This window comes from Buteo buteo, chromosome 4, assembly GCF_964188355.1.
Source record: "Buteo buteo chromosome 4, bButBut1.hap1.1, whole genome shotgun sequence".
Classification (NCBI taxonomy): domain Eukaryota; kingdom Metazoa; phylum Chordata; class Aves; order Accipitriformes; family Accipitridae; genus Buteo; species Buteo buteo.
In genome coordinates this window covers 54,904,648-55,039,639 of record NC_134174.1, presented here as the reverse complement: position 1 = coordinate 55,039,639, position 134,992 = coordinate 54,904,648, and the positions used below count along the sequence as shown (strand labels likewise).

Below are 134,992 nucleotides of genomic sequence, written 5' to 3'. Positions count from 1 at the left end.
GTTTCAGTTAAGGCATCTAACATCAAATCGGTATCTTTCCAATCTGGATCTTGATTTTTAACGATTAAGTCAAATCTTTTAGCAAATCCCTCAGGATCATCCTGATATCCTTTTACCATTTCCCTCCATGAATCTAAATCATTCATCGTAAATGGTACTCTAATCCTCGCAGGACCGGTAGCTCCTATTGCCTGTCTTAAGGGAGCCTGGATTATTGGACCAACCTTACTCTGGGTGCTAGCTGTAATAGGAGTAAAACCTAAATCTCTTGTGCTCGTACTTTCATCAGGTTCTTTTGCACCCGTATCGTCAGTAAAATTACCTTCTACGGGTGTTAGAGGTAGTAAGAGTGGTGGAAAAACAAAATCTTCTATTCTTTCCTCAGTTTCCTTTAATTTTACGCATCTTTGTCCTATACTACATGCCGAACAACATCTCTTCACCTTCCCTGTAGTCCTTTTCTGCTCCTTTTCCATTGCTAACACAAGAGGATCTTGTGGGGCCAAATTAATGCCACGTTCTTTCTGCCATTCTGAATGATTTCTTAAAGTGAAAAACATAGCTATGTACATCACCTCATCCCATTTTCCTTCTTGTCTCAAAACCAACATCAATTGTAACAAAGTGTTACAATTCAATGTCCCATTAAAGGGCCATTTCTCATCATCGTCTAACTTATATAAAGGCCACCACTGATTGTAATATTTTATTAAAATTTTCCTGTCCACACTTCCACCTGGCAGTCCCCCTATGTCCTTCCAGTGATCCAAAATACAGCCTAAGGGGCTCTTTTTCAATATTCCACCCCTTTGTTTACCTCCCATATTACTCGTTTTGATTTTTACCTTTCCAACCACAAACAACCGTAACTGTATATGTAGCCCGTTCCCTCTCATCGTAGGGAGTCCAAACCCAACACTGAGGGCATTCAATATCCTCCCCACAATCTGTTTACAACCCCTGTTTGCACCATACGCATTCCAAGATATTCAAGGGCATACACTTGTTTCCTGGATGTAAAAGACACCATTCAAATACCCACATTTATATAATGCACCACACAGGGACTTTCTTATACCAACAACACAAAATGATTAAAACAATCAAACTTAAACTTGCAATTGTAACGCTAACATATAAATTCAAGTTCCAGATCATCAGTGAGTCACACTTTGTTCGGCTCCGGCTGTACCCCTTGTGGAGTTCTGAAACTGCGGATCAGAACTCCATACTCGCTTTGCAGCTGAGCTGCATCTCATTTACTCAAACACTCAACCCACAATTTTAGTTATCGTTTCAATTTGCAATCCAAAGACCAAAATCCACAAACGATATCCGTAATTCAGTTCCAACAGCGTTTACCGCGTTCGGTAACCGAAAACATCAAAACCAAATCCAAAACGTAAACAAAAGCACGTGAGTGGGTACCAAACTTGAAGCACATGGAGTATACAAAAGCATACAGACTGTACTGAAATAAAACCACCCAAACGTATACCACACCAAATGTATACCAAGGGTGCTAGCTACCTGGTATATGCCATCCTGCATAAGTTTGCCTTATGACTTATAGACAGCTTTTCAAATGATCAGTCCCAAAATAAAATAAATGTAAAAGCATGAAGAATAGCTTTACTCCTTTAGACGGTCCTTGTCTGCTCCCGCAGTGATCCGATTGAGGCGAGGAGTCACTCTGTGAAATCCCGGGGTACCCTAGGGAGTCCTGTTCTCAGCGAGAAAAGATTGTTTCAAAGAATCTAACTCAATAGCTTGATTAAGAATTAAGTAGGTATTCTTTATTGGCAGCGCTGGGTGCACGGGGGATCGCTCCACCTATTGTGCACACCGTCAGGTCTAATTGTGCAGGTTAAGTACAGGTTCTACATACATATTCACTAGATTTCTGAGAAATGTTATACATATTCATCAATTTTCTGGGAAACTACTAGCATATGCAAATGTCCTTTACGCAGGCGCATTGAAGGTCTCTGGTGGTCTTCAGGAGTCCTCTGGTGGTCTTCCATAGTCTTCCTCACTTGTCTGCTACTTGACCCTCTTCAGGTGATTCTGTGCAGCTTGGTCCTTTACATGTTTTGATACAACTTATCCTAAAGAATACACATTAGTCCCTAAAAAAAAGTTTGTTAGTGCTCTTATTATCTAAGTTTTCATTAGTGATGTAAAACCATATGGCTAGTTGAAGCTAAATTACTTACAAGGACGAGAACAAAGGCAGGAATTCTTATCTTTTCCGGCCCTATCTATTCAAGCAAGGTCTCTGCTTGTGCCTTCTCAACAAGACTGTAAATTCATCAAACATTTAATTAAGTTTTGTGATTGCTCATGGCTCCCTCTTGCTCATCACTCCCAAGTACCAGTCTTTGACAGACTTAATCCTTGACAAACACCAGTCCTTGGTATGTAAAGTTACAGAGAGCTAGATCATTAAACAATAAGCAGTTTGTTCTCTGTATCACTACTACTGTGGAGATGTTTTGATACCGCTAATTTTTATAGAGACTAATTACGTGAATTTGCATGTAACACTACAGATGGCAGTACTAGGTCTCTCTAAGCTTGCAAATCTAGTTCTTCAGGTTGTCTAGTCCACGTTTTTGACCCCGGGCCAAAGTGTTTGAAACACAGTAGTGCAGCACATAGGCCAATCACACAAAGCATGTGTTTTAAGCAGGGGGTTGTGGTGTTGTGAAGTAAGGTACAGAGTGAAGCTTGCACAGCAGGCTGGGATGGGGCAGGCACAGCCCTGCATGCTGTTTTGGTGGAGACGTGGGTGATTTCAGGAAAGTTACTCCCTTCCCAGCTTTTTAGCCTCCTAACAGCTGCAACTTTGTCAAGTGGCTCTGGAGATGGATGCACAGTCCGGATTTTCCCGCAGGTGTAGCGCAAGCCCCGTGGCCTGCAGCTCACTGGCTGTCCCCGGCCACTTTCCTCACAGGACGCTTCTGCTTCTAAAAGAATCCCCCCACGCGTGCCCCAGGCCGAGGTTCGCCCTCCCTGAGGGGACGGCGGGGGGGGGGGCACGGAGCCCGGCAGCGCGGCGCCCCGCGCTCGCGCCGGGGGCGGGACCCGCCCCGCACGCACCAATCAAAGAACGGGAATGGGGGGGGGAGGGGGGGTGTCAGTGGCACGAGACCATGGCGCCAAACAGCCCTTCCTCTTTCGGCCGCGGAAGGACGCTCCCGCTCTCTTCGCAGCCAATCTCAACCGCGCTCCGTCTCCCCGTCCCGCCCCTGGCGGCAAAGAACCAACGGGAGACGCTACTTCTTCACCCGCTCAGCCAATCAGCGACCGAGCCTAAAAAAAAAAAACCAACCCAAAAAACAAAAAAAAACCCCCACCACCCGCATCGCCTCCCGCCCGCAGCCCCCGGAGGTGAGGGTCGTTCCCGCCGGCGACCTGTGCTATGGTGCCGGGAGCGGCCGGTCTCCCCGTTCCCCTTCGCCGCGCGGGGTCAGCGGGGCAACCCACGCCATGACCCGGCCGCTCGGCGTGGGCGTGCCGCCGCCGGGTCCGCCCGTCACCAGGTCCCGACGCCATTTTACGCCGACGGCCGCGGCCGGAAAGACGGCCCAAGACGTCAGGTACCGGCGGGGAGCGGCTGAGGGGCGGACGGGAGCGCGGGAGGTGGCCGCCGACAGGTACGGTGCCCGCCCAGCGGGGCGCCTGACGGTGGCGGCGGGGCGCTCCCGGCGTGCACCGCGCGTCCGGCAGGGGGCGCCCCAGCGGGAGGCTCCCGGCGTGCACCGCGCCGGGCGCGGGCTGAGGCCACGGTGCCGTGGGCGAGGCCGTGGGCGAGGTCGAGGCCGCTCCGTGAGGGGTCGGCGGCCGCGGGAGACTCACGGTGCTGCTCCAGTGCCAGCCTTTCAGTCCCGGCCGAGCTTGGCAGGTGGAGGTGTGAGACTGTCAGGGAGCATGGCGGTGTGCTGGCTGCGAGGGGTGGCCGGTGCCCTCCTCATCTGTACTCGCACCACTGGGAGCTCCAGCCCTGAGGTGCTGGCCCTCGTTTTCCTGTGGTGATGGTGGTTGGTTGGCCGAGGTGGAAGGGGTCTGATAGCCAGGCAACCTGATGGCTTACACAGAAACTGAAGAAAATGTCTGGCTAAGTACTGACTAGCACCTTCAGCACATCATTCAAAATATGTGAGTCTTCCCGCGTGTTACCCATCTGTCCTCCTATCTTGCGTCTTGTTGTCTGTTAGCAAGTCTACCTGTAGAGCTAGGTAGGCTTCAACAGTTCAGCTCTAAAGAGAGGATTTCAGTTGTCATTTATTCAGCTTTTGAGCCCATTCCAGCTGTGAAATTTACTGCTAACAGTGCTGGAGGACAAGGTCTCCCATGAAGGCAGTGGCCGTCAGTTGACAGTTTATAGACATGACAAAGCTTCAGAGGCTGTCAAGTTAAATAAGTTTTGTTTCTTGCAGTATGAGGCAAGTCATAATTTTCTTGTGCCATTTGCAGCACTTAATTTGTTCATTTTGGCTAATCCTCTTTTTTGATAGCGCTGACATTTGGAGGACAGGAAGAAGATGAAAGTTCAGTTTCTCTTCTGTGTTGCTTCTTGCCCAAGAAAATGAAACTGCTCTGTGTTTTGGTTTTGCTGCGGTCATCTGAAAGACCGTTGTTGTGAGGTTTTCTGTGCGACTTTCTTTTCTGGTTTCTTTTTTTGTTGTTACTTCTACAGGGCTTTTCAAGATGCTTCATGTCATTAAAGACATAGTAACATTTTGTAGTTTATTCCTGTGTTGTGTGGCTTTGCTTTCTCTGAGCTATTACTAGTGTTTCCAGCACAGATTTTTAAAAGTATAGTTTTTATCCAATCAGAGATAACCACTGATATGGCTGTAAACACTAATTATTTTCAAAGAATATGCAGGGGGGTATCTTTTTAAACAAGTGAAAGAATTTTCTCCTTCCCTCTTTCACACAGGTTGTGCCCTTAATTTTGAAAGACCTGAAAGGTCTGTTAGGTGCATCTCCTGGCTGTGTAGCTTTTTTCTTTGTCGAGTGAGATCACGTATTTATGGGGTTTGCCTTTTCTTATCAGGGTTTTTTTAGTGGCCTCCCTGGTGTCTCAGTTAAGGTGAGATTTCACAAAAAATAGTGGAATAATTTTTAGTGGGGATAAATATGTTTTGCTGAATTTATATATTTCGCTGAAAAGTGTTAACCAGACCTATGCAGTTGTTGACAAAGATACATGTCCTGGTTTCAGCTGGATAGAGTTGATTTTCTTTCTAGTAGCTGGTATAGTGTTACGTGTTGGATTCAGTATGAGAAGAATGTTGATAACACACTGATGTTTTCAGTTGTTGCTAAGTGATGTTTAGACTAAGTCAAGTATTTTTCAGCTTCTCATGCCCAGCCAGCAAGAAGGCTGGAGGGGCACAAGAAGTGGGGAGGGGACACAGCCAGGACAGCTGACCCAAACTGGCCAAAGGGGTATTCTATACCATGTGACATCATGCCCAGCCCAGGATAGAAACTGGTGGAAGTTGGCCTGGGGGGATCGCTGCTCAGGAACTAACTGGGCCCTGGTTGGCAAGTGGTGAGCAATTGCATTGTGCATCGCTTGTTTTGTATATTCTAATCCTTTTATTATTATCGTCACTATTATTTTCTTCCTTTCTGTTCTAATTAAACTGTTCTTATTTCAACCCATGAGTTTTACCTTTTTCCTTCCAATTCTCTCCCCCATCCCACTGGGTGGGATGGGGAGTGAGTGAGTGGCTACGTGTTCCTTAGCTGCTGGCTGGGGTTAAACCAGGACAAGACATTAAACAACTGTGACTTTCATGTCAGGTAAAAAAGAGTGAAAATCAGTAATTGTCGTTGCTTCATCAGTTCTTCATTCTTTTAGGGCTGCTTATTTGATCTCCTTTTAAAACAATAGTGGAAATTCTCCTGTAAAGAGTTTGCGAACAGTTATGGTCTTGTTCACATAGAAAATCACATGTTCTTTTTGTAGTTTAATATGTATGAAAAGCAGGTTGGAAAGCCCAGTGCTTTCTTGTGTTCTTCCTTGTACTCTATCACATACTTTTTTTTTTTTTTCCCCACCCTTTGGTTTTGTTTGAGGTTTCTAGTACACTTCCTTGTCTGAGATACAATACAGCACTTGAGAAATTACTATTTTTAGTTGGACAGTTCCTATCCCTTGCACTTCTAAAAACCAGAATTACAATTGCGAAGTAGAATATGTCAATGGATAAGCACTTTAAAACAAATAGTCTAAGACAAACCACTCTCCATTCAAGTTAAACTTTTATCCCAGGCACAAAAAAAAAGAGGAGGGCCCTTTTTTTTAGCCACAGTGTGTCTGTTCTCTCAGTTATGTTATACAAGGTTTTGTATAATTATGGAACAAACATGAATTCTGTTACAAAGCTCTTGGATTTAGCATAAAAGAAAGCAAAAAGATACAACGATGAGACAGTGGATGTGGGAGGGAGATAAGCAGTCATTTGAAATCGGTGGCTGTGGAAAGAAGGAAGAAGATAGCAGAAGGCTTTGGTTTTGGTTTTGATTTGTCTTCAAGTGCGGAGAAGAAGCTGAGAGGTGACTGAAGATGAGATTTGGACTGCCAGCAGTGGTCAGTATTCCAGATGGGGCTTTAACCTGGAAGGAAGAAGTACAGTTGCTTACTTAAGAAAATAGAAGGGTTTTGGAAAGATAGGTAGTGCAGAAAGCTGTGGGCACGGGATGACTTTGCAGCTGCGAGAGCAGTCACAAGCAAGCATTGGGAGTGTCCTGAGGAATGCAAGGTGGAGAGAAGGTGAAGTCAGGGTGTCAGAGTGGGAGGTGGTCTAGGGCAGACAGAAAAATCAGTCAGCAACAGAAATAACAGCGAATAAACCTGCAATTTAGCCTTTTGATTCTTCTATTGAACTGAAATTTGGGGACCCTGTTGCTTCAGCATGTGGGAAGAATGAGTGTATTTTGGCCTATATCAAATTAAGCTGGGACAAGTTGGAGGCAAGTAGTCTTTGACAAGTACTTTTTTTCTGCTCTCTTTGGTAGGCCAAAAAGACAGTTTTATGTACTCACATATTCTGTTTACAGGTGGCTTTTCATTGAGTTACAGTATTCTCAAACATCACTGCTTGCCAGTAGCCTGCTTAAAGAAGTATCAATGCATTATAAACAGCTTTTTGTATTTGTGTAGGTGCTAAAAATGCAGAAGCCATGTTAGAAAATGCAAAAGTGAAAGTAACAAGCTTATGGAAAGTTTCAAAATTAAATCCAAGTTTAGTTTAAACAAGTGAGCAGTGGGTTCTTCTGGCTTGAACTTCAAAAATTATTATTGAGTCTGTGAAAGCAGAGTCATGTATGGATTCTTGAATGTTAGCTTAGAATCTGGAGTAAATAAGTCTTGCCTTTGTAATCACTGTTACACAGACAGTAACGATATAGCTTTGTTTTGGGAGGCACAGAAAGATTACAAAAGATGGAAGGTCTTAAACAAATCTGTGCTATTCTTGGTTTCTCACACCAATATCTTGTTGGAACTTGAAGAGACACTTCGAAGACAGGCATAAGTATAGCCTTGAAGTCATTAGTAAACTTCCTTGCTATGTGGGAGAAGATAGCAAGTTCATAGTATTTTATGATGAATGATGAATACATTGATGTATTTTAATGTTCAAATTGTATGTTACTCAGACAATCTGCCCGTTTTTAGAAGTGATATTCTCTCATGGAGAAATGCCTTGGTGTTCTCACGTCCCACTTATTCTTGCTAGAGAAAGTACTTCTGATTTAAGCTATTAATTATCTTGTTTATGTGTAAAAATAAGATGGTTGTAGACTGCTGTTTCTGTTGGAAGCCAGAAGATGCCCGTAATGTGTGCTGGGAGGGAGCACAAAAAGCCACTGATATGTGTATTTTGTTAAGGAGCAGTGCTGGTACTAGTTTCTGCTGAGAAGTCTGGTAACTGTGCAGATAGGAATTTGTGTTGGCACCAGATGTGTGGAAAAAAGCAACAAACTGTGGTGGACAAAGGGTTTTGGACAAGAAGAAGGTTACAGGATTAGTTGAACTTTACAACTTGCAGATAGAACTTTGTGATTAGACTTGATTGCAACTAATGATGCATTGAAGAGGGTTTGGTCACTGATGGTATTGATAAGGCCAGCTGCTTACCACTGTTAACACTTAAAAATATTACAGTAGGAGTTAGCAGCTCAAGGTGTTGACACTGGAGATGGAGAGGTTGTTAACACCATCACATAAGGTACTGGTGAGGTCTCATCTAGAATACTGGACACAGGTGAGGTCAGTCCCATTTAAGACAGCTTAGTTTAAGCTGGAAGGGTGGTTAAGACTTACTAGGATGCTAAAGGAAACACTTTGAGCAAGGAAACTGACAGGTTTGCTTCATTAGCCAAGCAAGTGAAGGCTACAAGACTATGAGGCTGATGATGCTTTCTCTGATCTATCAGAAATAAGAGCTGCTGGCCTGAAAAAATATCTGCAGAAATAAATTACAGCATTTTAATTTTACCAGTATTCACTGTATGGGCATTTAGGTACTGTTCTTTTAAAAAGATAAAGTTATGTTTTCTCTTCAGAAACCAGACCATTACAGAGTTCTTCAAACCAGTTTCAAACAAAGGTAAATACGTGTTTTTTAAATGGGAGATATTTCTATGAGTTTTAATTATATAAATGTGCAGAAGTATTGTCGAATCTCATTCCAAATAGGAGCAGCAATATAATGAGTATAGCTTACCAAATATCTCAAAATGTGCACATTTAAAATTTTTTTCTAATAATGTAACTGAAAACATAAATTTCCTATTAAAATTAATTCCTTTAAATAGTGATGCACTTATGATTTTAAGTTATTGTCTCATGCTTAAGCTCGATTGTTTATAACAACTGAAGCTGTGACATAGATAATGCATTTCTTTGATATGAAAGAAATTGCATGGCACTAGCAAAACTAAATGATTAAGTAAATTAATTTTGGATTGTGTGTGAGATATAAAATATCAACTAATACAGTCCAGTAAGATTGGGGGTTTTTTTTCCAATATTGTGATTGTGAATAATTTGTCTTGTCTTTTCTTTCTTAGACCTTGGCCATAAAGACAGAACTGTGTTGTGTTCACCGGACAAAGGAAATGTGAAAGATGCAGGAATTGGACTGTCAGTTCTATGCACTGAACGTTTTGAAAAGAAAATTTCTCCTCCAAAGAAGGTCAGAAGAAAAAAGATGCCAGACCAAACACCAAACACAAGTCCTGTGGTAGATGCCTTTCGGAGAGGAATTAAGGAGGAAAAGGACAGTGTAAACATTTTAGAGAATGGCAGAGCATGCAAGGCACTGGGTTCATTGTACCCAAAAGTTGTGATTCAAAAACTCCTTGTTACCACAGGGTCTCAGAGCTTTTTCTTGGCCAAAAAGGATAAAACTGTCAAGTCAGAACAGGGAAGAAATGAGAAGTGTCTGGGTATAACAAGAGCACCATTGTCTTCTGGAAGTAGTTGGGAACAGAAAACTGACTGTATGGATCTAGAAGACACTAGTTCAGACTCTGACAAATGGGTTTCATCATCAGAAGCTGATACCCAAAACCCCTGTGCTGGAAATAATGGCACTGCGAACAACATGCCTCTGTGCCAAAACCCAGGTCTTCCCATGAAATTGCCCTGCGCTCCAACTGACTCTGAATTTAGGTTGTCGCTGGAAGCGCTCCGCAGAGAAAGGAAGCGGAAGAAGCATAGAATGAAACAATCTAAGCCACATCCTGTGAAGCCATTCTCAGGAACAAGTGTATCACATCAGGTGTGTTTAAAAGAGTCGTTAAAGGTGGAAATCAGTGACCCATTGTGCATGCGATTTTTTTTTTTTAATTATTTTTTTATTTTGTTTTTTCAATGTAGGATGAGATTCTTGGTGCTGCCTTTTTTAGATGTAACAAAAGTTTATGCTCTTTTTCTATTTCTTTGTAAATTTTAGGTCATGCTTGGGTAAGGTGGTTCTTAACTATTCTACAATAAATGAGAAATCCTGGTTTAAAAGCAGGGGAGATATTCTGGGTTAGATGCAAGCATGGAAATGCAATGGAAGTTGTAACTTAAAGACATTTTTTCTACAAAATACAATTTAATCTTAAATGTCTTATAACCTTGTGTTTTCTTACAATGTAGTGTAGGGAACAGCCTAGCAAATTTCTGCTGGTTAGAAGTTGCAGTTAATGGCAGTTCAGATTTATGCACTTAAGCCACGATATTTAGATAGAGTGGGAGTGGTCCTATTAAGTATGTAGTATTTCATTACAGGCTGAATTATATTCACTTTTTGTACCAACCAAGAAAACCCTTTAAAAGTTTGCTGGTTATTTGCAAGGAAGATCACTATATGTGTGTCCATAATGTGCTATGAATGGAACAAAAAAGACTGTTAACTTGTGTTTCCTTTTCTCCTTAGCACCCCTCCCTCTGTTTTTGCTTGTCTGTGCTTTCTGTCATTTTGTTGTTTAAGTTCCTTATGACTTGTTTGAGGAAAGCCAGCTGGACTGTGTTGCCATATAGCCCAGGGACACAAGTGGCTAATGGCCCTAAAAGTGGAGCGATTTAGAACTGGTGGCCAATCTGAAGAAAAGGTGTAAAATTTGGGTTGTGGAGAGTCCTTTTGTTGAGATCTTTGCAGCTGTGTCTTAAGTTTGTCTTGAAATGAAGTATGTTGCCATATTTCTGGGGGGTGTGTGGAACTAAGCCTGTGCTGGATTCAACACTTGGCTCAAGGTGTCAACATCCTGGTTTTTAAAAGTATGTGATTAACATTTTTTTCTCCGTCTTTATTTTTAGGGAAATGGATGTCCTTTAAGAAAAATACAACATTCTGGTTCAAGGGAGACTGCCTCAGGTAGAAGCAGTGCTGAAAATACAGAATTAATTAAACCTTTAAAAATAAAAATTTAATAAATTAAAAAATCAGGTTCATCACTTAGTGTCCCTTTTTAATGGCTTTTTCCCCTTGAATTTATGTTTTTCTGTTTTCTTTCTCTGAAAAAAAAAAAAATTACTGCTGTGTAGTCAATGTTATTTCTAATGGCAAGCTTGAAGTGGTTTAAAAGTAATTTGGGATTATAGTGAAAAACAGATTGTTTGTAACTTAATTAGAAATCATTATATTTCTTTGTCTTAAGCACTTAATCTCTGATTATTTTTATGGTTTCTCTTGCATTTTGGAAAATTCACATTCACTGTGGTGGTTAACAAATTTTGCCTTTCAGCTTAATCCAAAAAGAACATTCTTGTTGAACTGAACACTAAAGTTTAGCTGGTATTCCTGTTGCTTTTTGTCCCTTTTAACCACATAATTCTGTTCTATGGTAGGTAGAACTGAATATAAAAAGCTCATGTGAATAGAAGCTTGAGCTAGGTCAGTAGGATGATTAAAAAAAAAAAAAAAAAAAAAAAATGGAGGGGGGGAACTCAAAACAAGGAGCATATTCCCACCTTGTGGGTCCATGGCTGTGTAAACCTACCAGACTGTCTGCTACTACGCTTTACTTTCCACCTATGCTAGCACTGGGACTTGGCCGGCGGTGCAAGGAGCTGATCTGGCTGAAAATGGAGTTGGGAAGTTCTGGGCCACATCAGCTCCATGAAGTAGCTTGCCATGATGTGTCCAGGTGCTGGTGCCAGCTTAAGGCAGGAAGCAGAAAAGCATAGTAGGAAAGTGGGCTCTGGTTCCATAGAACTATAGCCTGAAAACAGATTTCTTCATATTCTGAATACTTTTGTTGTGACCACTGTTAAAATTATTGCAGTATTTTCAAAATACTTTTCACACTGTTCATTATTTATAACCATAATATGTAATAACAGAAACTTTCTTCCAGTCTCATACCTGAACGGGGCTATTGTCTGTTTCCAAAGACTGATTGATTCTAGTGTATCAGAAAACTGTTCTACGGTGGCTGCTGAGCTGCTTTAAAATAAAAGGATTTAATTTAATTTCCAAGTTAGTTACAATAATAACATAACAGTACAGTATCAGCTAAATCTTAATTGTGTTCTGCTGTGTTCAAGCAGAATGGAAGTATTGTAGTTTCTGCTAAAAATTTCAGTCATAGTTGACTTAAAAATAGAAGTTAGTTTTTTAAAGGGTGAGCTGTTACGGTTTTTATTTTATTTTATTTTTTTTAAACATGAAAACAGTGGCTTACTTTTTTCTTAAACACTTCATAGATGACCCATCACAACCAAAGCCAAAGCAGGTTTCAAAACATGAGGCATCTTCTCCAAATGCACTGAGAACATCATCTGAGACGGCTGGTGGTATGCGAAAGAGCCAGTCTGTTCCTTCATGCTGCCTTAGATCAAAGATGTCTTCTGGACGATCCAAACAAATAGACTTTCCTGGGAAAAGAAAGCATGCTGCCATGAGTGCGGATGCAGACAGTTCAATTCAATCTGAAGTATCGAGTTTGAATGACCCTGCTTTTAGTAGATCATCTGCAAAATGCAAAAATAGAAAGTCTGACTTTGTAAAAAATATCCTTTTAAAGTCTACTTGTGGTGATGTTCTGCAATTAATGGAGGCTGCTGCTCTACCTGGACATGATTCTACTCTTCCAGAGGAATACCTCAACTCAAGCAATGACAATGAGAAGAATAATTGCTCCTCTGTAGGTTTGTCATCTTCATATTCTGCACACAGTCCTGGTAAAAATAACCACATTTCTGTTGTGGATACCAAAGAGAATCAATTGCAGGTGGCTAACTCATGCTTTTTCTTGGAAAAGTCCCTTCCTTTTTCTCAGGAAAAAAGTACTGTGTTGCCTTCTCTCCACCGCTTAACACAAACAAAAGGTGTGAAATCTCATCTCCAGAATGCTGGCTTATCTCAGGTATTGGATGCTAAGAAAGAGCAAGATGGGAAAAGACCAGAAAGATGTGCACACAATAAAGCTTACAGTATTAAATCCAGCAACAGTTTTTCAAAAACAAAAGACAAGACTCCAGAAAATGTTTCTGATTCTGGTTCAGTGGAAGGTTCTAGGAAACTTGCACTTTCAGAAGAGACTGGTAAAAGTGTTGCCTGTTTGTTGCCCTTTAAAGAAGGGTGCATGGACAGTGGCTGTATGTCTTCACAACTCTCAGGAGAGTTAAAAGTTGAAAGCACCTGTACAGCTGAGTCTATGTTGAATGGAAAATCAAAAAGCAGCTTTGATAGTGAAGATGAGAGTTTGGAATGCAGTCTAGATGATGATGAAGAAGTATTCATACCACTGCAAGAAATGCTCTCTTCAAGACCCAGGGCACAGGCAGGAACCCTGGAAGAATCTAGTCTTGACAGTTTTTCTCAGGACACCATGACTCCATTACTGAAGCTTCATGTAAGTAGCTAAAAAAAGCCAAAAAAAGTGTTGCGTTAGCTTTGTTATATTGTATTTTTAATATGATTTTTTCCTTTATTCATAATGCACAAAAATGCAGAGTTATTTGCCTGCAAGCCTGGTTACTCAGCTTAATGGTCCTCTGCTGTACAGGGCAATGTAGTCAGAGAAAGGGTGTGCTTGTTACTGTGCTTGTCCTTGGAATGGCTGAATGAGGGTTTGTGCAGCCAGATTGTGTTAGCTGTATGCCTTTTGGTGGTTTTTTAGGAGTTCTGGTTTTGCTTTTTCTGCTAAAGAAAAAGGCAGGAGGTTACATTTAGAAGATGTGTGGGGTCTAATATTTTCATTTTCCTAATCGGGTAAGATTTTTATGAGTTGAAGTTAACTAGAGGAAATTGATCTAGATGCTGAGAGATCAGTGTGCTAGACTCCAGTTGTATATCCTTGTCACAGTCTGTGATTGTCAGAAATCTGTGTACGAGTTCTTGATCTGTAAGTGATGTTTTCTTTGAGGTTGAATTTCATGGAAATTGGAAGTATTTTAGAAAGGATTTCAAAAAGCTCTATGACTACTCCTGCTCAGAAGGGATAGATGAAGTGTTTGAATCCCAGTTTACAGGGTATCATGGTGATGAATTGATCTGTGTTTTTAAAAGTTAGCCTATTTTTTTCAATAACAGCTTGTCAAATAAGTAGTGATTTTGAAGTTTTATTGTAAAATAATGTTTTAATTAGGAAGGTTCTGCAGTAGGACTTGGTGTGGCATACCTGACAAAGTTGGTACAGGTTGGAAACGGCTGCATTTAAATAAAAAGATTTTGAACTGAGTCTGGCTGGGTTGGAGTTAATTTTCTTCATAACAGCTGTATGGTGCTGTGTGTTTCGGGCAAAAACAGTGTTAATGAGAGACCAGTCTTCTGGCTATTGCAGAGCAGTACTTGTATAGCATCAAGGCTACTTCCCACTCTGCCCCCACAGCAAGCAGGCCAGAGTAGACAAAAAGTTGCGAAGGGTCGGAGCCTGCACAGCTGACCCCAGGAGACCAAAGGGATATATGCCATGCCACATAGTGTCATGCTCAGCCATCAAAACCAAGCAGGGGGAGTTGATCTGGCATGTAGCCACTACTTGGAATCTGCTTGTGGGAGGTACTGAGTTATTGCCTTTGCATCACTTTCTCTTTTCCCTCTTATCCCCTCTTCCTTCACTTATTAAACTGTCTTTATCTTGGCCCATGAGTTTTCTTGCTTTTGCTCTTCTTATTCATTCCCCTGCACCACTGGGAGGGGAAATGAACAAGCTGTGTGGTGCTTAGCTGCTGGCAGGGGTCAGCCCACAGCTATTTTCTACAGTAGAAAACAAACAGCAGAATACCTGTATAAATACTCTTGTCTTCATCTCCTCCCATTTTTAAATCTCTGAAATGGTTTATTTATTGACTGAGTTACTATCTTTGTAGGCAGATGTTGAAGAGCCGTAATTATTTTATCTGTCCTCATAATTCATTATGCAAGCATGTTATAGATAAGACTCCTGTGGTTACATACCTATTCCGCAATCTTAACCAACATGTCTGCGTAATTAATGGTTAAGACTGATAAACAGATGCAGCCTAGGTCAAATATTTGTGGCATATATGTGGCCACAACATTTGGCCTATCCTGTTTCTGCATAATTAATGGCCAAGTAAGACAAAACAGTTAAGAACTGTCCCAAAATTTCCATGACCATGGTTTTTGCATATACTAACGTTCTTGTCTTGTAAGAAGGGACATATGTGCACATTGGAATAAAGTCTTGATTCCTGTTGTTAAACAGTCATTTTAGACATATTAACCAGATACAAAATAAGGTAAGAGGTCTTTAGCTATCCCACAAGATTTTCCACACAGAGACATGCTGCTTGTTACATTTGCAAGGTCTCTTTGAATACCAAAAATCAATGCTGTATTAACTGGCTTCTTTATTAGCAGGTGGACACTTAACTTCTTAAACTAACTTCTCTTACTTTTGGGTAATAGAAAATCCCTAATGAGAGGGTATGCTCTTACTGAATTGTGTTGTCCTAAAATGAAGGAGCTCATAGGAAGAAGCTTGCAATTTAAGAAGGTGGTCAGAAGGGCACTGCTTGTCCAAAGAACTGAATTATGGTGATAAAAGATTTCAAATCTGTGTTGTCTGCTACTAGCTGAATGAAACACTGGCTACTGAAAAACTAATTTTGCTAGTGGTTAAGACATTGTGTGTTGCTTTGGTTTTTAATTCTATTTATTAGCTTCTTAATCTGGGTTTGTATTAGGATTTTGATTGGAAGCTTTGTTTTGACTGATGATGTTGGAGGTGATTTAGCAAACACTGGTGCTTTGTCCTCTAGGGACTCCTGAAAGTAACATAGAGGTACTGAATTGTTTTTGGAGTTTCTTGTCTCCTGCATGAGAATGGGGATTCCCAGGATCTTGGTGGATGGTAATAATAAAGCTGTGAGGTAAAAGGCTTCTGATGCTAATGCTCTTTGTGAAGGTTAGCTGGAGATCAGCCCCAGGGAGAGAAGCAGAGGCTTGCTTTGCTGTTCTAATCCATCGTGAAGCACAGTTATTTCTAAATTAATCACTGAGAGAGACTTGACCATTATATAAAATTGTCAAGGAATTGAGAAACCTAAACTGTTAATCATCTTATTTTTCAGGGTCTCCTTTGAGTTTTTATTTTCAGATAAAATATCATTAAAATTTGAAGAGATTTCTATTTTGATTATGTTTATTGTCTAATAATGAATTGATAGCTTGTAGTATTTTTTTAATTTCTCACTATTTCATTTACAGCTTTCTAAGCCTTCTGTTGTTAGCCAGGTGTCATATGTGAACAGCTTAGAACATCTTTTAAAGGAGAAAGAAGAATCTAAAAGGTTTGTTTCTTAAAGCTGCTTTGAAAAATTTGTGATGGAGTTGTGGATGCTTAGATTTACCTTGTCTCTCTGAAACTGCTGGAGTTTGGGTAGCAGCAAGCTAAACTTTGCCTGCTGATGCCACCAACATACATCTGATGGGACCTACAAGTGTGGCTTAACTGTAAAAGCTGAATGGCAGGCTCTTTACAAGCAATAAAGAGTGATTTGTGATACATCTGTCTACCCCTCAAGAGCCAGACTAAATTTACCGGTGCCTTCTTACAAGTCACTGAGCCAGCTAGCAGCTGCTGGTCAGTCATGAAATAGTATTTATGTAGACTGACTTTTTTCAAAGGCATTTGTAGCTCAGTTTTGGTTTCCGAAGTTGTGTAAACTATTGGTATCTGAGTAGTTAACACTGTTCAGCAAACAGAAGTAATGAGTGTTCTTGCAAAAGATCTTTTGGGTAGAAAGTGTAATGTGGTATATGTACTAATGGCAAATGGTGGTGATGGGTATATGTGTGATTAACTGTTTTGATTAAAGAATCTGACCCTAGTAACTATGGGCTGACTGATTATGGAGTAGTGAATACTCCTATAACTGATACTATTTAACAAATAAAATACTAGTATGAAGTTTAAAAAAACAAAAATTCAGTCAGAAGGTTGAAACTTTTGTGCAATTACAAAAAACTATCAGAAGTTGGTTGAGTGTATTTGTCTCTGTCAAACTAGTGATTGATTGTGTTGTTGGAAATTCATTAGGTTTTGGGAAACATCCACTTTTTATTTTGGAATAGCAAGACGCTTGTTTATTACACAGATTCAATGTCTTGCCTGCTTTTGCCATATGTAATTGGCTACTGACTTCTGGGTTCACATTCAGAGCTTAAATTTTGTTGTCTTCTGTTGTAAATACTAAATGGTGATGACATGTTCTGCTGCTACTGTTATTTCAGGGTAGATGAACTAGAAAAGCGGTTACAGGAAGACATACAAGGAAGGGAGGCTGATTCTTCAGATGGAGAAGATGAGGAAAATGCCAGTGGAGATGAAGATCTCTCAGAAGAACACAGGTCCTTCCAACTCCAAAACCAATTAAATCTAATTCTTCACTTTTCTAGCCTTTTTTTCTAATCTTTCTCTCTATTTCCATCTGTTGTTAGTATGTTTAACATGAACCATTTTTATCGTCTTTCAGGGTTGGGTGGATTTTCTTCAACACTATTGTGTTTTCACAGTTCAGCTTTCACATAAGGCTGATGTGTACATCATCTGAAAATAACTGTCTCAACCAGCAAATAGCCTTTCCATGTTTAAATTCATAAAATTTTGAATTTTACAGGGCGTTTATAAAGAGATTTTCAGTAGTAGCTCATGCCATACCTGACTACCACCCTGGAGAAGATATATTTGATTTATCAACCTCTGGGAAAATCTTCAATCAGCATAACCTAGACTTGAGGAATTTTCACTTCATCCCTCAAAATCCTATAGGAAAGCTCCTTTTTAGGTAAGAATATCCTCTTCACACAGTTGTGTTTAGTTGGACAATTTTCTTCAGTGTTAGCAGATTTTAAGATAAAATAGTATCTTTGCCTGCGAATGACCTCTGTCTTACTAAGTAGGCAAGACTGACTCCCTTTTCCTGGAATTCTCTTTTCCAGGTTAGATTTACAGAACAGTGAATTGTTACTTGAAGCTTCCCTTCTTTCCTCCTCTGGAATTCTTGAAAAACATCTTAAATGAGACACAAGGAAAAAAAAGAGGTGTTCTGGCCTCTTCCATATTTCTACTGTGCTGGGCTATCATTGATAATCTGACCAGTTTGTGAAAGATAAATCCAGAAGTGGAATGTTATAATGAACAAAAGCTTAACAATCCCAGGACAGAAAGAGGACCTTTGTGGTGAACTAATTTGTGACCTACTGGTGTTGCATTATGTTTGCTGAAAGACTTTTAGATGTTTTTGTCCTGAATGGGCCTGTGACTTAAGGCTCCACTTAATCAGGGTTGCAGAAAGTCACAATTTCTGACATCTGTTAGATTCAGTCACTGAGCTAGCAGTGTGCCTGTGTGGATGTAAACAACTGTTCTGTAACTCATAGGGATTTGTATACTATATTTATGAGGCTGTCGGACGACAAATAGCTGGACAAATTCTTGCCTAATACCGCAAGTGCAAATCTTGAAAAATTCTGGTTATTTCAGTTGGCGTTTTATTCCAAACTTGCATCAGTGAAACTGAGAGAATTCATTTAATCTTAATGTATTTTGTATCCATGTGTATCTGCTGTTGTGGGTGTGAAGAGGAGGAGGCTGGCTTTTCCTCATCTCTTTGAGGAAGTGATGTTTGTGATATACTCCTTTGGCTTCAGGCCTTTATTAATATGTTTTGAAGATCACAAGGATATAAGCTTCAAAAGTATCTTGTAAGTCAGCAAATGAGAATTAAATGAATCTTCCCTTGCAGAAGGCAATTATGATATAATTGCTTATGCATTCTGCCCAGTTGGCACAGCTAGCATGTACTGGCTTTCCAGTTGGCACATGGATGTCTTCCTAGCCACTTGCTCAGTCAGACAGATAAAGGGTATATGGAGAAGTTAGGACACAGATCTCAACAGAGCTACCTGTTTCAGTAGATGCTGAGAATAGAAGAGACTAAAGGGTATGTGGAGAAAATGGTTATCATATTTGGCTGTTTATGACATACCTGACTTTCTAAAGAAGACTAACGCTAAAATAATTCAGTAATAAAAATGACATATTTTCTGTTCTTCCAACAGCTACTTTTTGCACCTCACAAATTTGCACAGTGAGATTAGACTGTTTGATTTTAATTGCTTTAGTTTGCCTTCAGACTATATATTTAAAAGATTATTTTAAAAATTTCAAACAAAGATTTTTCTCTTTTCTTCTAAGAGTGTACGTAAAGGTCATTGGACAGTAAAAAGTCTTATTCACTGGTCTCATTGAGCATAGCAGTCCATCTGTGTAGATAGGCATGATGGTTCATTGTGCAGTAGTGTAGATCAATGTTTGAAGTTTTATTCTCTCATAATAGAAATGTTTCCAAATTATATAGTATGGCATTTTGGAAAAAAAGGTAGTTGTAAATAACAAAGGAGGTTGAATTACTATAGTATTTCACATAGGTGAGAGCATAAGAATAACATCTGTTTTGGATGTTCAGATCTTTGTTTGCTGTTGATGGTGATCTGAGGGGTGGGGAAGTTCTTACGCTTTTGTGAAAGTGCTGGTTCAACCACTAATTGATTTTTCTCCTCTTTCCCCAACCCCATCTTTGTCTTACAGTTCTAGTGTAACACAGCAGCTTTCTTTAGCTATTAATGGTTTTCTGAGTTCTGCTTACGGTTGTGTCTTGTGTCCCGTACCAATTCTAAAGTGGCTTTTCCAGGTAAGTCTACACTATTCATGCAGTTAAACTGCAGTTATACTCTGTATATTCTTCCTGGAAGCCAGTTGTAGCAAGAATAATCAGAACAAGTTTGTGAATCTGTTGGTTAACAACTCTTACATCAAAAAATCTTTCTTTCTAAGTTCCGATTTGTTCTCCAGTCTGAACTACTTTGATTGTCACTAGGGGTAGCTTTTTCTCCACACTTTCTGAGTGACTGCAAAGCTGCACGTCCTTGTCCATCTTCATACGTATTACTGCATTTGAAAAGAGTACAGTACATGCTAGGTGAGAAGAGACTTCAGGATATAATAGTGTGAGCCAAATCACAAGCAAATGTTAATCTTATTTCCTTCCACCCTTAAAGTACATGCTGCATTATGCACAAGTGCAAAGTATCACCTTCTAAATCATCAGAGATACCTGCATTATCAGATAATTCTCTTTGGAAAAGGTTTATGTGCATTATGACTCAGGAAAAAGTCTGGAGCCATTCTCAAGGAAATGCAGTGTCTGTCTGTTTTGTAGATGTCTGTGTCCGTGTCTAAATCCCCAGGAATTTACCTTGTTCTGTTACTCATAAAAACACCCCTTTCTAATCTCCATTCTGTTACTATTTACCACATTCTAACTGTGCCTGAAAAAGCCTGAACTGCCTGTGAAATTGCAGCCTGGGTCTGTTGGCTGGCTTTGTGCTTTTGCCGAAAGTGAAATATTTTGCTCCTGCGTGTCCTTCCCTCCAGCCAGTAAAAAATTGCCTTCCACTCCTTCTGTGAGCCCTGGTGTTCCTCTAATAAGGAGGAAGTGTGAGCCAATTCAGCTCACTTACAGAGCAGGAAACTGTACAGTGCTTGGGGGAGAAAAAGAAGAGTTTTTTTCTGGGCTAGTGAAGTGCTTCAAGAAACCTGAACTGTACTTCATAGTTGTGTTTTTGTAGTTAAAGAGTTCTAAGAAAAACTAAGGATTCATTGTTTCAGTTTAGTATAGCTTATGCTCAACTTGCCCGTAACTGGGCAAGGTTGTAGTTAACTCTGTTGCCCCTGCTCCCCATCAAGGAGTCCAATTTGATAACAGATGCAAATGGGTTCCAAAGGGATACATGATACTTACCGTTCTCTTAACCCTCAGTACCTTTGTATGAACCAACAGATTAAACATGGGTTTACAGCATTCTCATATTGCAAATAATTAATTTTAAAGTATTCATAGCATCTGTGCATTGCTTGAAATAATCGATATTCACAATATTCTTGGTGTATCTTGCTTACAGAGGCTTTGGGGTTGGATTTTTTTTCAGTTACTGTTTCTTATTTTATTTTACCAAGGAGTTGGTTTATTCTTTTTTAATTAAAAGAAAACTGATGCCATCGTGCAACTTAGTGTTTGACATGTAGCTTCTTTTCTCTCCACAGATGATGTCTGTTCATCCTGACTATTTTATTTCCACCCAGATTTTAGACAGATTGATGGAGATAACACTAAAAAATGGTGAGTATTTGAAGGATGGAAAACTGACCACCTGAATGAAGGCATTTCCCTTCTGTTAAGTATAGAAAGGTATTGGGGAGGAATTAAAAGGCACTGGCTCTGTTCTGTGATTTTTGGCATTAATTTAGGCTCTCTGTTACTTACGTAATGCTCAAATGCTAGGAGTTAGTCTTCATTGAGTGTGTGCAAGCTGTACCACAGAATGTGGTCCTGGCATGTATTTGCAAAGCAGTGCATCTGGTACAGCACCTTTTAAACTCACTTCTGTTATTTCACAAATAGAATTGACCTGAAGAGGAGCCCAGTCTGCTAAGAAGTTTATTCTCCTTTCCATTTCTTACTCTGGAAGATGCAGACATTCATTTCATAGCTTAAGGACTACAAGATGTTTTTCACATAGTCATACCCAGTATGTAGCACTGCATAGTTTACTTTCTAGATAAATGGCAAAAGTGAAGAGAGTCATACACCTGCACAAAAACACTTTCAAGGATCTGCTTCAGCCCACACTGCTGCTCATGTCTTGTGTGTTTTGCCTGCCTTCATCTGTACTCTCAAATACTTCTCCAGTACAAGTTCCTTTGTGTGTTCTTCATGTCTTCACTTTATTCAGATCCATCAGAAGTCACTAATTCATTTAAGCCTGCCTGTTAACATTGTTCAAGTAATGTGTTTCTCTTGAAGTACTTGCTCAGGTCTGTCCAAACTGTACCCCATATTTTGAATTTTGCTTGAAATCAGACTGTGAGCTGATATGAGAGGGAGTGTAGCCTCCTTTATTTTGTGCTTTGCTGATACTAAGCTTGATTCTGAATGAATGGTTCAAGCCGATGAATGAGCATTCAAAGAATTAATGCTGTGAGAGATCCCAGCAGATCTCTGACTTCAGAGCAGGATCAAATAGGCTACAGTTGCTCCTGGAAAGTAGTCTACCCACTTTAAAATTGCCAACTGTGGAGTCTTTAAACCATTCTGAGATGTTCTGTTCCAGTGCTTAACTAAGGATGCATCTTTTTTGTTGTTGTTTTGTTTTGGTTTGGTTTTTTTTGTACTGAATTGAACATCAAGATCTGAAGCTGCAGCGTCTTGAGTGTTATGTTCCATTATATTTGGGTTTTTTCCTACAAACTTAGCTTTAAGACACAAATTGACCCAGTTCAGAATTCTAGTGACTTCTGTCATTGTTTGGAAAACACTGTGTCTAGTTTGATGTTTCCTTGCTAGTTCAGTATTCTATAGAGAATCCTCTGTACAGTTTGCAGACTTTCAGATACAAGTCATCATACAAATCAGCCCTCTTTTGCAATGAGCATTGTTTCTTACTTCTATCAAATAAGCGAATTCCATCTGTTTAGCACTTCTTTTCTAGAAACATTGCCTGTTTTCAAATCTTATTTAGCTCTACTGCAGTCCCATTATAACACCTTCTTGCCTGTACCTACACAGAATGGTAATTTATGTATCCTCTTAAAAGTAAATATTGCCTCCCTGTTTGTTCTGCTGTTTGTGATGAAAGAGAGCTGTGAGGTAAAATGAGTGCAGCTTTAAAATAATTCACCTGTTACATAGGCAAGGTGTTTCTCTAGCATAAAATACCATGTTAGACTATTTTTTTCCCCTCATCATTCTGAAAATAAGCATGTTGTTCAATGTAGCCACTCTTCTGAGATGAGAGCTGGTAGAATTGATGCAGACTGCTCAGCTTTTTTCCCTTAAAAGGAACTAATGCTAAGAACTAAATTTAAAACTAATCCATTCCATGTCTTTTACTTGTAGCTTCCATCAGTGATGAACAGTCTAAACCATGGATTCCTTCACTAGCTGATGTGTCAGCTGTTTTTGTCAATATGGGTGTTGCGTTTAGATCTCTCTTTCCATTGCAGCATCTTCAGCCCAACTTTAACGAGTGTGATATTTTGTAAGTGTTTTCCTTTTGATATTTATTGCTTAGATCCTGTGAAAGCAAGGCTTGTGCTTAGAATGTAGAATCAGAAGGTTCTCCTCTATTTCCCCTCCCTTCCATCAAGCCATACTCTTCTATAAATTCTCAGTTCAGGTCTTCATAAGATTAAATAAACCAGAACTTCAGACAATGCCTGACAGGTAAGGATTCAGCAAACCAGAACTTTGTCCTTTGTCCTGCACCTTCCTAATAGAGGTTTACAAGAATTGTTGCCTAAATAGATGGGCAGAATTTGTAATTGGTTACAAGTTGAGATAGGTGTGTGTGCTCTGTAACTGAGGATTGTTTTGATTTGAAGGCATTTTGAAACATGCAGTGGTTTTTGTTTGTTTTTTTTTTTTTCTTCAGTTTGATGCAAATAAGTCTTTATGGGCTTTTAAATTGTTGATTTATTGCTCAGATTAGTGTCTCTTTTATTAGAAGTCAGATGCAAGAAACAGTGAGTAAACAACAGCCAAGAGAAGACCTAACCTCTGCCAATCCAGCCTTCTTCAGTCTACCAGAAAACAATTTAATCAATGTGATTAAGGTGAGAAAACTCTAGTTAGTGTGGGAGAGGGTTTTGTGGGGGTGGGGTGTGTTGTTACTTTGTGTTGTTTTTTAGCAAAAACCCTGGTGTCTTAATTTACTCCTGGGCATGTTTTGTTGAGTAGATGCTATCCTGGGGTTTCTGCTGAATCGGATATTATTGCAGGCTTGTTGCAATCTCTAAAGTTTCCTGATTTCTATTAGCTTCACTCACAACTGCACAGTTCTGCTGCCTCCCTTTTCCAGCTGTGGCACTTTATCAAACATCTCTGCTCCTTTGTGTAGAAAAAAGCTCCATTTCTGTGTTCCAGTGGAAATGGGAAGGGTTGTTGATGTTGGGTGGTATGTTTTATGCTGCTTCAGTGTGTTAGTGCAGCTCTCGGAGGTATGTGATCAGTCCCTGTGCAGCACAAGGTGAATGAGGTGGGAGCTCCTGGAAGGCAGGTAGAGCTGTGACTGACTCTGCTGTGGAAGTGAGCTGTTAGATCCATGCACTGTGTCCTGTGAGACTGTAGGCTGAATGATGCTGGTCACACCTCACAGGCTAGTTCTCTCTGATTAAAGGTTGTATGGTGAGAATACTGACTTTATAACTGATTCAAATACTTCCACAAGGAACTCTGAAATTCCTGACATCATTTCTTTAGAGATTTTTGACTGTAAAATCACTTAGTTCAAGAGAAAGCAGTCAGAGCATCTCCACTAGAGACAGGATACATATATCTTGATAAATGTGTGTTCTCATTTACACACACATCCCATATTGTAAGTAACCCATGTGATAATGCTTGGGTGGGGAAAAATCTCTTGATTTATGTTTTCAGTATTAATTCTGTATTTAGAAAGTCTGTCAGTCTTTTGTTCAGTTAGATGAGGATTGTCTGTGCAGTGGAGAAAGATCTTCCCTGCTCCTGTAATGTCCAGGGAATATTGCCATGTTCAAAAGATGAGCCTCCAGGAGGTCTGTTAAAAAAACCAAAAAAAACCCCAAACCAAAACAAAAAAACCAGAAGAGTGCAGTTACTGGCAGATGGGGAGATGTTAGTATGCAGGTGTTGCAAGAACAATATATCATTTGAGGTGCATATTAATGTGAGGGTGGAAAACTTAAGTTCTCATCACACTTTAAAATAAGCTAACCCAATTTCAGATTTTAATGCTTTTTATTTCTTTTAAAGTTTCTAGGTTTCTGTACAACAGTAATTCAAGGTGGATATACTGATCAAGAAATATTGCTGCTGCTTCTATTGCTATTTAAAATAAGCTTGGAGAAACAGTTAAAGCAAATTCCTTTGGTGGATTTTCAGTGCCTTTTCATAAAGCTTCTGATAAGTATAAAAGACTGGGATACAAAGGTAACTTCATAAATAATTTTCTTGTACTAGATTTATGAAACTGCAACTTAATTTTCAAGAAAAACTTCTGAAGTTTTCTTTTTTTTCCTTGACATATCAGAAAAATACTGCTTGAAAATGTAATATGAACAAATTGGGAGTTTTGGATTTGTGTGAGATTTAGGTGGTGGGTGGGTATACTGAGAGGGTTTTTGTCCCATAACATTATGATTGCCTGTCCTCTTCTGCAAGGGAACTGTGTTGTATTGAACTTACTCTTACGTTTACTAAAATAGCTGTATGTTTAAAATGGCTCTCTGAAGAAATGATTGCACTAAGCTGGTAAAATGTCATTAAAAGCAATCTAATCTCAACTACCCTACTATAAAATAGTATTTAGTAGACTTAACTACAGGTGTAATGCAGAAATACCTTTATGCACATCATCTCTTATTAGATCAATTCCTTTTAACGTTTATGCTCTGTATGTTTCTAGGGAGTAGATGTGTACTCCTTTGCAAATAAAACAAATGCCCACCATATCCATTCTTCAGTATGGGGACTTTTGTTGTTGTTGTTTTAAAGATGCCCGAGCTCTGCCTGGCAGTGAGTGAACTCTCCACTCATCACCATAATCTCCTGTGGCTAGTTCAGCTGGTGCCTAGCTGGATAATACGTGGACGGTAATGACACTGTAACATCAGAAATATGTAGTATCGTTAACAGCTAACTTATTTGTATTATTAACAGCTGATTTATTTGTATAAGCACAAAGTCTGATAAATGCAATGGGTATTAAATTTTCTTTGGGTGATTCATGTCTGCTTTTAAGTGTTAATCTGTTAGGAGTTCTGTATCTTTGAAATTAATAGATTTATAATGTATCTGAGGAGAATGAATTGGATGCTCAGTTTCAGGCTTGGAGGCAAGCATCTAGCAGTGTTTATTTGTGCAGAAGAAAAGCTGCAATGAGATAAGGGTACTTACATTTTACTAGCCTCTTTACTAGTTTAATAGCACCTATATTGAGAAAATCCAATTTAATAGTTGTAGGCAAGTTTATGTCTAGGGAAGCCGTGCATAGCCTCATATACTTTGTAGAAACAGCGTGGATTTAAGAAATTCTCTGGGAAAGAAACTTTTTTGTTTTTCAGGGAAGTAAGAAGACGTCTTAGCCTACTGATAATTTCAAAGCTTCTTAATAAAAAGCATATAGAAATACCTGATGACAGTGACAAGCAGGTACTGCATATATGTGTTGTATTTGTATAATTTGAAAGTTTAGAAAACACGTATATTATTTTTTGTGTTTTATGTTTTAATACTGTAAGCCTATTTTCAGGAACCTTGCAAAATGACCAATTAGTAATTTTTAGTTTAGATTAGTATTAGAAGTATATTTGCACATGTGTGTAACCTGCATGTTCCGCAGCTTGTAAGTGCGTTATTGTTTATGTGCCTAAACATTCATTTTGGATGTTGGAAAGAGGCCTACGCTTCTTTCAGTCTTCCTTTTGTGTTCATGTAGAGTCACTCTTTGTTTTCCTAGGGTTGACTTTTTTTTTTATTGAGGCAACATACAAACACTTCAGTTTGTGAATAGTCAAAAATTACCCAAAGCATGAAAACTTCCATTTTAATTAAAAATCCCCTTTATGTTCTTGTCTTAGTGGACAAATAATATTGTAGTGGCACTAGGTTTCCAATTTTCTATTGCCAGTAAACCACTCCAATTTGTTAATGCTTGTATCTGTAGATGTCTCTTCTGCATCATTTTGTGGTGTACATGAAACCTTCTAATCTACTAAAGAAGATGAGAGAAGGACTGGAGCAGCAGAATGTCACTGGAGACCACCTTCATACAAAACTAGAACAGGAGGTATGTAGCTGATAGTGCTTTTTTGCATTTGTCTTTTTATGCGCCTTCTACAATTTTGAGAATGTTTCTTTTAATTTCTGTTAACTGAGGACAGTTCTGTACATGGAATTGTTTATACATGATTTTGTTGCTGTTCATCTGTTAAAATACTACTTGTATTCAATTTTGGTTATAGTCATGGTGGAAGGAAAGAAGTAGTATGTGACAGAGGAAGCTGTATTAGGCTGTTTTACAAACAGGGAAATCATCAAATTTCCTGAATGGCTAAGTCACATGGATGTCTTGAGTCCTGTCTTCTGTAATCAGAAGACCATCCTCCCTCCCTTCTGATGTAATCAGTGGAAACTGTTTGAGGCTGAGCTAGACCTTCACTTGCAGGCTTCAGAAAGAGATTTATGAATCTTTTCTCATAAACAAGTATTAGAAAGATTTTATATTTCCATCTATCCAAAAATTGAATATTGTTTTGGTTATTTGAGACTGTCATGGAGATTTCTTAGCAAGTATTTTGACCTTGCTTTTGACCTTGATGTAGATGATAGGGAAAATAAAACCAGCTGCTGAATTTAATTTTCAGTAATTAAAACTACAGAAAGTTTTGTAGGTTACTTAGGTAACTTAAACCAGTGTTTTAAAATGTTTCTAATATATGAATGTAGTGTTTCAAATTAGTTATTTAGGCAAATGTGTAGACATACTTGTCCATTGATCTGGCCATTGGAGGAATCATTCCAGAAAGCAAAGATAGTGCTGTATCTAGATGTGAAGAGTTATGATTGACTGCTAAAGCTCTTTTGATTTCTCTCCAGGCATACTACCTAATCTACATCCTCCTTCATCTAGTCAGTGAAGCTAGTTTCTTTGATGTTGTAAATTCTAATCAAAGGGTGAGTAACTTCAGTGGCTAGATCTTTAGATTTTAAAAGACTATTTATCATGCACACTTGGTCTATTTTTGTAAGAGCTATCATGTGATGGAAGATCACCAGTGGATAATAGCACTGGGGGAAACTTTTGTTCTGGGGCAAAGTAAATGCAGAAGAGGTTTCTCTGCATTTCTGCAGATGGAACTACCTCAAAACATAAGGCTGTGGATCAGCAGACATTTATTTTATTAATCTTTCTCAGAAAGTAACGGGAGATTAACTCAACACAGAAATTCTAAGAAGTTCAATGATCCTCTGAACTCTTGAAGTAAGGTTGAAATTTTTCAGTCTAGAAGAAAACCACTTTGAAAACACTCAGTAAAATATGTTCAAACACATCACGGTTTTCTGTGCTGGAGTGCAGCCATGCAGCAAGTGAAAGCTAGGACCGTATCTCCTCTGTTCTCTGTAGTGATAGTTCTTTTGTGCCATGTGATGTGAACATCTGTTAAGTAATACCTTCTGCTTAGCCTTTCAGTAATCCTATTCAGATTTCTGTGATCATTTGCTGCAAGGTGTTTGCGTACACCTTCTGCCCCATGGAATCACTGTTGGCTTTTAAGAAATCTGTCATGAACTGTTTGAGAGAAGTAAAGCAATAATGTTTGGTTACACTTCAGGGCTTAAGTGTCTCAGTTTCCTACTCAATGCAAAAAGATAATCGCAGAGTATAATCTGAAACAAAACTGTATGTGGTAAAGAAAATAATTATATCGTGATGATCTTTTGAGATTTGTTTTTTACAACTGCCTTCATGAAGATTTGTGGAGAACTTGATCTTTTTTTATATATTTTTTTTAATGTCTCTGTATTTCTTCATGAAGAAAGAGTCCATTATTCACTGACCTGTTAGCCATCAAGTGGCAAGAGGGGTGTGGCTGAATATTGTGCAGGCTAGACTCTGTATAAAATCAATATAACTCTTTCATTTCTGGTCCTCTTCCAGTTAGATTGGGTAAATTGTCATGGCCTTGAGACACCAGCAAATGTTTGTGAGTAGAATTTCAGCATCTCTCACCTGTTCTGCAGAGCAGAGCCTCTTTGTAGCTGTTCAGTGAGGGATTCCAAACAGGAATTTTATGAAGAAATTCACAGAATGTGAAAGATCTTGGGAGCCATTATGAAGAGATTATGGAGTTGCGAAACTGCTTTATTAAAGTAATCAGAAATTTAGAGAGAAATAAAAGATCAGTGCATAAACCTTGGATATGTTTTACCTGCTCAGCCAATTCCTACAAAAGCAAATGACCTGAGTCATCCTTGAAACTACTTTTTAAAGCTCTTAGACCTGGTTTACCAGGTGCATACAAGCAACTGATAGAGGATCTTATGTTCTTTCTTTTCCCCCTTCCTTACTGTATGTTTCTGAGAAAAAAATCAAACTGAAGCGTATAATTTTTAAATTGAAATAATATTTAAAGAAAGCTTTTAGTTTTGACATGGAGGATTTAAATAGCTGTACGCTTTTGTCTTTATTTAGCAACACTTACTGAAGCTTTGCAGTGCCTTAGATAAGCACATAAAATGTGATATTAGGGAAGATGCAAGGCTGTTTTATCGAACTAAGGTAAGGCATGTAAGTTTGGGTTTTTTTGTTTGTTTTGGGGTGGTTTTTTGTGTTCTTGTTGTGTGTTGTTTCCTCATCCCAGCCCTGGAAATTCTAAGAGTTCCTCATGGGTTTGCTTTTTTTCCTGGTTTCTCTGTCTGCATCATGTCTTTGCAAGTACGTAAGTATATGCTCATTCTAATGCACTGAAAATACTCTTTTTGCTAACAACAGGACTCTTAACAACTGTAAAATGTGAGCTTGCCTGCCTTTTAGCCAGGCAACCCACAGAGTTGCTCTATTTCTTTTCCTGGCAGTTGTTGATAGTTGACTCAACTTTTAAGAGCAGGGGCTACCTGCAGGGCAGAATACAGAGGACCGAAAAACCAGCCTATCTTGCATGTGTCTCTGTTTTATTTTCAAATGAATGAGCTAGTTAAAAATGATGTGGATTTAAGCCAACTGTGTGTGATGTAGCATCAAGCTTGGATAATTGCCTTTCATTTGCATTGTGGTGCGGGGCTTACTAATGATAGTCCTAATTTTGTGACTTTAATGCTTTGCATGCTGTCGTAGCAAGCCAAATCAGATCAGTGATGATAAAGTGACCAACCCTAGCTTTGAAAAGCCTTGGCTTCTTCAGCTTTAAATCAAACTTTTGCAGTTGTGTGCATCCTTACCTCTCGAGAAGATTTTTCTTTTTTTATTCAGCCAGATTAGTAGAGCGTGGATCCTTTTAACAAGTTAATTACTCTTGCCTTGGATTTTTGTATCTCGGGTCACACTCACTTTTGTTTCTATTGCCCTTGCACTGAGAGGGGAAAATCTTACTCTGTTTTCCCCCCTCACTTTATTTGTGTAATAGTACAGTAACTTCCAGAGGATGCCACTGTGCTGGGTTTTAACACAGCATATGAAGCAAATCTCTGTTCTGAATGGCTTGGATTAAACACCTGCATGTGTTTGGTTATGAAAAAGCACAGTTTTATGAATAAAGAATTCATTTCAGAAGCAGACAGTGCTGCATAGTTGGCTTTTGTGACTGCAGTTGCAGGCAACTTTTCTAGGTACAATCAGACTTGTGTAACAAACCTAACTCACCCAAAGGATGAGGTGGGTGTTTGGGAGGCCAGAGGCTTGTATGGTGATTCCAAACACTTAACATGGGCAGTCAAGTGCCTGTAAAATGTTTGTGTAGAGTACATGACTTTGAATTCAGAGTCCCAAATTACAGGGATCTGGTTGGAGTTGAAGTGGTGATACTTTGTGCCAGCTGTAAAATTGTTACCTCTCAGTAAACCTTGGGTGTTGGGTTATCTGGGGTTTTATGGGTTTGGGGGGTGGGGTGGAGACAGGGGGTATGATTTTGGTTTTTTTTTTTTTAACATAAATGGCTAAACTAATCAATCTGAATTTGCAGGTAAAAGACTTAGTTGCTAGGATATATGGCAAATGGCAAGATTCAATACAAACCACTCGGCCTGCTCAGGTACTGTAATGAAGCCTTCTTCTCTCTTTTTCATATTGCAGGGTGCATTTAACTCATTTTTTTAGCATTTGAAAACAGCATATTCTTTTAAAGAGATTTTTTTTTTTCTTCATAAATGGCATGGCTGTGGAATACACTTAGATGTATTAGAATAGATTTTAATTAAAATTCTTACTTTGCTGGCTTCAGTAAAACCAAGATTTCATCTTTATCTTTTAGAAGTGCTGCTTTTGTAAATGGCTTGCATAATACACTAAAATGCTAGTACTGAGTCAAGTCACAGGGGCTGACTCTGATTATAGTTATTACCAGATGCTTTGAAAAGGACCATGGGGCAGGAATGCAGTGATGCACTTCCTGCCATGGTCTGACAGTGTGTGACTTTGAGACTGCTTGAGTCCAAGGTTCTATCCACATATGTTTAACGGCTCTTGATAACTCTTCCCCCTTTGAACGTGTAGAATTTCATGCAATGATTAGGAAAAGCCTTTCATGCTCGTAGTAAATAATGTCATGATTAGTCTCTCGGTAATATTTGCCTTCATAATACCTAGCTGGCCTTGGTGGAACAGGTGGATAATTTCTACTGATACCGAGAGTTCAGAGCTGTTTCTTCCAGTCTAGGGTTGTAAGGTTTCTTTTGTAATGAGATCAGACCAACTGTTTGAGTCCTGTCTTGGAATATAAAGCTACCTGTTGTGGAAAAGCTTATCTTTCCAGTAATGTAGTGTATCACTTACATAAAATTTAAATTATACATACATGCTTAGTATCGATTTGAGTTAAAAATTGTGTAATCAACCATTTGTCTGTAAAGACTACTAATCGCTCCCAGCAGTGTGCAAAAAAGACATCATTTGTAGTACGTGTGACATTTCTTGTTATAGAGGGGGAAGGGAATTAGTAACACATGGCTGCAGAAGCTACTTAGCAATTGGAAGTTGGTAGTGATGCTGCTCTTTCAGAGTTGTTTTTTCAGATATATTTGATGTTGATTCACATATGGAGAAACTGGCAAGTGTTTCAGAATAAAATTCTAGGGACTTGCAACTCATTGTTGTGATCTCAAGCTAAGCACTTGCTTACTCTACTCTTCTATCATTGGTTTTCTGACTTGTTTACTACTTTGCTTTTACTCTTCAGGGAAAACTGCATGACTTCTGGGAGCCAGATTCATGAAATCTTGCCTAGTTCAGGGAAAATAACAGAAAAACTCTGAAACCAAGGAAGATGTAGAATTAATGGAGCTTCACCTTGGTTGGAACAGAAGACATCAGTCACCCGAGTTAAAACTTGAGCTTCATTCAAGCAAATACTAGAAACACAAGGATCTAATTTGATTAATGTTGCTTTTACTACAAATACACTACTTCTGAAAAATTGAAGTGGGTAAACTGAAAAAAACGCGGCTATTTCTATCGCCCTGTCTGAATTGGCTAGAAATATTTTATCATATTGAAAGCTGAGGGAAGTTTTCTTGTTTCCATTGTTAATCACAAGACATATTTGAAAACTGTATGTGTTCGTTTCCTTACCAGCACACACCTGCAAGCATTGCTTTAGGGTGGCTGGGAAAGAACTGCCCTGTGACATGGAATGTGAGTTCAGAGACAGTGTTAGACCTCCTCTATTGTGAACAGGTGAGGACGTGGCTCAGAACGGGGCTGAATAACAGAATTGCCTGCACATGGGTTAATCTGCAAAGCAGAATTGGTATGACCATCCAATGTCTCTAAAAATTATAAAATACAGCAGTTGCATGTGAACAAGTGACTGCTCTCATGTCCACTTCAGGGTGGAAACAGAGCTTAAGAGTGGTTGTGCCCAAAGAAGTTAAGTGGATGCTTCTTTGCTCTGTGATTGTGTTTTATCAAATAACAAAAAGGAATTTGTTATTACAGTGATGCATTCATTTTAGCTTAACTTCCTCATCTTCAGGCATTAATTTATTTATGCAGTGAATGTGACTGCACAGGAAGTGTTTCTATAAGACCAAGTTATAAATGAGATCTTATTACCCCAGTAGTATTGTTGTACTGATCTTTAAGAAACAATGTATCTATATTTGTTGTCTGGCTTCAGAACTTTCTCTAAATGGAGAAAATACTAATCCTAAAATATCAGCTCAGTGGAGATTTGAGGAGATGAGCATTTGGCCCACCTATGTAAAAACTGAGAAAGCCTGAATTCCTTTATGTGAAGTCTTGCCACACACAATATGTGCGCAAAGCTCCAAGGGCTGTTTGTTAAATAATCAAAGGAAAAATGTGATGTCCTTTTGTGTTCTCTGTGCAGTCATTTAAATCTTACACTGTGGTTTGTCTGTAGGATATGAAGAGAAAGTTAGGGTATTGGGTAGAAGCACCAACTGGGATTCCCTTAACAAGTGAGATTTTTAATAACATGTCCATTTTATAATACCGTTTCCTTTTAATTTTTGTAGATTATCCTGTCTTGTATGATAAATTCCATACAACTTTCCAAGATGAGAATGTAAAATAAGACTCAAACCCCCGCCCCAATCCAAAAACCAGAAAACACCCTTCAAATTTAAGTATGTATATTACATATAAAGGAACTGCTAGAGAATGGACACATGTCTTACAGGGAAGGTATTTTATTTGCAAATTCCTGTTAAATGTTTTGTCTTTCATTTCAAGTGTTAGACAGTTAGCCTAAGACTGCAGCATCTCTGTGCCCTTCACAGGATAATCGGCTTATCTTTGTTCAAACAAAAGTTATGCTCGTGGCATTGTTCAGGGGGAAAAAAAAAAGAAAATCCCTTTTTTTAATCTCAACATGTTATTGAAGAATTGGAAGAATCTACCTCAAAGGGTATCTTTGGCAATAGAACTGCTTTAGGCTAAAAAAAAAAAAAAAAATTATGTGGTGTTACATAGGTATGGCAATGCCATCCTTTGCGCTGCCTGTCTTTGATAGTGTTTGATACAACCTTCCCTCTGGTAGCAGTTGCTTACTGTGTTGAATATATTGTATGTTAATTTTATTAATGTTTATATTTTTTCTCACTGATGTTGTATAAAGTTTAAAAAAATTGCAGAATATGTTTATTGTATGTGATGTGTATATATTTTCTTACTATGTAAAGTTGAAGTTGCTGTCCTGTATATTTTGGAGAAGGAAAGGGGAGGGGTTTAGACAGCTTTTGTACTGCAGTTCAAAACATATTGAAACTGCTGAGGTTTTTTTCCGGATTAAATAACCACTTTGATACTTCTATTTAATAGAACAATGAAAAAATAAAACTAGACATGCTTTTCTAATTAAATGTCCCTGGACAAAATGGGCATGCCTCAGCTCTTTCACAAAAAAAGGGCTGTGGGTCTTATTTTGGTCTTACAGCACATGTTGTAATTCTTAGGTTCACAGCTGATTAGCTTACTATAAATGGAGAAAGTCTTGAAATCATTCTTAGCTCAGCCAGTCCTGTGTATTCGTGCTTAATGCCTGTGTATACATTCTGACGTTTTCCCTCTCTCTCCCCCTCCTGCTTTGTCTGGACTTTTCTTCCATCTGTTTTGTAGCTGAGTAGTAATTCCCCAGTTGCTTAAGTCTAGACGTGGGTTGAATTGGAGCTCATCAGTATCCTTACAGAGATGAACCCAAAGCATCGCTGCAGTCTTTACAAGGGACTGCTGAGCTGAGCAGTGCTTCAGGACTCCTGGAAATGAAATAGCAAACCTGCTGCTGTTGTGTTTTGCCAACTCATTTTCTGGCCCCCAGCCAGAATTTATGTGCATTGGAAAAGGCTGTTTGCACGGTAAATGTCTTAACTGCTTTGGGTGTCTTCAGATAAGCATTTTGCACTGAGGTTTATCTTTTGATATTGTGTTGGCTGTATTAAGAGCTATGTTATCTCATTTCATGTGAAATTAGGTGCACTTTATTGCAGTAATCACAGACAAAAAATTAAAGGCTGACTATAAAATATACATTTGTGGCTCTTTGTTTTTTAAATTTTCTGACAAGCCTCTGTATGGCTTCAACTTAAAGCTAGAAGCTTTTTTTAAGAAACCTGCCGGCGAAACTATTTGCTCATCTCATATTTTCACCGTTCTGTTGTGGAACTTGGTAATGGATGGGGATTTCAGAAGTGATTAATGACTTGCAGGTAGGTCTGGCTGAAGGTCAGTCGGACATGTGTGCTTCATTGATGCAGTGGCTGCAGGAACTCTCTGAAGTCCCCAAAGCTGATACTTGAGTTGATAATATCTTTGGGAAAAGCAGATGACTGGAACAAACATGTGAAGTGCGCCATTATTGCTGGCAGAGCAGCTGGTGAGATTGCTGCCTCTGAAGTCCTATCACATGGCATTTCAGTGAGGAAGAAGACCTTTTTTTAATAATGAGGGATGGATACTGCAGTGCTAATTTTCTGAGCAGAGACAAGCCAGGTCTGTATCCATCAAAGGTGCCTGTGCTTAGCATCCTCTAGCAGCCAGCTCTGGGTCTCAGCGATGGCCTAGCCCAGGGGTGGACACTAGGCAATGTGGGCTGCGAGAGAGACTATGCTGTCTCTTGGGAGATTCAAGCAAGTACTTCTGGCTAGTTGGATTACAAAGAGGATTCTTCTGCTGACCCTGTTGCTAGCAGGAATACTTCAAGCCACAGTATTAATACTGGTCTTGCATGTTTACTTTTTCTTCTTTCCCAGGAGAACTGTATGTATAGGATAGTATTCCTGGGTTTGTGGTTTGTTTTGTTGGTTGGTTGATTGGTTTGGTTTTCCTTCCACTGGCTTCTAGAATTTGTGTGACTTTCTATTCCACTGGAAGGGGCAAGTCAGAAAGGGTGCTGCTGGAGATAAGCCTCCTAATTCTTCTGGGAGCTCATTCCTTGGGCTTATGAGCTCTTGAGAAACTTCTTGCCCAAGGTTCCCCCAGTGTGAAACAACCTACTGTGCCACAGGGGCAGCTTTTGGCCCTGACATCTTGGTGCTTGTTTCTATATCCTGAAAAAGAGAAAAGGCTCTCGGGACTGGCTGGTGTGGGTGGGAGAAGAGGCTTGATGAGCTTGTAGGAGCCTAGGCAGCTGCTGTGGGATCCTCCCTTGGAGCTCCAAAGGAGCTGCCCAGAGAGGTCAGACAATCATTAGTGGATTTAGCTCATTCCTTGTGGTTTAAGTTATCAGAACACTCTTAATGACGTTCAAATTGCCATTTTCCCATCTTCCCCCAGGCTGTGAAATACCAAGATGTTTTGCCTTGTGGATGTTTTGCCAGCTTTACTGGTGGGGCCCCTTCTTATCTAGTGTTGAAAAGGGCTTTCAGTGCTGGGGAACGGTGTGGGCTGCTCATGGGGAGGATCCTAGAGAAAGTAAATTCCTCAAAGGGCTTCTCCTTGCAGAGGTGCTTTTAGTGTTGCCTGACTACTGCTTTTTTCAGCCAGCAGTTCCTCGCCTTTGCAGTAAGGAATTTGAAAGGGAATATTTTATCTGGTATCAAAAGTAGGGCTGGGTGGTGAGAGAAGAAGAACATTCACATCTTCCCATCTTGATATTTTGGTCTGGATGCTGAAAGCTGGTCACCATGCTTGCAGGCTGCTGGTTAAGATGTGTTTTCAGGTGACTTTTAAGTGGCATTCGGATATGTTGTACCTTTTTGAATGCCTTCCCTGTCTCTGTGTGGTGAGCTGCTGCTAATGTTTCATCTCCAGCTTCCCTGCCGCCTCCCAGTTCCCTATAGGGAGGTCATAGGGGAGGGGATGGAAACTCCACTGGAATTGTTCCCTTCATTGTCATCAAAGCGTCTTTGCCATCAGCCTGGGGGGACACCTAAAGCTTTTCAAGGCAGGTTTGGCCTGTATGGTGTGTAGGGGAGGGCTCCTGGCCACAGGATAGGGGCCGTTCTCACACACCCTTCTCCCAGTGCTTCCCTTTGGGTTTGCATTCACCACTGCAGCTCCCTGAAGCCCGGCGAGCGATGCTCCTTCCCTTTTGCAGAGGAAAGCAGGAAGGGTAAATATATTTTTGCTGCTTTTGTGCTACTGGGCGAGCATCCTTCACCCGAGCAGTGAGTGCTGTGAGCTGGGGCTCAGTTTGCAGGCTCCGTGGCTTTGGTTCTGGGTCTCAGGCTCTCTTCTCTCAAAGCCTGCTTGGAGATGAAAGTTCTGGCTCTCGGAGCACAGGCAGGAGCAGGGGGGTCCCTTTCCTTTCCAGGCTCACCACCAGGCTGCGGCTGGAGTAAAAATAATAGCTTAAAGCTGCCAGGCTTGGTGGTGGGGAGAGGATGGCTAGGTATTAAGTTTCATGCTTTATTCATGCTGCGGGCTTTTATAAAGGCAGTGTAAATCATGCAGGGTGGCCGTGGGCTCTTCAGACAGCATCATTCAGGCTCTCAGACACATTGATCTGCGTGCTGGAAACTGAACCTGTCCCCTTTGCCCTAACCCAAGCCACGGGGAGAGGCCTGGCAGATGAGGATGCCGAGATGCTGCTCTGCATATCAGCTCTCCAAGTTTGTGGAGCGCTGCCTGCCTCCCCTGTGTACTAACCTATTTTTTTTTCATTATTTTGGGCTCCAGCATTGTTATGGTAAGGCTTGCACAGCACAACGTGTTTTTCCCTCCGTTGATTTTTCTCTTATTAGCCCATTTTTCCTCTTGCCCTCATTCTGTTTTTCCCTGCAGTACACGAACGCCGATTGCTGAGAAACTGTGTCAGCCTTCCTCATAATTAAGAGTCTGGCAGGAGCCAGCGCGACAGTCATTTTGGAGATGACGCTTCCAGTTTGGAGCTGACAGTAAGCTGGGGTGCTGTGGCAGGGGCTCGGTACTGGGGATGCGGGGATGTTCTCTGGCTGACCGGGGCAGGGGGACCCATGAGGAGCCCGGCGCAGGAGCAGTGAGTACCCTGGGTGCATCTCAGCTGGGGTATTTAAACTGTGTCCTCCTGAAAAGCAGCTCCAGGAATGGTTAAATTCTAGGTTATATCACAGGTTTAGCCCTTTGGGAGGGAATCTGCATGTGTGTGTATAGGACAGGAAAAAATTGCTGTGGCCTTAAGTCGGCTGCATCTCTCCAGCTTGGAAATAGTTGTAATGTCGGAAAGCAAGATGGAGAGCTTGACAATCAAATGGCCTAAAAAAGGGTAAATAGAGAGAAGTTATTCAATGGTGCTCTGTAATTTGGTTTCAGACTCTGTAGTTCTTTTATTAGCAGGAAGGCTTAAAGCCAACAAAAGGAGACAGGAGCTGGGGATCTGCTTGCCTCAGGATGTTGTGGATGCTAAAAGCTTAGAGGTTCAAAGAGCATTTTGCAGCAGAAAAATCCATCAGGGTCTATGAAATCAAAGCAGCCATCCCTGGCTGAGAAAGCTTCAGGCTGCTGATCCCTGGAGGGTGGAGTGTGTGCTGGGGAGAGACCCCAGGCATCCGTCCTGCTCCTCTACCTCCTGCAAGATGCTAGGATTTTGGACCAGCGTGGTGGGCTGCCTGTGTGCTTTACGTGAATGGCTGTGGGATTTCATGTCATGTCATCTCACAGTTTCCAAACTGTCTGTCATGTCCACGATAGCACGTCTCCTTTCAGTCCTGAGACAGAGGTTGCTGTTGAAGGTGCTGCCAGCCATTGCTCTGAAGGAGCCTAGCAAGGTGTATATGGGATCAAATGTCTCATGTGGCTGAAGAAAACCCAGTGACTTTTTTTGATCTTTCTAATGACACTGCAAGCAAGACTAGGAAAACAAGTCGTGTGGTTCAGGAGCTCCAGTAGAACGCAATAACACCCAACCAACCACACGCCAAAGGTGACCTCCTTCCTCTCCCCTCCCACCCCATCCATAGATGTTTTCAGCTGGGGAGAAGTAAAAATAAGAGCAGCTGAGGAGATTTTTAAAAAAATCCTTCCTCTGTGGTACTTTCATAACAGAATTCAGCATTTTCCCTCTAGTTGCTGTGTCAGATTTGCCTCTTGGGGGCAACCTCACCCCGCTCCAGCTGGGAGCGTGGCTTCTGTCATTGCAAAGACGAGAGGGAGTTCATCGTGCTTGGGAGATGATGACTCACTGCACATCTCTCACTGCCTTTGCATTATCAGATCATTTCTGGCAATCGAGGTCATTATTTGCTGAAAGGATTTAAGGAAAGCCTTCGAGGTTGACTGTTCGCGGCTTTTCAGAAATGATGCGATCGGTTCTTGAAGGTCCCTTTCCAGGCTTGGAGTCCTTCAAAGTTTTTCCTGCCCTGCTGTCCTTCACAGAGAGGAGGGTGGCATGGAAGGACATGTGTTTTGCAGCTCTGGTTTAATGGATAGAACATAAATCTGTGCGAGGCAGATTTACAGCGATGTCCCTGCTCTTCTTTTGCCTGGGATCCCTTGGACTATTACTAAGCCTATCAGCACCGCGGTTGCTCTGACTTGTATATAGGGGAGAGAGCAAACTTACTGCTCCAGCTCCATTTTAGCCCCATGTTCCTGAGCAGGCACCTCATACAAACCCCATCCATAAATAACCATTTGCATTTATTGAAAGGACGTTGAGGTATACGGTGGAATAAAGGGAGTATTATTCATGCTTCGTGCTGTGGTTCCTAATGGTACTTTACATGCTGATACGACCTACAAAGCTTGTTGTTTTGTGCCTGCAGTGCTCTGATGTTGTTCTTACCCCGAGGGTCAGAAATGACAAGAATAAACGATCATGACGGGTGTCTTGCAAATCTCCACTCCCTCGCCTTGGAAGTGTCCTTGCAAGGGAGCAGCTCGGTGACATTGCTGGCGCAGGCAGAGGGGGAGGCAGCATGCTTGTCCGGCCGCGGGAGGCGAACGGGGCGGCCTTCGTGTGAGATGCGAGAGCAGATCGATTTATCCTTACTCCTGTTTCACCTTCTCCCCAAAGCGCAGGGATGCAGCTGGGGCTGGGTGGGGAGGTTGGCCCAAGGCCAAGACACGCAGGAACCCCCCTGGGAAAAGACCGGCGGAGGAGGCTGGAGTGAGCAGGGTTAGCCACAGACCCTAAAGAGTAGGAACTACTCAAAACAGGGGTGCAGGATGCTGCAGCCTGTTCCTGCCTGACGAAGGACTGAGTCAGCCCTGCTGGGACAGCAGCTCCTGGCTCCAGCCAGCCTGGGCACTCGGACGGCAGCGACCGCGCAGCTCATCAACTCAGCCCTCCGGCCCTCGCTCTGCTGGCCTTGACACCGTCTTTCTTAATAGCTCCCTCGTCGTCTTTTTTTTTTTTTTTTTTTTAATAAAGGTGAATTAGCTCTATGGATATGCAGGAACATGAATCAAAGGAATTCAGCTGACTCTCAAACGTACCGTTTGTACGGAGATGTGCTAAAGCACCGGGATGTGATGGATGCAGCCTGCTCAGAAAACACCTGAGGACAAAAAGTGCTTGTAAGGCATCTCACCACAGCTTCCCAAAATCTGATTATGTAGGGGGAAGGGGAAAAAAAAAAAATAAAATCAAGTTTTGGAATACATTAATTCAGTTGAACAGTACAGGGAGAAGAAGGTGCTAGCAAGAAGCAAATCAATTCCCAAAGGCTTCAGAGAAATTTCACTGACTTGGAGCTTCAGAGCAAGGTTGGCTACACTTAGAAGAGTTATGTTTCACCTGAAATATTTAACACTGGGCATTTGAAATGCTCTGTGTATCTAAAGAGCCCACCAAAAATCTGCTTACAAGGAGATTTTAGAGGAACCTTGGGCTCATGCCATGCTTTCAATGGGTTAACCCAGAAGTTTGGGTTCTTAAAAAAAAAAAAAAAAAAGAGAGAGAGAAACATGGGAAGGGTAAGACTCTGGCTCTGTCACAGGGAAGCAAAAATTACCATGTAATGAATGCCGGGCTGCTTTTGGGACATGTGCTGATAGATCTGTTGTTAGGAGGGAGATGTTTCCATGGCAAAACCATCATCCTAAATAGCACTGTAACTCAGCAGAGATGTGGCAGTGGCCCCAGGGACCATCATCCCGGTCCATTCAAGCATCCTTCCAGGAAAGGTGGGAGTGCGGTGGCAGGGGGGATCAGGGCAGCTCACAGTGATGCTCACACTGTGCCACTACCGCAGCGCCAGGGCTCTGCCGGCAAGGCTGTCGGCTCAGCGTTTTTCAGTCCTTTCCGACTTTAAAAGAAAACTACAACAAAAGGCAAGCTTGAAATAGCTCGTTTTATCTCAGCAGACAAATAACTTGCTTTGAGCATCGTTGTCACTCAGGCTAAATTACTTTTAGATGTTTTTAATGACCGGGTAACATTTTTCAGCTGTTCATTCTGCGGCACCCTGCTAGGGGACAGTCCATCTGTAAAGACCAAGGACTCGGATATCGTGGTTGTTCTTCCTGACGTTCATGTGGCTTTATTATTTGATATGTGATTCCCTGAGGTAGAGATGTTTTCAGCTAAATTTACAGCTACAAGCTCTTTTCTTTGCATAGGGGGATCTGTTTCCAAATGGGGCTGGGAGGCTTGCTATGTGTGGAGCAGCAGGAGGTCAGGGATGCAGAGGAGAAACTTTGGCAGATTGAAGGTGACAGTCCATAATCCTATCTGTGCTAAGGTTGACGTTATCATAGGGCTGGAGCGATTTTAACCCATCATTTGTTACCCCTACCTTTCATTTCACTTGTAATGCACGGCACGAAGAGCTGTGACTTGCAAAATGATCCCAATGGGGACGCGGTTTGCGACATCAGCAACGCAGGTCTCCCAAATCCCTCTTTCCAAGGCAGGCACAGCTTTCGCATGCATTCCCAAAGGCAGCTTTTAAGCCACTTGCCTTCGCCATCTCTGGGTTTTGCAGCGCTTCTAGGAGATGTATTTTTAAATCCAAGCTCATAAATTTTGGAAGCTACTCTCCTTCCCCCACCCCCTCGCCCCTATCAAAGTGTCAGAGCTGAAGAAAAACTGTGAGAGTGATGGATGCGCCTGGCTCTGCTTGCCAGTGCTCTGCCTGTGTGCGGGGGGTTATTTACTGCCCTGCTCGGGTTGTTTCTTCTTCGGTGGCAGTGACGGCAGGGTTGGGGTTCGGTGCATGGGAAGGAGAGGCAGGCTGCCCACGGGTCAGCTGAGCCTTGGGCTGGAGCAGGCAGGGCTGGGGAGAAGTTGCTTGGGCACGGGGGCCAGATGGCCAAAAGGTGAAGCCATGGGGACACGGATCCTGGCTGGCAGGGTGGATGCCAGGGACCATTACACCCTCCTGGCTTTACCTCTAGGGGTGCATGGTTAGCTCACCCAAAAGGGCAGCTCCTAAAAGCCACTGGTGTTGTTCCAGCCCCTGTGCAACCCCAGGGTCGTGTGTTGCTGCTCTTAGCAGTGTGTGGCAGGGACCCAACCTGCCACACAGTGGGCTGTGCCCCAGCCACAGAAACAGAGATCCCTGTGGTCCCTGGCCAGGCTGGAGCCCACCTGCTTTTACTGGGAGCAGTTGGGATGATGGGCAGAGGGGTTACTGGTGTCCTGGGGCTGGAGCTGTGGGCTCTGCCCCTTCCCTGCCTGCAGCCACCTTGGACCTGCTCCTGCCCTGGAGCCGGAATGAGGCCCCATGTCGAGCCCTGAAATGCCACTCTTGCCTCTGCCATGGGTTTCCCATCAGCTGCTGGTGTTTGCCCCCCGTGCTGCAGGAGCATCCCGAAGCAGCCCTGCGCAGTTGAAAGGCAGGTCGGGAGCCTGCCCTCCCGCAGTCTCGCCAGCCCTTCCCCGCAGGTGCGCTGCCGACAGATCCCAAGCCAGGGAGATGATTTCCACCAGCTCGGAGAGGTTTGCAGACGAGCAAACCAAACCCCGCTGGCTCCCCGTGCAAGCGCCTGTCCTCTGTGAACTCCCGCGCGTCTCTCGCAGCCGGGCTTGTGGGAACAGATTGGAGGCTGCTGTGACTCAGCTGCTTCTCCCCTGAGAAAATCCGCCCTGGCACCACGCTCAGCTCTGCGGCTGGGGCTGCCGGCACCTGGCAGCCTTCATCAACAAACGGCCTTGGGCAAAACATCCCAATTTCCACTGACAATCACTTATAGGGGAGAAATCCAGCATCTGATCTTGCGGGAAGTTGGGGCAGCAACTCTGCTGCTCTACTGAGCTGGGGGGAAAAGTCCCATCTCTACCCAAAACCGAGCACTGGGCTGGAGCGGCTGCAGCACGGGCTGGCTGTTCGGCTGCCTTCTGGCCTGTCCCTGCCTTTTTCTAGCTCGTTATAACTTTCTCAGACAAATTCTTCTGTGATTGTAATTTTCCTTGCTGGCGCTCAGCCTGAAGAAACAGTGGTTTGGAAAGTTTGCTCAATGACTCGAAGGGAAGAGGCTCCCGTGCCTTTCATGCCCTGTGCCTGCTGGAATATTTTTTTTTTTCCCTGGGGCTAATCTGCGGAGCATCACGCTTGGCTTGACGAGTTCATGACGCTCTCAAGAAACAAAGCCAAGCCTGGTGAGTGTGCACTCAGCTGCTGGGAAGACCCAAGTGCCGCTGCCGGGCTCCAGGCATTGCCGGCAGGTCTTTTCTGCTTCTCTGCTTCATGCAGTGCTGCCGGCCGGGATCCTGGTCAAGCTGGTCCTGCGGTGGGCAGAGGGGAGAGCCAAGATGGTAGATTCTGGAGCAGTGAGACCGACCCCGTGGTGTGGGGCTGGGGTGCTTCCCGCTGGGCTTTTCTTCTACAGAGGCAGGCAAAGCAGTGATGCAGGACTCGCCATGTAGTTGAGGGATGGGGGGGCCCAGAGAAAGGCTGGTTTGCTTGTTGGTGCTTTCTCATGTCAAAAGGGAAAGGTACTCGTTTTTCCACGCGTGGTTTTGATGTTATGACGCCTCTCGGCACGGTGCGGGCTGGCATGGCTTTAGCATGAGTTTCACAACTCTTTTGCGGGTTTCATAAATCCCCAGCTGCTGGAGTGCTGTGATTTTGTAACTCCCAGCTGGCTTTCAAACCTGTCTGGAGCACAGCTTGAAACGGTCAGCTGCCTGCTGCCCCTTGGATGACAGAGGCTGGCAAACCAAATCCCAGACACTGGGCTTTTATCTTGCTTTTCTTGCTCGGGGCAAGGGAAAGGCAGGCTGCAGGTGCTGCTGAGGAGGAACCAGAGCTGCCCTGGGAAGCAGTTTCCTACCAAAGGCTGTAGATCCTGGTCAGCCCCATGGGTTTGATAGATACCAACATCCTGTCAGCACTGCTACCCCAAAACTGGGGCCTTTGCGACACGCTGCTGCCTTGGTGTGCACCCCTGCCAGCGTATTTCCAATCTAATGCTGGCTTGGCTGTTATTCGATCCTGCCAAGTTGTTTGTATTTACGCTGCTATGATCCATAATGAAACCCTCTTCCAGGCCAAACCTAGTTCCCAGTGGTGGGAGTGGGGACGCGCAGTGGCGGGGAGGGTGGGGGTCTCCTGCCAGTCACCCGGGATGCCCCTGTGCATGGGGCATCCCCTATGGTCCTGGCCGTTCAGGATGAACTTGAGAGGGGGAGAGGGGGCTGGAGGGGCTGGAGCCTGGGGGCTGGCATGTTTTGAGACTGCAGGCAGGGTGGGGGTCCCTTGGGGCCCAGAGTGACAGTGGGCGTTGAGCTACAACCAAGCCAGATAATGCTTCATCCCCAGCAGAGCCTGAGGCACAGCGGTGTCATGCATTAAGCAACTTAATGCATGTCTTCTTGTGCTGGGACAGGGTCCCCCATGTCCCTCCAGGAAGGCTGCAGGCTGGCGCTGGCTGGAGAAGTATCTCCGGCTGGGGGTCCGGCAGGGAGCACCTGGCAGCGCTGCCGCCCCGGGCGCTGAGCTGCAACCTGAGTGCACGCAGGTCGCTGGCTCCCAGGCTCGGGGCAAGCGCAGCATGTGTGCTGGGAGAGCTGATCCGCGCTAATCCCATCAATATTTCACAGCGCTGTGGCCCTGTTACAATTCCTCGCATCATCTGGGATGCTGGCTGGGACGGGGTGCATTGCCAAGTGAAACACGAGAGCTGCCGTGGCTTTGCCCTGGCTCGTTGGGCATCGGAGGGGTGAAAGGGGCTGGCTGTGGGCATTTCTACCCACTGCGGCGGGTAGGGTTATCTGACAGAGATGGGTGAACACAAACACGCTGGCCGAGCATGGGCATCGTGGGCATCCACCTGGCTTTGCCGTGTGCCAGAGCGGTGGGATTGTGCTGTGATGGGCAGCTGCCGGCACAGGCAAAGGGCAGCTGACCCTGGCACGGAGGGGGCTGTGATGTGGGACAAGCCTGCTCTGCCCAGTCCTCTCTCCGTGGGCCACGGTGTTTAAGTGACAAGAAGAAGGAATTTAACAGTAAGCAGACTGTGGGCTGTTGATCAGGGCACTAAAGCATCTCCTTTTCCTAAAGGCCATTTGGATTAACGGGGAGAGAGCATTAGAGATAAAATCTCCTTGCGTGGCCATGGGGAGGGCAGTTTCCCAAGGCCCCATGGCATGACCCAGAGGGCCCCCTGCTCTGGGCTGTCCCCTAGGCTAGGACAGGGGCTGCAGGGCCGCTCCAATGGGAAATTCCCCTTCCAGCACCTTGCTGGCTCTGGGCTGAGGTTGGAGCACAAGCAAGACCTCCCTGCTCGGCAGCACTGCTCTGTGGGCAGAGGGATGCGGGCGCAGGAGAGGGTTGGCTCTGGTTTGGCTCTTGCCTGCTGCTGCCTGCATCCATCCCGCTCTGGCTCTTGGGAAAGCCGTGCAAATAAGAGCAAGGCCCTGGCCTTCAACCTCGTGGGGCCCTAAATTCCTTCAGTTAATCTCACGGGGGCAGCAGAGCAGGCGAAGGCTCTGAAAATAGATCTGTTTCCAGCTGCCGATGACTCGTGTTAATTAATTAAAGCCTCGCAAGCTCGGGCCTGTAAATACGCAGTGCCGAACGCGCCAGGCTCTGCTCGCTCTTTGCTCATGCGCTAATTACCCCACTGCGAGGCCAGGAGCTAACGCAGCTCCAATTTGTGCTGGGTTCGGCTTGCAGCCACGCGGGAGGGCTCCTGCCTGTGCTGCCCGAGCAGGCAGTGCAGTGCCCTGGAGAGGGAGGGAGCCTTGGGCAGCCCCATCTCAGCCCTGGCACCCCCTTCCCCAGTGCTCACGGACCAGTTCTCCCCATAACCAGCCCCATAGCCTCCAGCTGTGCCTCTGCTAAGGTAGGGGATGGGGTTCGGAGCAGATGTGGGGCACCGGCCGCCTCACAGCACCCAAATCCCCCATCCCTGGGTAAGACAGGCTGGTCAAAAGCATCCCTGCCTTGTGGGCAGCGGCTGCTGCTTCAGCCTGCCCTCCTGCTGCCCGTGCAGGGCCCCGGGTCCGGCCGGGCAGGGCTGCGGGTGAGCCCCGCTCCCGGTGCGTGGGCACCCCACTTCCACAGGGTGGGCGGAGAGGCGAGGGGCCGGGAGGCGTGGAGGAGACGCTGGGGTTTTGCCCAAGGACAGGAGGAAACGGTAATTAGTGCTGGAGTGTACAGGAGGTGAGGGTGGGAGGACGGGGAGCACTGGAGGAGGTGGGTAGCACTGGGGGGACAGGGAACGGGTCCCAGCATCTCGTGCCGGGCAAGGGGGTAGTGGCTGCTCAGTGAGTGTGTGCGAGGGTGATGGGAGCACCCAGATGGGTCCCTCCTCAGCTGAGACCCATCAGTGCGTGGGGACAGGGGGGATTCAAGCCTTTGCTGCTTTCCCTCCCACCCATGGCACTTTTAGTAGGCAGTCAGAGGCCTTGGGAGTGGCATGTTAGCTGGGCTCCACACAGGAGCACCCTGCCCCTGCCACCCTTACCAACCCTAAAAGGTCCAGGTGGTGGTGAGAGCTCAACTGGGGCTGACCCCTCATCCCCAGACGATGCTCAGCAACTTCAGCACAAACTTGCTCAACACTAAGCCCTGCCGTGGGTCTGGCTCCAGGTCTGAAGGGTGTGGGGTCAGGGTGGCCCTTTGTCCCCTTCTTGGAGACCTCACCCCTCATGGGGGATGGGTGTGGAGTGAAGGGGATGAACCCACATCCGAGGGTGCCGGTGCTGGGACTAGGCACCGCATGGCTTTGTAACCACAGGCTGGCAGCACCCAGCCACCCCGCCAGCTTCAGGAGCTGTAATCTGGCGTGCGCAGGTACAGCATCTCCCCACCTCCTGCTCCAGCTGATTTCCAGTTGCCCTAGATCCAACCTGCTGATTACATAGAGCGCTTGGGGTTTTGCTTTTGGGAGGCCTGCCACCGTGACGGGTGAGGAGGGAGGGTTGGCCAGGCACTGAAAGCTTGCGAAAGGAAAGCAAACACAGGCCTGAACCTGGCAGCTCCTCTCTGTGGGGAGGAGCCGCAGAAGCCACCCAGGACAAAAAGGCTCCACACAGGGCCCCAGAGAAACCATTTACCCGCCTGTGTTTCCAAACAAGCTTCCACCATGGGTAAACGAAGACTCAATGGGGAGGCATGTGCTAATAGGAGGGAGAAGATGGGGCATGGTGCCTCGGTCAGGTGTGCGACGCGGGATGCGAGGAACCGGCGTGGGTTTGGGGAGCGAGGAGCCTCGGCGGGCACCGTGGCACCGGCTGGGTGGCTGTGGTGTGACGACACCGCGTGTGCTGCGTTGGCAGAGCGTGGCGATGCTTATCTGCATCTTATTTTATCTTATTTTACAGTTACAAGCCCAAGTTACCAGCCCTTTGCCTCCCCGGCCTTGCAAAGGGCTTGAACGCAGGCTCCTCTCCCAGAGACCTTTTTGGGGCTGTATAACCCGAACCGCCCGCGGTGAGCGAACCCCCCCCAGCCCACCCAACCCCTCCCCACGTGTCGGGTGCTGACCGTCCCCGGGCCGGGGGGTGGGGGGGGGGGAATTTTGCCCTGCGGCGTCTCTGCCTGCCGTGGCTCTGCCGAGGGAAACGGTGCCCCCCGCCTCCCACCGCTTGCTGGGGAGACCCAGCGCGGGCAGGGGTAGCCCAGCCCCGGCTCCCCGCCGCTCCTGCCCTCCGTCCTCCGCGGGCCCCATGCGGGTGGCTCCGGGCCGGGGCCGGGCACCGCGGCCTCCGCGTACCGGAACCTCCGCGGCCGGCAGGGGGCGGTGCGGGGCGGGGCGGGCGGCGCACGGCTCGGCTCGGCTCGGCTCGGCACGGCACGGCGGGGCCGGGCTGCGCCGCGCCGGGGCTGCGCTGCGCTGTGCCGGGCCGGGCTGGGCTGGGCCGGGCCGCCCGCACCTGCTGCGTCGCCGAGGAGCGCCGCACCGCACCGCATATCAGGCAAGTGGCGGGGGGACGCGAGTGGGGATCAGCCGTCGGCTGGGTGCTGGGTCCGGGTGGTCCGTAGTCAGGGCCGGGAGGGGCTGGGGCTGGGCGCCGCGTCCGCAGGCAGGATCCGGAAAGCTGGATCTGGGTGCTGGGTCCGGGTGCTGCGTGCGCGGGCAGAGAGGCTGGGTGCTGAGTCCGCAGCGCAGGGTTGGGGGTGCTGGGTCTGAGCGCTGAACCTGCAGGCAGGGTCGGGGGTGGTGGGTTTGGGGTGCCGGGTCTCGGTCCGGGTCCACAGGCAGGATCGGGGGTGCTGGGTCTGGGTGCTGAGTCCGCAGGGCAGGATCTGGGGTGCTGGATCTGGGTGTTGAGTCGCATGGTAGGGCCTGGGGTGCTGGGTCTGGGTCCCGGTCTGGGTCTGCAGACAGGGTTTGGGGTGCTGGAGCTGGGTGCTGAGCCCACAGGCAGGATCTGGGGTGCTGGGTGCGGGTGCTGGGCGCACAGGCAGGGTCCAGAGGAGGAGGAGCAGGGGTCTGACCTGCTGGGGTCGAAGTCCAGGCAGTGATGCCTTGGGGGAAACAGGGAGGCAGAGCCTTGGGGGCAGGAGGGAGAGGGGTTCCGGGGAGGTCTGATGCAGGTGAGGATTTGGGGGTGACAAGCTGGAGGGCAGGTGGCGATTTGCAGGATATGGTGGCAGCGCAGGTCGCTTTTTTGGGGGACAGGTTTGGGGCGTGGGGTGAGGTGGGGCTGGAGGACCTGGGCAGGAGTGACGGGGGTACACGCCGAGGGTGTAAGGAACGACGACGGTGGGGATTGTAGCCAGACAGGACACCAGCTCCTGGGGAGAGGGCTCGATACAGCCCCTCTCTTCCCCAGCAGATCAGGGGTCTGTGGGCATGGGGACTGCTGGCGGTATTTGGGGAGGGTGAGCGTTACCTGGGGGCAGCTGGTGTTCCAGCCGGCTGGGACGAGATACTAAACCGATGCAGGTGGTGCAGTGCAATCCCTGCCTCCCCCCCCTTCCTCTCAGGACGTGGCTCGTCTGAGCCCTGGCTCCTTGGGATTCATTTCCTTGGGATGTAACGCTGTGGGGGCTGCAGATGCCCCCAGGTGGAGGGGACCGGCTTGTGCTGGGGGCTTGTCTGCGTTGGGGTCGAGCTGCATCTCCCTGCCGATCCAAGGGTAGAAAGGGACCTGCCGGGCAGCACTGGGATTTGGGGCTCTCTTTGCCCTCCCCATCGGTACCCAGGTGGGCCAGTGGCTTGTGCCTGGCCTTTAAAACCGAGAGCGTGAAGTGGGAGGGGGAACCGTGAAAGGGCTCTTCAGGTGCCAAGAAAAACCGTCTCCAAAGACAAAGAGAGTGCCCAAAATGGATGAGGAGTGCAGATTCCCCCAGAGGCAGGGAAATTATCAATAACAACAATGGCATTCGTTGTGCTAGTTGGCCTACCACTGCGGGCTCCGGCTGCTTTGCCTCCCTCTGTGGTGGGCACAAGCTGAGACCCCACACACGAACCCCAAACCCAGGCGGAACGGCCGCGGCGATGCTGCGCGCGTGTCCCGCAGGACATGTCTCTGCTTCATCTCGGTTTGGCCAGGCTTGCTCTGCCCGGAGGGATGAGGGGCAGGGAGCTGCCCCCCCAGCATGCCAAGATCCCTATCTTGACCTTGTTTTTGTGTTGCAACCGGAGGGGAAAAAAAACCCAAAACCCCAACAACCCTTTCGGTTCCTGCAGATGAGGGCTTTGTGTCGTAGGCTTGTTCTCTCCCCCCCCGCCTTTTCCAACATCCATTTGAACCTTTCACCACTTTCTCCGCCAGGAATGCAGTGGGTTTGCTGGAGCCGGGAGGTTTATTCAGCAAATCTGGCAGGTCGTGTGCCGGGAAAAAGCATCCAGGTGTGCCGGGCCAGCAAGGGGGGGCTCTGCCGGCACCCCGTGCAGGAGGGCAGCGGTGGGTGCGGTGGAGACATGGTGCCAGCCTCGCCTGGCCGCGTGTGGGGAATTTCCCTCCCTGCGCTTGCCCGCCGGCTCCGCTTGGCATCTTGATGGGACTTGTTGGGAAGCAGCTCATGTGATGGGTGGTTTGCAGGGGGGAGTCGGTTGCGGGGGACCCGTTGCCTCTCAGGGAGGGGGGGGGACAATGTCCCCAGAGCTTTTTATGTTCCCCTGCTGTGAAAGCCCCCCTGGCAGCAGCCAGCTGCTGCTGCTGCTGCTGCGGGTGCTGGGTGGGCGCCTGTTCCCATCCAAAGGTGAGAGCTCCCTGCCCCACACCGCTGTCACCGTCCCTCCCCGCCTGGCTGTGCCACCGCTCCTGGTGATTTACAAGCACGAGGGCTTTGCCATAGCAGGGTCGTCACCAAAGTCACCTCCTCCATCTTCCTGGGGCCTGAGCTCCACCGTTCGGAGATGAAGGAAGCTGAGGCTTTCAGGCACCGTGTTACCGACTAGTGCAGGGGCCAGGATGCAGCTTGGTGATTCAGGGTGTGCTCTGGCTTGTGCTTTTCTTGTTGCTTAAAAGCTCCCCCCAGGTACAACACCATCTCCCCTTACCTGATGGAGGGCTCTCGTTTGCCTGTTGCAAAGCCCGGCCCATGTAAATAAGGTGGGGAGCTGATTTTGGGGCAGCAAAGCTGGCGGTATGCAAATGGCTGTGGGAAAGGTCAGATGATGCTGCTTTGCGCCATGCAGTTTTGAATGCAAAGTTGAATATCAAATTGGGTTTGACCCCAGATTTGGAGCTTTGTTGGAGGGAAAGCGAAAGAAACAAGAAGACATTGTCAAAGCTGGAAGCCATAAAACCGTTCCTGTCATCTGGTTTTCCTGGACTTCTGAAAAGAAAACAGTTTATCTTCGGAATAAATAAAAGGGAGAGGGATAAGCTTGCGGCAGAAAGCCCCATATTGACACCAGGCGAGCTGGGTTGTGCTCCAACTCTTGCCCCTGCTTCTGAGGGGACCCCAGGTCATGCGTGATTTCTGAGCCTCAGTTTCCCCTTGGGGAAGCCCCGCGCCACGCCGATGGTGGGAACCCAAGGCATTGCCAAGAAATGTCTTTGAAACTCAAACCTGGCTTTGGAAAAAAACTGGAAGACAAACCGGCTCTAAACAAACACCCGAGTTAATTCCTTGTTTTGCATTGTACGAGCCCAGTGAAATGAAACACAGTGCAGCCACGGGCACGAGCAAATGGATGCAAATGCGTCAAAAAGCTCCGAAATCTGCTGGCTCTGAAATGTCCCTTTTCATTTAGGGTTAGATTTTTTTCTTGTTTTCTTTCTAATTGTTCCTGGGAATTTAATTCTACAGTTATTTTCTTGCTTCTGCTGTGGAGACAATGTGCTTCAGCCACAAAGCCTTTGAAGGCTGAATTGCAGATCGCATCCAGCGCTGAGCCACTTGGATGCGAATGCCCCCTCGCTGGGAAACTTCGCTGTGACACGGAGGGCTGTCCGTCCAGCCGTCCGTCTGTCCATCTGGTCTGCCAAGGGGCTGCCGGCAAATGGTGAAGCCTGGCCTGCTGCAGCGGAGGTGGGGAAGGATGGAAAATGTTGGGGTTTGGGGGTGATGTTGCTAGTGCCGAGCGTGCCTCTACCCTGCCGTGGAGGAGGTGGGAGTCCCGGGGGTCTGAATCCCGCATCCCGAGGCTCGGCGGCCGCGCTCTGCGTCCCCCGTGGCCTGGATGTGGGGGCGGGCTGGTGGCGGGGTGAAGTCAGACTCAGGCCACCGCGTCTTGGCATCCTCCGGTTTCACTTCCCGGTTCCTGCATGGCTCCTGGCTGGGCTCTCAGGTGCTCCCAGGCTGCAGGATCAGCCCACGGCTGCTGCTGTCGGGTTTCTGCAGGGGCAGACATGTTGGATGGGAGGGAAGAGCTGCAGGGGCTGTGTCCTCACTGCCGGCTTGCAAGACAGCCTCCGGCACATGGGGAACTGCTCCTGCAAGGGGAGATTTGATGCCCTGCCTGGGGGTGCTGGGTCTGGGCGGGCTGAGGCATCCCTTAGCGCTCCGGGTCCTGCCACCGAGCTGCAAGGGTTTGCCCTTCAGCCTCCCCGCCGTGCGTTCTTCCCTCCTGGGCCAGCTCCGAGCAAGGCTTTTGAGGCAGTGGAGCTGGGCAAGGAGCTGTTTTGACTGATGGCTGGCATTGGTGGGTTTTCCATACAGACAGGGAGTGGAGGAGTGCTCTGTCCCGCCATCCTGGGCACGGTGCTCTTGCTGCCTGCTTGCAGCGCTCCGGGAGCTGCTGGAGAGGAGCCGTCCCCATGCCTGGCAGGCGGCTGTAGGCAGGTGATGCCTGCCCATGGCACAGGCTGGAGCAGCTTTCCTTATTGTCTCAGTTGGGTTTTTTGGGTAGGTTTGGATGGGAATGCTGGGAGAGCTCTTTTGGGGCCTTGGCAGGGAGCTCTGTCGCTGCCTGACAGCCCCGTTGAACCTCCTGCTCTGCATCAGACCAGACCTGACAGAGGAGAGGAACGAGTTCTTGTAAGAACAGTGAAAACGAGGAGCTGGGGACAAGCTAAAACACCCCGATCCCTGCAGCTGTGCAGGGGGACACCATGGCTGGGCCCTGCCCCTCGCTGAGCGGGCAGCATGCCCTGGTGGGATGCTGCAGGGGGACAGAGATAAAGGCATGGTGCGGGGGGCCAGTGGGGCAAAACTCTCGGAAATTGGATTGTTATTAGTTTTATTGCTGACGGATCAGCTTGTCTTTTCAGGGATGTTTAGATGTCTGGCTCTTGCTGGCACTAGTGCCCCTTAAACCAGCCCCCACCCCCAGCCAGCCCCGCTCGCTCTCCCACCCATCACTTTGCTCCTTCACGTGCCTCCTCCCCGCCGTGATGTTGGCGGGACCAGAGCTGGGTGCTCTCCTCTGCTGGATGCACTGGCTCTGCCGGCGGCAGATGGGGGCCATGCCATGCTGGGGCAATTTGGAGCCCGTTCCCATGGCCCACCAGTGCCCGCCACCCCCCCCTGCCCAGCTCCACGGCGGCTGTGCTGTGCATGGGAGCTTTGTGGCAAGAGCAGGGCAGATGCTCCTTGAGACAAGCCAATGTCGCTGCTCTCCCTCCCCTCTGCTGTGCCTGAATCCCAAATTTGGGTAAAAGTGGGATATATCTGCTTCCTGAATCACCAAAGCTCCTGTGCGTGTCCGCTGAAGCACCTCAGGGTCGAGTGTGGTTTTGTTTAAAGAAAGCAACTAAAATAAACTCAGCGAGGGGCTCCCGGGCGGTCACTGTGCTCCTTCCCTCCCCGTCCCCAGCCCCCAAACCCGGCACAGATCCCCTCTTCCTGGAGGGCTTTCAGCACGTTAGCATTTTTTTCTTGCTGTTGTTGACAAAAATCCTGGCTGGTTGAGAAATATCTGTGCGGCAGCGCCAGCCCAGTCCCACGGGTCAAATCCTGCCCCTGCAAATCTCTGCTGGGAAGGACGGCTCATCCCGGGCTGGCCTTCGGGGATGCTGCTGGGGGCGGGGGGGTGCCCAGGCACAAGGCCATGAGCAAGCCTCTGCGATGGACAGACGGATGGAAACCATGGGCTCGAGGTGGACCTGATGTTTTATCATTTGCTGGTTGGGCTCCGCAGCAGAAGCAAAGTGCTGGAAGTTCGTCAAGGGCTGAATTAAAGTTGCCTGGCAACCTCCATCCCTGCTCCTCTTCCCACATCTCGCAGGATTTCCCACCGAAGGTCTGCTGGCTCCGGGGAGGGGGGGCCCAAAACGTGCCACGCTCGCAGCCAGGCAGGGGCCAGGCTCGCCTTTCGCTGGATGGCTCTTTTCCCGTAATTCCCTGGCTCATTCCCACGCCTGGGAGCCGGGAGCTCTCTCCACCTCATCCCCTGGGGCGGGCGCCTTTCCCCCCAGCCCTGCACCGGGAACGGGTCGGGCTGTTTTGGCTGAACCCAAGGGCAACTCACGTGGGTCCCTGGGTGGGTAAAATGGTGCTGGGCCAGTGGGAACATGGCTGGGGGAGCGGGTGGCGGGGGAGCTAAGGGGGCCGGGGGGGGTCACGGGCCAGGCTTGGCCCCAGTGAGTAAAGCTGAATCGGCTGTGCGGGGTTTGGAGCACCTGGGCTGGCTGCCATGAAAAAGCAAGGTGTAAACGGTGTCTCCTGGTGCAGTCGCTGCCAGGAGTCTTGTTAAGGCTGTTTTGCAACCCCATAACCCGGAGGAGACCTGATGGAAATCCTGGTCCCCACCGGGAAGCCAGCAGCCCTTGCTTGTAGGAATGCATGATGCCAAGAAGGGCAGCCCACGAGGAGGGGAGAAAGGTCTGGCAGCCATTCTGGGAGCCTGCTTGTGCTTTACTAGAGCTTGGTGGAGCAACCACAGGCTGTCCACAGAGCAGCAGGATGGAGAAGCGTCCGATTGCGCTCTGCAAATCTCTGTCCTGCCATCCAGGATGGATGCTGGGGTGGGTTGAGCTGGAGAAGGTCTGCTCCCACTGGGTGTTTCCATTCTTTCTCCTGGGTTCCCTTTAAATTAAAAAGCTGGCATTGTTTTCTGCTGTGCAGCTGAAGAAACAGCTATGGGGGGCCCATAAAACCCCAGCTGAGGTCCTTCCATATTTGCCAGCCCCACTGACAACGCAGTTTCCCCCCACCACAGCTTGCAGCTGAGTCTTGCTCCCAGATTTTGCTGCCTCGTGGCTTTGAGGACTGCGGGGCAGCGGAAAAGGGCCACTGTGGCCAGCAGAAGCTCCCGGTGCAGCGGCTGTCGAGGGGTGCGGCAGCTTTGGCTGGTTTCTTTGGCCCGATCCAGGTTGGTGAGACCTGCCGCCGGGAAATTCACTCATCAAAAGCTTTTTGTGCCTCCAGAGACACTGGTCGTGGGGATTTTAAGGAGGTGCCGACTGGGCCGGCTCGTTTGGGTGTGCTGCACTGGCTGGCTGCTGGTGGGAGGCTGAGGCCGGCACAGTCACGCTCGCACAGCTTCCGTCGTGACCCAGTAAACCCAGTCAGACCTGACCGGGGCTCGCTTGCTCGCTCGCTCCCCTGCACGCTCATGCACGCCTGCACACCTCTGCCGCCCTGCTGCTTTCCTGGCGTTCCCTGGGGACCAGCAAACCTGTCCCGCTGGTGGGAGCTGGTGCCTGGGTTGGGCTTGCCTGGCTCTGCTGGGAGCCGTGGCTGCATCCCACAGGAGCACTGGTAGCCGGCGGTAGGAGGGTGGGCTTTGACCCCCGTGGACGTTGGACATTGCCATTAGAGCAGCTGGTTCCTGGCTTCGCCCTGCTCTCGGGGCGACTGTCAGCCCCGTGGCCAGATCCTGCCTCCACCAACCTTCTCCTTCAGCGTCACTGGCTGGGGCGGGAGCTGGGTCCAGATTTTGGGTCCTATGTCAGCCCCCCCTGTGCTGGGAAGTAGGTGAGGTGTTGAGGGGCTTGGGAGCTCACTCCTGGGGATGGGGTGGGCTTCTCTGGGCTGTTTTCTCTTAAACCCCAGATTTCATTGGAGCTGCTGCTGCTTTTCAGCCTCTTCCTCCCCCCCTTTTGTGTCCCTCCCCCAGAGAAAGCTCTCTGTGGCATTTCCCCTCCTGGCTTTTCCCTGTTTCCCATGGAAGGGCTAGGCCTCAGCAATCCAGCCACCCCCAGCCCAACCGGTGGGTCCCATGGACCAAGATCTCCCCTGTCTCCCACCCTGGCCCTCGCCTTCACCCCGAGCTTTGAACTTGCACCCTTTCAAGGGAGAAATGATGGGTTTGGGAGCGTTTGGTGTGGCTGCAGCCCATGGTGACTATCTGAGTGGGGCCAAGGATGGTTTCAGTTCCTTCTTGCTCTTTCTCCCCCACACTAGGTATGAAAAATAAAAAATGAAAAAAATAAAAAAAATAAAGAGGAGCTCGGAGCAGCCCTTCCCTTTGAGTAAAATATTAACTGCCTCTTACAGCTAACTGATTAAATGTCCTTTAGGACAAAGTTACATCTGATCTTGGGCAAAGGAGCTTTTGGAAACAGGTGTAGCTGCTCCCCTGGAAGAAGCAGAGGAGCCCAGCCTCAGCGGCAGGGGAGGCTGCTCCCCCTGCCCACCTAGAAACCCTGCACAGCCCCACAGCTTGCTTTATTATTTTTATTTCCCCTCCCTGTGCTGGCTCGGTGCTCACGCTGGTTAAATGTTAGCCGGGGCTGGCTCGCAGTGTGGCACTTGTCCTGTGATAAGCAACATCCCTGCCTCCCTGCCCGGCTGCACTCCCAGCTCCAATCCCCATCGCACCCAGAGCCGGGCAGCAGGCAAAGTTCAGGGCTTGTTTGTTCGGGGGAGATAAGGCAAGGATGTCTGGCAGCGTGCAGGCAGCTTGCAGGGCTGTTACTCATTTATTAAGAGATCATTGTTTGTCTTCTTGTAAGAAAGTTTCTCCTCCCCTCTGCTTTCCCAGCCCAGGTGCATGGCAGCTCTTGTGGCTTGTGCGTGATTCTGGGCTCGTGTCCCTGTGCGGAGGCCTGGGGAAGGGTCCTCGCAGCTGCCATGGTGGCCCCAGTCCCGCTGGTGGGATGGAGAAGGGTCAGCATGGGGCTGCTTGGAGCAGTTTCAGGTGATTTGGTGCTCCAGATGTGACCCTGCTGCTTGCTTTGCCCAAAAACCTTGGTGGCTTTGGCTCATGCTAGACATGGTGCCACCAAAGCAACTTCTTTCTCATTGACCTCCATTCCCACTCACCCACTTTGCATCACCCTGCCAGGCCCATCGCTCTTGAGGAGACCTTTGGTCCAGACAGGGCTTGTCCTGGGAACAGACGTTCTTTGGAGGGAGTATGCTCTGGGGTGCTGTCCTCTGCTCCCTGGGGAGCTCAGCCCCACAGGCAGCACCCTGCACACTCCTGGGGCTGGGTGCTGTATAGGTGCTCTGTGCTGGGCCGGTGCCTGGGGGGCAGCGAGGCAGGGGGGGACATCTCCCCTCTGCCCCGTTCCTGGGATGCTCCAGGGCAGCAGCCAGTGCAGGTGCAAGGTCTGGGTCTGAACCCCCCTCTGAAGGAAACAGCAGTTTAATGCAGGCTCCAGGACTATGGCTGGATCCTACATCCAGCCTCTCACTTCTCCTTTTCAGCCCTGAAGCCTTTTTCACTTTCGTTTCACTTTGGTTTTACCTCCCCTCTGCCTGAGACCCAGCGAGGTATTTCCTTCAGGGAGATCGTCTGCAACAAGCGTGTTTGAACAGCTTCTCTACAGGGTCAGGTATTTGGTTTGTATATATATTAAAAAACCCCAACCCTAAGCAAACATATAGGTGCTGTTCACTTTATGGGGAGGTCTCCTTCCTCCTTAGCGCCTGCAAAATGAACTGGTGGCTTTGCTCGAAGCAGCTGGGAGAGGCGGGGGGTTATTCAGGAGGGATTGGATGCATGAAAGTGAGAGCCGAGATAGATGCTGAGCTTCAAGGCAGCTTGGGATGAAAGAGAAACTGAAATCTTATGGAAAAACACTGGGGGGGAAAAACTGTTCTTGCTTGAAAAGACTTGATGAAGATGCCAAGCGGCTCCTGTATGGGTTTTCCTTTGCTCTGCGTCGCTGAGTGCCTGCAGCATCCTTCCCCGCGCCTCTGTCCTCAGGAGTCTTGTAATTTCAGGAGGGGCAAAACTTTGGGGACAAGTGTCTCACACGGCAGGAGATGGCCGGCCGTGCTTTCAGGGAGTAGCGGAGCCCTTGGGCTCCTTGGGAGTCCCTCACTGCCTGTCCCACCACAGCTGCTCTGGGGAGTGGGGCTTGGGGTACCCCAACACACCAAGAGACCTGCAGAGGGGCTTGGCCCCGAGCCCCACTCTCTCCTTCTGGGGGTAAATGTGCCTGCTTTTCGGGTGTGAAAATGCAATGGGGGATCAGCTGGCTCCGCAGAAGTGTGTCCTTTGGTCAGGGGAAGGTGCGGGAGAAGATGGCTGGGAGCGATGGAAGGAGGAGCCCGGAGCAGACCTGGAGGAAAATGAGCCTCTGAGCAACCAAAGCAAGCACTCAGCAAGTGACTGCTGCTGCTGCTGCTGCGACAGAGCAGACACTGAGCCAGGGGGATGCTGCGGGGGTTCGCTCCGCTCAGACTGCCCTCCCTGCCCTGTGCTGGCTGCAGGCTCGATGCCTCGCGCTATGCCTCAGTTTCCCCTTTGGCAAACGAGAGTTTGCTTTTCCCTGAAGCCATCCCTGGGCTGAGGCCATGCCCGGTCAAGCGTCCATGCATGCGTGCAGCCAGCTCCTTCCCAAGCTCGCTTGCTCATGAGGTGCTGGGGACAGTGGGAGTGTCTGACCTGGTGCTCTGTGTTTCAGGAGGGTTTGGCGGCCAGCCCCATCCTGGGGAGCTGGGGAGCCCATCCCGAGGATCGGCTGTGCCAGCCCGGAGGCAGCAGGCTGGGCAGCTGCCCCCGCCGGGGGAGCGGGAAGATGAGCGGAGGCACGGCCCATCTCCTGACGGCTCTCTTTGTGGCGGCAGCCATGGGCTACCAGTCACGGCGGTCTGCCACCGACCTGGATGCCACCCCCAGGACAACGGTCACCTTTGATGGTAAGGGGGTGCAGGTCTTGGTGGTGAGGTTTGGGATCTTGCCGGCACCAGGTTTGGTGCATCGTGACTGTGTCCAGCCTTCGCCAGCCCCTGGAGCTGGGAGCTCAGGATTAGGGGGGGGGTGGCTACAGGGGGACCTCCAGTCCCCTGGGCTCCAGAAATCGGAGCCTGCATGTCTGTCTGGTGTTGGGTGCCTGGAGTCGATGTGCCCCAAGGGATGGAGCAGGACAAAGGCATCTTCCCAAAAGTCAGAGGGGACAAGAGCATGCAGGGAGCCAGCTTTTGCCAGTCCCCAGCCCTGCCGAGCAGCCCTTGGACGGTGTCCTGAGCTGGGCATCACACCCGGGCTGGGCTCTCATGGGCCGGATAGTCAGCAAGGAGCTTTCTTCCATGATTTTCTCTAATTGCCACTGGGCTCTTGGCCTCCAGCCTCTGTAGTGTCAGCCAGTCCCGCAATGTCATCGTGCCTTGGGCATCCACACGACTTTGTTGACCTCGTTAGTGAAGCCCAGCTCAGCGCTCGATGGTGGGAGAGGGTTTCATTTGCAGCTGTGGTGCCCTTTTCTCCCCCGGCAATGCCTCCTTTCGGGGGGGTCATTCCTTCCCCAACTGCCTCCGAAGTCCCAAGCCCCACAGGACTTTCTCCTCCTGCAGTGGGAGGGTCTGAGCCTGGCTTGGCATTCCTCTGGCCAGGGCTGAGTCCCACCCCACACTTCTCAGCACCCCAAATTGGATGTTTTCTCTGGCTTGGTGGGCAGGGAGTGCCTAGCCTTGCTGCGGGAGCCGTCCCCTTGCACGGCAGTTTTGATTCAGGTTTTTTGCATCCTTCCTTTTGAGCTGGCTGGGTTTGGTTCGGAGCTCAGGTTGCTGCTGGTGTGTTTTTGCTTCCTCCAATGGTTCCTCAAACAGGGTGGTGGGTCCGTGCTGGGCGTGGATGTCGCAGCTCCCACCCCGAGCTGCCATTTTAGTTAGCAGGGAGAAATTTACCCTATGAGCCTGAGCCCAATTAGTGCCTTTCCTTCACCTCCTACCAAACCTCCCCTCTTCCTTTCCTCCTGCCATAACTGCTGACACCCAGCGCTGTCTGCCTGATAACCTCGGTGGGTGCCTTCCCACTCACTCCTGGCTCCATCCTCTGTCTTTTCCCTGGTGGCTCACGCCATGCCTGCCCCGGGGTCCCCCCTCAGCGCCCCATTCCCTTTGCAGAGCTGTTGGGCGTCCGGCGCTTCAGTGCACACACCCTCAACTACAGCACCCTGCTGCTGGAGGAAGACCGGGGCATCCTCTACGTGGGCGCCAGGGGAGCCATCTTCGCCCTCAACTCCAGTGACGTGGCCGATGGCTCCCACCGCACGGTGAGCCCAGCCTCTGGCCACTGCCGGCTGGTTGTCCTCTCCTGTCCCACGCTGCCCAGTGTCTGCCCGAATCATGGCCACCCTATCCCTGCTCATCCTCCCGGTCGCCATCTCAGGTCTGGCCTGGAGGTGCTGTCCCCAGGTCTGTCCCCAGGTCCCCTGTGGATGCCTGGTCCTTCTCCCCAGCCAGGCAGTGTGGGGACAGTGGTGGGAAATGTCCCCAAGCTCAGAGATCCCTGCTTCAGGGACAACCTGGCAGGATGAGGGGCAGGGGGGGAAGCACACCCCTTTGTTCCCCCTGGGAAGGACACCCCAAAATCCTCCAGGATCCTGCAGGTGCTCTGGGGTTTCTGCCTGCAGGTCAGGGTGTGGGACCGCTCTCGCCCCGGGCTGGGGGGATGCAGGCAGGGTGCTATCTCGTGCTCTGAGCAGCTGTCCCCTCTCTAAATAAAAGAGGATTTTAGCATCTCTGACAGCTCTGGCAGAGTCTGGAGCCTGCAGTGACGGGGAGACCACGCAGTGGTGGAGGGTCACACAGTGGCAGTCCCTCTTCCCCTTGCAGATCCACTGGGAAGCCTCCCCGGAGAAGCAGATGGACTGCCTGCAGAAAGGCAAAAACAACAAGGTAGAGCTGGTGGGTGGGTGCCAGGTGCTGGAGGGGGCCACTGCCACTTTCCCCGGGTGGTAATGCCTGTCCTCCCTCTCCGCAGACTGAATGCTTCAACCACGTGCGGTTTCTGCAGAGGCTGAACAGCACCCACCTCTACGCCTGTGGGACCTACGCCTTCCACCCACTCTGCGCCTCCATCGTGAGTACCATTCGGCCCCACGGCTGTCACCTGTCCCCTGCCACCATGCCACCCTGGAGTGGCACAGCCCCTGCCCTCTCCCACCATCTCCTGCAGCCCCGCTCCCTTTCTGCCCCTGTCCCTACCCCTCCCCAGCTTGCGGGGGGAGGCGAGTGACGCCCAGTCTAGGGTGGGTCGGTTTGGGGATGCAGCCACCATGACGCAGGTGCCCAAAGTCCCCACCCCGGCGCTAGCGTTGGACTCTGACCCCATAGCGAGATGGCCGGCGCGGGGATCGGTGCCGTGGGGGGGACACGTGGGCTCAGTGGCGCAAGCAGGGTGGCATGTGCCAGCACTGGAGCTCGTCCCCAGTGCAGGGTCTCTTCCCAAAGCGGGGCTGCAGACTGGCTGGTGGCCAGTAGCAAGCGTGTCTGGGGAGGGTGACGGTAGCAGGTAGCAGGGAGGGTGACAGGGAGGGTGACGGTGGCAGGGCTGACTCAGCAGCCCCTCCCCAAGGATTTCCTGGACCAGGTGAGGAGGGGTCCTCGCGTGGCTGTGACTCATGACAGAGAAGCTGGGGGCAGCCACATCCCCCCAGCAGTGGGACTTTCACCTCCAGAGCGGTGGCTCCTTGGTGACTCAGCCACCCTTTGCCTACCTCCCTCCCTGAGCTGGGTGGCAAAGGGGTCTGGGGCTGTCCCCAGTGTGGCCGGGGAGGCCTGGAGGGGCCATGCCCATTCCCACAGCCGTGCTGCCAGTCCGGTTTGGCCATTGCACACCCTGGGAGTCAGGTGGAAGAGCCGTGGAGCTGGAAGAGCCCCATCATTATTTGACGCGCTTTGAACTGCAAACCCCAAAGAAGCTGTGATGGGGTTGTCACGCAGGGGGACCCAGCCCAGCTGGACAGTGTCTGCCGGCCAGGCACAGCCCGGCAACGTTGGCTGTGCTGGCTGGCTCCTGCCTAATGCCCACACGATGCCAAAATGGAGTACTGGGCCTCCCCTTCCCCCGAGACTTCTCCTTGCTCTTGGCTGGGGGCTCTGGCTGTCCATGTGGTTTCTGACCAGCTGGAGGGTGCCGGGGGAGTTTGTATTGCCTGGACAAGGGCACGGCTGTGGGCATTGCTTTGTGCCCACTAGCAGCCTCTGAAGAGAGCCTGGGGCTGGCAGGCGAGGCAGTTCTGTCCCCTCCTGTCTAACCCGGTCCCCTGTCCCCCTCAAGGATGCCAACAGGTTCACATTGCCGTCCCACTTTGAAGAAGGCAAGGAGAAGTGCCCATATGACCCTGCCCGTGGCTACACCGGCCTCATCGTGGGTAAGTGGCACCTTTCCCAGGTTTGGCGGGGACGTGTGGGATGCCACCGACCCTGGCCCCCTCCCCAGTGGCCCCACGGGTGGGTCCCCAGCCGGGTGGGCTCTGCATGGGAGGGCCTTAGCAAGCCAGGACTTGGTCCTCCTCCTCCTCCTTCTCTGCCTGGGGCACAGGGATGCTGGGGGCTTTCGGGGCTGTCCCTGCTGTCCCCAGGGTGTGGGGCCATGCTGACGGGTGCCTGCCCTGCCCAGACGGTGGCTTGTACACGGCCACGCGCTACGAGTTTCGGAGCCTCCCCGACATCCGGAGGAACCTGCACCAGCGGCTACTGAAGACTGAGGAGTCCCCGCTGCACTGGCTGAATGGTGAGACGTCCCTGTGTCCCCCCTGGGACGCGTTGTGGGCCATGGTACTCTGTGCATCGCCTTGGGGAGTGTGGAGCAGGGGTAGGGGGTGGCCCTGGGGTCCTGTGTGGTTTGCCATGAGAGGAAACCAAGGCACAGAGGGATCCCTCATCTGCACCTCTCGCTCCGCGTCTCCCAGATGCCGAGTTTGTGGCCTCTGTGCTGGTCCAGGAGAGCAAGGACAGCCCCGTGGGCGACGATGACAAAATCTACTACTTCTTCACGGAGCGGGCGGGTGAGGAGACCACGTCCTTCTTTGACAAGAACCAGGTGGCCCGGGTGGCCCGGGTGGCCCGTGTCTGCAAGGTAGGCATGTCCCTGGCCACAGGAAGCCAAGCGCTGCTCCTCCCGGTGCAGGGGCTGTGTGCTCGCACCTTGGGGGAAACTGAGGCACAGGCAGAGGGGCACACAGACCCCCAGCAGCCTGTGCAGAAATGCTCCCTGCACTGTCCCAGAGCGACGTGGGGGGGAAGAAGATCCTGCAGCGCAAATGGACGTCCTTCATGAAGGCACGTCTGGTCTGCTACATCCCCTACTACGAGGTCCTGCGCAGCATCTGCAGCCTGGACGGGGGTGGCTGGCCCAGCACTGTCTTCTATGCCGCCTTCACACTCTCAGCGCAGTGGTGAGTGGGGCAGCGGTCAAAATGGTTGGGGCTAACAAACATTCTGCAGCATGGGGGACCAGAGACGGTCGAGTGCTGGGCACCTGGGGGTGCATTGGTGGGGGGCACCTGTGTGTCTGCCCGGGCTCAGGTGGGGCTCTGCCCCCCAGGAGGACCATGGAGGCCTCAGCCGTGTGCCGCTACAGCATCTCGTCGGTGCAGCATGCCTTTGAGGGCCCCTACATGGAGTACCAGGACTCGGCTCGCAAGTGGTCCCGCTACGACGGTGCGGTGCCTGAGCCCCGGCCTGGCTCTGTGAGTGCCCGGGGGTGTGGAGCGGGGGGGGCATGGGGCAACCACATCCCCCCCCTGACCCTCATCTCCCCCCGGGCAGTGCATCACGGACCACTCCCGCAGGAAGGGCTACAACTCCTCACAGGACCTGCCCAACAGTGTCCTGGACTTCATCAAGCTGCACCCGCTCATGTTTGAGGAGGTGAAGCCGGCCGGCGGGGAGCCGCTGCTCGTGAAGAAGAGCGTGGTATACAGCCAGCTGGCTGTGGACAGGGTGCGGGCCCTCGACGGCCGCTCCTACGACGTGCTCTTCATGGGGACGGGTGAGCATGGGATGAGTTTGCTGGGTCTCTGCTGGGCAGAGGGGACACCCCACACTCCCTCCTAACCCCCTGCTCTTGCTCTCCAGGAGATGGCTGGATCCACAAGGCCGTGGTGGTGGGCTCCAGCATCCACATTGTGGAGGAGGTGCAGGTGTTTGGGGACCAGCAGCCTGTGGAGAGCCTGGTGATCTCCCACGCCCAGGTGAGGGATGGAAGAAGTCAGGGGACACCACACATGGGGCACGTTTGTGCTGCGAAGCTGCCATTGGGCTGTTTGGGGGAGCAGGGAGGACATGATTCCTGGGTCACCCCAGCTTGGGATACGTGCTAGGGCCCAGTGGGGCAGCCTGGGGAAAGGAACCAGCCTGGCCCCCACCTCCTTGCCAGGTGCCAGCTGCCACCGTCGGCACCGACTGGAGCTGGGGGCCCTTCCTTGTCCACCCCCGCCAAGGGAGAGCTGCGCTGGGGGACTGGGGGGGATCTCTGGGTGCTATGGGGCACCCCACAGCCCAGCTGCACCATGCCGGGGCAGTGCTGAGCCAGCCCTTTCCCCCCAGAGGAGCCTGTACGTGGGGGCAGCCAGTGGGATCCTGCAGGTGCCCCTGGCCTCCTGCGCCAGGTACGCCTCCTGCTACGACTGCATCCTCGCCCGGGACCCCTACTGCGCCTGGGACGGCAGGGCCTGCCGCGCCACCGCCACCGCAGACAGGTAGAGACGGGCTGGCCGTCCCCGGCGGGGTCCCCACGAGCCTTCCACCTGCCCCATCCCATGCTGTTGCACATCACCCTATGGCACAGTGGCCCCAGTGCCACCCCTGAGGATCTGGCATCTGACAGCGGGTCTCCCGGTGGCCGTGACCCTGTAAGCGTGGGCTCAGCTGGGGCTGTATGGCTGAAGCCCCCCATGTCTTGCAGCACAGGGCTGGTGCAGGACATTCAGAGCGGCAACGAGGGATGCCGGAGCAGCTCTGGGCGGGGTGAGTCTGCGCCACCCCTCAAGACGGCGGGGGATGCCAGCGTCCCTTAGGGTGGCTGAGGTGGGTGCGAGGCAGTTTGTGTCCCCGCAGGCTCCCTGCCGTGGAAGAACCGGACGGTGCTGCAGGGGGACGACGTGCTGCTGCCCTGCGACCAGCACTCCAACCTGGCACGAGCCGTCTGGCTGCTGAATGGCAGCGAGGCGCCGGGCACGGGGCAGGACCGGCTGCGTGTTGGGGTGGACGGGCTGCTGGTGACGGACACGTTGCCCCAGCACAGTGGCGAGTACCGCTGCTACGGGGAGGAGCGGGGTCTCCGGACGCTGCTGGCCGCCTACAGCCTCACCGTGCTGCCCGAGCTGCCTCGCGGCCCCACGGCTGCCTCGCGGCCCCACGCCGCCAGCCAGGCAGCCGGCGACATGAAGGTGGCTTATGTCTCCGCCATCGTCGCCTTGGTGGTGCTGTGCGCTGTGCTCAGCACCATCCTCCTCTACGTGTCCTGCCTGGAGAAGCGCAAGGGCAAGTACGTCCTGGGGGAGCCGCGGCCAGCCAGCGTGGAGCTGCAGACCGTTTCGGCCAACTGCCTGCGCAAGGGCCGCCGGGAGGAGGAGGAGGAGGAGGAAGAGCTCACCTACCCCGACGGCTGCCTGCGGATCATCCCTGGCGAGGCGCCCACGGCTGCCACCTCCCCAGTCAAGGAGCTGCCAGCTGCCGTGCCCCCGCTGCCGCCGCCGCCACCGCTGCCGGCTGAGCTCACCAACGGCGTGGGGGCTCTGCCGAACGTGCTCCGCAAGATGAACGGCAACAGCTACATGCTGCTGCAGCAGCAGGAGGAGCCGCTGGCCTCGCCACTCTACAGCGCATCCTTCACCGAGGAGCTCAGCAAGATCCTGGAGAAGCGGAAACACACGCAGCTGGTGGAAAAGCTGGACGAGAGCTCCGTGTAGGGGCTGGAGGGGGGGGTCCTGCCAGCGGGACCCTCCTGCCCTCCGGCCCCTTCTCCCACCCCCTGCCAGCAGTGTTACAAGACTCAGGCAAAACTACCTCCTGGATGGCAGAGCCGGGCCGGGCCCGGGCTCGGCTGTTCCTTTGGCTTTTCACTCACTTTTGAGACTTGCTGTACAGAAGAAAAAAAAAGAAAAATAATCTATTTAAATTTGGGAGCTCTATTTATGTATAAAAACCCACCAACGGTGGCCACGAGCTGGAGGCAGGAGCTGGCGCCTGGCTGAAGGTGGACACCAGGGTGGGGAGGGAGAGTTTCTGTCTGTCCGTCCGTCCAGGCATGAGAGATGCTGTTGTGGATGCGTGGACTCTGGCCTGCCCCGCTGGGCATCCCTCAGCGCATGGGAGCTGGACTGCTGCTGAGAGGTGGGTGAGGAGCAGGGAGCGGGGCTGGGGGCTGCTCAAGGTTCCTGCACTTCTCGCAGGGTGCAGGGTCCCTTCCTGGCGTGGGGCCCGGGGGGGTTTCCTCCAACTGCCTGCTCACAGGCAGGAGAGGAGCCTCAGACACATCTCACGTTGTGGGGGGTGGCCTCGGTGGCTGCCAGCCCCTGCCCGCTCTCCCACATCTGTCCCCCCAGGGTTTCCTCTCCGGGAGAGGACAATTCGGCGAGGGACTGAGCCAGGGCAAGGAGACCATGTCCCCGAATGCCCCAGAGCAGCTGATGGAGCAGCACGTGGCCCCTGCAAGGAGGCCCCAGGTGAAATTCAGGGCTGGTGCCCTGGGGAGGTGGCACCCCCAGGGCCTCCAACCCTGACAGGGCTCTGGCCCCTCTCTCCAAGGCGCTGCAGGGGAAGAGCAGGATGCAGCAGCAGGCAGCAAGATGCACTGGCAGCCACTGCCATGCCCCACAGCATGACGAGGGACCAGTGCAGCACTCGCATCCCCCCCCCACCCCCCGATGTCCGTAGTGCCCCCACAGCCCCGGGCACCACATTTCTGCCCTCCTGCATGGTGCCATTGGAGAACTGGGGGTCAGGCACAGCCCTGTCCCCTGTGGGACATGTGGGAGGGGAAGTGTCCTTACACAGTGAGGAGGAGCCCTGGACAAGGACCTGCCTCCCTCTGGGGCCTCCTGCTTTTCATGGCACTTTCCAGGGGAGCCACTGCCCCTAAATCCCCCCAACTACCTCTGCTCCTGCCACCTCCTGGGGGAACCCAAGGGACTGGGGTGACAAAAGCATCTCACACCCTGGGGACAAGGCGGTGACACCGGAGAAGCCGGGGAGGGACAGACTTGCTGGGGTGTGTGTCCCCCCCCTCTGTGTTCCTTACTGGCACCTCCAGGATCAGGACATTGCCTGAAGCTCAGCCCTGCAGGGGGGGCAGGAGGGGGGTGGCAGCCCTTGGGGTCCCTAACGGGCTGGAGCCCTGGCCCTCCTGCCCCAGAAGAGTGAGGCTTATTGAGAAAAGGCAAGAGCTGGATGCCTGGGCTCTCCCATCCTGCCCCCACCCTTGTTTTTGTTGCAAGGGGGTGGGGGGGGCAATCCACCCCCCAAGCACACACCACCCCCCCCAAGGAGGGGCACTGCCCTCTGTGTCTGGCACCCCCTCGTGCACAGCCCCACATGCCCCCTGGCAATAAACGCGGCTCTGTCTGGTTGTGGCGTGGCAGCGTGTCTCTGTGGGCAGGAGGAGAGATGGATGCAGAGGCACAGGGTGGGGAGCGGAGCCTTTATTGGGGCTGCAGGCGCGGGCCCCGGACGGTGAGGGCGGAGGGTTTGTTGGTGAGGGGGTGCCACTGGCCCTGGACGCTGGGGTTGTCTGTGTGGAAGGGCTTGCGGATGCGGATGATGTCCAGGCCAGACTGGCCAGCCAGCTTGGTGGCCAGCTGCACGATCTCCTCGCTCGTCTTGTTGGCGATGAGCTCCTCCCGCACCGTCCCGTTCACTGTGGCAGAGCGGGGGGTGGGGTGGGGTGTCAAACCGGGGGTCCCCCAACCCGCTGCCCCCCCTCCCCGGGGTGGGGGCAGCTACTGTTCCCGTGTCCCGCAGGGCAGCCGGCCCCAGCACCATCTCCAGCTGGGCAGAAGCTGTGCAGAGCCAGGGCAGGGTGGGGTGGGGAGGGCCCCGTCCCCATCCTGCTCCCCCCAAACCCACCCTTGCCCCCACACACACTCACAGTACTCAGCCAGCAGCAGTGGGGCCGGGCCAAAGCGGGGGCTGATGTAGAGAACGACATCGGGGTGCTGCCGGGCGAAGTCCAGCGCCGCCTCCTCCACGAACTGCCTGCGGGGGGGGGTGGGGGTGGGGTTCCCCAGCCCCAGCAGGGTCAGAGGGTGGAGGTCACCAGGGCAAAGGTCACAGGTGGGGTCATCCCCACCGTGGTGCCCTGCCCACGGGTGGGGTCACGGTGCAGAGGTCAGGGGTGTTGTCAGCTGCAGGCCTGAGGTCATCGCCCAGCCTGCCCCTGCACCGTGGGGTCGGAGGTCAGGGGTCAGCGGTGCCACCTTCTAGTCCCTCCCCCATCGCGTAAGAGATGGGGGGTCGCAGCCCCCCCCCCCCGTGGGTCAGAGGTCAGCAGCACCTTCCCCTTTCCCTGCACAGACAGGTCAGAGATCACCACAGCTTCTCGTAAGCCCCTCCCCCACCAGGTCAGGGGTCACCAGGCCCCTGCCCCCCCCCCGTCCCCCATCCCCCATCCCCGGGGGCCGCGGGCGGGGCGCCTCCGGCGGTACCTGGCGCCGCGGGCGTCGCCCGCGATAGGGCTGAAGAGGAGCTGGAGGCGCTGGAGCTGCCGCACGTAGCGGCCCACGCCGTTGTGCAGGACGGCCGCCAGGAACCGGCTGGGCGTCCCGCGGCCCGTCATGGCGCCACCCTCACCCGGAACCGGAACCGCGCGGGGAGAAGGGAGCACCGGCTTCCGTCCGCCGCCCGGAAGTGACGCGCTGAGCGCGGCGGCGGCGGGGTCGGGCAATGGCGGCGTCCGTGGAGCTCCACGTGAGGGGGGCGGCCTGAGCGGCGCCGGGCCGCGGGGCCGCCGATGCCGGATCGGCGGCGGCTGCGGGCGGGTGCCGGGGCGGCCCGGGCGGAGGCGGAGGTGGAGGCGGAGGCGGAGCGCGGGCAGGATGGCGGCCGTGCCCCTGCGGCCCTGCAGAGCCGCCGGCCGCCTCCTGCCGCTGCTGTGCGGGGGGGCGAGGAGCCAGGGAGCCTCCCTGAGGGCCGGGGCGCTGGGCCGCCTCACCCAGCGGCGCTACAAGAAGGACGTGCTGCCCTCCCCCGAGAGGCCCGTGCCCTCCGTCTCCGTCACCGAGATCCGGCAGTACTTGCGGGCCCAGGGCATCCCCTTTCACGATGGGTACAGCTGCCTGCACACCCCCAGCCTCTTCACCAACGGCCAGCAGGACCAGCCGCCGGCCGCCAGCGCCCCTTACACGCTTTTCATCGACAAGATGACAGGCAGCTTCCTGTGCACGGCCACTCTGGCCGAGGGCACCTGGCAGGACTTCCAGGCCAATGTGGAGCTGCAGCACCGCGGCATTCCCACCGCCGGCACGGAGGAGCTGGAGAAGGACGTGCAATGGGCTCGCGAGGACGCCCGCTGCATCTGGGACCGGGCACTGCCATTCTGGGAGCTGCTGGACAAGGACGAGACCAACAAGACCAAGGCTATGTTCGGTATCTCCCTGCTGACGGACGCCACCCTGAAACGCTTTGGGGTGCGTTACCTGAGGACTACCCAGTCCCTTGTCTTCCCCTGGTTCAGTCCCCGCAATGCAACACTGAAGGGCCTGAAGCTCGTGAGGGTGGAGAAGAAGGGGGATGTGATCACTTACGTGGAAGAGACTTTACCCCGCTTCGACTCCTACCTCAATCTCTTTGGGCTGCCCCTGATTGGCCGCCGAGACACAGAGCTGGTCTTAACTGGGTGGGAGCTGGATGCCCTGGCCCTGCACCAAGCTACAGGGGTGGCCAGCCTGGCCCTGCCGCGGGGGGCCACCTGCCTGCCCCCTGCCCTCCTCCCCTACCTGGAGCAGTTCAAGCGCATCACGCTGTGGTTGGGCGAGGACCTGCACTCCTGGGAAGCCGCCAAGCTCTTTGCCCGCAAGCTGAGCCTCAAGCGTTGCTCTCTAGTGCGCCCCAGCAACCTGCAGCCCCGGCCCTTGGAGGCTCTGAACCAGGGCCTGAACCTCACCAAGATCCTGCGTACTGCCCTGCCCGCCAGCCACAAATCCATTGTCTCCTTCCGGAAGCTGCGTGAGGAGGTGTTCGGGGAGCTGGTCAACACTGAGCAGGTGGCCGGCGTCAAGTGGGTGCGCTTCCCTGAGCTCAATAAGCTCCTCAAAGGACACCGCAGAGGGGAGCTCACCATCTTCACAGGTGATGGGCAATTGGCTGGTGAACAGGGGTAGCAGAGAGCTCTTCGGTGGCTTCACCCTCCTAGGGGTGACACCTCACGAGTCTTTCAGGTCCCTTTCTGCTTACAGCTTTGGCTGAGCCCGTCCTGGGGGTGTGCAAGAGGCTGGGGCGCATTCCTAGGTATGGTGGGGCAGGCATGCCAGTGTTGCGATGGGCTCCCTGCCTGGGGTGGCACAGAAAGGGCTGCCACCCACCACCTCCTGTCTGAGCCCTGCCTGTGCCCCCAGCTGGCTACCTAGTCCTTCCCTGCGCCCCACAGGGACCCGCTGGCGGTGACACGCATGCGCCCAGGCATGCTGCCTGGCACGAGATGCTCCTTGTTTATGGTGGGAGTGCTGCGGATGGGCTGCTTTTATCCTGCTGCCTGGCGCTTCCACCCCTAAACAACCCCTCAGACTGTTCAGGATGGGTCAGATCTTCTCCCCCAGCTAATTCTTCCCATTGTTTCCTTGCACCAGGCCCGACGGGCAGTGGGAAGACGACCTTTATCAGTGAGTACGCGCTGGACTTGTGCATGCAGGGGGTGTGCACGCTGTGGGGCAGCTTCGAGATCAGCAACATCCGCCTGGCCAAGATCATGCTGACACAGTTCGCTTTGCAGCGCCTGGAGGACCAGCTGGAGCTGTATGACGAGTGGGCTGATCGCTTCGAGGACCTCCCACTCTATTTCATGACCTTCCATGGCCAGCAGAACATCAAGTATGGTCCCGCACCTTCACCTCCAGTGGCGTTTACCTCTCATGGCATGTGCTGCGGGGCCTTAGGGAGCTGGGGCTCTTCTTCTGCAGCGGGTTGCAGATTTGGGGCTGGCAGGAGGCACACTGGGGGTGTTCAAGTCCTGGGGTTGGCATGTGGGGACTGCGTGGCTCAACCGACTGCATTCCTGCTGCCGCGGGGACTGTCACAGCCTCCCTCTAGGCTAGGGGTGAAGGGACAGGACCTGTCCCTGTGCTAGGTGGCTGCCCTAAAACCAGCCTCTGCCCCTGGCAGCATGCATGCCCCCCACGTCCCGCTCACCTGGCAGTGCTGCCATTTGTTGTGGAGGGAGGACAGGCACCGCCTGGTCCTTTTATTCACCAGGTGCTGTGGCGCCTTCACACATGCCCATGTGCCCTGAGGGTCCCCATGGGCCAGGGGGATTGCAGGATGGTGGGCAGGGGCTGTGTGGGCAGCAGCTGGGTCCTCCTGATCCAGCCACCCTTACCTGTGGGGGTGGGGCTGCACCTGTCCTGGGACAGAGGAGATGTGGAGGTGGAATGTGCCCAGGGCCCAGCGACAGCCAGCCTGATACCTCCCAGCTCTGCCTCTCCCCGTCACTCTGCCCGGCTCAGCATCCCCATCCCTGCCTCCACTGATCCCTGGGGCTAATCCCAGTCTTTCCCTGCCCAGGACGGTAATTGACACCATGCAGCATGCCGTCTACATGTATGATATCACCCACGTGGTCGTCGACAACCTCCAGTTCATGATGGGACACGAGCATCTCTCTGCGGACAGGTAGCCCTTCTCCGAAGCTACCCCCTCCTTCCTCCACCACCCTCGTTCCTGGAGCTGGCCTTGTCGAGTGTCACAGCAGGGGCTGGGGACCCACACAGGGCATCCCCTTTCGTCCTGCCTGGCAGTCTTGTTTCGTTGAAGGGTGATCACTGCCCTGGGGAGGAAGAGGTGGGAAAGGGTGAGCTGGTTACCTGCGATCCCTGTCGTGCTCCATCCATTTGTCCGTGTGGGCCCAGCTGCCTCTTGGAGAGTGAGCCCAGCCCCCCGAGTGCTTCCTGCTGTGGGGCTGAACCTGGCAGCGCCTTGCTGCCCTGCCCCCCCCCCAGCAAGCAGTGCCAGCCCCTGACCCTGTTCTCCTGCTGTGGCAGGCTCGCTGCCCAGGACTACATTGTTGGTGCCTTCCGCAAGTTCGCCACAGACAACACCTGCCACATCACACTGGTCATCCATCCCCGCAAGGAGGATGATGAGAAGGAGCTGCAGACGGCCTCCATCTTTGGCTCTGCCAAGGTGAGCTGGGCCAGGGTGGCCCTTCCTGTCCTTTGGGCACAGTGTGTTCCCCGGAAGGGGCTGGGATACATTGGGCAGCTGTCCCCAGCTCCCACCAGCACCCTGAGTCATTGCTGGGGACCTGAAACATGTGTGAGGGGCAGGATGTCCCCAGGACTCCTGTCACCTGCTGAAGATGTGTGGAGTCCTGATTTGGCCAGGCCTTGGCAAGGAGATGCAGACAGGGAGCAAACCCTTTGCCAGCTAAAGCTCTGTTGCGGCTTTAGGTGCAGTTAATTAATGCTCATTGACTGTGAGTGGGTTGTAGTAGGAGATAATTAAAGCAGGATCCAGGGAGGGTGCAGGGATGGGCTCTCTGAGTGCTCCCGTCTACTGCTGCGATGCTAAACAACCCTGCAGTAGTGGGCAGGAGGTCCTCTGTGAGTGTTCACGGCCCTCCTGTGTTTCCCCTGGGCATGCTGTGGCTTCGGTTCAAGTCTGTCTGCCCTGTGGGTCTCTGGAATGTCCCAGGGGAAGAAAGGGGTTGGTGTCAGGGAGGTGCTGGAATTTCCATGGCCTGGGATGTTCCGTAACAGGGCTCAAAGGAGCCGGGCAGCACCTCCAAGCCCCGTGACTCTGCCTATATCCCCAGCACCCTTCTGGAGATGATTTTCTCTCCCCAGGCCAGCCAAGAGGCCGACAATGTCCTCATCCTGCAGGACCGTAAGCTGGTGACGGGGCCAGGGAAGCGCTACCTGCAGGTGTCCAAGAACCGCTTCGATGGGGATGTGGGCATCTTTCCCCTGGAGTTCAGCAAGGCCTCGCTCACCTTCTCGTCCTCCAGCAAAAGCAAGGTCAAGGTGAAGAAGATGAAGGAGGAGAAGGCGCTTTTAGCCAAGAAAGCTCCAGAGGGATGCTCAGGAGACTCTAAGAAGCTGTGAGCCTGGCAGGTCTCTTCCTTGGTCCATCTGGAGGGACAGGGACTGGTGCTGGGAGCACAAGGCTGGAGTACACCAGCCCATCTCCCCCCATAGCAGCAGCCTTGTGCCGCTGTGGCCCTTTCTCCTGCATGAACAAGCCTCTTGGCTGCCAGCATGGTATACCTGAGATGTGGGGCCACCGTGAGAGGAGGAGTGGGCTCGTCCAAGAGAAGAGCTGCCAGGAGAGGGTGCTTTGGCAAACGCTGGCCACTCTGTACTGGTGCTGAGTGCCGGGAGCATGGGGTGGGGGGAGTGGAGTCAGTGTGGGCTGGGTGACGGGGGGCAGTGACCTTCAGCCCTGAGACTTCGGGATCTCTGGACCTGGGGTAGGTTGTTAAATGGTGGCTAAAATGGAGCCAAAATCCTGGGCTGTCACTGGTGGGAGGGACTGTGTGGAGGGACTATGCAGAGGTACACATGGTGGGAGCCCCCACGTCATGGGTGGGGGTCTCTGAGCTCAATCCTGGCTGGGATGGAGCCAGTGAGGGGAAGGCGGTGCAGGGAAGTGTGGGAGATTGTGGATGGCGCTCTTCCTGGAGCTGTGTGCTCCCCGTGGGATGTGGTGGGAGCTGGACTCCTGTGGCATCACTGCTCGCAGCAGGTTAAAGGCAGCAGCGCTGGCGTCCTCCTGTGCTGGTGGGTGCAACGTGGCACTCGCCAGGTCTGGCCAGTCAGCTAATGCCTGACCCAGCCCCCTTTGCTCAGGGTCTCCCCCAGCCCCTTTCTCTGGGAGGCATCCACCAGCAGTAAAACCTCAGGGGGAGCAGCCCTGCCTTGCAATGCTGGGCTGGGGGGCTGCCCACCCCCATGCCCTCCAGGCTCTGGGCAGCAAATACTGTGACCTGGCCAGTCCTCCAGCCGTGGTAGGACAAGTCCACGGCTGGATCTTGGTCTAATCCCTTTGGTTTTTTTCCCTTCCTACTTTTATTAAAGCATAAATGTGAGTGCCGTTTCTGTGCCGCTGTCCCTGTGACCGGGGGGCCCCTGGGGCTTGGGGGGACGACACCCTGGCTGAGGAGGGGGTGACCCCCAGGGGCTGCCCTCACTGCGCAGAGCATCCCGCCCCGGCCCTGGCACACGGGTTATTAGCAGCCTCCGCGCCAGGCATAGTTTTAACCTGAGCCATAATGAGGGGCTGGGGCGGGCGGGCAGGACACACCCGGCCCCTGGTTTCCGGGGTGCACCGGCTCTCGTGGAGAGCACCCTTGGGTGCTGTTGGTGCAGGTGTGAGCCCCCCCCCCAGGGCAGGCTGGGGGTGATGGCAGAGGAGGGTCCCGGGGAAGCAGAGGTAAGGTTGGGGAGCCAGGTCCCCAGCACAGCTGGGTCAGGGTTTGCACGGTGGTGTGGGTGAGGGCTGGGGGTGACCCCCCTTGGCCTGAGGGCCCTCTCCGGCTCCCTGGCACCCATTCCCTGCCCCCTTCCACCCGCGCCCGTTTAGCCCAGGGTGGGTGCCGTCACGGGGCTGTCGAGTGGAAGTGGGGTAGCGGGAAAGCTCAGGACCCCCCATCTCCCACCCATCCCTCCTTGGGGCTGGGAGGGGGTGGTGAAGCCGAGCCTGGGGGGGTGGACCCTGGGTGATCCCGGACTCCGTGGGGCAGGTGGGCACCCACGGCTCGCCGGGCTGCGGGTGGGTTGATGTGGGTTTATTTTTCCTCCCTTTCCCCCCAGTTTGGGGCTCTCGGAGAGCCGGGGGGTGGCAACAGCGGCAGCATCTCACGGAGGGGGCGGGGATGGGGGGGGTCTGATGTCAAACGGGGCAGAGCCCTCCCCCCCCCCGAGCCCCCTTGGCGGGGCGCTGGGTTCCCTATATAATTTGGGGGGGCGCATATCCTCGGCAGATGACCTTCACCCTGCAGGTCTGGGGCTGCGTTGGTGGATGGAGAGCCTCGAGGGGGGGGGGGGGGGGCTTGGCTGGTGAAAAGAAGGGGACGAGCCCCCCGCCAGCCCGGGATTCCCCAGGAATCGACGCGACTGGGCGAGGGTGACCCACGCGGGGGCTCCCGTCCCACGCACCCCACAGCCCCCCCCCGCTCCCCCGTATCCCCATCCCGCGGGGGGGGGCGTGGCCTCGCCGCACGGGGGGGCGGGGTCTGGCGGGCGGGGGGGGCGGGGGGCGTGGCCTGGCGCGGGGCGGGGCGGCGGGGCGCGGCGCAGCGCGGGAGGGCGGCAGCGGGGCCGCGGTGAGTGCGGGGGCCGGGGCCGGGGGCGCCCGGGGGTCCCGCCGGGCCGGGGGGAGCCGTGGGGCGGCCGAAGCGCGGGAGCTCCGGGAGGCGCTTCGGGAGGGGGTTTGGGGGCGCTTCGGGGGAGCTGCCGGCGCTTGGGGGTGTTGTGGGGGGGCCGGGCCCCTGGGGGCCGCTTGGCCGGGGCGGGGGGGGTCCGGGGCTCTCTGGGGGGGGAGCGGCGGCCCTGGGGCACCGTGGGGTGCTTTGTGGATGTTTCAGGGGCACTTTGGGGGTGTCCTGGGGACGCAGAGGCCCAGGGGCTCTGTGGGGCATTTTGGGGGGTTGCGGGGTACTTTGGGGGTGTTTTAGGGGAGCTGGGGGGCAGTGCGGGCCCCAGGGTGCCGCGGGGCACTTTGGCGGTGTTTTGGAGCGCTTTGGGGGTGCTTTAGGGGCACTCTGGGGGAGCTGTGGGGCGGCAGAGGCCCAGGGGCTCTGTGGGACGCTCTGGGGGTGTTTCAGGGGCATTTTGGGGCAGCAGAAGCTTAGGGGCTCTGCGAGGCACTTCGGGGGTGTCGCGGGGCACTTTGGGGTATTGTGGGGCAGTACAGGCCCCGGGGCTTCGTAGGGCGCTTTGGGGGTGTCATGGGGAACTTTAGGGGTGTTTTAGGGCACTTTGGGGGAACTGTGAGGCAGTGGGGGTCCAGGGGTGCCACGGGGCACTTAGGGTTGCCGTGGGGTTGGGCAGGGTGGAAGCACCGTGAGGCAGGCTGGGCACTGGGGGGCTCAGTGGGGCAGCATGGGGTGGGTGGGAGGGAGGGCAAGGGGGGTCGTGGGGTGGACAAGGGGGGCAGCACCAACCAGGGAGCCTCGGGATATGAGGGAGTGGTGGGGGGGCACAGTTAAGCATGGGGGGGTGCCCACCCCACACGTGCCAGGTGCGTGGGGAGGAATGAGGGGCTGCTTCCCCCTGCCCTGGGGGGGCCCTGAGGTGCCATCAAGGCACAGGAGCCCCCGGGGGCCCGAAACACCCAGCAGCTCAGGGTGGGCGTCCGGCCGAGCAGGGGCCGAGTCTTCCCTTGCCGTTTTGGGGTCGGAACGGTGGGATCCGGCTTCACTGCGCTCCGGCCGGAGCGGCTGGCGGTGACGCCACCCCAGTTGCTGACTGGTTTTACTGGGTGGCTAGAAGGAGGTTTTGTAGGGCGCTGGCGGCTGCCCGGGCTGGCCACCCCCTTCTCAGGCACTTGCCTTCCTCGAGCAGCGGTGGGACCCTCTCGGCAGGCTGTGGGGGCTTGCGGGAGGGAGAAGATGGAGTCCCTTCCCACCACCTCCCAGCCCGGCCGCTGAGCGTGGGGCCCCGGTGGTGGCCCCTCCGTGGCTGTGCGGAGACCCGGCTGTCCCCACGGGTGACCCCCTAGCCCGCACGTCCCAGGAGAGTTTTGCTGGGGTGGGGTGCTGCGCTTCGGCTGGCCGTGGTTAGGGGGCCCCGAGATGTCCCGTTGGGGGTCCTGTGTCCCTGTCTGGTCCCTGATCCCTGCTTCTGCTCTTGCAGCAGCGGCAGGTCCCCGTAGGGGGCCGTTGTCCCCACCACCCCTCCCGGGGGGGCCACGTTCCTCCCTGGGTGCTGGGAGCAGCGTACCCACCGCCGGGCTCCCCTGCCACCCTCTGTGCCACGCTGGCACCGCCTGTCCTGGCCCTGCCGGTTGGGGGGCTTGGGCCCGGGGGTGTGGGGGGGGGCATGGGGACTCCCGCTGCTGTTTGGGGCCCTGACCCCCTCCTCTTTTTCCTTCACGCTTCAGGGGCCGGCGGAGCCGTGTTTGTGGTGCGGGGGCCCGAGTGGACCGGACGGATGGGCAGCGGCTGGCGAGGTGAGCGGAGTCGGGTGGAGGAGGGTTGTGGGGGGGAGTGGTGTGTCACCCACCTTCCCACTCAGGGGTGTCACGGGCACGGTGTGAGATCACGGTGCCCGGGGACGGCACGTGATGGCAGGGGTGATGGTGGCGGGGGGGGGCTGGCTCACCGGCATCTCTCCCCTGCTCTTCCCCCCGCCCGCCGGCTGCTGGCAGGCGGATTGATTTCAGGTGACAGCTCGGCGGGCAAGACCATGCGGGCAGCGGCCCCCCCCCGTCCGCGCCCCGTGCCAGCCGCAGCCATGTGCGAGATGCGATGAGGCAGCGGGGGGGACGGATCCAGCCCGTCGGCTGGCTCCTGTCACGCGGGCGTATGGCATGGGTTGGGGCAGGGGGGGCCGCAGCAGGGCACTGGCAGAGCCCCCCCCAGCTGGAGGGGGGCGTGCAGGGTGGGAACAAGGGGCACGCGTGTGTTGGGGCTGGGAAAGAGCCTGGTGCCCGCATACTGGACCACCTGCCTGCCTGGCAGCTGCCCCCTTGGTGGCTGTCTCCAGGGGACCCTGCGCCCCACTGTGGATGCTTGGGGGTGGGGGCACCCTCTGTGGGGTCGCTGCAGAGAGGTGGGGGCTCTGGGGCAGTGGAAGTGGCTGTCCCCAGTGTGTGGGGCTGCCCCCGACTCTCCGTGGGGGCTGTGCTGGCGGGCGCCATGGGGCAGACAGGCAGGCTGCCCAGGAGCCAGCTTTCTGCGGGCCTCTCGGGATTCGCCTCCAGCCCTGGCACGCTTCCCATGGCGGGGTCACGCCAGGGCACGGCGGGGGGCAGGACATCATCGCCGCTGCCCCTCGGTGCCACCAGCACCCCACAGACCCCTGACAGACCCAGACTGCACCACCGGGGTGCTGAGCCCGGCCGGGGGGGGTGCTGGTGCTGCTGCCCCGGGTAATCCCAGTTTTATTCTGGTTCATTTGGCATCTCCTTCTGCCTGCTTCCCTTTGGGCTGCCCCACGCCCATGAGACTGGGGATGGTGGCCAGGGGTCTGGGGGTGCCCCCGTGCCCACCTGGGGATGCTGGCAGCCCGTGGGGCATGGCCAGCAGCGCCCATGGTTCTGATGCCCAGTCTCCCTTGCCCGCAGGCTGCCCGCGTGCCCCTGCCTGCCGGGGGCCCCCCCGCCATGGCCATCGTGCAGACGCTGCCGGTGCCCCTCGAGGCCGCCGCTGAGGGGGCTGCGCAACTCCGTGCTGCCGCCCGCTCGCCCCTCACCACCATGGGCAGCGTCGGCAGCCTCCTGCCCAGCCGGCCCCGCCATGACCGTGCCAGCCAGCCCTGTGACGGGGAACCCCCCACCGCCTCCTTCCGCAAGCAGGAGGGGCTGCTCCGGGCCACCCCCAGGGACCCCCCATCTCCCGAGGAGCCCTGCGCGACCATGCCTGGCGTCACCCACGCCTATTCCAACGGGGGCTTCTGCGGTGACTGGCTCGACGGCCCCTCTCCTGCCAGCCTCTGCAGCGACTCGGATGAGCCCCGTGATGAACCAGCCCCCAGTGATCACCTCCGGGGGCCGCCCCCCAAGCTTGTCCCTGTCTCCGGCAAGCTGGAGGAGGTGAGGCGGGGGCGGCAGCTGGCTGGGTGGGTGCTGGGGTCTTGGCTTTGCTCCTCGTGCCACGCTGGGGCTGTTGGCTTGGGCATGTGAACTGGGGCCACACGGCCATATTTTTGGTGTCCCCGGGGAGGTGGCCACCTTCACGCCCTTGGTGTCCCCTCCTTTGTGCCAGGGGTGTGTGTGGGAGCCCACCTGGGCACTCCACGGAGGGGAGATGGAGTGGGCAGTGACCGGCCCCTGTCTTCTTCAGCCTGCAAATGTGTTGGGGCTGGGGACACTCCCCCATCACCACCCCAGGCAGCCCCTTGGGAGGGTGATGGGTGTCCCCCCCAGCCCAGCCCCTCCTCTCTCCCCTCTTCCCCTGGCAGAACGTGGAGAAGACCCTGATCCGCCCCATGGCCTTCAAGCCGGTGGTGCCCAAGCTCCGGAGCACCCAGCCGGGCACGCGCCCAGGGCTCTCGGAGAGCCAGGTGAGCCTCACCCACTTGCTGGGTGCCGAGAAGCCCGGCTCCCTGAGCTGCCGCGCCAGCACCCTCTCGGACTCGGGGCGCAACTCCCTCTCCAGCCTGCCCACCTACAGCACGGGCTGCAGCCAGCACCCCGAGGCAAGCACCCTGCCGGTCACCCCCCACGGTCCCCCCGAGCCTCCGGGGGGCTGCCGCCCCTCCAACTCGGACAGCGGGCGCTCGTCCTCCAGCAAGAGCACAGGTTCTCTGAGCGGCCGGGGCCGGCCCTCCTCAGAGAGCGGCTCCTGTGGGCGCTCGCCCCTGCCCGGTGAGGAGGCCATGCTGGTGCGGGAGCTGGAGGACAAGCTGCGGGAGAGGGAGGCCGAGCTGCGGCTCCTGCGCGACAGCCTGGACGAGAACGAGGTGGCCATCTGCCAGGTACGCCCCTGGTGTCCCCCTGTCCTGTCCCGGTCCCCCTCCCCGGGGCACCTCGTGTGGACGCCCCCCCTGGTTGGGGGGCAGAGACCCCTGTTGGGGACCCTCTACAGACCCTTGTACAGGGATGCTTTTTTCTGTGGGTCTGGGAATGGGGTTTTCCCCTCCGGTGGGTGGTCCTATATAGTCCCTGGGGGAGCCTTGTGTGGCCCGAGGGGCCAGTTGTAGATGGGGTGCCTCATCTTGGGGTGCCCTTTTTTGGATGCGCCTGGGACCTGCGTCTTCTCCCTGCTGGTGGTGGGGCTGGGCGTGCTGACATGGGGGGCACAGCATGCAGAGGGATGGGGGGGCAGAAGGAGGGGGGCATCACCACATCGCACCCTTTCTGGACCCCTCCCCCGTTTGGGGGGGATGCGCCGCTCCCCTCCCTGTGGGCAAGGGGTGCCCGTCTTGGGGAGGACAGCAGAAGTGGGGGGGTGCCGTGCCGCCCCCCCCCAGCACGTGTGCGCGCCTGTGTGCCCCCCACCCAGGTGTACGAGGAGAAGCAGCGGCGCTGCGAGCAGGAGCTGGAGGGGCTGCGGCAGCGCTGTGCGGCCCAGGCGCGGCAGGCGGCCCAGGCAGCGCAGCGGGGGCAGCAGGTCCTGCAGCTCCAGGTGCTGCAGCTGCAGCAGGAGAAGAAGCAGCTGCAGGAGGACTTGGCCCAGCTGCTGCAGGAGCGGGAGCTGCTGGAGCGTCGCTGCGCCTCCTTCCAGCGTGAGCGCACCGAGCTGGCACCCCGGCTGGAGGAGACCAAGTGGGAGGTGAGTCGCCCCGCGGCGCTGGGCGAGTCGGGGGGCGCGGGCTCCGGCTGGTAGGGGGGTTCCCGGCCGGCGCCTGAGCCCCGTCGTCCCCGTAGGTGTGCCAGAAGTCGGGGGAGATCTCGCTGCTGAAGCAGCAGCTGAAGGAGGCGCAGGCGGAGCTGGCGCAGCGGGGAGCCGAGCTGCTGGGGCTGCGGGCTCAGCTGCGGGAGGCGCGGGCCCAGCTGCAGGCGGGCGAGCGGCGGGCGCAGGGGCTGCAGGAGGCCGCCCGCCTGAAGGCGCTGGAGCTGGAGGTCTGCGCCAACGAACTGCAGCGCCGCAAGAGCGAGGCTGACCTCTTCCGCGCCAAAGCCGGACGGCTCGAGCAGGAGCTGGCGGGGCTGCGGGAAGCCACCCGCGGGCGATGCCCCCCACCCGGCGAGGGATGCCCCCCACCCGGCGAGGGATGCCCCCCACCCGGCGAGGAACCCCGGGGCGGTGTGGGGCTGCGGCGGCAGCTGGAGCGGCTGCGGGCGGAGGTGGCCCTGGAGCGGCGGCGTGGGCAGGAGCAGCGGGACGCCTTCGAGCAGGAGCGCGGCACGTGGCAGGGCGAGAAGGAGCGGGTCATCCGCTACCAGAAGCAGCTGCAATACAGCTACATCCAGATGTACCGCCGCAACCGGCGGCTCGAGCAGCGGCTCCAGCATCTCCGGCTCCAGGGGGAGGACTCCCCGCCCGAGCCCTGTGACCCCCCCGGCCCTGACCCACCCTTCGAGGAGATCACGGCCACCGAGATCTGAGATGCTGCCTGCCCTCACCCCGTGTTCGGAGGGCAGGAGGGACCTCCAGCCCCTGGGATTTTGGGAGCTGTGGGGCTCCAGGGGATCCCTGCTCTCCCCCTGGCTCTGCAGAGACCGCTGGCACTGGGAGGGGGCAGAGGGGACCGCAGGCGCTGCCCCCTCCCCAGCATGGAGGTGTTGGGGCGAGGGTGCACCAGCGCCCACAGCAGCGGGGAGTTGCCTGTGAGATGTGGGGCAAGGTGGGGGCTGAGTCCCGGCCTCAGGGCCGCCCGGAGCTGGTTCCTGCTGATCCTCTTAGCGCCCGGGGGATTAGTGGCATTGGCTTCAGCCAGGGTCACCTTGGGCAGGCGGAGGGCTGGCTTGTCCCCTCCCTCTCATCCCTGCTGGCACTGTCACCCGGCCACTTCCAGAGGGGATGGTGTGTACCCTGCCCATGACGGCCTCCCTCCCCCTGCTCCCCATGTGTTTGTCAGGGGATTCGTTTCTGTGCCATTTTAAATAACTCTATTTTTATAGGACCTACCAAAACATATCACCCTCTCCCAGCTCACACCCTGCCTGTCTGTGCCCCCCTCACCTCTGCCACGGGGCACCTTGCCCTCAGTGCCTTTCCCATGCCCTTGCCCCCAGCATCCCTCTGTTTCCCCCCCCCCCCCAAAAAAAAGCCTGGCCCATGCCCCTGTGATGCCCAGTCTGCCAGGGGAGAGGGGCACGGTGCTGGGGGTGCCAGCTGGGGATGCCCTGGGGATATACCCCTGGGGTGGGCAGAGGTGGGGGGGGGGGGGCCCAGCTGGGCACCCAGGGGTGTAAAACCAAAGGAAAAGCTTGGCCGTGCCCAGGTCTGGCTTGGTCGCCCCCAGGTCTGGGGGGGGATTTTTGTACTTTATTTTGGTCGTGTCCCGTTCCCAGAGCCCGGCTTGCCCGTGTACCGCCTGGAAACGCCGATTAAAAACAAGCCCCTGGCTGTGGTTTTTTCAGGGCTGTGTCTGTGTGTCCGGAGCAGGGTCAGGGGCCACCTGTCCTTCTCCTGCATTGCCAGTGGTGCCCCCCCCTCGGGTCCTGCTGTAGGCAGCTCCTGCATGCCCATGGGGTGGGTCTGGCTCTCACACCCTGTGGCTGTGCTGAGACTGGCCACAGCTCAGTGCAGGAATGAGCCATCCAGCTCCTCAGGAGCACGGGATGGGTCCTCGAAGGGGGGGTGCAGCATCACTCCAGGGGGGCTCCAGGCACCCGCACCACCAGCTCCATGGGCTCCTTGGCTTTGTTGCGGTAGGCTTGGCGGATGATGTCCACAGCCCTCTGGTGGGTGACGTTTTGCAGGCTCTCCCCGTCCACCGACACCAGCTCCTGCCCAGCCTGGCCCCCGTGAGGGAAGGTAGTGGGGTGAAGTGCAGCTGCTTTGGGGTGCCAGAGGACTGCCAGCACCCAGTGGCACCATGGGATGGGGGGGGCTGGATGCCTGCCCAGCCCCTGGGGTGTGCTGGGTCATCCCCATGGTCCCCCCATACCTTGAGGATGCCACTGAGGAAGGCAGCTCCCCCAGGGAAGATCTTCTCGATCTTCACCACCGGCTGCGCCCTTGACTCGATGCCACCGGAGATGCTGATCCCTGCAAGGGAACCGTGAGACCCTCGCATCCAGGCAGGCTGGGACCCCCACCCGCTCTCAGGCACGGCACCCCCTCCCCTGGGGAGCTGTGCCTCCGTCCTTCCTGCCTTGTTTTGGTAGGTACTACACAGATGAGGGACGAGGGGCTGGGGCAGGGGCAGCTCCTCTTCTCCCCTTCTAGTTTTGGAGGAGAGCTTGGGGTTTTGCCCCCTGCCCCCTAAATGGGGTGCCCCTTGCCAACAGAGTGCCACCCATACCAGTGATGCTGGTGCCAGGAGGAGGGTCCCCAGCCCGTCCCCACCCCACCCCTGGGGTCTCACCCATGTGCCACCCACCCAGCGAGTGCTTCAGCTTGGAGAGCGTGACAGTGAGCAGCCGATACTCCTCCTCCTCCTCTTCCTCCCTGCCAGCGTCCCCAGGGCCATTGGTGGCTGCCCCAGCCCCTGCCTCACCCCCTGGCCCCCCAAAGAGAGGTGCGAGGGGGGGCCGTGCCCGCCGGGTCTTCCCCACCACCTCGGCCCCTCTGTTGGGCACCGTCCCAGGGGGGTCCTTCCGCCAGGTCAGCCAGGGGCGCTCGCCCGGGGGGGGCTCAGCCAGCAGCCAGTTGGGGGGCCGGGGGCCGGTGGCGGGCAGGGGCCGGCTGGCGCAGGCGTAGGCATCCACTGGCACGTCGGGGAGCGGGGTGTAGGTGCGGGGGTGAAGGCGGCGGGGGCTGGGGGAGGCCCGCGGCCGGGCTGGGCTCGCCTGCAGCCCCCCAGCTTCCTCCGGCTCTGCGGTCCCCACTGGCTTCAGCAGGAACCCACCCCGATAGTCTGTAACAAGAGGGGGTCAGGGATCCCCCTTGGACCCCACAGCCCCACTCCCTGGGACCCCTGCCACCCAGGGATCCCACGGGACCCCACAGCCCCACTCCCTGGGACCCCTGCCACCCAGGGATCCCCTGGGGGACCCCAAAGCCCTAGGACCTCTGCTACCTAGACACCCCTTCGGCACCAAGGGCCCCAGATCTTCCTCCTCCAGGGACCTTCAGACACCCCAGCTCCCCTCCCCAGGACCTGACACCCAGGGACCCCCAGGCATCCCAGCTCTCTCAACGGACTCCAGGTCCTCCCCAGGACCCCCAGGCACCCAGGATCCCCAGATCCTGCTACTCCAGGGCCTCCCAGCACCCAGGGACACCAGATGCCCTCTCCCCTGGGACCCCTTGCACCCAGGCATCCCAGCTCCCTTCCTCCTCCCCCACATTGCCCCCGTACCCACTCCACCCTGCACCCCCCCCACCGTGGGGCAGCCCGGCGGCCAGGCAGACCCCGTGGAGTGGCACTCACCAGGCACTGGTGTGATGAGGTGTCTCTTGGGGGGGACGTCGTGGTGGGCTGGCCGGAGGGCAGGTGAGCGCACTGCAGTCGGGGAGAACCACCGGTCACCCCCCAAGCTGCACCCACCCCTGCCCGCTGCCCCCCACCGGCCAAGGTCCCCGGGGGCCAGGCTCTACCTGAGCGGCTCTTCAGGGCATCGAAGGCTTCCAGCTCCAGGGGCATCACCATGCTGTCGAACCGGCCCAGGTCCGTGGGGGCCACCACGCTCCTGCCGGGGCAGAGAGAGGACAGGTTGTGGCAGTCTCTGGGATGGAGTGTGATCAGGGCTGAAGAGAGCATGTGTGGCTCTGGGTCCATCCCACCCAGCTGGGCAGTATCGAGGTACCCCCCAGCACCACCCACCTCACATCCCGCAGCAGCAGGACCTTCTCAGGCCGGTCCAGGATGGCCAGCAGCGGCCGCACCAAATCCTCCACGCTGCCCTCGTGCAGATACTGTGGGCGCAGGAGGGGCGTCAGCGGACGGGTGCCCCTCACCCTCCGCCCCGTGCCTCAGTTTACCTCCCAGAGCTTAACGTGGGCACGTAGCGCTGATGGCGGTGCCCAGCAGGATGCAGGAGCTGCCCGGGGATGAGCCCGGGGGTGCCAGCACCACCCTGCCCACACCCTGCCTGCGGTGCCTTACCCGGGAGCAGTGTCGGAGCACGGCCGTCACCTCGTCGGGGCTGAGGAGGCGTGCGGCGGTGTCCTGGATGTGCGGGAGCCGGGCCTCGGGGTCACTGCCATTGGGCTGCAGGGCGGCGATGCCCGTAGGGCCCAGGATGCTGGCACGGCGGCTTTTCTCTGAGGGGGGGCACAGCAAGGAGGGGTGGCCAGCAGGGCAAGGACTGCCCTGGGCATCCCACAAAAACCCCCATGCCCTCCCACCCCAACAGATCACTCCATGCCAGAGCTGGACAGACACATGCAGCGCGAGGCCAGGCGCATGCAGAGCCTGCCCCGCAGCACCAACCCCCCTGCCGGGCACACGGGCACCCCCGTTACCCCGCTTCAGGCTCCGGATGACAAACTTCTGCACAGCGCCTACTGCAAGGTAGATGGAGAGGTGTGAGCGCCTGGGGGAGGCCAGCGGCATTGCTGCCCATTGCCAAAATTGCATGCCTGGGGATCCCCGCCCCATGCCCCCCTCCATGCCAGGGATGCCATAACGGGTGCCCATAGAAGGGGGGCCACTCCCAGGTTGGGTCCCTCTCTGCCCTGTCCCCCACCCCGGTACCTCTGTCCCCATCGGGGCGCCCAGGGGACTTGGCGCGTGCCCGGCGGTCGGAGGTGGGGAGCTCCTGGCTGGGGGGGGCCCAGCTCTGGCTGGTGGCACGGCCCCCCTTGAAGAAGAGGTTGACGAGGGTCTTGGAGCGGTGCAGCCCCGGGGGGCCCCCCCGTGCCCCTTGTCCCTCTGGCTTCTCCTTCTTCCGCTTCTCCTCTGGAGACAGAGGGGGGGGTTGGAGTGGAGAGGCCAGGGGATGTCACCCCAGATGGTGTTTGGGGGCAGGGAACTTGGCGGGGGGGGGTGTGGAGGGGCTACTGGGGGGCACTGCCTGGAAGAGAGTCCTGCTGTGGGGTGCAGCGGGTCTCCAGGTGCCATAGGGCTGGGCTTTGGGGTGCCCAGCAAGCCCCAGGGACAGGCCTGGGGGTACACAGGGCTATAGGATGCCCAGGGCTGGTGGCCAGGAGTCCCTATGGGCTGGGGACTATAGGGTGCCAGGGTAGGGGCCAGGGACTCAGCTATAGGATGCCCAGGAGCAGGGGGCCAGGTATCCATGTGGGTCAGGGGCTATAGGATGCTCGAGCAGGGGGCAGGCTCCATGTGGGGCTGGGGCTTAGCTGTGGGACTCCCAGGGCTGGGGGTGCAGGGCTGGAAGGGGACCCCACCCAGGGCCGAGTCCCACACGTGGGGCCGTGCCCTTGGTGCCTACCGGCGACGGTGAGGTCGCTCTGGGAGCGCGTGATGGGCTGCCGGGGCCGGCTCAGCGCCAGCAGCAGCGCCGTCTTGGGCGAGTGGGCGAAGGTCCGGCGCGGGTGGGTGCCGGGGGGCTCGCGGGCGCCCTGGCCCCGGATGGCCGTGTCCCGCAGCAGCTCAGGGGGCCGCACCGTGCGACGTGTCTCTGGCAGCCCCTCGGCGGCCGGCTCGGTCTGCATGGCCCGCTCGGCACGCTCCCGTGCCCAGCTCCGCCGCGGCCCGTCCTCCGTGGAGATGGCTACGTCCACAGTGCGGGCAGGGGGTCCCGAGGCGGCTGTCCCCACCCCGTTCACCACTCCCGGCGCCGGCCCCGAGGAGTAGGAGGAGATGGAGGAGCTGGTCTCCGAGGCCTGAGACAGCTGCTGCAGCTGCCCGTTGGTCACTGCAAAGGTACAGTGGGGACATGGGGTGACACACTGTGGGGCATCCGTGGGGACATGTGGGGACCCGTAGGGCCACGGGGACTGCAGGGCTGCTGGCTGTCACATGGGGAGCTCTGTGTCCCTTATAAGGGACATGTGCGGTCCCACAGGGTCATGGGGACCAGCGGGCTGCTGGCCATTGCATAGGGATCTTCATGTCCCCTCCAAGGATGGGGACATGTCCAAGGACTGGGGACAGGTAGGACCCTGCAAGCCCATGAGGACTGTGGGGATGCTAACCATGGCACAGAGAGCTTCATGCCCTCTCCAAGGCCATGGGACTCCCATGGCATGTGGACCTTCTCCCTCCCCATGGTGGCCAAATGCTGCTTGCACGGGGGTCCCAGCCCCACCGCACCCCAGACCAGTGTCCCTGCCAGTACCCGCGCAGCACTGCCCTTACAGCGACTGAGCCAGCAGTACTCGGCCACCATCTCCTTGTAGGCAGGGAACCGTCCTGTCTCCTAGGCACAGGGGGAGAGGACGAGGGGGTCAGCGCACGCCGCGCGAACCCGATCCAGTGCCAGCCATGAATAATGTATCCCCCCTCCCCTCCCCATCCGCCTGAAACCCAACCAGCCAGCAGCCGCACCAGCCCCGTGGGCTCCCAGCCAAGCTGGGGCAGCGCCAGCGTGGGGACATGCTGACCACCCCCCCTCGCCCAGGGGTCCCGTGGGGCTGGGCGTGGGTACCTTAATGGTTAGCATGATGTGAGTCTGCCCCTTGAGCACCTCCACTGCCTTGCTATGGCTTATGTCTTCAAACTTGACTCCATTGGCTGCAAGGACTTGGTCTCCCACTCGAATGCCGTTCTGCTCCGCCAGCCCCCCGGGGTCCACTCTAGGGCAGCAGGGGAGGGGCAGGATGGGGCTGAGCCCTCCCCGGAGCTCTACTCCTGCCCCACACCTCCACCCGGGTGGCCTGTGCCCCAGCACCCACAGTGGTGATGCCCAGTCTTATGAGGGGGCTCTGCCAGGGAGGCGATGCCAAGCCCCAGCTTGGGCACGGCGGGCATCGGGGCGCCGCGTCCCCCTCATGCTCCCCAGGGTGGCCGTACTTGGAGACGTAGATGCCGAGGCCGAACTCCCTGCCACCGCGGATGTTGAAGCCCAGGCAGTAGTCGTCGGAGGTGGTGTAGAGGTGGACGATGCGCCGCAGCCCGTCCTCAGAGCCGCTCTCAGACGGCGTCGAGCCGCTTTTCTCCACCACCAGGCGCCTGTTCACCACATCCACCCTGGAGCACAGGCACAGTGTTGGGGGGATCGAGGGTCCGGCTCTCGTCCTCCAGCAGGATGGGGCCGTTGGCATCACCCAGTGGAGGAGAGTGATGGTGATGGGGGATGTTGAGGATGGGGCTTGCACACACCCTGCCTGCTCCAGACCTTCCTCTCCCATCCTGTGCCCCACCCTGGGCTCTCCCCACCTTTGTCAGAGACCTCCAGTACTCCCCCGCCCTGGGGTCCCCCCATCTCTGGGATCCTCCCCGTCCCCCAGCATCCCCCACTGAGCCTCCCCACCACGCCCTCCATGGGGTTGGGCTTTGGGGGATGCCCCGCTCACCACGCCGTCTTCTCCTTGGAGAACTTGATGCCCGGCACGCGGCCCATCCGCCGGACCACCATACGGAGGCGGTTGTTGCCGGTGAGGACCTTGACGGCGCTGCTCATGGTGATGTTCTCCAGGCTCACGCTGTTCACCTCCGTGATCTTGTCACCAACACACAGCCCAGCCTGCTCTGCGAGGAGCACACGGCTCGGCTGAGCACCTGACCTGGCACCGATACCCTTGTTTGGTGTCCCCTCCCTACACATGTCCCCAGCCTGATCCAAACCCCACGGGAACAGAGGTGGGGATGCCTGGCAATCCCACTGAGGCTGTGGCAGGCATGGGGGGCTTGTCACCTCAGTGTGACTTGGGGATGGAGCTCAGAGCCATTGGCTCGGGGCTGCCCACTCCTGTCCCCTGCCCTTCTCCCTGGGAAACCTGAAAACCCCACCGCCAGAGGTGGCAGGGAGAGAACGGTGGCTTGCCATCCACGAAGGGTGGCATCGTCGCTGCGGCACTGCGTCACTGGGAGCCTCTCAAGAGGGTCTCACTGGCACATGTCTGTCCCCACTGCTGTCCCTCGCCCTGTCCCACTTACCGGCAGCGCTGCCCTCCTCCACTTTGCTGACGAAGATACCCAGCCCGTGCTCGGAGCCGCCGCGGACGCTGAAGCCCAGCTTGCCGTCCACGCTCTTCTCCACCGTGATAGCATTGATGATGTCGCTCTCGTTGCTGCTGGCTGTGGGGACAGGGGACGGGAGGCGTCACCTGGGCTGGGTGCGAGCAATGGCGGGGGGTGTCTCCCTTGCTGGGGATGTCCCCAGTCCCAGGACAACTCTCCCTGCCCCCAGACCCAGGGAACCCAGGCGTCCAGGCCCCCCTGGCCACGCAGGTGGGCAGAGAGCTGGGACACCCCACGCACCTTCGATGGGGGTGTTGATGAGGATGACGCGGCCCATGGGGGACGTGGCACGGCTGACCCGGGTGACCCCGTTGAGCAGGCGGCTCTGCTTGCTGAGGAGGCAGCGGGGAGCCAGGCTGGCCTCGCTGCTGGAGCTCCGCGACCGGCTGCCCGCCGTCATCCCCGACAGCGTCGCGTCCCAGCCCTGGGCCATGGCGGTGCTGGGCACCCCGGCGTCCCGGCGTCTGGCTCGGGGCTGGCCGCGTCCTCACGGGGCCGGGGCTGCCCGCCAGCCGGGGGGGGACATGGCATAGTCCAGCAGCACATGCCCAGGCTCGGGCACCGCTCCCTCTTAGCAGCGCGATGCCGGGGCCAGCTGGTGTGTGTGCTTGGCGCTGGCACGATGGGTCCCGGGCGCAGCGGCACAGCCTGGGCGGACGAGGAGCTTCGTGACCCCCTCTCCAGCCCTGTCCCCTCCCGTCCTACAGAGCCCCGGGGTCCAAACTAGGTGGGGCAGGGCTCCTGGGTACCACTATGGGGGCAGTGGGCACAGGCTGCCCTGCCCCGGGGCAAGGATGCTGGGGTGCAAAGGGGCTTTGCGCAGCGTAAATCCGGAGTAGGGGGTGCAAAGGGGCTTTGCCTGGCAGCGTAAATCCGGAGTAGGGGGTGCAAAGGGGCTTTGCCTGGCAGCGTAAATCCGGAGTAGGGGGTGCAAAGGGGCTTTGCCTGGCAGCGTAAATCCGGAGTAGGGGGTGCAAAGGGGCTTTGCCTGGCAGCGTAAATCCGGAGTAGGGGGTGCAAAGGGGCTTTGCCTGGCAGCGTAAATCCGGAGTAAGGGGTGCAAAGGGGCTTTAGCTAGTAGCGTAAATCCGGAAAGGGTCTGGAGAGGGGACGTTGGGGACCTCAGCTTTACACCGAAGAGCAGGACCTGACCCCCCCCGGCCCCTCCCTAGGGAGGGAGGCTTTGCAGCAGGAGGGGAGGAGAGCCCCTCCCCATCCTCCCCGGACCCCCTCCGGATTTACACCGCAGAGAGCTGCCGTGGGGCAGGGGACGGGCCCGCTGCCCCCCGGGGCAGTTCCCGCGGGGATTTTCCAGGCGTGGGTGAAACGCCACCACGGAGCCCCCCCCCCCCCCCCGCTTCGTCCCCCGCTCGCCCCAGCCTGACCTCAATAAATAAGTGATGGCCCCGGCCAGGGGGGACACGCCGGCGTCCCCGCCGCCTGCCAGCCCCCCCCGGCGCCCCCCCGCTGCCCCCCCCCAACATCACCCGGCGGTGCCCCCTCCCCGAAGGGGCGCTGGGGACCCCCCTACCACCCTCCCTCCCCCCCGCCCCGTGCCCTCCTCACCTGTCCTCATGGTGCCACCTGCGAAAGAGACACCCGGCAGCGCGGGGGGGATGGAGGCCGGGGGGGGGGGGCGGGCAGCACCGCCTCCCGCCCCCCCCGCCCGCGGGGATTGGCTGCCCCTGCGGGACCGGCGCGGCCATGGGGCGCGGGAGCTGTCAATCACGAGCGGCCAGGGCTGGCCTTGCAGCTGGGGGGGGGGGAGCCCTGTGTGTGTGCGTGTTTGTCCCACGGGCGCGGCGCGGTGGGGCTTGGGGGGGCGCGTCCCCCCGCGGTGCTGCGTGGGGCGAGGGGTGTGGCGCCCCCCCCAGCCCTCCCCTTAGCGCGGAGCATCGCGGGGGCACACAGGGGAAACTGAGGCACGGCCAGGGGAGGGGGTGTGTCGTGTCCCCCCCCGCTCACTCCGGTGATGCGAGCCGGTGTCCCCCCGTGTCCCCCTCCCCGGGGGGGGCATCGCCTCCACCCCGGGCTGGCCGTGACCCCCCGGCGGGGCCCGGCGCCGCCGCCGCCAGCGCGAACCCGACACCGCGACGGTTTCAGGTGATGCGCGGCGGCCGGGGGGGCTGCGGGGGGGCTGCGGCCGGGCGGCGGGGGCGGGGACCGGGGCGGGGGGGTCCCCCCACTCCCACCGGGGCAGGGGCCGCGCTGCGCCCTGGGGGAGCCCCCCCGGGGCACCCCGGCAGCGGGCGGGGGGGCAGCGCCTGGGTCAGGGGCTGGGGGGGCACGGCCGGCGTGGGGACACGCACCCACACGCACACGCACCCCATGCACGCACACGTCCACGGCATGCGTGTTTATAGCCCTGCGCACGCCCACGCGCGCAAGCCCCGCCGTGCCGCCTGTGCGCACACTCACGGACACCCGCGGAGCGCCGCCGCGCGCGCGGCGGCGCACACGCGTGTACACGGCCCCGCTCGCCCACAGGCACAGCGGTGCACACGCGTGTGCCCGCACGCCCCACCCTAGGCACAAGCAGGCGCCCGCTTCTGCAGAGGCGCTGCCCTGCCCCCGCTCGCACGCAGCTGCCGCGCCACGCGTGAACACCAACGGGACGCGTCCGAGCACAACGTTACAAGCACACGCGCGCGGGGCACAGGCATCGAAACCCGCGCGAGCCCGCGGAGACACACGGCCGGAACGGGGACACCCTCGTGCGCGCAGGCACGCGCAGAAACACGCACGTCAACACCCACGTGAAAACACACACGAGCACCCCAGCGAGCGGAAGCCGACGCGAACGCACACGCTCGGACACGGGCACGCACGTCAGCGCACGCGCGCAGACCCACGTGAGCGCACACGGGGCGCACCCACGTGAGCGCGCGCGCCCACGCGCGACTACTCCCGCGCACGCACCCACGCGCGCGGTCGTGGGTGGGTGGGTGGGGGCAGACGCCGCGTGCGGCTTGGCACGTACCGCCCCCCCCCGCAGCCGGCCCGGTCCCGCGTGGCCCCCGCCGTTCCCCGCGCGGCGCCGCCCGGCTCCCCCCACCGCGGGGCCGCGCCCCCCCCGTGACGAGGCCGGACGTCAGCGCGCCGGGCGGGAGCGGGGCGGCGGCGGCGGCGGTGGCGGCGGCGGCGACGCGAGCACGGTGGGCGCTGCCCGGAAAGCCGTGAGTGCGGAGGTCGCCCCTGGACACGGGCGTTATCGGGGGTGGGCGGTCACGCGTGGGGGGAGGGATGCTCGGCCCGGGGCGGGGGAGCAGAGCCCCGCTTCTGGCGGGGAAGGGCGGGCGTGGAAATGGTGCCGTGCGGGGTGTGTGCCTTCCCGGGGGGGGACATTCCTCCTTCCCCTGCCCTTCCTTGCTCCCCCCGCAACTGGCAGCAGCTCTGGCCCCGAAGTGGCGGGTCCCCGGCCCCCCACCCGAGGCCGGGGTGCCCTGCCGGGTGGGGGGTCCCTAGCCACTCCTGGTTGGGGGGGGCTCCCCACTGACAGATTGCAGGGTGAGTGGGGTGCAGTGGTGGTAGGGGTCACCCCACCCGCGAGCTGCCCCGTCTGCTGGGTGGGCTCGGGGGTCCCCACTCTGCTCCATTGCAAGGGGGTTCCCCATCCCCCACTCGTGTCCCCCCAGGCTGGGGGAGCTCCAGAGCTGCCCCAGCGGGGATGCAGGGTGCGGGGTCACAGGCACCACATCCCACAAAACCGCCCCCCCCAGAAGATGCCACCGTCCCTCCCTGCCACCATCAACATCCGGGAGCCCCGCTGGGACCAGAGCACCTTCCAGGGCCGGGCCAAGCACTTCTTCATGGTGACCGACCCCCGAAACCTGCTGCTTTCGGGGGCCACGCTGGAGGAGGCCCGCCGGGTGGTGGAGGACTACAGGTACCGAGGGGGGAGCTGTACCCCCAGCACCGCTCCTGGGCAGGATACGGCCGCAGGGCCATCCCCAGGGGTGGGAACAGGTGCTGGCCCCCGCCCTGGCCAAAGCCAGCCCTCCACATTGCCTGGCTGGTCCCTAAGGCATCTCCCAGCTGCCCCACGTGGGGTGGGGGGCCAGGCAGGGCACAGGTCTCCCGACGGGTGCTACCCTTACCCAGCAGGGCGGGCACGGTACCCCCGGGTCTAACGGAGGACCAGCTCTGGCGGGCGAAGTACATCTACGACTCGGCTTTCCACCCCGACACGGGTGAGAAGATGCTCCTCATAGGACGCATGTCCGCCCAGGTGCCCATGAACATGACCATCACCGGTTGCATGTTGACCTTCTACAGGTACCTGTCCCCTCCTCAGCCCAGGGCCAGGAGGGTGCTGGGGGGGGGGAGGGGGATTCCTGCCCCCTCCCCGGCACCCTTCTGGCCCTGGGCTGAGGCGGGGACGCATGCCCCGTACCCTTGCAAGGCACCCATGCTGTAAGAGCGCGGGTGGCATCCCCCAGTGCCACCAACACCCTCTTCTCTCTGGTAGGACCACGCCGGCCGTGCTGTTCTGGCAGTGGGTCAACCAGTCCTTCAACGCCATCGTCAACTACACCAACCGCAGTGGGGATGCACCCATCACCCCCCGGTAAGCATCCCTCTGACCAGGTCCTTGTGGCACCCCAAAATGCCAGGGGGGTGCCTTGAATAGCTTCTTGAATAGCGGGGAGCTGTGAGATGGGACGATGGGGACCTGGTGCAGCCAGAGATGGACACCAGTGGGGCTGTCAGGGTTAGTGATATTGCTGGGAGAGGAACCCAGGTGTCCTGATGCTATTGAAGGGCATGCTGTCCCCTCCTTTGGGGGCGGGGGTGGGATGGGGGGACCCTGGCTTATTGGTGTCACCTCCTGCTCTTGCAGCCAGCTGGGGACAGCTTATGTGAGTGCGACCACAGGGGCAGTTGTCACAGCACTGGGGCTCAAATCTCTCACCAAGGTAAGGTGGCTCTGGGCCATCTCTGGCCAGGACACTTGGACCCTCCCCGTGGGGTCTTCCTGAGCTCTGACCTGAGTGGGCGATTCACCCCATCACCTGGGGCAGGGGAGAAAATGAAGGAAAGAGGTTTCCTGGGAGCACCCATGCAAGGCAGCCCCTCTCCCCAGTGATGGCTCCAGAGATGGCCTGTCCCTCTGGCCCTGCTCCATCCCCAGCTGGATCTCTCCAGGTTTCTTTCACCCCTTGGCCTCCCTCCAGAGCTGGGAGGGGACGTGGGACCCCCCAGACCCTCTGGGCTGTGCAGCTTTCACTGGCTGGGAGTTGCAGGGGAGGAGGGAACGGTATTCCCCAGTGGGGCTGGGACACCCCAAAGTCTTGCAGGGGGACAGTGGCAGACTCGGGGACAGCCAGCTCTGCCCCCAGACTCTCTGCGTGACGTGCTCCCTGCTTGCCCCCCCAGCACTTGCCAGCCCTCATCGGCCGGTACGTGCCTTTCGCGGCTGTGGCTGCTGCCAACTGCATCAACATCCCGCTGATGAGGCAGAGGTGAGCCCCTGGGCTGGGACGGGGTGCTTGGGCTCACATCGGGGTTCACCAGGCACTGGTGGGGGACGTGGGGAGCAGTGCCCGGGGCTTGCAGAGGCCTGCCTTCCTGGCCCTGCTGGCATCCCTTACCCTGGGGGATTGGTTTGAGGGTACGAGGACCCGGTTTCATCCCAAGGGGTTATCGGTTAAGCTGTCTGTGATGTCCCCATCCCCATCCAGCTCTGTTGAGGACCCCCCAAGTGTGAATGTAGGTCCGGCTGAGGCAACCCCGACTTACTACACAGGGAGTGGATGGGGAATAGAGGAGGATACCAGCTTCCCATGGAGATATGCCCATATGCTGTGTCCCTGCCCTGTTCCTTGATCCCCCCCACCCGTGTGCCCTGGGGCCCCCTCACCCCCTGCTCTCCCTGCAGAGAGCTCAAGCTGGGGATCCCCGTCACGGATGAGAACGGGAACCGCCTGGGTGAGTCCACGGCTGCAGCCCAGAAGGCCATTTTCCAGGTAGTGGTGTCCCGCATCGGCATGGCAGCCCCGGCCATGGGTGAGTCTCCCCTCCTCCACCCATGTCTAGGGGCTGCAGCTGGTCCCTGGCAGCGTGGAACGGGGTCCCACAGCTGGCAGGGGGCTGTGAGTACTGGGAGCTCATCTCCTTCCCTTCTGCCCCAGCCATCCCCCCGGTGATCATGAATGCGCTGGAGAAGAGAGCTTTTCTGAAGGTACTAGTGGTCCTGGGCTGGGAGGGTGAGCAAGGGGACACCCCCCTAGCTTGTGGCAGCGCTGACACCCCTCAGGGCTGGCACCCTGTCGGGAAACAGGCACCTTCCTGCCACGTTCGCCCCCTTGACGCACAGCCTCTCCCTGTCCCTGGCAGCGGTACCCGTATCTGAACGCTCCTCTGCAGGTCGGCCTGGTGGGACTCTGGTAAGTCACCCTCCACCGATAGGCATTGCCGCCCCAGGTGCAGACCGAGCCTGGGTATGAGGGGCAGTGCTGCTGGGGGGTCTGCTTGGCAGGGGAGGCGAGAGCCCCCCAGAGCTCCTCGGGGGGGTTGCCGGAGCTTGGCCAGGCTGGTGCCCCCCAGGCAGATGGGATGGGGTATGAGGTCCTGGGGCCAGGAGCTGTTTTGCTCCATCTCGATGTCTCTCAAGCCGGCCATGGGCTCCTGCTCAGCATTGCTATTCCCCCACACTGATGGGGACAGGCTTCGCCCCTCTTCAAGAGCCAAATGCAGGGTCTAGAGCTTGGAGAGGGCATCTCCTTATCCCTTTCCTGGCTGAGCACTCGGCACGGCTCTGGGCTGCCTCCTTGCTGCTCCGGGGTCAGGCCACGGGTGGGAGCAGGTGATTTCTGCAGCCCAGCTTCTCTCCGTGTCCTTCCCTTGCAGCTTGGTGTTCGCGACCCCGCTGTGCTGCGCGCTCTTCCCACAGAAAAGGTAAGGACGGGCGCCTTGCCTGTGTGTACAGGCCCGTGGGGCAGGGCATGGGGTGCAGGGGGGAGGTGTGGGGGCTCCTTGTGCTCTCTGACTCCCAAGAGATACCTTTGCTCCTTCAAGCGGTCAGAGGCTTGAAACTGCGTGCACACACATGTCCCTGTGCACACACATGTCCCTGTGCACACGCAGCAGTGCAGACCCAAAGGTCTGCGCTGAGCCGTGGGGACAATGTCCCTGTGGGGTGCGGGTGGTTTCCCAACCTGGGGCTCCTAGCAAGTGTCCCCCCTCCATCCCCTGCATCCGTGTCCCCTCGGCAGCTCGATGCCCGTGAGCCGTCTGGAGCCTGAAGTCCAAGCTCAGATCCGGGAGAAAGACCCACGGCTGGAGACCGTCTACTTCAACAAAGGGCTCTGAACGGGAGGCCCGGGGGGCCCGGGGCGGCTGAGACGTGCCACAGAGCCGCTGGGCTGATGCATCGCTGAGCTTCGCCCCTCGGAGCCCCTTGGGGCCACTGCCGCTTTCCCTTGGCCATCGCGTGTCTGTAGGTACCACTGTGCCGAACCCCTTCCCTGTGCCCGGGCTCAGTCCCGCTCTGGGGACCTCCTGGCTGGTACCCCTGTGTGTTTCTCCTGTGCTCACCCTGTGTGTGCCCGTAGCTGAGTGCAGTGCACGGGGGAGCGTGGGCAGCAGCACCAGGGACCTTGCGAGCAGGGATGTGGGGTGGGGAAGAAAATGGTGCTCCCCCCAGCTTTAGGAGGCAGCGGACAATCATGGCGATTGAGGGTTAGAACCCCTTTGCAGGCACTCCACGTTCCCCAGCGGTTCAGCAGCTGGTGGTGCCTGGGCATGGCAGAGCAGCTTTTGGAGAGGAAAACTCCCCAAACCCAAAACAGCCATGGGTGAGTGATTTCAAGCACACACAGTGGCTCGAACCCAGGGGGGGCTCTCCCAGCCCAGGCGTGCGCTTTCAGCTCACCCTCTGCTCTCCTCTGGGCTGCTCTGAGGATTTAATCTGGCTTTCTGCTCCTTCCGTACCCAGAGCAAATGGCACATTTTAATCCCAGCAGAGAATCCACGTTTTTGTTCTCATTTTAATGCCATCTCTGTTCAGGGCTGGGCTCCCCCTGAGGGGTCATTCTACCCCTTCCTGGAGTGCTTGCTTTCAGGTGGACCTTCTCAAATAGCTTTAAGTGCACCGTGGTTTCCTCTAGTTATTTTTGATATACATATAATGTACCTATATATACCAAATAATAAAGGCAGGTTGTTTATACAAAACCAAAAGCAAAGAGAAGCATGTTGCTTGCCAATTTGTATGTGGTGGAAAGGGACTGCCATCAGGGTGAGGATGGGACAGGCAGCTCGGCTGCTGGGGTGCCCCTGTGTCCCCCGAGGCCGGGCTCTGCTCCCATTTTCCAGCCCGCTGCCTTTGCAGCAGCTCTGGCTGGCTTGGCGTGTGGTTAAGCTCATCCAGCTGTCAGGAGGGCTTTTTTTAGCGCAGGCGGCTTTGCACCTCACTGCCACGCAGAGGGCTCTGCTAAGCTGCTGCCCTGGATGCTGCTGGTTTGAAGAGGCCAGAGCATCCCCCTGGCTCTGCCCACGCTCCCACCCCCTCTCGCAGCCTGCTCACAGGACGCTCTGCTTCAATCCCCAGCCCCGGGCCTGTGCCTGCCTCTCCAGCGAGGATATTTTTATCCCACTTTCTACCCATGGCTATCAGAGAGCACGTTGCTGCTGTCGTGGGACCCTGGCAAGCCTGCAGGCAGCGGCTGTGTCACCCACAGGCCAGGGCAGTCAGAAGGAGCGATGGATGTCCAGGGCAGGAGAGGAGGGATGGAGGCAACTATGCTCCTCAGAGCCCCCGCACCAAGCCAGGATGGAAGAGTGAGAGTCGCTGCAAAGCCAAAGATGAGCAGATGCAGCAGCTGGCGAGATAAGGGCCAGGCAGCCCAGAGCCACCCTGTGCCGTAGCTTCCCCAGTGAGCAGGGGCTGGCAGAGGCTGGGCAGGGGGTGCTCCTCCCCCGTGGGGGCAGCCAGGATGACACCTGCATCCAGCACCCACCCAGGGTGGGGGAACGGATTGGGACAGGCGTGTCAGGGATCTGTCCCCCTCCTTCTGCTCGCCCCGGCATATTGCAAATATCTCCCCTGAGCCAGTCATTGGCGGCTTATAAATAATGCAGCCCCTCGCTGCGCAATAAGGGCTTGTCAGTAGCTATTCTGCTCTCATAAATTAAAGATGAAAAGGTACAAGGCTCTTGCCAGAAAAATGAAGACAAATTTTTAATAGCTTGCCAAGACACAGGGAGATGGAGCGCTCGGGAAAAATGAATTACGTTTTTATTATGTGTTTTATTGTGGTGTAATTGAACGGGATTAGCTGAGAATACAATATATTTCCAGGGCAGTGCAAAGAAAACAAAAATAATGATGACACCTGCCTCCCCCCGCACCACCAGCCTGCGTGGGGACACCCTCCATGCATGCACTGGCTGGGAGCTGGCCCTGAGCTGCTGGTGGTTGCGAGCGGCAGAGATGGGGATGGGAGGGACCGGAGAGGACAGGAGACTGGAGCCACAGGGGCTCAGGGTGGCTAGGTCTGGCCAGATCGCCGGACAGGGTCTGGGCTTACACCAAGAGCCCCCAGAGCCGTGGGGCTGGCGTGCAGGGCAGTGTGGCATGGCAGCACTCAGCCGCGCAGAGCCACTGGCTGTCTTTCACCTGTCCCCATGTCCCCAGCTGCTTTCATCCCATCCCTAAGATCCCCTTTGGTCTGTCCCCCACCCGTACAAGCTGGTACTGCTAGGCTGAGACCTGGCAAACTCAGCTCAGGTCTGGGGTGCTGCCCTGCCAGCCAGCCATGCTGGCTGTCCTCTCCTGGTGCTGTGAGCCCACAGACTCATTCACTTTGCTGGGTTAGGGGGCACCTGTTCCACTGAGTCCCCTGGTTGGGGCAGAAAGATAACCCCCTGGCCAGTGAGTTGGGGGGGGGCTGACAAGCCCAAAGGTGACACTGCTGCATCTGTGGGGGAGCCCAGGATGCAGCAGTGGATGCAGGGGAGCAAGGATGCTCGGTCCCTTCCCGAGCTGGCTCATCCCAGAGGTCACAGGCCAGTGCCCAAAAGGCAGCAGCTGGGTGTCTCCAGGGGTGCTGGGCGGTGCTGGGCCGGGGACATCGATTGGTCCCTGGCGTTTTTAATGAGCTGCCCGACCGCAAGCTTTAACCTTGCCCATAATGAGGGCGAGCGGCAGCAATTCCTACCGCCACAGCCAGCTCCCCCAGCCTTAATGAGCTAATCAATACTTGTTCTCAGCTTAATTTCCAGCTAATTGCTCTTTAATGACGCCTGGAAATGGGCAGCTTCTTACAGGGGGGGGGCGGCAGGCAGGCTCCCCCTCCCCAGCGCCCATCCCTGGTGGCAGGGGATGCTGGGGCGCTGGCAGCGGGTCACCTTCCCTGGCTGCATCCCAGCCTCGCTGGCGCTGCTGGAGGCTGGGGAAAGGGAGGGTGGCGAAGGGGACAGTGGGCACAGGACATGGTGCCACTGAGCTGGCGGCACCCTCCGGAGCACTCATCCTGGCCGGCGGGACTGTGCAGCCCCGTGCACGCAGGGCAGGCTGAGCAGAGGGTCCCTGCGCCCCAGGAGGGTCCCCAAGCCCCTCAGGACACTACGTTGCGGTGGGGGTGGGCTCATGGGGGGGGGGGGGGGCTTGTTTTGAGGTGCAAGGAGACGGGGGGGACGACACTGAGGTGGCCATGCACTGCTCCAGGATCTACAGGCCCCAGGTACAGGGACAGTGTCCCGGCGAGGGGACGGGACGAGACCAGCAGTACCCTGGAGGTGGCAGCAGAGACCCCGCAGCCTGCTGCCTGCACCTCCTGCCTGCACCTCCTGCCTGCACCGCCTGCCTGCACCTCTCTGCTGGGTCAGCCCCTCAGGCAGCGCGGGGGGGAGGCAGGCAGGGACTGCGGGGGGGGGGGGGGTAGGGACTTTTAGGGGGTGCTCCTGTTTGCTGTGGGGTCAGGGGTGCGCGGGGAGCCTGGCATGTGGCGGGGCGGTGGGAACTGTGCTGACCCGCCGCCGAGGTGCCAAAGTTGGCACGGCCGTGTCAGCCGGGGGGGGCAGGTGGCAGGCAGTGGGGGGGGGGGGGCACCCCCGGGAATGCAGGCCCCGCCACCCGTTTTGTTCCTGGCCCTGGGTTATATGACCTGCTCTTGGATGGAGCTGGTGGGGAAAAAAAAAAAAAAACAACAGTGAAAGCAAAGGGATTCCTGCGGGGAAGGAGCTGAGTCACATCCAGCCCTGCCGAGCCACGGCTCCTGCGGGAGAAGGGGCCTGGCAGCCTCCAACCAAGGACCAGAGCATCCCTCACTACCTGGCCAGCGCTGCTCAGGGCCAGCCTGAGAGCCACCCGTCCCCTCTGCTAACAGCTGCAACCGTTTCCCCAAGAATTTGCTGACAGGTTTGTTCTTGGGAGGAATTTGCTCTGGAAAAGCCTGGAGAAACCTGAGCCTGGCTGTTTCCAAGCATGGGTGCTGCCTGGCATGCGGGACGGGAGGGACCTGTGTGCTGCCTGTCCCTTGTCTCTGTGGTGGACCCCCAGAATGCGGTTGGGACCCCTGAGAGCCACACAGCCTTGGGGTGGGCTGGCCAGATCCTGGCTGTGTCAGGCTGCTCCAAACAGGAGGAAATTGAAAGGAGCAGCAGTGGGTTTGAGGTGAAATGGGGGAGATTTGGTTTATTATCAGAATGAGACCCCCGTGGCCCCAGGTAGTGTGCTGGCAGCACCCTCTGCCCCAGCATCTCCCAGTGACACTCGCTTCTGCTGTGACATAAACCCTATTCCCATCCCAGCCAGCCCTGACATGGCTCCCCCCCTCCAAGACGTGCATTGAGTCACTTGGCCTGGGGCTTTTTTTCCAGGGTGGGTTTTTAACTTGGCCTCAACTGCTGGAAGCCCCAGATCCCTGTGGGGTGGTCCAGGAGATCAGCCTGGGGCCTAGGGTGGGGGGAATGGGGCCAGGAGCAGTGGGGTACCCTGGACCAGCTGTGACGGCTCTGCCATCAGGGGCACATCCTGACGACAGAGCCCTGGAAGGATGCCACGACTGTGGGTCTGCCAGGAGGATCCACAGACTCCTGGCTTCAATGGGACCATCACGGGGGGGAAAATGATAATGGGGAGCAACCTGCCAGGGAGGAAGGAGGGGGCTTTTGTGCTTGAGGCTCACTGCACCTTCAAAGCCCAATTTCAGGAGCTTCACTGGGCTTGGGGCAAGTGAGGAGAAAGGAGGGATAACTGACTAGTGTGAGTGGGGAGCCACGAATGGGATTTACCCCAGTGCCAGGCCACACAGAGCTGCAACCACCCTTTTCCCCCCAGATCAGCTCCCAGCAACTGGAGCCACAAGTCCCAGTTGCAGCCGGGGCTGTGCTGATTGAATCAAGGTGTGATTGAGCACAGCTCCTTGTTAAGCACAAGTTTAGATCTTCCACCCTTCATTCATAGCTGCTACTATTTATTAGCACATTCAATAGTCTCATTAAGCAGGAGGTTTAATTACCTGCCAGGTTTGAGCTCCATCTTGTTTAGCTGAGCTGAGCTGCCTATGGTTTCCAGGTCTTGGGTTGTGTTGCACTGTGGCTGGTGCTTTCCCTGCTGAGATCTGTGGCTGGATTTCACCTCCGGTCAGGGGATCTCCAAACGGAGACGTGGCCTCTCCCCACCTTGAGAGTGGCAGATGCTGTAGTGATGCTTGGAGGAATCCAGTCACCCAGAGGCCATGGTAACCCCATGGGGACAGGGATGTGCCAGGCACCTGGGCCATGGCACGTGGGAGAAGGAGCCAGGGCTGGGGTCCTCACGTGTGGGGAAGGAGAGCAGCATTGGGGCCTGTCCCCCCTTGCCCCCTGCTAAGGGCAAGAGAAGCAAATAACCAGGGACCATCGCTGGCCTCACTTTTCAGCAGTGTCTAGGATTTAAGCTCTGGCTCTATTTCTATACTGGCCAGCAGCTGTGTGGGCTGAAGGTGGCATCTGGGGCCAGGCTCGCCCCACAGCTTTGCCCCCTGCGTGGGGCAGGGGTGGGAGAGGGTGTGCTCGCTGCAGGGATGCCCAAATGCACAGGAAATGCTTCGTCCAGAGGTGGGGAAGCAGGGCACGGTGGGGTCAGCCCAGGAAGCTCAGCACCCCCGGCTGGGTCACCTACAGCCTGTCCCCTCTCTGCTCAGGCTCTGAACTGGCTCTGGGGATGCTTGTAGGAAAACCTCAGCCCCTACTGACTTTTTCCCTGCTCCCAAAGCAGCTGCAGCCCCAGCTGCTCTGTGACTTGCGAATGCGGGGCCCAAAAACCTGCGGCACGCCGGGACTGCGCTCGATGGGCCGGGCGAGGGGAGCCGGGGAGGGAGGCAGCCCTGAGCCAAGGGTTTGGGGGCCGCGGAGGGGGAGCAGGATGTGAGGCTGAAGAGCCGGCAGGAAACCCCCCTCTGCAGCGGGGCACTGGAGGGGGGTTTTGGCCGGCAAAGGCGGATTTAGGGGGGCCGAAGCCTGGCGCGTTTTCCATCGTTAGCCATGGCTGGATTCGCAACGTGACCGAGCGAAAGCCCCAGAGCCCGGAATGAATTTGCAGGAGGGTGTTGGAAAGCAAAAGCAGATTTTTGCAGTGTGGTGAAGGAAACCAGATCCTCCGAGGGGTCCTGCAACAGCTTTGCTTCGCCTGAGCTTCACTGGGGAAGCAAATCCCACAAATTCCTCGCCTGGAGAGAGCGGGCTGTGGGATCCCCCCGGCACAGCAGCGGGAGCAAGATGCAAATGTGCGGTGTGTTTGTGCTGTAAAGGCATGCTGGGTCCCCTGTTCCTCAGGGCCGGGGAAACTGAGGCGGGGAGCAGTGAGGCAGCTTGCCGGGAGAGGGGTCTGGCACCCCAGCCCTGTGCACGCAGATTGTGCACTGCCGTGGCGCGCAGCAGCCCCACCGCTGCTGCCGACCGCTCTGCTCCAGCCAAGGTAACGCTGTTGCTTGCACCCCGATACCCCCTTTGTACCCGGCTCCTGGGGCGTGCTGAGCACAGACGTCCCCAAGGAATTACCCCCCTCGTTTAATTACAGCAGCTGCTCAGTGTTTCAGCCTGTTTCCCGCCCGCATTACAGCTTGAGAGATGCTTTCACCCCCGGCTTTCTCCCTCCCGTTCACTTGTCTCCACAGACCCATGCAAAGTGGGTTCCCCTCCTGCCCCACGGATGGCGCTGAGCATCAGCCCGGGCCCCGACCCACGGCTCGGGCTGACCCCCGTGTCGGGGTCCGCGGGGAGGTGCCGGTGCTGGGGCGGGGGGGGGAGCCCCGTGGCCAGGGCGCAGCGGGTGGCGGGACCCCGGTAGGGAAGGGGTGCCGGCCAGCCCGGGTCCCGGTCCAGGGATGGGCCGCGGGCCCGGAGAGGGGCGGGGGGGACTCACGTTTCGCTGACATCACGGCGGGTGCCGGAGCGGCCGGGGGCCCGCAGCCCCGCCGCCACGGCCGCTGCGCACCCGCGCCTGCCCGCCCGCGGCCCCGACACCGCCGCTCCCCGGCACCGGCACCTCCGGTAAGTGGCGCCTTACGGCGGGGCGGCTCCCGGGGGACCCCAGGGCTCAGCCAGGACCCCCAGCGCCCGCACCCCGCACTTGGGGAGCCAGAGACCGACTTTGCAGTTATGTGTCGTGTCCCGTGTCCCCCCCCCCCCCTTTCCCTGGCCCCCCACGTCCGTCGGGGGCCGGAGCCTTGCTCCGTACAGCGTGGGGTAGCGAGGGCTGGGGCGGGGGGCTTCGGCACCGGGACCCCCTGCCCCTTTCCACCCCTGGGGGGCTCGGTGGTCTCTGGTAAACGGGTCAAAGCTTCGCAGTTTGTTATCCGGCGTGTAACCCACCGACCTGGCCGTTCCCATCACCCCAGCCCGGTTCTGGGCTGCGTTAGCCCCGGAGGGTGGGGGGTCTGCGGGGTGCAGCTGCGGGGGGGGGGGGGAGCGGCTGCAGACTGCCCTTCGGTGCCGTTCCCAGCAGGAGGGGAGGGGGCAGCCCCGCCGCCTGGGTCCCCTTCTCAGCCCCACTCACTCGTTCTGGGTGGCCTTGGGGCAGGGGACCGTAATTTCACTCCGTCTCGGGGAAGGCAGCTGGGCTGTAACCAGGGGCTGGGGGGTGTTCGCAAAGGGGTTTGGTTCATCATCACCCCCTCTGGAGACAGGCTCCGAGACCCCACGTGTCCTCCCAGCAGAGATGGGAAGCTGGTGTAGATCAGCCGCTCTGCTTACCCAGGGTAGGGGGGTAATGCAGGCTGGGGTTTGGGGACAGGGACCCTGCTGTGCCGGTACAGGCTGACCACGCTGGGCCTGCTGCCAGTCCACTGACTGCCCATTTGTGCACTGAGTTCCCCCGTGCTCAGCCTCAGTTGCCTGTGTGATAACTGAGGGGGTCACAAACCTTTCTTGGGGGGTGTTTCTTCCCCTGCTCAGGCAGGTGGTGCCTAAAAAGAGGGGTTATGGTGCAGGGAGGGGAGGAGGACAAAAGCCAGGCATGACCGGGAGCATCCTCCTGGCTCGGCTCCTCTCGGCTGGCTGCCTCCAGCGTGGAAAGAGCCCCTTGTCTGCAGGATCAGCCGCTCCACTGCGCTTGTCTGGATGGTGAGGGAGGAAAAAAGGGCTCGTGACTCTTGCAAAGCAATGGGGAAATGAATGGGGCGCCTGGCTTTAGAGTGGCTTCCTGAGAGGAGGTGAGGAGCAGGGTACAAACCAGCTGAGCCATGACGGTGTATAGCAGCCCGCCTGGTCCCCTGCCAGCCCTGTGGCTCCCCAGGCCATGGTGGGGTGAGAGCAGGCTGGGCTCTGCCTGCCGGGCTGCCAGGGAAGAAGGTTGAAACCTGGTGGTTCTGGGGTCAGCAGCCCCATCCCACCAGAGGATGCTCAGCGACTCGGGGCAGGAGCTGGTTAGGGAGCCCCAGGGCAGGAATAATGTGGCTGAGGGGCTGGGACACATCCTGCAGTGCTGCTGCTCAGGGCAAGCCAGCTGGGAGCCGGAGGGGTGGGAGACATTCCCTGCACTGGTAAGACACATCCTCCCTCCTCACAGGCCAGGATGGCTCCTCAGATCTAGCCAGGGAGGCCAGAGCAGTGCCGGAGATCCCTGTCCAAGTGATGGTGGGACCAGGATAGAGGAGCTGCTGTGAGGATGTCTGAAGCCAAGACCCTGAGCTCCTCTTGCCTCGTGCTTTCTTTGCTCTCCTTGCACTGGGCTTCGCTCCAGCTGGGCCAGGCTTTTCCCAGCACCTCCAACTACCTCCAGCGGGGCTGGCAGCGGCTGCTGGAGGAAGGAGAGGGCTGCGCCGAGTGCCGGCCGGAGGAGTGCCCGGCACCACGCGGGTGCCTGGCTGGCACGGTGCGGGATGCCTGTGACTGCTGCTGGGAGTGTGCCAACCTGGAGGGACAGATCTGCGACCTTGACAACACCAACCACTTCTATGGCAAGTGCGGGGAGCACCTGGAATGCCGGCTGGATGCCGGGGACCTGCGGCACGGAGAGGTGCCCGAGCCCCAGTGCGCCTGCCTCTCCCACCTGGCCCTCTGTGGCTCCGATGGCAAAACCTATGCCCAGATCTGCAGGTTCCTGGAGGTCACCCGTGCCCACCCCGATGCCAACCTCACCGTGGCCCACGAGGGTCCCTGCGAATCAGGTAGTGCCCTGGGAGCAGCTGTGCGGGCAGCGGGACGGAGGCTTGTACCTCTCAGGAAGGGACAAGCAAGGGGGTCTGGCTTAACTGTTTCACCTGGCAGCAAACGCGTGATGTCCACAGGGACACGGCAGTGCTGGGGGCTGCTCCATACAGTGGCAGGTCCCCCCTGGTCCCCCCACTCTGCTGCTCCAGGGCAGCTCCTGTGGATCCAGTGCCTGGAGAGGTCTGGGAGCAGCTTTGCCAAGTGGGAACGGGGTTTATGGGAAGCAGCAAATCCTGCTGGAGCAGATGGGGAAGTTCCAGGGATTTGTTAGCGAATTCTTGGCGACAGCGCTGGGTTCATGCTGGCCCAGTGCTCCTGAGAAATGTGGCTGCCTCCTGCAAATGGAAACCTGGGTCAGTTTGACTTGGCAGTGCGGTTTCCATCTCCCATTTAAAACCCAGCTGGGGGGGCAGGCAGCGGTGGAGAGGCCAAGCCCCAGCCTACCCTGTCCAGCATAGGTCACCCAGTGCTGTCACCACAGAACGAGGGGCATCAAGGTTGACTTTATTTTCTGTAGATCATAACGTCCTTCAGTTTTTTCCCCCAGGTATATTTGGAAGTAGAGGCCTTCCCTTGGCCTCTGGCTCATGCTATGGGCCAGATTCTGGAGCAGGGGTGGGTAGGAAGGGTAGTCCTCACTCCGTCCCTCCAGGGAAGGGATGTGGGACCTGGAGGTGTTGGCTCCATAGAGCAGCAGGGACCTGCTGGCTCCCTTAATCGCTGGTGCAAGCACTGTGCCAGAGAGGCTTCATTCAGCTGGAAGCTCATCCACCTCATCCATCCCCACCAGCCTCGGGCTGGATGAGTGCCCCTCAGCCTTTGCCCCACAGGAGGAGCATGCTCTGATTTGCACAGGACAGCTTTGCTTTATAGTGCTGCTGTTACTGAACTGTTCTGGCTGCTCGTGTGTCCCTGAGCACCATTTCGCAGGCATGGAAAGTGAGGCCAGGAGGGATGACAATCCCTCATGGGGCAGAGGGGCTGGGGAGGGAGCCCCTAGTCCCAGCTGCAAGTAGAGACTGTGTCCTGGGGCAAGGGGAGGGTCTGCCATGGGCAGGAGAGGAGAGGGGAATGGGAAGGGTCCCAGCATCTCTACGTGAGCCAAATGCTGCCACCCTGGAGGGGACGAGCCCAGGGGAGCCCACAGGACCTGCTGAGGGTGGGACCTCTTCTGAGCCCACCCTGCTCTCCTGTGCCCCCTCCCCAGAGCCCCAGATCACCTCCCCTCCCTATGACACATGGAACATCACTGGGCAGGATGTCATCTTCGGCTGTGAGGTTTTTGCCTACCCCATGGCGTCCATCGAGTGGAGGAAGGATGGCACAGAGATGCTGCTGCCTGGAGATGACCCCCACATCTCTGTCCAGGTGAGTGGTGTGCCTAGGGTGTTGGACATGGCCCTAGGGTGACCCAGCCCTTCCCAGAGCTCATGGGCAACCAGACCTGAGGGTAGTCATCCTCTGGGAGTGGCCAAGTCTGGCTGCCTGGAGATGAGAAGGGGTGACTGGGCACTACACATCACGAGGACTGGCTGAGCCAGGGCTGGTGTCTCAGTGGTAGGATCCATCAGCATAGCTCTCTTCTGCAGTTTTCTCCCATAGTTTTTGAACTTAGATGTTTTAAGATCTGCAGAGTCCTGCAGCAGGGAGTTTGCCACCTCCCTGCCTTTAGTTTTCTCTGCCTGCTGGCTTTAATCACAGCCCCACTGGCTGGGCTGGAGGAGAGGACCTCCTGAGGTGCCTTCCAGCATGGGTTATCCTCTGGTCCCATCAGCAGTCAGGCAGTCCCTGCCCTTTTCTCCCTGCTGCTCCGAGCAGGGCTCCCCTCCCAGAGCTGGCAGGTCAAGGGGTCAGCGTCCTGCCCACAGCCAGCCCCAAATATAGTGCCCAGCCAGGCATACCCAGCTATTAGAGGGTGTAGGCAGAGGCACAGGAGCCGTGCACTGCAGCCACGCACCGGTGGGGAGAAAACTGTGGTGGGATGCATGGGGGGAGCCGGGGGAGCAGGTGGGAGCCGGCAGCATTGCGAGGTGACGTGCTGGTCCCCTTCCATCTTTCTGCCCTTTGTGCCACCCCGTAGCCTGTCGCAAGGTCCGACCGAGGACCTTCACCCCAAGCAGGGCTACCCTGCCTGGCTGGAAGAGACTCAGCTGTCCTCTGCCCCTGGCCACAGCACCATAATAGCAGCCTGCAAACACAGCTGCAGCCCAGATGGGTCAGGAAGAGATTATTTCTTGCTGGGGACAAACAGAAAATAGCCTGGTTGGCGCCAGAGCAATTCTGGGACCTCGCTGCCTGCTGAAACAGGCGACTCAGGGCTCGTCTGAGCCATCCTGGGCTAGCTGTGCTTGTGGCACAGATGCTCCCTTGCTTCTGCCACTCTGCAGAGCACCAATGCCAGCATCCTCCCGCTGTTTGGGGACCACGGTGGCACTGGGGCACAACTGGGAGTCTGGGCATGTCTGCAAGGTCCTGCCCAAAGCAGGGGTCCCAGGCCCTCCTGAGGTCAAGGAGGTGCCCATTGCCCCCGCCTCCCCTGGGTAGTCGGAAAAGGGGGGACCTGCAGCCAGGGGGTCTGTACCTGCCCCCAGAGCGGTACTTAGTGGAGGGGGCAAAGAGTTTCCCTGGGCTTGTGTCCCCCTTCCCATCCATCCCAGCCCCACTCCAGGCTTTCGTGGCCCCAGCGCTAACCGAAATCCCCCCGCTCCTCCAGTTCAGAGGTGGCCCCCAGAAATATGAAGTGACGGGCTGGCTCCAGATCCAGGGTGTGCGGGTGACGGACGAAGGCACCTACCGCTGCTTTGCCAGGAACAGGGTCGGGGAGGTGGTGGCGTTAGCCAGCCTGACCGTCTTCACGCCCGGTAAGCACCACGTCCTTGTCCCCACGCTCTAATGGGGAAAGAGAGGGGATGTTTGGGCAGGGTGCGCTGGTATGGTGGGAGCTGCTGGAGTATGGTGGGCTGTGCTGGGGATGCCCCAGCAAGCTGCCGTGCACAGTTTGGCTTTGGTCCTGGTGGGGAAGGGGACAGGCACCGGGGGCGGCAATGTCACATTGTCCCCACACTGCCATTTCAGATCAGCTCAACATGACGGGCTTTTCCCCGCCGAAGCCCCGCACAACGCCCGAGGACTACGGGGAGAGTGAGGAGGACTATTACTAGCCTGGAAACGGGATATCCAGCTGCAGAGATCACCTTGCCCACGGTGGCCGTTCCCAGGGGTTGGGGACATCACCGGAGCAAGCACTCCCCAGCCCAAAACTCCTTCTCTGAACAGTCTTGGCACAACAGCCTCTTTTTTGGGGTGGGGGACAGGGTGACACATCCCTTTGCTGGGGGGTGCTCGGGGAGGGGATGCTGGCTGGTTGGTGGCACAGGGCTGGGACTGGGGGTGGCTCCGCCTGGGGCAGGATGGGTCTGTCCTCTGGCCGAGCAGGGATGCGGTGGCAGGTGGGACGCTGTGGGGACAGCCACACCATGTGTGATGAGGACTTGGTGCTGGGGCTGGAGGCAGTCCCCCTGGAAGAGGGAGACCAGGGCAGGGGCATCTCTGCCCTGTGCGAAGCATTTTGGGGAAGCGAGAGCGGAGGCCTGGAACCTGGCTGTGACACCCAGTGCATTACCCCTGGGGCTGATCATAGAATCATAGAGTGGTTTGGGTTGGAAGGGACCTTAAAGATCATCTAGTTCCAACCCACCCTGCCATGGGCAGGGACAGCTTCCACTAGACCAGGTTGCTCAAAGCCCCATCCAACCTGGCCTTGAACACTTCCACAAATGGGGCATCCGCAACCTCTCTGTGCAACCTGTTCCAGTGCCTCACCACCCTCGGGGATCTGCATCCCCTGAGCACAGGGACAGCCAGGCTTCTCCCCAGGACCCAGGGAACCTGCTGCCAAAACATCCTTCTCTTACATTTTGTTTTTAACCAGAAAAGCAGTGATTTGAGGAAACCAGACACTTGTGGTTTAGAGTGCTGTCTTTTCTCTGGCCCAACCGCCCATGTGGTCAGAAACACTTTGTCCTTTTTGGACCGACTTTGTGCTTTCCCTTCCACACAGCTCTTTACTTTGCCATTTCAGTTAACATTAGTTAAAATATACACATAGGTCAAAGCCTATACAGACCAGTCGACTGTCCTGCATCCACAAGGATTATTCTGGGGCTGAGGGAGGGTGCAAACACTGTGGATGCTACCTTGTCCATTGCGGGAGTGCTTGGGTCGAGGAGCCCTCCTGCCCATCCCGGTGCTTACAGCTGGTCCTGGAGTGGGTCCTGCCCCTCACATCCCACATAGGGATGGGGGCCCCCAGCAGACCAGCTCCTGTTTCCACTGGAAATGCTCCATTTTTAAAAAACAAACCCACCTGCCTCTCAGAGCTGGTGATTTAGAGCAAACTGTCATTTTGGGGGAGTGTGGGAAGGAACCCCAGAGCTGTGCTGTGTTGCCCCATGCCTGGAGAGGGCTGGCAGGACCCTTTCCCACGGGCATCCTGGGGCTGAGCTCACAGTCAAGGACTGCTTTACCCCCCCCCAAACCAGCAACATTTACAGGATTTCTGGGACTTAAGACATCCCCATGGACCAAACTGCTCCTGGTTACTTGGTCCCAGCTCCAGGGAGGTCTGGAGCTGCGGCAGGGAGCCAGAACCCAGGAGTAAGGAGTTGGCCAGTCCCCAGGCAGGAGCAGGCAGGATGAGACGAGGCTGGCGGCTTGGGCGCCACACTGCTCTCCTTCCCTTGTTTTCTTTTTTCTCTTCTTCTTTTTCTCGAGAGCTGGCTCAGATGATGCAATTACGGCATCGAAACCTGAACAAGCAAATAAAAGGGATTTGTCTGGAGTTGGCAGTGGAGCAAAATTCCTGTAGCCGGTGAGGCTGGGCCAACCTTGGCCCCTGCATCGCCGCCTGACGGGGCACAGCCAGCACCACTGCCACCCTGCCTGCCTGCCTGCCTGCTGGGCTGCCTGTCCTCTTTGGCACTAAACCCCTTCTCAGCTGGGGCAATACAAAAGGCACCAGTGCCTCAGTTTCTCCTTCCATCTAACAGTGTAATAGCATCCTCCTGGGACTTCTACATCAGAGTCAGAGCGTGTTCAGGAGGGACCAGGGATAGAAACGTGCCATTGGCTTTTATTTTCCTTTTTTGGGGGGCAAAACCTGCTTTCAGAGGAGCCAGGGTGTTTTCACCCAACCTGATCCCCTCCCTGTTTCGTACACAAATCGGTTGGTGGAACTGGGCTGCCGAACTCAGGCTGAGGCTGCCACAGGGAAACCTGAGAGCGTCCCGGAGCTTCAGCAGGTGACGAGAGCTGCTTGCCGGGCTCCCTGCCGGTGCCTGGGGCTGGCCACCAGCCAGGGCTGCCATGCCAACCCTCCCCGGGGCCAGGCCCCCCCTGCCCGCCCTGCCCACGTCGGCATGAATCCAGGTCGTGCCAGGTGTGGGTGCAGCGCTGGGCTGGCTGGGGGGATCAGATGGGTTGGACCCCTGTCCCTAGCTCTCCGTGTGCTCGGTGGGGCGATGACCTGCCAGGGCACAGGTGGGCATCCGTGTTTTGATCTCAGTCCTTGCCCCCTTCATCTCCACACCTGGTCCCTGTGGTACCCCGTGGGTACCTAGCAGGGAATGCTGTCAGCTCCTGCTCCTGCCCTGCAGGGAAGGCAGCAGGGATGTGGTGGTTGAGAGAGGGGGGAACTTGAGCAAGAGCCGTTGGCCAAAATTAAACAAACTGGGGGCTGTGTCTCCCAGTTTCCTCAGATCCCAGTGCAGGAGAATGCTGTCTGAGTTGCAGGCTAGCAGCTTGGCCAGTGTTGGGGCTCCACTCCCCCCAAGACGAGGGGCAGCAGAGCGGCCCCGGGGGCACAGAGGGGGCTGGTGTCCCCCTGCCCCAGCTCCCAGTCTTGCCATATCCAGCCTCTTAAAAATTAAAGGAGCCAATATCGCTGCATGGCTGGAATCGGTCACTGCCACAGAGCTTAACTGAGGTTATTTGTTGGCTCTAAAAACCTTTGGTCAGCTCTGCTGCTCGGATGCTTCCCACAGCCGCTGCCCCAGGGAGGGGGTCTCCCCAGGCTCTGCAGATGCGCTCCTCAGCCCTAGTCCCAGGGACCTGGCCAAACCTGGTGTCAGTATGGGGACAGAGAGTGTGCCCCTGTGGCATGCAGCACCAAATCCCTTTGCTGGCCAAATTTTGGGGCGGTTGTTTTCCAGGGACAGTGGGGATGGAGGGGCCCAGGCGGCTCCTGCCAGCCCAGCTGCCTGCGCTCAGAGCAGCAGCTCAGCCCAGATGTTGGGCTGACGTCAGGGACGGGGTCAGCTGGACTGGGAAGCGCTAACGTGGCCGCTGGCCCTGGGCACGCACTGTCCCCGGCACCTCCCGGCCGCCCAGGGTGAGCAGGGTGCCGGTACCTCCCCGGGCACAGGAGGACACCGCAAGGCTGGGGACAAAGAAAGGGGGGCTTGTCCTGCCAGCACCCAAAAGACCCTGAAGATGCATGCTAACGGAGCCAAAAATGGTGGTTAAAAACCCACTGGACCCCAGTCCCCAGGGGGGACACACAGCAGGGCTGGCACTGCCCTGCCACCATCAAGCGTTTTGGCCACCCCCATTGTGTACTCACAGCTGTGGGTGCTAGTGGGGAGGGAAATTCAGGTAAAACAACCCCCCCAGCCTCCAAAGCAGCTGGTTTCTGCCCCAAACCTGAGGTGTGTGTCGCACCCAGGCCCTGCTGCAGGCTGCTGGTGGGACCTCGGCTCTTCCCAATGCTCCAGCCTTCGGTGCGGGGGCACCGTCCAGATCCCCAGACCACTCCAGCGCCCACCATGGGGCAGGAGGCCACTGAGACGGTTGGCAGCTGACCCAGAGATGACACCGGGGTGTCCCGCTCCCCCCAACAGCCGACCTGACACCACCAGTGTCTCCCTCATCCTTGCACCCCCCCCAGTGCTGCCCAGAGCTTGCCTGGCAGCGGGCACCTCGAGCAGCTGCCAAGCCACAGGGTTTTGCGGTCTGCAGGGAAACCCCACCAGGTTTGGCAGGTAAATACGATCCAGCAGCGAAAACACGCTGTCCCTGTCCTTTCTTGCCCTCGGGGGTGCCGGGACTTGCCCCCGGCCTGGGCTTGGGCAGGAGGTACATCTGCACCTCCATCCCAGAGTCCAGACTTGGGCCACCGGCGTGATTAGCCGCTAAACAGTGCCATCTCCTGGCAAAGCCACCGGCCACGCCGAGCCCTGCCACCGTGCTGGGCGGCCGGCACATAGGGTCTTGGGCTCCACTGGAGCATCCCGACCCCCCCAAATCCAGCCCTGCCTGCTCCATGCCCTCCCCCTGCCCCTGGCAGCAGCTCTGCCTTGTTGGGAGGGGCGATGCCATCCCAAGGGACATTGGTGCTAAACTGTCCCCCGGGATGATCACAGGAGCCAGAGCATCCTCTTGACACCATCTTTGGGTGGCTGCGGCAGGCACAGCTGGGATGAGGCAGAGCTTGGAGATGTTCACCCGCTGTCTCTGGGTGTGTGCTTTAACTGGGGCTGCAAAAGGGTCAAAACCCCTCGTGGCCACCTTGCCGGTCCCCCCCACACCGTGGGTATATACCATGGGAGATTGATGGCTTCTGGCAGGAGTCTTGGCCAGTCTGACCTGAATGCTGGTCATACCTGGATGGTACCTTGCAGCGCTGTAACCTCACTCTGCTAACCGGTAAACTGAGGCACAGAGCAACCAGGTATGGGTAACTCAGCCAGAGCCAGAGACACAACCGGAGCAGAACGGCCAGCTACACCCGGGGCCTTCTGTTCCCAACCTGTCCCCATCTCTGGCGGCGGTGGCATTTTCCCTTGTGCCCTCTGCACAGCACCTCTTCACCCTGCTGTGCTGGCTCAGGGAGAAAATAAAAAGAGCAAGACCGCTTCCCTGCCTCCACCCAGCACTTACGCCATCTGATAAACAAAATGGAAATAAATCCTCCTGCGTTTGCAGCAAATAGGTCTCCATGGGGGGTTGCTTTCAATAATTCAAATGCCGCTGCAGAGCAGAGCCCATGCCAATGGGTTTTAATAAACACAGCCATAATGTGACATGCAATTTATTATTAAGCTTAAAACAGGAAGCGAAGAGTTTAATAAAAGCACCAGGTTCCTTGTCTCAGTCACAGCAAGTGGCAGGGTGCTAGCTGTGGGGAGAGGCTGGCCAAGCTGGCCGCAGGGGCACGCAGAGCTGGGTTCGCTTTGCCATGTGCCCCCCAAGCTGGGACCACAGGGACCCCGGGCAGGGCATGGAGATGTGAGCGAGACCAGGGGGAAATGGGGATTATTACACGAATGGAGGTAAGGCACGAAACACTGTTTACTGCCTGCACTCTGCTTTGGCAGAGCTCTGCCCTGGCATCACAGCTTGCTTGTAAGGGCAGATTAAAGCCTTGGTTTTAGTCCTTCTCTCCCAAGACTTTCTCACCCACATCTCTTCCTAACTCAGCTCCACCTGGAGCCCTGCCCTGCTCCATCCGTGCCGTCCCTGGGGCTGCCTATAAAAGCAGGCAGAGGGGGTAGCTGAGTCTCCTGGGGACGGTGTGGCTGTGAAATGAGGTGCTGCAAGGTGTGGGGGACAGGAGCTTGTGGCTGGCGCTGCGGTGAGCATGTGTGCTGCCCACCGGGCTGCATGGATGTCCCTTCAAGCCATGGATCTGCTCAAGGGCTGGTGAAAAGCAGGAGCTCTTTGGGAAGGTGGCTCAGCTGAGGGATGAAGCTAGGTGTGAGGTAGCTGGTCCAGCTACATCTAGAGGCACCTCTGTACACAGATGAGGGGTGAAGGAGATGGCAGCATTCCACACTCATCACCTAGCAGAGCTGGGCACTGCTTTCCCACTGTTCCTGCTGTGGGCTTCCCTGGGCACTTGAATGCTGACACTTCCCCCAGGGATGTGGCTTTTTTGCCTCCTCCCCTTGGTCTTGCATCCTAGCAGCACTCTTTCTGTTTGGGAAGGGTCCTCGCAAACCCTGGTACTCACTCCTGCAGAGACCAGCACAGCAGCTGGAAGAGAGGTGAGAAGTGGTGCAAGGACTGCCCTTGCTGGTTCCTCATGGAAATGGGGTTTGTATGACTGCCCCGTGCTCTCGCTTGAGGGAATGGCCTCAAGGAGAGGCAGTTCCCTGGATGCAAGATTTTCTTGTGCTATATTAGACCGCAGAGAGTCCCTTCCCCACCAAGGTTGTGGGAGATGTGGGGCTTTGTCCCAGTCCAGCCAAATGACAGCCTGGAGCTGAACCAGGGACTCCAGGGCACCTGCAGCTCCTTCCAGCAGTGTGAGCAGCCTCCTATCTTAAGGAGGGCTTTCCAGCCAGATAAAGCCACGCAGGCAGCCCCTGTCCTCCAGCTTGGCTGAAGGGCTTGCAGGGCTGTGCATGGGGCAACTTTTGCAGGCTCTTTAGCTGGTGTTGACAGCAGAGGGTTCATGCTGGGATTGATGCTGAGTAACACCCTCCGGCTTCTGCCAGCACCGATGCCTGGTGGAGCCTGTAAAAGGCTTTAACTTGATACTGCTTTTTTTCTCAGCTGAATTTGCTGAAAGCTCCACTACCTCTGGCTTTAAAAGCCCAAGGGCTGCTGATGTGACTCTGTGTGTGTCCGCTACTGAGGCTGCCAGCAGGATGTTGAACCTGGATCCAGTGAAGGGACACGGTGTTTGACTGTCCCCTTGAGGTGACGATCCCTGTGCAGGGCCATCAAGAGTGGCACCAGCCCAAGGACGGCTGGAGGGCCCCCCAGCTCTCCACATGGAGTGGAGTCTCCTTGCAACACAGATAGCTTTTTTGACCTTTACTCATGATCAGCTGGGGGGAAGACCTGCTCTTGGTGGTATGTGGGGATTATGTGGAGATGGTCCTGGTTATATCTTGGCTTGTGCTCATCTGATGTCCTGGTTTTGCTCCCTGTGCCCAGCACAGCTCCCCTTAGGCTGGGCTTTCCCCTTTGTGTGGGGCTGGAGTGTGGGATTGGGGTCTGACCCCATGGGAAGAGGGGGATGAGCTGGAGCAGGCAAATAACCCGTGCTGGGGCACAACCTGCAGAGAGCACAGGTACCCTTCAGAGAGCATCTGGGGCGGGTTATCTTGGAAGCAAGGAGGTGCTCAGCAGGGACCTGCCTTATCGGAGCGCTGGTTGCTGTCTCTCCTCGCAGCCCTCTCTGCCCCGGGGCTGCTCTCTGTCACTTCTCTTCTCCGTAACAGCCGGAGGCAGGAGGAAATGGGAGCCCCTGTGCCTGGTCCCTGTTGGAGCACACTGTTTCGGAAGTGTGGGGGTATCTGGCTTGCAATTACTGTGCCTTTGGCTTGGCAGGCCTGAAAGTGTGAGTGATGGGGTCTCTGCAGAGCAGCCCCTGAGCCCTGGTGGATTGCGGAGTGCTCGGACCCATCAGCAGCTTCCCTGGCTGCGTGGGCTCAGCTGGCTTGGGAATGCAGGAGGGGAGCATGGGACAGCAGCATTGGGCTACTAGTGAGAACCCCAAAAATTCACCTGGCTGGATGTCCACATCCAAAGCACAGTCTAAGCCCTCCCCTTTAAGAACTTCCCTCTCCCATCCACAGCTGGGAGAAGTGGGAAGTGGGAAGAAGCAGTGGGAGACTCGCATCTCCCATTCCCATCCACCTTCCTGCTTTGCAGCCACATGTTACTGTGTGTGGTGGAGGGCTGGGGCGGCCGTTCAGCACCTCTCCAGGATGTATGCTGGAGCTGCTCCTTCCCTGCCAGGAGAGCTCAGGTAGGGAGGAAAAATTGGGGGGTGGGGGTGGGGAATCTGTTGTTGCATCTTGGCTGGGGTCAGTGGGACCAAGAGGTTCTTGGGGCTCTGGTCTGGTGTGTCCTGCGAGTATAGCTGCAGCCAGTGGATTGAAGCCACCATGTCTGTAGAAAATAAACCATCAGTCACTGGGCTGCTGCAGTTGCAGGATGGAAGTGGCAATTCCCCTGCAAGCATTTTGGGAGGGAGGATGCTACCTGTCCTGCCCAAGGATGGAGGAGCCAGAAATGAGTGCTGCTGATTCCAGCTCAACAGGGCTCACTTTTAAACATGGGGAGAGGTCCAAAAGCAGCAAGCACATTAGGATGGTGTCCTCAGAAGTCATCCCAAACTCCAGCTCTCTCACCGCCAGCTTGCTGTGGCCTTGGGGAAGGAAGGGTTAAGCTGCAGGTCTCAGCAAAGCAAGTGCTCTCTGAAAAAGCCAGCCAAGCTACCCAAATGCTGGCCTCCCCTCTGCCCCCACCCTTATCCATCTCTCTTATCTGCCCTGGGCAAGAGCAGGGCATTTCCCCTCCTCGGCTGATGAGGACCAGAGCTGGCGACAGGCGGAAGCCGGTGCTGACGGTGTGCAGGGCTTGGGGAGGCCGTGGCCGTGGCGTCCGGGCTGCAGGGTGGCCTCTGTAGCTGCAGGTCAGAGGTGTGGAGGAGAGGTATGGTCCACCGTGGGGCTGGGCCCGCTGAAGAGGTCTCCTATTCCTGTCTGTCTCGTACCCTGGAGACCTCTGGAGGAACCTTATTTCTGGAGCATGCGTGTAATGAGCTTCTGGGTCTCAACTCCTCTGGAGAGCAGGGCTCACATTGCAGGGGATGGCAGCTCTGCAGGGTCTAAGTACCCTCTGAGCGCTGATATCTGAGGGCATGGCATCCTGGTTCGGGGTGGCATTGTGCAGTCCAGGCAAGCTGGGGCTTGGCTCTGCCCGTGCTGGGGGTCCACATGGAAGGGGGGAGGTGTCCAAGCAGCCCAGGTAGGGGCGTTTCACCCAGCGAGGGCTGCAGTGTGAGCAAGGTGCCAGGGCATCTCTGGCAGCACAGCAAGCTCTGCCGACATGAGGCAGGCTTGGATGGGCTGTTTAATTAAATGTGAAGGGCTCTCGCACTTCACAAGCTGCAGCCTGAGCGACTTCGGGAAAGAGGCCTTTTATTAAAAGAGAGAGAGAGGCTCCGGCTCTGCCAGGCAGCCATCAAATGGCACATTTAATTGTCTCGGCTCGTTTAGCTGTCGCATGGGGAGGGATGTGCTCTGAGCTCTTCAGCCTTCCCTGCATGTCCTTTCCGGCAGGCACACGTGCTGCCTGTGTCCCTGGTGCTCCCGCTGCCCTCCAGGAGGGCTGGCGAGGAGAAGGTGGGAGATGAGCCTCTATCCAAGGACAATACTGGGGGCTTGCCAGGGACTGGGCAGAGCCCTGGCTTGTTCGGTGCACTGATGGCCCAACCTGTCCAGGGCTGAGCCCTTCGATTTGAAAGGGCTCGGGAAAGCAGCGGGGAAGATGGGAGCCTCCTCGAGGCATGGGAGCTGCCTGGAAGACAGGGGGGGTAACTAAATGGCCATTTAAAAGTACCTTCTAATTTATTCTCATGGCATAAATGTGGCAGAACGCTTCTGGCTCTGAAGAGGCCATCCTACCCTGGTTGCAATCTAGTAACCTCAGTGTATAAGCCATGGGGCAGGCTGGCAGTGGGTTAGGATAACTGTGCTGCTCCTCTCCTCTAGGAACTTAAGTCCTTGGAAATATCTTCTGGGCTCTGTACCATCCCAGTAGCAGGGAGCTGGCCTGTTCAGGCTGCACATGGAGGGAGAAAGGACCTCTGGGTGGCTTTGCTTTAAATCTGTTGGGTGATATGGAGGGATTGAACTTGGGTTCAGCTGCTGGTGCTGAGCCCATTGTCCCGGGGGAGAGGCCCCTGGGGGAGAGTTGCAGCCTTTCCCTTGGCTGTGTGGGAGCAGCCATGCCAAAGCTCACCATTTGGAAAGGGGAAAGAAAAAAAAGATCAAGAGTGGGAGGAAATACAGGCTTTTATCAAAACCTCCTACTTCAAAGTTGTCCAGCTGAAGTGCTCCCCTTTGGTTTAATTTGAAGTGATGTTTCCTTCAGCAACTGCAGCTAAATGGCATCAAACAAGGCTGAAACAGCCGGAAAGCCTGGAAAGGAAAGTCACCATTTGGGAACGGCTTGAGGCAGACCTTCCCATTGGGGTCATCCATGAAAGCCTTTCCATGCGGATGAAAACTGCCAACACTGGCATTTCTCATCCCTCAGCTCATGGCATGGGATAAAATCCAAACCCTTTTGGGAATGGGAATGGGGGCAATTTCCTATCCTGGGTGCCTGGGGGTGGCTCTACCCCTCTGAACTGGCTGCAGTGTCTGTGCTCATGGGAAAGGGGGAGGCAGGAGATGGAGACCTGGGTGCTACTCTGCCCTGAGGAGCCAGCCCATCTCCCAGGCTCGTAGTTCCCAGCTTGCAGCCCCCCTGAAGTCAGATGCTGAGTGCTGCTTTGGCACCCCCTCCACATGGGTGAGAGCTAAACCAGATTGTGGGGAGCACCAGGGGAAGGGGCATGAATCCATCTTCCTGACAAACCCCTCCAAACCCTCCTGGAGCAGAAAAGGCTGGCCCCTGCTCCCGACGCCTGGGGAATTCCTGCGTGGGGGCAGCGGGGAAAACCAGCAACAGCGGGGCATGTGCTCCCCTGTCACAGCATCCCTTAACTACTAAAAAACTGCCTGGGAGACAAAGCAGCTGGCTTTTCCTGGGAGAGCCTGACATGTTCCTGTCTGCTGTATAGGAACTGATTTTCCCCATCTGGCTGGAAAATTGAGAGGAGCTACTTTGAAGGCAGCTGTGTCCTGTCCCCGCTGGTGACAGCGGGGCTGGGTGCCTCCTTGGCAGTGGGTCTGGTCACTGGGAGGACAAAGGTGGTCAAAACATGCCAGCAAATCTGAAAGCTTCTCTGGAGAGAGGGACGTGTCCTGGGAAACAGAGAGAAAGATCATAGTCATCTCTTCCACCTCCAGTGGTCAAAGCAAGGTTTTAATGGTAATTATGATGTTAGCAGTAAAGTCACTGGCCAGGGAGGAAAGTGAAGAACAAGTCACCTGTCACTACACATGGAGGTGGGATGCTCAGAGCTGTCTGCCTGCTGGGGACTGCTCACAACAGTGCCTCCAAGCCTTCTTTCACCCAAAAGACTTGAGTGTTGTTCTAACCAGAGGCTGCTTTATGGAATGGGACTTCAGAAACCTGTGATGGTAGCAGAGCTGGACCCTGATCCCAGATTTTCTTACATTAAATCTCAAGGGGGAGAGGCTCAAATATGTTTGTGCTTGCAGTGATGGGAACTCCATGGAGCAGAAGGCATCTGACCATATGCTCTTTCTCATGCTCTCACTGATGTTTGGGGAAAGGTCTCTGCCAATCTTATGTGAAGTCCTGAAGCTGCGTGAAGAGGCAAGGAAGAAACAAAACATTCTCCCATAAGATTTGGGTGAAAGGAGCTGTAATTTCTCTTCTCCCAGTCCAGCAACCCCACGTCCTCCACAGCAGATCTGTTCCAGCACTGGTAGGGTTGCTGCTTTCTCAACTCTCCCCCCTCCTCTGTCTCCCCCCGGCTCTGCTCCATGCACTCCCAGCTGCTCTAGGATGATACAGGCGGGCGCAGAGTTCATGGGAGCCGTACCTGTGCTTTGTCTTCATCTGTCACCCCTCCTGACAGTCAGATCCATCTTAAACTGGGAGCGAGAGGGGAAGAGAGGGAAGTAATAATTAACCTCTGTGCAGGCCGCTCCCAAAATGCTGCAGTCTGGTGATGCACGAGGAGACGTCCCTGACACTTTTATTGCTACTCCAGCGCCGTGCTGCGTCTGTAGGAGGTGATTTGGCTGGGCTGGGATACCTGAGACTTTCATTACGGTTGAAGAGCTGCTGGCACCTGCAGCACTTCCCTGCTGGGTGCATTACCAAGGGCTCCCCACCACCCTTGCTTGCAGAGCTGGGGGACAAAGCTCATTTGGGGTGTTTGCAGGCAGGCTCAGTTGGGGTTTTCATGGAGCAGTCCTTGGGGGGGGGGGGTAGATTTAGTGATTGAAGTTGTTTCTGGTGGAGGTAGAGTACAGGTATGCAGGAGCAGAGCTGGCAGGGTGGTCTGGGATGGGTGGTCCCAGCCCCAGGGTGAGCTGCCTGGATGTGTCTGAGGTCTAGGGCAGGAGCCCGGGTGTTATGGAGCCTGAGCTCCCGTTACCTGTGACAGAACCTTGGTGGCAACCTTGTCCTGAACTGGAAAGTTTCCTCAATGAAGACATGAAGTGGGGCTGGGGACTTTTGGGCTCCCTTGTGATGCTGTGCTGGACCGTAATGCCATCTTGGCAAGAGACGGTGCTGAACACCCCCCTGGGTGCCTGTGGGGTCCCTGTGCTGGCACCCTTGGGGTGGGGTGACCCCACAGCCACCTCCCAGCAAGGCTGGGACAGCAGTGATGCTACACAGCTGACAAAGTCAGCTACACGACTGCCTGCTTGGGACCTGGTAGCAAAGGAGCCCAGCAATTAAAGCAGCATTAGTGGCCAAGCTCCATGAGATGAAACGGCAACAGTCATTCTTGTGAAGCCAATGGAGCCCGGGGACAAACACAGCCTGACCCTGCATGGAAACTGGGAAAAGCCACCCAGGGGTTGGTGTCTGGCTTGGTTGTCCGCTCCTTGGTTCTTCTGCAGGATTGTTGGGCCGTCAATCAGAGCAGTGACTGTGTTTCAGTACATGCCGATGCCCGTTCAGCAGATGTTGCAGCTTCATCTTGTACAAGCCTGAGAGAAAATCAATGCCAAAAGCACTTGGCAGCCAAACCCTGGGTAGTGCTGATCCAAAGTGGCTCACGCTCAGACTGGTGATGTATCAAACTCCTGGTCCGCCACGTGGGAGTGTGGAGGCTGGGGAAAGATGGGGCAGCACTGGCCAAAGATGGGGACCGGGTGTAGGGCCAGATCCTTGTGTGGGATGTACTGTTGTGCAGTGTTCTGCAGTGCCCTGGACATGGAAGTTCCTGTGTCTGGGGAGGGGAGTGGAAAGGACTCCTTGGGGTGTGTCTTTGGGATAGCACTGGCATGTTGTTTGCCCATGAGATGGGTTGCAGCGGCTGTTCCTCCCCAAAAATGGTCCCAAGCAGCCAGGATTGTCAGCGGGCAGGAGCCCAGCATCAGGTCCCACTGCTGTCCCCAGGGTCTGCAGCAAGGGACAGCCATCCAAGGGCTGTGAGCTTCCCAGGATGGAGGGGCAGAGGGTCAGCAGGTCAGCGCAATCTTCTGGGTGGGAGGATGGAGGTGCCACTGGAGCTGGCACAGGGAAGAGCCACGATGGGATTTCGGGCCCAGAGGAAGTGCCTCGTAGGGTCTGGTGGACTGAGCTTATCAAAATGAGCATGAGGGCCCCTGGTCACTTTGTGAGGAGGAATCACCAAGTGCTGAAGGCCTGGCTCATGAAACTGAGAAAGGCAAAACATGAATCTGGACCTGAGTTCAAGAAAAAAACACTTAAAAATAAGATCCATTTTTGTTTTCCAGTTGTTTTAGCAGTGAGAGGGGCTGAAATAAGCCCATCCATCAAGATCGGAGGTGGCTTAGCCTGCTCTGATTGTCTGCAGAGCAAACTGGGATCCTTTTCTGTGTGTTTTTGTCATAGAGATGCTTTCAGCAACCCCAGGTTACAGCTGTCAGTATTTGGAGGCAGGCTGATAGGACCTGGCCTGAGTAATTTCAGAGGCAACTGCAGAGGATCCTGGCATCTCTCCTAGACTTGAATTCTTTAGTTGCAGCCTCGGTCCTGGGAGGCTTCTTACTCTGTGTCCTGGCACCCATGTCTTTATGAGATGTCAGCCTCATCAGTGTCCCCAGGCTGTTTCTAAGGGGTCTATGAAGAACCATCGAGAAAGGTAGAAGTGGCTTCTGCACAGGGAAAATTTGGGGCAAATTCCTAGTGGGAGACAGTCTCTGCATGTAAGAAGCTGTTGCTTATATAAGTTGGAAATGGGGAAACTGAGGCATGGAGGATGAGACTGATTTTTCCCAGCTGAGGCAGAGACCTGGTAGCAAGCCCAGAGATGACTTGAAGTCTCGTACAGCTTCCCTCTTCTAGTTACAAAAACATCCACCGGGAGCAGGGCAGCAGACTGAAATAAACCAGCTCCAAACTTTCCAGCTCAGCCTTCAAGGGGTAGTTTGCCAGTGGTAGAGCGGGAAAATGCTCCTGAACACCTGAAATGTCCGAACAGGCTGCAGATGAGGCCGTGCACAAGTGCTGCCAACTCCCTGGCTTTTGAGCGGCAGCAAGGCTTGGCCTTTCCCTGCACAGATGGGGGTTTAATCAGGCACAGTTTAAGCACATGGGTGTTCAGCACTAATCCAATTTCCCTCCATTCATTAGGGTGGTTATTCATCACTCGGGAATGATGAAAGGCTGCGAGTCTGCGTGGATGCTGGAGAGCGTCAGCACTGCTTGATGCCGGCATGCGGCCACGAGCCCTTCCCTCGCCGCTGAGCCTGACCGCTGGTGGGGATGGCAAGTGAGCTCCTGGATAATCCCAATCTCTTCATAACACCCAATTGCAAGCTAGGCTTGCTCCACTAAGCTCCGGAGATCCAGTCATCCTAGGCTTGTTGAGCAGTCAGACGGGAAACTGGCTGAAGCACCAGGTAACACATGCAGATGGAGAGGTGCTGGGCTGGGAGAGGACCTGAAGGGGTGGAAACCCATGGCCCCGCTCTGCTCCATCAGGGCCTTGCATTGCTCCTGAGGGTTAATTGTACAGTAAGCTTGCTGGGCAAAACCAATCTCCCACTGCTCTGCGAGCCCACAAACCACTGTGTTCAATAAGCTGGTCCCAACCCTACAGAGAAAGGCCACGGTCTGTGAAAGCAGAGCGATGGGGAGTGGGTGAAGGGATGGCTGGTGCCCCAGGCTGGGGCAGAGCTTGGGTATAACATCAGCTGGAACAGCCACGGATGAGGCTGCACAGGGAAGGCAGCTGCTTTGGGTGCACGTTTGCTTCTTCCAAGGGCTTGGCAGATGCACTTCCACCTCTGCTACCTGGTGCCAGGGCAGATGGGTCAGGAGGCTGCCAGAGCAGGTCCTGGCTGTGCCCTGGGACCCTGGTATCCAAGAAAAAGACAAGAGATGTGTCTCCCTCTGTCCCTTTCCCCCATATACGAAGCTCAACAGACCTTAGCTTTCCAGACAAATAGCAAAGTTTGCACAAATGTCTAAGATGTTCCCTCCTGTCTCCCAACTCCTGTCTTCAGTGCGAATATTCTGGCCGTTAAAGGAAAAGATAGTAAAATATGCTCCATGGTTGGTGTAAATTTTGGTGTGAGGTGAATGAAAGGGGCTGCAAACACTGTACAGGAGGAATCAAAGGCTGTTGAGCGGATGCAAGTGTGAATGTTTCCCTGCTGCATTTATTCCCCTGGCCCTAGTAAATGGCCCTTGTAGCATGGCTCATGGGGATGAGAATTACTGCCCTGCCCCAGGGAGCTAAAGGGTAACTACCAATTAGCGGCTGGAGAGTTATTGGATAATTCTGATTATTATGAGTTGTCTGGGGACCTCTGGGTCATCGCCACGGGGCACCTGGGCTGTGAGCAGGTATTTAACTGTGTTCTGGAGTGAACCAAAGTGACTTTCACATCCTGGCCAGCACCTGGTCCTGCAGATCCCGCTTGGGGGTCTCAGCACAGAGCCCAGGAGGTGCAGGGGATGAGAGCTGCTTACCACCCATGGAGCTGACGTCCCAAGTTTCTGGCCACTCTGTCTGTCCATCCTGTGCTCTCCTTGGCTGGGAGCTGGATACTAATGCACCTGAAATGCTGTCCCTCTGGACCTGGAAGCTGAACACACCTTTGGGGCCCTGAAATCGCCTCCAGGGTGCCTGCTGGTATGGAGTCTCCTTCACCTCCTCACTTTCCCCCTTTTCTGTCCTCTCCTCTGCAAGATTCCTCCTCCAAAGCACCGATCCCTCAGTCCCACCATCTGAACCCCCCATTCATTCAGTCTTCAGCTCATGGCATCTTTGAACCCCCCCGGCATCCTCTCAGCCCCCTGCCCACCCTGAGCCCACCTTCCTCTTCCTCCCCAGCACCCTACTTCCCAAACCCCAGCTGAGCAGCGAGACGCTAACACCGGCACCCCTCTACCTTCCGAAAGGGCCTGGTGGTTGTGTTTGATAGGAGCAATCCATCTCCATCATTGTAATGACCGTTCCCATTAATCGGCCATAAACTAATAAAGTAAGCACTTTCCCCTCCATCCCCCCCCCCAAACTTCATTAAGTCTTTAGTACATTAATATGTCTTACTTAGTGTCTGCTTTGGCCTCTGTTTGGTTTTTTTTAGCTTTTTTTCCTTTTTTTTTTTGTTTTTTTTTGTTGTGGGTAGCATGGGTTTACCTGATGATGTTGTTCCCTGCAGCCCTGAGGAAGCTTTGACAGCCCAGGTCATCCCTATGGTGGTGGGAGCACCACGCGTGCTAGCGAGCTGAGAAGAAAGGGACAGGGACAGGGATGGGGGGGGGGGGGCAGAGGGAGGGAGGAATAAAAGATCCTGTACACCTCCAAATTAAATTTGTGATGCCTGGCATCAGATGGGCCCGCAGCCAGAGATTAATTCGACTGATCAAGTTATAAAGAGCGCTGAGGCGGGTAATCAATCTTGGAGCTGTCAGGCGAATAGGCAGCACTATTAACCTGGCAGGACTCGCACACACATACACACGCACACACGCAGAAGCCTTTTTAATTCCTTTCACATTGACTATTATTTCCCAGGCCTGTTTACTTTGGAAGGGCTGGGGGGGAGGCTTTGCTCTCTCCTCCTCCGTCCCCAGCAGCAATAGCCCCAACCAAGCGGAGCATCGTTCTCCCGCCTCATGGGCCCACCACCTCCACGTGCAAAGGGGAAGCCCTTGACCATGAAGTTAGAAGCCTCTCGGGTCAGTTTTCCAAGGGACAACACTGGATTTTCTGCCTGATACTGAGAAGACTCAGGCTGGGTTTCCTCCAGTTCCCAGACCCATGGCAGTGGCATTACCCTTCCCCTCCAGTCCCTGGGCTGGGACTGGTCCCAGGCTTGTGATGCTCAGCCCAGAACACCCCCCAGGTAGGCACAGTCCCCACATGTCCCTGGTGGGTCACAGAGCCACTGAGATGCTCCGGGTCAGCTGCAGACTGGAGCTTCTTGGGGGTAAGTCTACAGAGCCCATAGCAGATGAAGGCCAGGAGCTCTCTTTGGAGGTCTTCCTTAGGAATAGGGTGCCAATGAAGCAGACTAGAAGTGGTGAATGCTGGCCAGGTCCCTCTTTGAGCCTTGGGAGTGACAATGCCGCAGGCAGCAGCGGAGGGCTCTACCTGTATGGGCTGGAGACCCCTGTACTGGCCAGGTGCTGTGCAGAGACCTTGTCTGGTCCAGCCTCAGAGGCGGACAGGGCAGGTCCTACAGGCTCAGGGTTGGGAGTCTGCAGAGTCTTGGATCAGGTCTGCAGAGAGAAGGAGACTCGCGGGTGAGAGCAGCGGCAAGTCCAGCCAGGGACCTGGGAACAGGCTGTTTCAGGAGGAGGGTAAACTTGGGCCAGTTGCAAAGATGACAAAGAGCAGGAGTTTGGGGTGCTCAGCCAGCAGCCTGCACCGCAGTGGGTCTGGGAGACCCCCAGTGCCCTGTGGGGTGGTTGACTATAAATGTGCACTCAATTGCTGGTTGTTCATAGCAAACTACCTGTGACATTAGGAGGCAGTGGGACCTCCTTACATGAGGAGAGCAGGATATTGTCCCCTGCTAACTCCTCTCTGGCTGGGGACACCTCAGGGGATGTAGTCAAGGAGCAATGACTCCCTGAAGAAGTTGCTGCGAGCAGCCACCAAAACCTGTTGGGTTTTTTTTTGCCAAGCCAAACACACGGTGCCCCATCTGGCACCCTCCAGGAGCTGGGAGGGGACCTAGTGAGGTGAATCAGCTCGTACTGCTCTTAGCTTTGAACCCAAGTACTGAGCATGGCCCAAATGCATGGGGACTGGGAGCTGGTTCTGCAGGGTCCTACTCCTGGTGGCCCCATGGACTCCATCCAAGTTGAGTGCTTGTTTAGTGAAAATGGCATGAGTCCTCCTCGTACTGCAGCCCTTCTGGTTGTCCTAGCTGGCCAAGGGGCTGAGAACCCATGCTGAGCCCCTGGGCTCATAGTGCTGCCCCGTGGCCCAGGCAGGCTGGAATTTTGCAGTGGCTCTGGAGTCCTTTCTAAGTGCCAAAGCTGCAAGCCATCAGCATGATACAAGCAGGACACATGGCTCAGGCTGCTGGGAATGCTGTGGCCTTTCTGGGATGCTCAAGTGGGTCCTTTCAGGCTGGAACAAACTGCGTGGGCTGCCGAGGGGTCGCTGAGAAATGGTCTGGGGTGGGAGCTGGCGTCTCTGCAAGAGGAGTTGCTTTCCAAGCAATGTCCCCCGGTCAAATATTTCAAAATCCTTTCGCTCCCACAGTTTCCATGCACATCCCCTTTAGGGGCTGTCAGTCAGGCTGTGATGGCCCTGCTGCAAGCCAGGGCATCCAGCATGGCTGCAGCTCGCAGCCAGCTCCCATATCTGCGCATCCAGCACACACGTGCGTGCAAGGGCTGTGCCAAGGGTTGAGGGGGGCATTCGTCTTCAGGGTGCTTGGGGTGGGTCCCCAAAGGGGGAAGAGGTCGGGGAAGGATTGCTGGATGATATGCTCAGTGCCAGCACTTGTATTCTGCATCCCTCCCTCTCCAAAGGGAATACAGGGCTCCCTGGAGCCTTCTTATGATGGCTAGTGTGTCCCCATCCTCCCTCATGTCCCCCATACAGTGGAGCAGAGGTGCTGGGACTGCTCTCTCCCGCGGGTCAGGCAGGTGTCCTCTCTCCTCTGCTCAGAGCATGCGGCCACAGCCATTCCCCCATCTCCTGTCCCCATGGCCCCATCCCTGCCATCCTGCGGAGCTCTGATTGATGCCACAGCTCCTTCCCCTGGACCTGCCAACAAACACCTGTATCCTCCACCGGCTGCACCAACCCTGCCAGCTCACAGGGCTGCAGGCAAGAGGGCCGCATCCTGGTGCCAAACCGCTCCTGCTCAGCTCACGCCGGCGGATTTTGGAGTTGTTTGGTGCCAAAGTCTTCTCCAATTAATCTTCCCCCTCCCTGGCTCCCTCCCCGCCATGCTGGGCCACGTCTTGGGGAGGATCCATCAATCTCAGAAGTGCCCAACAAAGCATCTGGAGCTCAGGCTAGGTCGTGTTTCCCAGCACCTTCTCCAGGTTGCTGGATACCGGTGTGGTTGCTGTCTTCATATTTGATGGGATTATTAGCATGGGGGTAGGAGGAGGGGGGAAAGAAAGCACTAATTGATCTGGTAATAAAGTTAATAGAAGCTCTTATGAGCTTGCCCATTAAGAATAATTAAGGAAGGGTGAGTGAGGGGAGAAGGTTGAATGGAAGTCTGCTGAGGCTGAGGTGGGCTCGCTTGGTGAGGGTTTGCAGAAGCTCTTCCACCCCACACCCTCTGCCCTTGGCCTTCACCCCCAAACCCTTTTCTGTCTGGGCTCTCAAGGTCCCAGGCAGGTCCAACTTTTCCCCATCTGGGACTGGGGCAGCCGGGAGCACAGCTGGTCCTGGGAGGGGTGAGGCTGGGACCCTCCCTCTCAATACCCAAGCAAGGCTGGGGTCCCATGGGAACTCGGCAGGCATGGTGACTGGAGAGGATGGGGGACTTCTTCCAAAGATCTCCCAGGAAAAAGTGAGCATCAGTTTTTGCCGGGCTTTTCAGGGATGCTAGGGCTGCTCTGACTCGCTGGCTTGGCAGAAGCGGCATCCCTGCACCGGGCTGCGGCTGTCATGGACCCTCCAAGCTGGGAAGGGCCGGGAAGCATCCTGGGCTGGAGACAGGATGGCTGAGCTCTGGCATGGAGAAAAAAGCCAACCTCCAAGCACTCGGTAAATACAATTGTTGAAAGAAGAAAAGAGCAGCTCGGTGGGGTCAGGGGTTAATATGGACACGGCTACTACTACAAACAGCAGGGAAAACGGGTGGGATTTCAGCAACTGATAACAGGAGGCGGTGGAGACTGGTGTGCGGCGGGGCTGCGAGCCGACACAGAGGCAGGACATGGGGCAGCGGGCTGCCAGGTACCTGGGAGCAATGGGGAGTAAGCTCCCTGCTCCTTCCTTGCCCGCTGGACTGCAGGCAAGTGGCACAGGCTGCCCACAGTATGTCCTCCCTGAACTCCCAGAGACGCCATCCCCTGCTTTTCCCACCTCGCAGGGCTTGTTGTAGGTGTGTGCCTGGCTTGGCCGATGCTGCCAGCTACCAGCACCGAGCTGGATTCCAGAGAGCTGGGTGGCGTATGGCAAATAAACAAGGAATTCAGAGGATGAGCGCAATGCTGCAGCTCTGTCTGCAGCAAAAAGCCATCTCCCAGCTGCCGGGCAGTGAGAGTACCCAGGGACCCTCGGCAGCACTGGTCTGGCTGCCTGTTGTCGTGGTTTAACCCCAGTCAGCAACTAAGCACCACGGGATGGGGGAGAAAATCAGGAAAAGAAGTAGAACTTGTAGGTTGAGATAAGAACAGTTTAATAGAACAGAAAAGAAGAAACTAATAATGATAATGATAACACTAATAAAAGGATTGGAATGTACAAATGATGCGCAGTGCGATTGCTCACCACCCGCTGACCAACACCCAGCTAGTCCCCAAGCTGCGATTCCCCTGCCCCCACTTCCCATTTCCTATACTAGATGGGACGTCCCATGGTATGGAATACCCTGTTGGCCACTTTGGGTCAGGTGCCCTGTGCCCAGGCTGTGTCTTGTGCCCCTCCAGCTTTCTCGCTGGCTGGGCATGAGAAGCTGAAAAATCCTTGACTTTAGTCTAAACGCTACTGAGCAACAACTGAAAACATCAGTGTTATCAACATTCTTCGCATACTGAACTCAAAACATAGCACTGTACCAGCTACTAGGAAGACAGTTAACTCTAACCCAGCTGAAACCAGGACACCTGCCCAACCTTGAGATGGGGCTGGAGGCAGAAAGTAGGGACTTGCCTTCCCCTGCGGCTCTGCCCCAGCAGTGGCACACAGGCAGCCCGGGTTCGCTCTGCATGTGAGCTGCCCCAAAGAGAGGCAAAGCCCCCCTGGCTTCCAGCTCCTTTGCCTACTCCTGGCCTGCTTCCAGCCCATCCCTCTGCAACCAGCCAGGACATGCAGCTGGACCCAGGCTGCGGGGCAGGCAGGTACAGGTTTGCTTTGCGCGGCAGGTGGATTTTGCCACGGGCACCAAAATGCAGACACCAGGCAGCGGGGCTGGACCGGCTCTCCCACCACCACTGCACGTCAGCTCTGCCCAGTGCTCTCCCCCAGCCCGGACCCCTCCACTTCCCCCTGCCCTTGGCTTTGCAGCTCAGCTCTGACCCTCTCTGCACATCCCTCGCGCACCCTGCGGATGCAGCACTGTGCCCGTGGGTCTCCAGGCAGCCCTGCTAGCCAAACCCATGCATGGCATTGACTTCTGTCCTGCCCGTACCACCCAAAAGGTGACTTCATCCTTGTGCGAGGGGCATGGCAGCCCTGAGACCCTCTGCCATGTGGAGAAACGGGCTGCCTTCTCCCACCAGCAGGGTGCAAGGAGGAGTTGGTGCCTGGGCTGAGGGGGGGGGACATGGTGGGTGCAGCCTGGAGCACCCAACCCAGCCTGCGGCTGGCTGCGTGCAGCATCCATGGGAGGACGAAGCCTGCCCGCCTGCCCTGGTGCCCCCCAGGCTGACACAGCGGGTAAAGCTGTCTGTGTTTGTTTGCTTTGAGAAAAGGAGTGAAACCAGATCCAGCTGTGCTGCTGTTTGCAGCGAGGCCTGGACCCAAACATGGGGGACACAGTAAACAGAGACGGGAGGCCAGTGCTCACCGGAGACACCATGTCCCTCTTGTGAGTGCCTTGGTCACTGGGAAGCGTCTCCATGACATTTCTCGGGGCATCCATCTCAGCTCCTCTCATCCCCACCTTCAGTGTCCTGTCTGGAGCAGAAAATCCCATTTGCTGGTGATTTTGTAGCATTGCCGTTTGATGTGCCAGGTGCCAACACGGGCATGGGGACCAGGCTGGAAGTGTGACCCTGGAAAGGTCCCTGGACTCTCCCACCACTTCAGTCTACGTGACCAGCAGAGGGTCCCCACGAGGAGATCAGTGACATCTTAAGAGCTGCTGCAACACTAGCCGGTGGCTTGGGAACACCCATATGCTCTGCAGGGCCCTGGGGAGGGCAGCCAGGGCCAGCAGGCTCCAAATATTGATCATGGCCGGGATGCTCACAGAGCATCTTCCAAACCCTGCCGTCGCAGAAAGCCACGGCCAGATGTCACCTCTTTAAAGACCCTGTGGGTGGAAAGAAGAGGTGCCTGCTCCGTGGAGCCCAAATAACTCAAATCAACCCCTGTGTCTATCATCATCCATGGGTGACAGAGCCACAGCAGACAGGGCATGTCCTGTGTGACCATGAATCACCTCTGCACAGGGATGACACCCTTTCTCCCCTGTGAATACAGCATAACTAATGGGGCTTGGGATCCTTCGTGGTAATCCTGAGCAATGATTTACATTTAATTAGCCAAATGAATATGAAAATAGACTCTGCCCAAGAGTCTACTAATAACTTTCTATGTTAATGGCTTGGGCTAATATAACTCCTCCAGGCAGATCGCTGTGCCATGCCAGGGGGAACAAGAGCCTGGCCAGGCTGTGGAGGGAACTGGAGCTGTGCATGTCAGTGTCAGTGAGCAGGGCAGGGGGCTTTGCTGCCAAGAGGTCTGTGACCACAGCCTTTCCCCTTCTTTCCAATGGGTGTTGTGGGTCTGATGTGATCAATGCTCTAAAATACATAGTTATAGCCTAGCCGCATGGAGGCAGCTCAGTGGTGGCTTTTCTGGTCCCAAATTTGGTGTTGTGTTGATTAATAAGATCTAGGTCTGAATAAACAGGCATTTTATTACTGAGGCCAATGACACGAGAGGAAGGAGTCAGGTATAACTACAGCAGAGAGATCAAACAGCAAAAAATAGTCACTATTCAGAGCCAGCCCAGGAGCTGGATTCAAACCTCATCACATCGCATCTGACACCTATGAGCTTGGTAAAGGCTCAGCTACAACCCCCCAGCAGACGGGGGGGACCCTCCAGCAGATGCAGAAGCATCTCTGTAAGGTTGCTTGTCATCAGAAACAAATCAGTTGGGCACAGGAGGGCTCCTGCCCCAAAAAAGCAAAGCTCCCATGCTGGCCTGGAAACAAGTGCATCACAAGAGGCAGTCGTGGACAGGGTGAAAAAGAGCATTTGGAGTCAGTGGTTACCAAGGAATTATAATAACATTCAGTTTGTTAATTAATTAATGATAGTTAAGCCAGGATGTTGCATTTTTAAAATTTATTTTTAAAATAGCCTCTGCACCCCAGGCTAGTCTGCTCCCAGAGCATCAGAGGGCTGGCCTGATAAACCTGCAGACTCACATGATGGACGTGACCTAAGAACCGGCTTTGATGGCTTTGCACTAAATCACAAATGCATGGGGATGTCAGAGCCTGATTTTTGTGTGTGTTTGGTTCCTTAACCTGTCTGAACCCCGTTAAACCTGATTGAGGCTAATATGGGGCAGATCCACTTGAAATCTCTTACAGTGGCCTGGGGTCTCCCCAGTCAGTCTCATCTCTGTTTGATTTCTTGCTGCCTGGGAGCCCCCCAGCATCTGTAATTGAATGTAAGAGCTTCTGTCCAGGGGAGCGGCGCTGCATTAATCACTGCAACCTGGCAGAGCCAGGCCGATAGATCTTCCCAGCACGTAAAATAACTCATGTTAATCATTGCTTGTGATTTATCCCCTTCTCTGTCTCGTACATGAATTATTCAGAGTGGTGCTGGGGGAAGCTGGGGTAAGGAAAGCCACAAGAAAGTCCCGTGGCTGGTGCAGGCGGCCCCTCTCCCCTGGCTGGGAGGGCAGAGCAGGATGCGGTGGGGCTCCCTCCGGCCCTGGGCATGTCCAGGCTGCAGGAGGTGCTTGGCCAGTGTCTTTGCTCTCACAGGGGCCACTGGAAATTAATTGCACGGTCGACAGCCATGTGTTGAACTCTCCAAGCATCTCCACCTGGGCTTCTTGGGACAGGCTCTCCTCCCATCTGTCTTCGTGCTGGCTGCAGGGCTGTGTCCATCATTGGCGCCGCATTTGTTTTGCTGTGGGTACTTTTTTTTAGCCCCAATTATGCTCAGGCTTACACCAAAACAAACAAGCCCTGGGACTTGGAGGTACCTGGCTGGCTCAGACAGGCTGGTGCCGCGGTGGGCCCCGAGGCTGATAAAGGACCCATGGTGTCGCTGCGCTGGAGTCTGGGCTTGCAAAATGTGACATGGTTTCTCTTGACAATTAATCACTGGGGAATGAGCGGCATCAATTAATGGGCAATTTTAGGTCAGGGTTTCCGGGCCGGGCTCCTTTTGGCCCTCTCTCCGCTGCAAGGATGGGCATCCCCATTGCAGGGCCTGGATGCAAAGCCCTGAGGGAGATGTTGGATGAAGGTGCGGGTTGATCCCCCAGTGATGGCAGCCGAGGGGGTCATCTCCCTGGGCAAGTGGGAATATTAGCAGCAAAACCTGAGATGGGGAAAATGGACCCAGCTGGGGTGAGGACATGACCAGCCCTGCACTTACCACTGCCATCTGTGCCCCAGCCAGGCTGGCAGCAGGTGTCCAGTCTGAGCCATGGGGTGTTTTGGAATCTGGATGCTTTCAGGGACTCAGTTCCCTGCATGGCCCTGTGTGGGTGCAGAAGCAAGGGCTGCTGGCTTTGGATTTAGGGGTGAATTGAGATGCCTCTAGTGCCAGAGAATGCAAATATTTCTGGTCCATGCTTGCTTTAGGAAAGGTAGCAGTGAGGTGGCTGCTTGCAACACTTAATGGGGAAACTGAGGCACCGAAGCAGCTTTCCTAAGACCGAAAAACCCCTGAAGAAATGGGGGCCTCCCGGCTACACTGCATGGCAGAGGGGGCAACTCCTGGGGAATCCCCAGCCCTCTCCAGCAAAGCAGGTGGGTTGAAGGATGGAAATGCACATTCGCCTGCCCTCCAGCCATGAACCACATCCCACTGCAGCATGGCTGCCCAGCATCTCCAGTGAACACCGATCCGGGAGCTCTGAAAAAGTTCAGTGGAGGAGTACGGGATGGGAGAGTAATTCAATGCTCTGAGTGTCCAGAAGAGATCCTGCTAGAAATACCCATCTGACACTGCTTGAGATAAAGCAGGGGAGGCGGCTTTACTTTAGCTTATCGGACACATTTCCTCTAGAGAGATCTCCATCAGCTCAGGGAGGAAACTACTGAGTTTTTGTGTTTTGGTGGCTTTTTTCCTTTTGAAAATTTTCAAGAGGAACAAAGATGGTTGGGAAAAAAAATGTTTCACTTCATCCTTATTTTGTTGGTGAGAAAGTTTTAAATCAGAGAGGTTTTGTCTCTCTTTTCTTTTAGTACCAGATAGAGAAGATTTTTTTTTTCCCCCACAATTGAAATGAAGTAAAAAATACTGCCTGGAGAATGAGGTGGAAGAGAAATTTGAAAGTTGAAGAAGAATAAGTGACATGCTTGGAAAGCTGTATTTTTCATAATTATCCAATTGAGACAAAGCGAAGTGCAAGCACAACATGGGAATTTCCCCCACTACTTCAAAGCTGATTTAATGAAATTCCATTTTTCAGGGAAAGAAACAGCTCATCGGAAAGCATTTGCAGACATCCCCATCCCTGGGACCTGACCCCATCCTCAGGACCTGGCCTTCTGCCTCCCACCCAGACTCTTTCCCTGTGCTGGGGAGGTGCAAAAGGACATTGCGAATGCCCTCACTCCGTGAAGACCGGCAGGGGCTTTGCTTGACCTTGCCTGCCATGCAAACTGCTTCACTCCCTGCGTCTGCTGTCACCAGTCCTCGCTGGGCAGGTTTTGGGGTTTCAGTGCCCTCCAGCTCCCCCAGTCCCATTGCTGCAGGAGAGAAGTGGCTACCAGCCTGGCCCTCTTCCCCAGGGACATATCCAGGTACTGGGGCTCTCAGCAGGGACCTCCCCTCCAGAGCATCTCCTCCTGGGGATGTGGGGACCCCCATCTCCCCCACCTTCCAGCATCCCTCTGCCCCTCACCAGCCCCAGATATGCACACAGTGGGGCACATGAGTGGGATGCTGCGGTGCCAGGCAGGATGGCTGCTCACCTGGCACAAGCCCAGGGAGCTGTCATCTCGCTGCTGCCATGCTGCTAAGCATCAGGTGTTAGCATCAGTGCCCCAAAACCCCTCAGCAGCTTCAGGGGATCCACCCTGTAAGCTGCAAGCATGAGCAAATGTGTCGCGGTGCACCAGTGTCTCATAAAAAATTCTGCAAGGCTGTGAGCACGTTAAGTACCAGTTTTGGTACGCCAGCATGCAGGGACCAGACCCTGGGGAGCACAGCCAGCCAACCCTCAGGAGCTGGAAGTGCCTTCATCCGTTTGACCTTCCAGCTCCTTTTATCATGGTTTCTGAAAACTGTTACCACTTGCTAGTGTTTTCCAAGTGCCCCTTTGCACCCTTGGTCTGGGAAAGGCAGCCCTGGCATGATGCTCTCCCCACTGATGTATCCTAGAACCACTTTCACTCCTTTTCCTTCATTTTTTTCTCCAAATCCCCGCTCTGTTTCAGTGAGGAGACACTTCTCCATTCTCCCAGGTTTTCTGCTCTCATTTTCAGCTCCATGTTAACCAGTCCCAGCCTTTACTGAACATGAGGTTTAAGTTTGCTGGTAGTCATAGGGCATTTCCCCATGGCCCCGGCACTTGGGACCATGATGGCCTCAGTGGGTCCAATGGGCAACAGGCAGGTAAAACAGGCACTGGTCAAACACAGCAGCCTGGAAGGAGGCATCAGCAGGAGAAACAGCCATTGCTACTGTGTCGGTAGGGCTGGGATGTGCTGGCCCAATGGTGATCTGGGCCCCTTGCCAGCCTGGCAGCAGCATTAAGTCCTCGGAAAG

General features: G+C 55.3%; 8 protein-coding genes across 18 annotated transcripts; 6 read left to right on the top strand and 2 right to left on the bottom strand.

The window, feature by feature from the left end:
- The first annotated feature begins 3,349 nt into the window (after window positions 1–3,349).
- Window positions 3,350–34,788, top strand: SLF2 (SMC5/6 complex localization factor 2). Of its 5 annotated transcripts, none has more exons than XM_075026263.1 (20): window positions 3,350–3,602; window positions 8,590–8,633; window positions 9,097–9,809; window positions 10,835–10,892; window positions 12,224–13,374; window positions 16,197–16,279; window positions 17,223–17,339; window positions 17,609–17,776; window positions 19,582–19,684; window positions 21,097–21,172; window positions 22,949–23,090; window positions 23,556–23,664; window positions 24,842–25,018; window positions 25,583–25,680; window positions 26,152–26,239; window positions 26,754–26,876; window positions 27,686–27,763; window positions 29,283–29,369; window positions 30,769–30,837; window positions 31,981–34,788. In XM_075026263.1, exons 1-20 carry the CDS (start codon window positions 3,493–3,495, stop codon window positions 32,014–32,016), a joined length of 3,630 nt encoding a protein of 1,209 aa, XP_074882364.1. In that variant the 5' UTR covers window positions 3,350–3,492; the 3' UTR covers window positions 32,017–34,788. The 5 variants fall into 5 exon arrangements, with proteins under 5 accessions (XP_074882364.1, XP_074882363.1, XP_074882367.1 ...); XM_075026262.1 differs by having other exon boundaries at window positions 3,350–3,659; XM_075026264.1 differs by lacking the exon at window positions 3,350–3,602 and adding an exon at window positions 4,093–4,161.
- Window positions 34,789–57,852: 23,064 nt separating this feature from the next.
- SEMA4G (semaphorin 4G) lies at window positions 57,853–67,126 on the top strand. Of its 2 annotated transcripts, none has more exons than XM_075026256.1 (15): window positions 57,853–58,444; window positions 59,651–59,799; window positions 60,344–60,424; window positions 60,510–60,608; window positions 61,809–61,902; window positions 62,151–62,264; window positions 62,443–62,609; window positions 62,759–62,928; window positions 63,078–63,222; window positions 63,302–63,524; window positions 63,611–63,726; window positions 64,082–64,233; window positions 64,440–64,501; window positions 64,592–65,869; window positions 66,082–67,126. In XM_075026256.1, the coding sequence occupies exons 1-14, from the start codon at window positions 58,159–58,161 to the stop codon at window positions 65,443–65,445; spliced, it is 2,712 nt and encodes a 903-aa protein (XP_074882357.1). In that variant the 5' UTR covers window positions 57,853–58,158; the 3' UTR covers window positions 65,446–65,869; window positions 66,082–67,126. The 2 variants fall into 2 exon arrangements, with proteins under 2 accessions (XP_074882357.1, XP_074882358.1); XM_075026257.1 differs by having other exon boundaries at window positions 60,362–60,424; window positions 66,082–67,123.
- A 35-nt stretch (window positions 67,127–67,161) lies between these two features.
- On the bottom strand, window positions 67,162–68,314 carry MRPL43 (mitochondrial ribosomal protein L43). The gene is made up of 3 exons (XM_075026260.1): window positions 68,179–68,314; window positions 67,623–67,729; window positions 67,162–67,391 (listed from the first exon to the last, which is right to left on the bottom strand). Exons 1-3 carry the CDS (start codon window positions 68,307–68,309, stop codon window positions 67,177–67,179), a joined length of 453 nt encoding a protein of 150 aa, XP_074882361.1. The 5' UTR covers window positions 68,310–68,314; the 3' UTR covers window positions 67,162–67,176.
- On the top strand, window positions 68,308–73,768 carry TWNK (twinkle mtDNA helicase). 2 transcript variants are annotated; one of them, XM_075026258.1, is made up of 5 exons: window positions 68,308–69,820; window positions 70,318–70,558; window positions 71,249–71,356; window positions 71,725–71,866; window positions 72,529–73,768. In XM_075026258.1, the coding sequence occupies exons 1-5, from the start codon at window positions 68,308–68,310 to the stop codon at window positions 72,784–72,786; spliced, it is 2,262 nt and encodes a 753-aa protein (XP_074882359.1). In that variant the 3' UTR covers window positions 72,787–73,768. The 2 variants fall into 2 exon arrangements, with proteins under 2 accessions (XP_074882359.1, XP_074882360.1); XM_075026259.1 differs by having other exon boundaries at window positions 68,453–69,820; window positions 72,565–73,768.
- Window positions 73,769–74,933: 1,165 nt separating this feature from the next.
- On the top strand, window positions 74,934–81,870 carry LZTS2 (leucine zipper tumor suppressor 2). Its single transcript, XM_075026250.1, has 6 exons — window positions 74,934–75,005; window positions 76,784–76,852; window positions 77,969–78,436; window positions 78,805–79,320; window positions 79,848–80,117; window positions 80,213–81,870. The coding sequence occupies exons 3-6, from the start codon at window positions 78,008–78,010 to the stop codon at window positions 80,891–80,893; spliced, it is 1,896 nt and encodes a 631-aa protein (XP_074882351.1). The 5' UTR covers window positions 74,934–75,005; window positions 76,784–76,852; window positions 77,969–78,007; the 3' UTR covers window positions 80,894–81,870.
- On the bottom strand, window positions 81,740–90,630 carry PDZD7 (PDZ domain containing 7). Of its 2 annotated transcripts, XM_075026248.1 has the most exons (17): window positions 90,052–90,630; window positions 88,726–89,133; window positions 88,402–88,542; window positions 87,819–87,993; window positions 87,316–87,492; window positions 86,951–87,098; window positions 86,662–86,722; window positions 85,793–86,218; window positions 85,096–85,299; window positions 84,864–84,905; window positions 84,505–84,662; window positions 84,223–84,314; window positions 83,997–84,088; window positions 83,830–83,901; window positions 82,837–83,313; window positions 82,402–82,502; window positions 81,740–82,249 (listed from the first exon to the last, which is right to left on the bottom strand). In XM_075026248.1, exons 2-17 carry the CDS (start codon window positions 88,916–88,918, stop codon window positions 82,100–82,102), a joined length of 2,709 nt encoding a protein of 902 aa, XP_074882349.1. In that variant the 5' UTR covers window positions 88,919–89,133; window positions 90,052–90,630; the 3' UTR covers window positions 81,740–82,099. The 2 variants fall into 2 exon arrangements, with proteins under 2 accessions (XP_074882349.1, XP_074882350.1); XM_075026249.1 differs by lacking the exon at window positions 85,096–85,299.
- Window positions 90,631–91,009: 379 nt separating this feature from the next.
- SFXN3 (sideroflexin 3) lies at window positions 91,010–96,692 on the top strand. Of its 4 annotated transcripts, none has more exons than XM_075026255.1 (11): window positions 91,010–91,661; window positions 92,205–92,371; window positions 92,587–92,760; window positions 92,954–93,052; window positions 93,326–93,401; window positions 93,862–93,947; window positions 94,364–94,413; window positions 94,617–94,666; window positions 94,822–94,871; window positions 95,335–95,382; window positions 95,700–96,692. In XM_075026255.1, the coding sequence occupies exons 2-11, from the start codon at window positions 92,208–92,210 to the stop codon at window positions 95,794–95,796; spliced, it is 894 nt and encodes a 297-aa protein (XP_074882356.1). In that variant the 5' UTR covers window positions 91,010–91,661; window positions 92,205–92,207; the 3' UTR covers window positions 95,797–96,692. The 4 variants fall into 4 exon arrangements, with proteins under 4 accessions (XP_074882356.1, XP_074882355.1, XP_074882354.1 ...); XM_075026254.1 differs by having other exon boundaries at window positions 91,011–91,661; window positions 92,590–92,760; window positions 94,364–94,491; XM_075026253.1 differs by having other exon boundaries at window positions 91,012–91,661; window positions 92,208–92,371; window positions 94,364–94,491.
- A 6,158-nt stretch (window positions 96,693–102,850) lies between these two features.
- Window positions 102,851–108,396, top strand: KAZALD1 (Kazal type serine peptidase inhibitor domain 1). Its single transcript, XM_075026964.1, has 5 exons — window positions 102,851–102,963; window positions 104,480–105,080; window positions 106,331–106,491; window positions 107,837–107,984; window positions 108,199–108,396. The coding sequence occupies exons 2-5, from the start codon at window positions 104,579–104,581 to the stop codon at window positions 108,282–108,284; spliced, it is 897 nt and encodes a 298-aa protein (XP_074883065.1). The 5' UTR covers window positions 102,851–102,963; window positions 104,480–104,578; the 3' UTR covers window positions 108,285–108,396.
- Window positions 108,397–134,992: the final 26,596 nt, after the last annotated feature.

Bases quoted from the DNA above. Each gene is read 5' to 3' on its own strand.
- SLF2 (XM_075026262.1), top strand. From the start codon at position 3,493: ATGACCCGGCCGCTCGGCGTGGGCGTGCCGCCGCCGGGTCCGCCCGTC. The intron at 3,660-8,589 runs GTACGGTGCCCG...TTTTCTCTTCAG, and splicing joins CGGGAGGTGGCCGCCGACAG to AAACCAGACCATTACAGAGT. The intron at 27,764-29,282 runs GTGAGTAACTTC...GTCTTTATTTAG, and splicing joins TTGTAAATTCTAATCAAAGG to CAACACTTACTGAAGCTTTG.
- SEMA4G (XM_075026256.1), top strand. From the start codon at position 58,159: ATGAGGTGCTGGGGACAGTGGGAGTGTCTGACCTGGTGCTCTGTGTTT. The intron at 62,929-63,077 runs GTGAGTGGGGCA...TCTGCCCCCCAG, and splicing joins TTCACACTCTCAGCGCAGTG to GAGGACCATGGAGGCCTCAG. The intron at 64,502-64,591 runs GTGAGTCTGCGC...GTGTCCCCGCAG, and splicing joins CCGGAGCAGCTCTGGGCGGG to GCTCCCTGCCGTGGAAGAAC.
- TWNK (XM_075026258.1), top strand. From the start codon at position 68,308: ATGGCGCCACCCTCACCCGGAACCGGAACCGCGCGGGGAGAAGGGAGC. The intron at 71,357-71,724 runs GTAGCCCTTCTC...CTGCTGTGGCAG, and splicing joins GAGCATCTCTCTGCGGACAG to GCTCGCTGCCCAGGACTACA. The intron at 71,867-72,528 runs GTGAGCTGGGCC...TTCTCTCCCCAG, and splicing joins CCATCTTTGGCTCTGCCAAG to GCCAGCCAAGAGGCCGACAA.
- MRPL43 (XM_075026260.1), bottom strand. From the start codon at position 68,309: ATGACGGGCCGCGGGACGCCCAGCCGGTTCCTGGCGGCCGTCCTGCAC. The intron at 67,730-68,178 runs GTACCGCCGGAG...CCCCCCCCGCAG, and splicing joins GGCGACGCCCGCGGCGCCAG to GCAGTTCGTGGAGGAGGCGG. The intron at 67,392-67,622 runs GTGAGTGTGTGT...GCTCTGCCACAG, and splicing joins ACTGCTGCTGGCTGAGTACT to TGAACGGGACGGTGCGGGAG.
- LZTS2 (XM_075026250.1), top strand. From the start codon at position 78,008: ATGGCCATCGTGCAGACGCTGCCGGTGCCCCTCGAGGCCGCCGCTGAG. The intron at 78,437-78,804 runs GTGAGGCGGGGG...TTCCCCTGGCAG, and splicing joins TCTCCGGCAAGCTGGAGGAG to AACGTGGAGAAGACCCTGAT. The intron at 80,118-80,212 runs GTGAGTCGCCCC...TCGTCCCCGTAG, and splicing joins TGGAGGAGACCAAGTGGGAG to GTGTGCCAGAAGTCGGGGGA.
- PDZD7 (XM_075026248.1), bottom strand. From the start codon at position 88,918: ATGGCCCAGGGCTGGGACGCGACGCTGTCGGGGATGACGGCGGGCAGC. The intron at 87,493-87,818 runs GTGAGCGGGGCA...CCTGTGCTCCAG, and splicing joins TCCAAGGAGAAGACGGCGTG to GGTGGATGTGGTGAACAGGC. The intron at 84,906-85,095 runs GTACCGGGGTGG...TCTACCTTGCAG, and splicing joins GCGCCCCGATGGGGACAGAG to TAGGCGCTGTGCAGAAGTTT.
- SFXN3 (XM_075026253.1), top strand. From the start codon at position 92,208: ATGCCACCGTCCCTCCCTGCCACCATCAACATCCGGGAGCCCCGCTGG. The intron at 92,372-92,586 runs GTACCGAGGGGG...ACCCTTACCCAG, and splicing joins CGGGTGGTGGAGGACTACAG to CAGGGCGGGCACGGTACCCC. The intron at 94,872-95,334 runs GTAAGTCACCCT...CTTCCCTTGCAG, and splicing joins GTCGGCCTGGTGGGACTCTG to CTTGGTGTTCGCGACCCCGC.
- KAZALD1 (XM_075026964.1), top strand. From the start codon at position 104,579: ATGTCTGAAGCCAAGACCCTGAGCTCCTCTTGCCTCGTGCTTTCTTTG. The intron at 106,492-107,836 runs GTGAGTGGTGTG...CCGCTCCTCCAG, and splicing joins ACCCCCACATCTCTGTCCAG to TTCAGAGGTGGCCCCCAGAA. The intron at 107,985-108,198 runs GTAAGCACCACG...CTGCCATTTCAG, and splicing joins CCTGACCGTCTTCACGCCCG to ATCAGCTCAACATGACGGGC.